The 106,813-nt window shown below is 43.2% G+C and overlaps 25 protein-coding genes across 30 annotated transcripts; 13 read left to right on the top strand and 12 right to left on the bottom strand.

Annotated features, from left to right (window-relative positions):
• Positions 1 to 6,537: 6,537 nt before the first annotated feature.
• On the bottom strand, positions 6,538 to 8,865 carry BCIN_12g02120 (hypothetical protein). Its single transcript, XM_001558004.2, has 2 exons — positions 7,920 to 8,865; positions 6,538 to 7,860 (listed from the first exon to the last, which is right to left on the bottom strand). The coding sequence occupies exons 1-2, from the start codon at positions 8,601 to 8,603 to the stop codon at positions 6,796 to 6,798; spliced, it is 1,749 nt and encodes a 582-aa protein (XP_001558054.1). The 5' UTR covers positions 8,604 to 8,865; the 3' UTR covers positions 6,538 to 6,795.
• A 5,451-nt stretch (positions 8,866 to 14,316) lies between these two features.
• On the bottom strand, positions 14,317 to 19,947 carry BCIN_12g02110 (hypothetical protein). The gene has a single exon (XM_001558002.2). It carries the CDS (start codon positions 19,002 to 19,004, stop codon positions 15,345 to 15,347), a length of 3,660 nt encoding a protein of 1,219 aa, XP_001558052.1. The 5' UTR covers positions 19,005 to 19,947; the 3' UTR covers positions 14,317 to 15,344.
• Positions 19,948 to 27,365: 7,418 nt separating this feature from the next.
• On the top strand, positions 27,366 to 29,313 carry BCIN_12g02100 (hypothetical protein; the record flags this gene model as incomplete). 2 transcript variants are annotated; one of them, XM_024698319.1, is made up of 2 exons in its annotated part: positions 27,366 to 28,571; positions 28,631 to 28,669. In XM_024698319.1, 2 exons carry the CDS (start codon positions 27,366 to 27,368, stop codon positions 28,667 to 28,669), a joined length of 1,245 nt encoding a protein of 414 aa, XP_024552097.1. The 2 variants fall into 2 exon arrangements, with proteins under 2 accessions (XP_024552097.1, XP_024552096.1); XM_024698318.1 differs by having other exon boundaries at positions 27,366 to 29,313.
• Positions 29,314 to 29,397: 84 nt separating this feature from the next.
• BCIN_12g02090 (hypothetical protein) lies at positions 29,398 to 32,389 on the top strand. Its single transcript, XM_024696289.1, has 6 exons — positions 29,398 to 29,794; positions 29,845 to 30,604; positions 30,664 to 30,893; positions 30,949 to 31,059; positions 31,124 to 32,065; positions 32,119 to 32,389. The coding sequence occupies exons 1-6, from the start codon at positions 29,468 to 29,470 to the stop codon at positions 32,221 to 32,223; spliced, it is 2,475 nt and encodes an 824-aa protein (XP_024552095.1). The 5' UTR covers positions 29,398 to 29,467; the 3' UTR covers positions 32,224 to 32,389.
• A 648-nt stretch (positions 32,390 to 33,037) lies between these two features.
• BCIN_12g02080 (hypothetical protein) lies at positions 33,038 to 34,220 on the top strand. Its single transcript, XM_024696288.1, has 2 exons — positions 33,038 to 33,601; positions 33,660 to 34,220. Exons 1-2 carry the CDS (start codon positions 33,213 to 33,215, stop codon positions 34,099 to 34,101), a joined length of 831 nt encoding a protein of 276 aa, XP_024552094.1. The 5' UTR covers positions 33,038 to 33,212; the 3' UTR covers positions 34,102 to 34,220.
• Positions 34,221 to 36,151: 1,931 nt separating this feature from the next.
• Positions 36,152 to 39,235, top strand: BCIN_12g02070 (hypothetical protein). Its single transcript, XM_001557994.2, has 4 exons — positions 36,152 to 36,848; positions 36,915 to 37,547; positions 37,597 to 38,119; positions 38,172 to 39,235. Exons 1-4 carry the CDS (start codon positions 36,244 to 36,246, stop codon positions 38,898 to 38,900), a joined length of 2,490 nt encoding a protein of 829 aa, XP_001558044.2. The 5' UTR covers positions 36,152 to 36,243; the 3' UTR covers positions 38,901 to 39,235.
• Positions 39,236 to 39,434: 199 nt separating this feature from the next.
• Positions 39,435 to 43,329, bottom strand: BcxlnR. 4 transcript variants are annotated; one of them, XM_024696287.1, is made up of 5 exons: positions 42,644 to 43,329; positions 41,006 to 42,595; positions 40,305 to 40,920; positions 40,130 to 40,219; positions 39,435 to 40,032 (listed from the first exon to the last, which is right to left on the bottom strand). In XM_024696287.1, the coding sequence occupies exons 1-3, from the start codon at positions 43,017 to 43,019 to the stop codon at positions 40,895 to 40,897; spliced, it is 1,992 nt and encodes a 663-aa protein (XP_024552093.1). In that variant the 5' UTR covers positions 43,020 to 43,329; the 3' UTR covers positions 39,435 to 40,032; positions 40,130 to 40,219; positions 40,305 to 40,894. The 4 variants fall into 4 exon arrangements, with proteins under 4 accessions (XP_024552093.1, XP_001558042.1, XP_024552092.1 ...); XM_001557992.2 differs by having other exon boundaries at positions 40,305 to 42,595; XM_024696286.1 differs by lacking the exons at positions 39,435 to 40,032; positions 40,130 to 40,219; positions 40,305 to 40,920 and having other exon boundaries at positions 41,510 to 41,909; positions 41,966 to 42,595.
• A 4,668-nt stretch (positions 43,330 to 47,997) lies between these two features.
• Positions 47,998 to 49,815, top strand: BCIN_12g02050 (hypothetical protein). Its single transcript, XM_001557990.2, has 2 exons — positions 47,998 to 48,668; positions 48,746 to 49,815. The coding sequence occupies exons 1-2, from the start codon at positions 48,498 to 48,500 to the stop codon at positions 49,625 to 49,627; spliced, it is 1,053 nt and encodes a 350-aa protein (XP_001558040.1). The 5' UTR covers positions 47,998 to 48,497; the 3' UTR covers positions 49,628 to 49,815.
• A 1,316-nt stretch (positions 49,816 to 51,131) lies between these two features.
• Bcap8 lies at positions 51,132 to 52,827 on the bottom strand. The gene is made up of 2 exons (XM_001557988.2): positions 52,304 to 52,827; positions 51,132 to 52,249 (listed from the first exon to the last, which is right to left on the bottom strand). Exons 1-2 carry the CDS (start codon positions 52,590 to 52,592, stop codon positions 51,369 to 51,371), a joined length of 1,170 nt encoding a protein of 389 aa, XP_001558038.1. The 5' UTR covers positions 52,593 to 52,827; the 3' UTR covers positions 51,132 to 51,368.
• Positions 52,828 to 56,521: 3,694 nt separating this feature from the next.
• On the bottom strand, positions 56,522 to 59,661 carry BCIN_12g02030 (hypothetical protein). The gene is made up of 5 exons (XM_024696284.1): positions 59,313 to 59,661; positions 58,911 to 59,253; positions 58,643 to 58,861; positions 57,347 to 58,596; positions 56,522 to 57,293 (listed from the first exon to the last, which is right to left on the bottom strand). Exons 1-5 carry the CDS (start codon positions 59,523 to 59,525, stop codon positions 56,859 to 56,861), a joined length of 2,460 nt encoding a protein of 819 aa, XP_024552090.1. The 5' UTR covers positions 59,526 to 59,661; the 3' UTR covers positions 56,522 to 56,858.
• A 141-nt stretch (positions 59,662 to 59,802) lies between these two features.
• On the top strand, positions 59,803 to 60,695 carry Bcpop4. Its single transcript, XM_001557984.2, has one exon. The coding sequence runs from the start codon at positions 59,868 to 59,870 to the stop codon at positions 60,561 to 60,563; it is 696 nt and encodes a 231-aa protein (XP_001558034.2). The 5' UTR covers positions 59,803 to 59,867; the 3' UTR covers positions 60,564 to 60,695.
• Positions 60,696 to 60,708: 13 nt separating this feature from the next.
• Positions 60,709 to 61,518, bottom strand: BCIN_12g02010 (hypothetical protein). Its single transcript, XM_024696283.1, has one exon. It carries the CDS (start codon positions 61,343 to 61,345, stop codon positions 60,920 to 60,922), a length of 426 nt encoding a protein of 141 aa, XP_024552089.1. The 5' UTR covers positions 61,346 to 61,518; the 3' UTR covers positions 60,709 to 60,919.
• Positions 61,519 to 62,692: 1,174 nt separating this feature from the next.
• On the bottom strand, positions 62,693 to 64,668 carry Bcgcn3. The gene is made up of 4 exons (XM_024696282.1): positions 64,417 to 64,668; positions 64,157 to 64,283; positions 63,200 to 64,094; positions 62,693 to 63,153 (listed from the first exon to the last, which is right to left on the bottom strand). The coding sequence occupies exons 1-4, from the start codon at positions 64,430 to 64,432 to the stop codon at positions 63,064 to 63,066; spliced, it is 1,128 nt and encodes a 375-aa protein (XP_024552088.1). The 5' UTR covers positions 64,433 to 64,668; the 3' UTR covers positions 62,693 to 63,063.
• A 48-nt stretch (positions 64,669 to 64,716) lies between these two features.
• BCIN_12g01990 (hypothetical protein) lies at positions 64,717 to 66,236 on the top strand. Its single transcript, XM_001557981.2, has one exon. The coding sequence runs from the start codon at positions 64,890 to 64,892 to the stop codon at positions 65,706 to 65,708; it is 819 nt and encodes a 272-aa protein (XP_001558031.1). The 5' UTR covers positions 64,717 to 64,889; the 3' UTR covers positions 65,709 to 66,236.
• A 15-nt stretch (positions 66,237 to 66,251) lies between these two features.
• BCIN_12g01980 (hypothetical protein) lies at positions 66,252 to 68,164 on the bottom strand. The gene has a single exon (XM_001557980.2). It carries the CDS (start codon positions 68,060 to 68,062, stop codon positions 66,590 to 66,592), a length of 1,473 nt encoding a protein of 490 aa, XP_001558030.2. The 5' UTR covers positions 68,063 to 68,164; the 3' UTR covers positions 66,252 to 66,589.
• Positions 68,165 to 68,375: 211 nt separating this feature from the next.
• BCIN_12g01970 (hypothetical protein) lies at positions 68,376 to 71,343 on the bottom strand. The gene is made up of 4 exons (XM_024696281.1): positions 70,666 to 71,343; positions 70,435 to 70,609; positions 70,133 to 70,387; positions 68,376 to 70,080 (listed from the first exon to the last, which is right to left on the bottom strand). The coding sequence occupies exons 1-4, from the start codon at positions 71,110 to 71,112 to the stop codon at positions 68,831 to 68,833; spliced, it is 2,127 nt and encodes a 708-aa protein (XP_024552087.1). The 5' UTR covers positions 71,113 to 71,343; the 3' UTR covers positions 68,376 to 68,830.
• A 1,978-nt stretch (positions 71,344 to 73,321) lies between these two features.
• BCIN_12g01960 (hypothetical protein) lies at positions 73,322 to 75,579 on the bottom strand. 2 transcript variants are annotated; one of them, XM_024696279.1, is made up of 4 exons: positions 75,014 to 75,579; positions 74,909 to 74,955; positions 74,401 to 74,841; positions 73,322 to 74,346 (listed from the first exon to the last, which is right to left on the bottom strand). In XM_024696279.1, the coding sequence occupies exons 1-4, from the start codon at positions 75,356 to 75,358 to the stop codon at positions 73,647 to 73,649; spliced, it is 1,533 nt and encodes a 510-aa protein (XP_024552086.1). In that variant the 5' UTR covers positions 75,359 to 75,579; the 3' UTR covers positions 73,322 to 73,646. The 2 variants fall into 2 exon arrangements, with proteins under 2 accessions (XP_024552086.1, XP_024552085.1); XM_024696280.1 differs by lacking the exon at positions 73,322 to 74,346 and having other exon boundaries at positions 74,741 to 74,841; positions 75,010 to 75,579.
• A 750-nt stretch (positions 75,580 to 76,329) lies between these two features.
• BCIN_12g01950 (hypothetical protein) lies at positions 76,330 to 77,951 on the top strand. The gene is made up of 3 exons (XM_001557976.2): positions 76,330 to 76,676; positions 76,729 to 77,478; positions 77,529 to 77,951. Exons 1-3 carry the CDS (start codon positions 76,626 to 76,628, stop codon positions 77,580 to 77,582), a joined length of 855 nt encoding a protein of 284 aa, XP_001558026.2. The 5' UTR covers positions 76,330 to 76,625; the 3' UTR covers positions 77,583 to 77,951.
• Positions 77,952 to 83,893: 5,942 nt separating this feature from the next.
• Bclia1 lies at positions 83,894 to 85,464 on the top strand. Its single transcript, XM_001545202.2, has 2 exons — positions 83,894 to 84,683; positions 84,838 to 85,464. Exons 1-2 carry the CDS (start codon positions 84,184 to 84,186, stop codon positions 85,358 to 85,360), a joined length of 1,023 nt encoding a protein of 340 aa, XP_001545252.2. The 5' UTR covers positions 83,894 to 84,183; the 3' UTR covers positions 85,361 to 85,464.
• A 30-nt stretch (positions 85,465 to 85,494) lies between these two features.
• Positions 85,495 to 86,166, bottom strand: Bcrpa12. Its single transcript, XM_001557973.2, has 3 exons — positions 85,921 to 86,166; positions 85,622 to 85,853; positions 85,495 to 85,568 (listed from the first exon to the last, which is right to left on the bottom strand). The coding sequence occupies exons 1-3, from the start codon at positions 86,033 to 86,035 to the stop codon at positions 85,550 to 85,552; spliced, it is 366 nt and encodes a 121-aa protein (XP_001558023.1). The 5' UTR covers positions 86,036 to 86,166; the 3' UTR covers positions 85,495 to 85,549.
• Positions 86,167 to 86,175: 9 nt separating this feature from the next.
• Positions 86,176 to 92,713, top strand: Bcscc2. The gene is made up of 3 exons (XM_024696278.1): positions 86,176 to 86,637; positions 86,724 to 86,919; positions 86,970 to 92,713. Exons 1-3 carry the CDS (start codon positions 86,457 to 86,459, stop codon positions 92,254 to 92,256), a joined length of 5,664 nt encoding a protein of 1,887 aa, XP_024552084.1. The 5' UTR covers positions 86,176 to 86,456; the 3' UTR covers positions 92,257 to 92,713.
• A 1,138-nt stretch (positions 92,714 to 93,851) lies between these two features.
• Positions 93,852 to 96,614, top strand: BCIN_12g01910 (hypothetical protein). Its single transcript, XM_024696277.1, has 7 exons — positions 93,852 to 94,236; positions 94,335 to 94,741; positions 94,803 to 94,975; positions 95,047 to 95,151; positions 95,216 to 95,601; positions 95,666 to 95,733; positions 95,824 to 96,614. The coding sequence occupies exons 3-7, from the start codon at positions 94,832 to 94,834 to the stop codon at positions 96,309 to 96,311; spliced, it is 1,191 nt and encodes a 396-aa protein (XP_024552083.1). The 5' UTR covers positions 93,852 to 94,236; positions 94,335 to 94,741; positions 94,803 to 94,831; the 3' UTR covers positions 96,312 to 96,614.
• A 789-nt stretch (positions 96,615 to 97,403) lies between these two features.
• BCIN_12g01900 (hypothetical protein) lies at positions 97,404 to 98,682 on the top strand. Its single transcript, XM_001557969.2, has one exon. It carries the CDS (start codon positions 97,772 to 97,774, stop codon positions 98,495 to 98,497), a length of 726 nt encoding a protein of 241 aa, XP_001558019.2. The 5' UTR covers positions 97,404 to 97,771; the 3' UTR covers positions 98,498 to 98,682.
• Positions 98,683 to 98,748: 66 nt separating this feature from the next.
• BCIN_12g01890 (hypothetical protein) lies at positions 98,749 to 100,443 on the top strand. The gene has a single exon (XM_001557968.2). It carries the CDS (start codon positions 98,948 to 98,950, stop codon positions 100,136 to 100,138), a length of 1,191 nt encoding a protein of 396 aa, XP_001558018.2. The 5' UTR covers positions 98,749 to 98,947; the 3' UTR covers positions 100,139 to 100,443.
• A 43-nt stretch (positions 100,444 to 100,486) lies between these two features.
• BCIN_12g01880 (hypothetical protein) lies at positions 100,487 to 102,682 on the bottom strand. Its single transcript, XM_024696276.1, has 2 exons — positions 101,912 to 102,682; positions 100,487 to 101,847 (listed from the first exon to the last, which is right to left on the bottom strand). Exons 1-2 carry the CDS (start codon positions 102,232 to 102,234, stop codon positions 100,746 to 100,748), a joined length of 1,425 nt encoding a protein of 474 aa, XP_024552082.1. The 5' UTR covers positions 102,235 to 102,682; the 3' UTR covers positions 100,487 to 100,745.
• Positions 102,683 to 106,813: the final 4,131 nt, after the last annotated feature.

Raw genomic sequence — 106,813 nt, 5'->3', positions numbered from 1 at the left:
GGATCTAAGGCATTCATTGCATATGTCCAAGTACAATATAGATCCGTACACAACTCATCAAAGCTTGGGCCATAGAATTTACTAGCATCAGTTTACTCAATACCAGAAGTGAATCGAGTACAATCTAGACCCCAGTCCAGACCCTTCCATTGCGTTTTGTTGCATATCTGATCGATCTCGAAATTGACGTAATCAATTTTCTGGGACCAATAGAAGAGCGAGCGCAAAGTAGTGGTTTTGGAAGGAGGCAATAGATTACAGCTGCTTGGAAAAAACTTTGAGAAAGTAGGCTAGGAGGTGACTATGAGAAGATTCTCAAATGGGCGAGAAGTGAATCTGTGTAGGCTTGATATGATGTTTACTTTGTGGGAGAAGTGGGAAAATCCATTTATTGTTAGTTTATGAGTAGATAATTTGTATTATCTTGACAACTCAAAGGCAAAGCTCTGTGGTGCTCGTGCTAGGCTGAGTTGGCGCCTTCTTTTATTATTGCTCGTGTTTTTATATCGAGTCAATTTTAGTATCTCATGTTTCCATACATATTATCTAGCTAGGTATTCTGTAGAATCTTGTAAGAGAAGGTAGACTTGGGTTCTGTCGTATCATTATATTTCATATCGTTCCATCCGGTACCTTTCGGAGAGATTGAATCACCATTGTTCACATAGGATACATATCAGAGACCGTTCATAGGTCGCAGAATTGCAGGCATGTTTCCGAAACTCTGCGATGCATTTAAATACTTTGACAGAAGATCAATAATTCATCTTTAAATGGCAATATCAGTAATCACATTCGCTCGTTCTAAAATAATATCCAAATACGGATTTGCTATCTTGTTGCTATCAGGTACTATTCACCCTAACATCTTATACTTTCAGACGCTGACTCCAGATTCCTTTTGTGAATATATGAGCCATTTCACGTCGTCCAGAGATTACTTTCTTTCCAAAGTATATCACTTTAGAATCAGGCGATTCAATAAACTTTCTGTGGCGCAAATTGAAATATCCAGAGCAATGTGAATTTATTTTGAAGATAGGGCGATATTTTGTTGTTAGACTCATGAAAACTATAAGTGTGATTGAAAAGTTTGATGCTTTGTATCAAATATCGAGTTTCCGTTTATTGCTGTGGAAGATTGATTAATGTCACACTTCTCAAAGTTACTGCTGTCATTGCTTTCCTTTGCATAACGTTTTTGATAGAAACATCATGTAATATAAGAGTCAAATCTTACATACTGCTTTAATACTTCAGTTGATATTTATTAATACGAAATCCATGCGATATTCATACCACCAATTCCTAAGTAAACTGTCTCAAAGATGTAGTGTTGTCTAGCATAGAAGTCATATTTATATAAGAGACTGTGATACCGTGACTGAATACAACACTTCCATCTCGCTTGTTGAACAAACTCCTGAAATATAAATTCGATGGCTTTCAGGATAGACTTCATTTTCAGACAGAGTGAGAAAAGAGGTACACAGAGCACGGAAGGTTGTCAAGAGACTTTCGGCTAGCTTCTATATGCCTAGTACCTCGCAATAACTCATGAGGCTTAAGCTGGGAGATTTATGGAAGATTCTCTGCACAAGATCCCATCTATATATGTTGATGAGTTTGATAGTGAAATCATTTTTGCAAATTGCAATAATTGCCATTTCTTGATAGAATGAATCCAGTAAAGCGGTAAAAGAAAGCGTTTGTGAAAGATCGCGCCATCAAAGGGATAGCGGACAATAATTGACTCGGTAGGAGCACTGACACATTTCTTTTATTTTTATCAGATATATGTTGATAGTGTTAATCTGGGATTCAGCCGACTCATTTCCATACACAAGTTGTCGAAACCACTGTAAAAATACCAAATTTGGAAGACGAATAGAAATCAAAATTCCAGCACTCGACGCTTTTCGTGTAAATCCTTTTCAGTCGCAGCCAAAAAACCATCTTCCTTCAGAAGAGATTTATATATCTCAGTTTCGAAGCTATTTGGCAGGTTTCAACCAGCCCCTAGATTTGAGAAGAAATTTTCTGCTTTATGACTCCGGTTATGGTAAGGAGAGAATTAACATTTTTGGGAATATAAATATCATTGAAGATATCCAGAACAACGAGAAAGTATGTTCTGAAGAGAAAACAATGATTATCCGAGACAAGGTGGTTTGATTTCATTTCGATGGCTTCGAGGGTAAACTGACTTATTCTCAAAAAGTGCGTTTACAGCTGGAATCTATAAGAGCAAATAAGGACATCTTGTGTTGTGTGAATGTTTCGAGAAAACGGGTATTGAAAATGGGGCAAAACCATAGAATTCTCTATTTTTGACAACAACAAGCATGGTGGTTTTGCAGACGTGATTCACTTAACTTTACCTCAAGGCTTCTTCAGGACAAGAGTGCCAATCTGATTGATAGTTCTTCCGGTGGCATCTCGAATGCTGATTCTTAGGCTGCGAATGAAAATCCGCAAAGGCTACAATGTCGTTACATCACCCAATGACACTTTTTTACACTATGGAAGTTTTAGGTTCGAATCCAAAAGCCACACTGTGATTGAACGCTTTTTCTTTTTGGGGATTAAGATAGTTTCCGGCAAGGGGTAAAGTGACCCAAGAGATGGATTCATAGAGTAAGGCTGACAGGAAGTAGGAAAAAGGCGATTCAACTCTCTAATGACTCTATAATATAGAGCAATTCTGAAGATAGTAATAATCATATGAGTTGGCAATAGAATTTGATCGTCAAGAGCTGTATTTCGACAATAAAGCATGGTAATTGGATAGAAAGCTTTCGCTATATACTTGCCTGATTACCTTTTAAGGTCGTGCTGTTCGATAGCCGGCCCAAGTTCCAATGGCGTGACGAAATACTCTTCTTTCTGGAGACAATTCGGAATGCGCCTTGTAACAACTAATCGCATTTGGTGCCATCGCTGCGATGGATTATGGAGTGTTAAGTAAAGCATTATATATACTATCAACAAAAGGCTCTGATCTAAAGTTGAGAAAACACACTGTGAGCCCTCCCTGATCGTCATTAAAGCACAAGTTTTGTTTTATACATGACCCGCTTATATAAATGAGCATTTAGAGAGCTATTGAGTTCTTCAAACCCATTTATCTACTCTCTACAAGCTCACAGGATTCCCTGCCAAGTATTTCACACTTTCATTGTGTCCATGAGTGGTACAACATCGTCTGAACTGAGCCCTATGTTGTGAATAGCTGCTAAAATTGCATTTTTTTTGTGACAGGAAAATAGATCGGCGACAACAATAACTGTCGAATTTGACAAGTCGATCATGAATCCCGTTAAAGTAAATCGTGAGACGCAAGCCCTGAGTCCTTCAAGACTATCACAGAGACTCATATTCTTCTTGGAAGAATCTTCGGAACGCTCCATGATAAAAATTGTAAGTTTGATAAGACTGTGCTAGTTCGTGGTCTATCAGATATTAATGGTGAGCAGCCAGAGTCTTAGCCTTGATCACACTGGTAGAAGATGTTTTTAATTCACCAGAAGTATGTGGTAGAAACTTTTCTTATCATCACTGTTTTTCTTTTTTCACTTTGCGGATAACTTATATGCCGGTATTGAATGATGTTTATTAGGCTTTTCGATTAATGTTGGATTAAGCTGTGTTTGGTGTGGGGAACTGAACGTCAGTCGCCAGTATATGTGAATATCGCATAGGTCATTGCTGCTGGACTGAGGACCCAAATACCATATTAAACTGCACAGAATCATGGCCAAGGAGTTCAATTGGATGTTTACTTCTACAGAAAATGGGATTGGGTAACATGTTTCTTTTGACCTGGGTTTCCTATCAGTGAGCGTTCTAACCTGGAGATGATTGACTGACTATAAGTTTTCGACAATCAAACAAAGACAGTATAATTGATAGTATTGAATCTAGTGACACGATGACAATAAAGCCATGGACGACGTATTTCAAACAAGAGACTGCGTAGCTTTCAAAAGTTGATCACGGAAGCCATTCTGCGGATCTCCCCACATTAATTTTTGAGCATTCTCGTGGACTCGCATCATTTCTTTGAATTCAACTTGGATTAAATCTTGTGTGGCTGTGGCACAGTATACAGCAGGTTTTATTCTGAGTAGATAATCAAGTAATCTAGATAGACTGCCTCAATATGAACGGAGAATTCTATAGTCGAAACCTGAAGAGATGACAGGTAAATCAAAATGTGGAGGTAGGGACACACTGGCAATTTCTGAGGCATTTCTGCGTAATGATAATCTTTAATTGAACAAAGGCTATCCTACTACTGACTTCTTTTTCGGGAAGTTTGAATTAAGTTGTGATGAAGATACAGATGCATGTTCTCTTGCCAAGTACACTACTCTATTCACTAGATAGATGAAAGTATGACAATGATAACCAAATGAAGATTGGTAGTGAATTCCAAAAATGGAAGTCGAAGACTGTAGAATTTGACATAAATTTGTATCGAAACTCAAAAGTTCGATTCACACTGAATAACTAGAAGACTCTTCAGCAGATTGTCAAAGTCTTCATCCATCACTCGCCGCTATCAGTAGAACTATGAACCAGAAATCACGACACATAAGCGTGTTCACAATGTAATTTAAGTGAGTAATGTTGACAATTGAGTTTTGTCAGGAAAAGCATGGCTAGTAAGCGAGCAAAAAAAATTCAACACTACTTTTACTTTCCCCTTTCGCCTTTCATAATCGATGTCATTTGACACAAAATCCGAACGAGGCAATAGCGGTTCTATACTAAATGAGAACAATGTGCCATTCAATATCGGTATAAACACATCTTGATGAATTTTTCATTCTGAACATGTTCAACCATTGAAGTCCTACGCGTCTGGGAATCTTCTCCATTTTGAGCTCTTGAGTATTTGCCAATCTAAAGAGGGAGGGTTGGCATTAGCTCAGCACCGTAAAATGTAAAAGCTCTCGACCGACTGATCATGAGTTTAGGTGCCGGTTGTATTTGGTACGAAGGTAACAGTCACCACTGAACTGGGCTTTCTTGCCCAAATAGGAACTACTTCCAAATCAAGTAAGTTAACCAAAACACTAGTTTTAGCAACTTTCGTGCATGAAATTTGAAGGTCCTGCAGGTTTAGGTTGTTTAAGATTTCACACGACCAAGAATACTCAAATTGCCAGATTACCCCAATAGGTCTGGGTAACCTAACGATGACTTGTCCCAATTCAGATCACGGCTTCCACAGCCGCTCATGCCCAAGCCAACAGATTCTTGAATTGCCATCCGCGGTTACAGCGCGCGATGATGATTTATGGGCGTAACGGCAGTGAAGTTTTAGAGTCATGCCAAGCGCTCCATCATTATCGTCATCAGGAGTGCATTAGCAACGGCTTCACCGACATGAACTTTGGACCCTTATTCTAGTTGTTTTTACCCCGCTATGAAGGTAATTTGCCACTGAAACAGATCATTGATCATTCGCGCTTGCGGCATTCAAATGGTTTGGTAGGAGAACCCTTGTTGAGTTTACGCTACTTGTGTCTCGCCCAACTAGAAGTGACACAAAGTATTAGAATCCCTCCTAACCGCCGCTGGATCACTAGACCCCTCTTATCGGAAGATCTTGGACCTAATTTTAGTTTCCATTGCCCCTCCTTGAGCCTCACAAATATGGGCAATCTGCAATGCATATTCTCATGTCTCTCTTCAACAATCATCCTTGAGCTTCACACACCACTCTCTTCCCTTTCGCCTCACTCTTGAATGAACCGCTAATGCTGGACAACCACCACATCAACAAGCAATTTCCTGGTATTTTCGTCCCGAAACCCGAAGGATCATTCAGATCAACACAAAACACAACTGTACAACGCACAATACAACATCATAACACATAAAAGATTAATGAAACGTATAATTCTATGCCCCACATTCTATGCAGAGTGAAAAACAAGAAAATTGCGCTTCATGCGAACCCTGCTCCTAGAATGAACCCCACCATTAGCGCAATCCACCTCAACCCCTCGATCTATCAAATGACCTAGTATTCACCAACCACGCGTTGACGAACAAGAATTATCGATACAGCAGTAAAACTTTAAACTTTCTTTACCAAATCTGTCCCTCAGGTATCTTATCATACTTGGGTGCCCTACACACAACGGCGGCATGAAACTCATCTCCACTGGAACATTGGAAGATCAAATATGCGAACTGTTGACCAGCACACACATCCACCTCAGTACATGAGCAACTGCACATAGTATCACAATCTCTTATACATCCAGCATAGATTTACCCCGTCCTGCAGTGCAACAACTCAGAGATTATCCTAACGAAGCGTTTTCCAGGTAAGCTCTTTAGCTCCTGTGCGCTCTAACGTGTTTTGAGTTTGGTGTGGTAAAATAGAAGGGCTCATGATCTTCCCTTTCCTAAAAGGGTTGCATCTAATACTATAAATCTTTTTGGTCTATCATGCGGCTCTTGGAAGATCGACATACGTTAAGTAAAAACTATTGGGGAATTTATTTACACGTGAAACGTTGGATGGTGTGCATAATTTGTTCACCTGTACAGGTAACCATGGGCTTAAATGTTGTAGGAAGATGAAGTTGAGGGCAGAAATTGATTGATATAAAACTACTACTAATGAACAAAGACAGAATATACACAAAATGAAAAAGGAAATCTCAAGCTGTGCGCGCGATGACCTTTTCGACTCCAACCAAATGCTACAGAAATACCCCACCAAGCCTGTCCTTCATTTTCTTATCCATCTCTTAGTATCGTATTAAAACGTACCTAGTAGACTGGCATCTTGAAAGCATCAAGAGTGTAAGACCAGGAATCAACGGAAGCTTGGTCATACTCGCAAGATAAAGTGCCTTCAGCATCCCAGATAGGTCTCAATGGGAAAGCGCAAAGCTTTTGAACCTCTCCCTCGTAGTTACCGCTACCAACAGTAGCGTTAAGTCTCTCAGGCTCAACACCGTTCTCGATCCAATCGATCATGGTAGCCATGTTGTCGGCTGGGTAAGGACCTGGTTGGAGAGTGTTGGTGCTGCAATGGGCGGCCCCTGGAATAAGGAAAAGCTTGTACCATTCCTTGAGGGAGGTGATACTGGCGTTGAAGTCTTGGTTAGGGTACATGATGGAGCGGACGGATTCGTAGTAGCGGACTGAAGAGGCGGTTGGGACACTGTCATCAGATTCTCCGTGGTAATGAATGAGCTTTCCTCCGGATTCTTGGAACTCAGTGAGATCAGGGAGAGTTGTTTGTAAGCTGTCCAAGTACAAGACCATAGCGTCGTTCATCCATCCTTGAAGGGTATCCATAGTGACGTTGTCAAGGGAAGCAAGATTGTCGAGGTCAACTTTTTGGATGAACTTGGTTACGAATTCACCTCCAGTAGATGCAATATCAACCCCCCATGTATCTGTTGTGTTGTCATAGCTGGTGGTGGCATCTTGGAACGAACAAGCTGGTTGCCATGGGAGGTAGACACGCTCACCCTTAGAGTTAATCATACCACTATAGAGCTGAGCAGCGAGAGCAGCACCTTCAGCAGTGACAGTTCCGTTTTGGGCAGGGGTATCGGCAGTGGCTTGGCCCATTTGTCTCTTGACCTTTTGGCCGAAAGCAAATCCAAGGGAGCTACTAGTTGAGGCCTCGCAATAGTAAGGAGCGCCAATAGTACTGTTCATGTCAAAGTTGAGCATGCAAAGATCGGTTCGGGATACGACGCCATCAGTACGGCCATCGAGAGGATCGCAAGCTGCGATTGTCATGTTGACGATCTTGTCCATCTCACAAGGAGGGGGGAAGTAGTTCATCATAACCTCGGCAACGTTGGAGAATAAATGGTTCTAAGGGAAATTAGCAACTGCTAAATTTCAAGCATTTTTTACCTTCGGGTGTAACTTACGACTTGCTGTTGTCCATAACGGAAAGCTGGGGCACCAGTAATGGCACCATCATATTCAGAGCCATAACGTTGAATTTGGGACATACCCTCACGTCCACCATCAGAGCATCCCTCGTAGTAGGTATACAGCTTCGCGCTTGAGTTGCTGCCATAGAACAATGGAGTAATAGCCTTTCCAAGTTGGGTCATCTCACCAAGTGCCTGGTATGCGAACATGTAGATGCTGTCCCAGTTGACAGATCCATTTCCAGTCAATATAACCTCATCAACAGTAGTGCCACCAATTGCGTCGTACCCGGCATCTGAGACACCACCAACAGCACCATATGGTAAACCTGTAGTTGGGTCGGCGCTGAGAGCGTATCCACCTCCACCGCCAACATAGAAACGGTTCTTGTAGACATCGGGGCTTGGGAAGTTGTACCAAACTACAACTTGATCTTTACCAGGGTGGGCATAAGTAATGGTAACGTTGCAGTAGTCGTAGGCTACAGAGCTGACTGTGGCGTTGTAAACAGTGTTGGCAGTAACGGAAGATGAGATTGGGTTGATGCCGTTCAAGGTTCCGTTTGCTGGTAAAGCAGCTTGGACGTTGGCGACAGTGCAAACATCTGCAAGGGAGGCGGCCTTTGCTGTAGAGGCTGCAAGAGCTGCAACAGCTCCTGTTCGCATCGATTGGCGCATAATTGAAATTTAAAAATCAAATGGAAAGAATGTCGTTGAAGTTGAATTATTAGTTCAGATCGTCGGGTGGCAAGCGAATGAAAAGACTGAAACCTGGTGACGAAGAGGAATTGATTGAAGGGGAACTCTAACATCTTATAAACATTTTGAGAAGAGACAGAAACGTTCGTCCCACCTTGTCGATTCCGACTCGAGGTTCGATATAGCATCAACGTCTAAATTGGATGTTACACACCAGAACACATCCCAGCATACATACACCGTGCAAATGCTCAAGTCACAGTGTTATTGCTTGCGCCCTATGAGACGTGCAACCCCATCAGTCTAGTTGTGTTTGCTTGTCATTGCGGTAGAGCCATTTGATGGTCAAAGAGTATTAAATGCCTTGGTTGTATCTGACATACCGGCCAGGATCCTTGGTAGCTAGACTTACGGGCCGGCAGTGCAAGCGTGATGAAGTTGGGAAATTTGCGTAGACGCGTAACCTTAATTTGATAGTAGCCTTACTACGGAAAGTTTCCATCATGTCTCCATTGTATTTATCAGATTAGTTTGACCGCTCTCTTAGCACGGAACTAATATCAAAGTTCTTTGGTTAGAACCATACTAGAACAAGCTTAATAGAACAAAGGCGAGGCCCGGGAGAGTAGAACATGTGCAGTAGAGGACGTCAGAGGCACATTGATGACAGTGGCAATTGGTTTTAAACACGGATTTAAGCTCATGACCAAAGACTTATCATTCTTCGGCCACAAGTAATTCTGTCGACTAGGCAATAAGGCTATTCCAGAATATCCCCGATGGTGAGCCGCGGACGGAACCACCTAGGAAGCGAGAAAGAATATTCGACATTGGTAGCCCATTCTCAGTCTGCCTAAAGCTACGAAGAATTTATTGTCATCGAAAATTCACAGAAAGTCATCTCACCTGCGTATGCTAACAAGTTTATGAAACTCACCTATGGTAATAACTTCATCGGGAAAATACCAGAATTGCTAGCCCATGCTAACGGCATCTTCCCAGTTCAAGCTGCTCAGGTAAGCACAAACAATACAATAGGGGGTGGGATGCTACTAGCGCTCCACGACGTTATCTCACTAGCCCACAAGTCAGGTTATATTTACCAAAAGCCGAAACAACTCAATTAATCCTTAATTTGACTCGCATTGTGCACTAGGTTCTTCTATCTTTATTCCAGAAATTCGGCACGCAACGAAGACGCGTGTTCATGCCGGTAGCTCAGCTATAGAAAGATACTTCGGTCCCGACGTCAGTGGAAGTCTCCTTTACTTAATTAATACTGAGGCGACAAATTTCACGGAGATTTCCCTCACAAATCAGTGCAAGGCACGAGCTTGTGTTGACGATTCGTACTTGAGACGACATTTTTTACGTATCCAAAAATTCTCGGTCCCGACACTAGTGCCAACTTCGAAGATCAGATAAATTGAGAACAAACTTTGTCAAGTATATAAACAAACCAATTTCTACCTCCAACATTTCCAAGTCCTCCGTCAACAACATCTTCCATAATACCATTGTCTGAATCTATCCTGAAATTTTAATTGGATTATTAAAATTGGTTTACATGATTTTGAAAGACTCGACTTCTAGCCAAGCTACCTCGCCAAGCATTGTTAGCTGAAGAACTCTAACCTTAATCTAATCTTCACATCTCCTCAGCCACTTTAACCCTAAAAGTTTATTTCTCAACCAGAATTCTTCTTTATTATCATTTTGACGTACTTCTAGAATATACAGTCACTTGTTATTGATTTGCAAAAGTTGTGTCATATAGTATCAACGAAATGTGATGGAAGGGTTATGGTAGATAGATTTTGAACTACCACATTCACGGGTTTCCACATAATTAATACTCAGTTTGACCACTTTGTAAAACAGGTGAACCCCAAGAGAAGCATTGAAATCTGCATGCTCTTGGAACTTCTTGAACCAGAGTCACCTGATATTATTCATCATGCAAACGATTCTTGGTATTGACTAGACTAGAATTGTGTCCTCGGGATATCCGAGAATAGCCAAGCTAAAATCCAATCTTCATGATCTAGCTGGAGGCTGTCTTCACTTCTTGGTCCCTTAGGGTATCGATATAGGCTTAAAATAAACTCTCCTGGTACTAGTATTCCCCTCGCTGGTGACTATTCAGAGAATGTTTCGTGTTTAGTGACTCTTACATTCTCACGTTTTTACGCGAGTCATGCATTGAAAAACTTTCAAACTATGACATGTCTACACTTTCAGATCGAACATGTTCGGAATCAAAAAATAGTTCTGGGGTTTTTGAAATATCTAGCACCTTCCTTGCTTGCACTTTTTTTTTTTTTTTGAAAGAAAAAATTAGGATTGTAATCATCATTGTGGAAGAACAGACGGGGCAAAGCACGGTCCCTTTCCGAGACGTGCTTTTTCTCCCTACCGAGTAAATTCTTACCCGACAGCCCCTTAAAATTCATAGCACACAACGAAACTGTTTCAAAAGCATAAAGTCTCATTAAAGGAAAAGGTGAACGAATGAGAATTTTGAGTTTTCAAAGATTCATATCCAAAATTTATGTAATATTTCACTCTTTTGCTAAACGAATCGATAACATGAAGGTTTTTGACTGTAAAACGGCTCAGCGATGAATGTGGGGCAAGTGCATTTATCAATAACACAATAGGCGCTGCGGATATCATTTTGATGTGTACTGCACATATTATTCCAAACCTGCTTTACCAGAATTCTTCTTAACTGTTCATTTTTTCATTCTCATCCCTCAGTCGTCATCGTCTTGTGCTATGAGATAAAACCGAAACCTTGCTATTTCCCCCCGTCCCTTAGTATCAAAGAAGGCCAAAATCCTCTGCAAAACTTTTAACAAAATGACCCTCTCGCGGGCTTTAAAGCAAGTACAACAAGCGGGTTAAATTTTGCCAAAAAGCTATCTTTTACATCATCTTCTGTCCGTCATTTTTGAGAGTTCATCTGGCGTGGTTTTCATACGCCTGGTATCTCATTATCAGTCAGTACGATGTCTCACACGTGTCACACGAGCTGATCAGCGAAGAGGATATCATATTCGAGCGTAGAGCCAAGAAATACTTCCAGCTTGTAGTTCGCCTTACATGCAACCATTGTATCTGCTATAAGTTTACTTCTCACATAACGCGGACTTAGACCTGATTGTTTTACCAAAACCTTTGAACCCACTGAACCTTTGTCCTTTCACTCATCGCGTCAAGATTGATGTATATATCTTACGCTTCAACTTACTCCAATGCTATCTGCAGTATATCGACACAACTGTTAAATCTATCAATATATCAATATTCTTCGTTAGATCCCCAAACCACATTGACCATAACTATGGGTATCATAGCAGGATTAACAGATATACAAGATAGTAAGAACCCAAAATTGAACAATGAAAACTTGAACTTTAGAATAACTGAATCCACAATACAAGTAATTACTGCGCTCTCTGCTGATCACATTTCTCGCCTAGTTTTTATGTTATAACCATGCAATTCATCATCCTCATCTCAAATGTTCAAAACTGATTCTGATTTTGAGGCTCAAGACGATGCCGATATGAGAATAGAACCTTAAGAATATTAGATCATTCAAAGATATACTTGTCGAACTCATAATCACTGTCCCGTAATATTACAACTATCTTTTGAGTTGTGTCCAAATAAGAAAACACCACATCGTTCTAATTAGATTCCAGAGTCTCCCCCCCTGATATATTCAAGTTATAAAAGGTGTTCGTTGTTGAATCATAAAAGTAAACTATCTAAGGTAGGAGTATTTTTTATACAGCTGCTAAGTGTAATCTAGCTTCCCTGTAGCATCTGTACTAGAAACATGAGTAATAGATGAGATATCAATACATGAAATGTTACCATATGAGGTTATTACCGTAGATTTTTAGATATAACATACCGCTCTGCCTAGATTTGTCGTACCATCCCGCTCCCATCTCGCTATCAATTTCTAGATATGCTCTCCCTTTCCTCCTACAATTTAAACATTGCTCAATTCTCAATACGAAAGGATCTTCTCCTTTCCACTTCCTTCATTCTCCACCTTTTCAACCTCAGAAAGTATTAAAGCGTGGTTCTACCGCTCCGAGTTTGCTAGCATTCCTATCCGATTCCAAGTCCTATATATCTAAACCGCATCACAATCCACTGGATCCTTCATCCTACCCCCCTAATCAACATCCCCAACTCACCTCATCCCGTCTCCTTTTCCATAAGTCAACCTATCTACTCTGGAAATACCCATCCCATATCCCACATCACCACATCCTCAAGACCTCCACTCCTATACCAAAAAATACACAGCCCCCCAAATCCATCTAAGTCCATACTCACTGCCCTCCCAATATCCCAACATCCCAATCCCATCCACAACTCAACATCTTTGCAAGACCTTCCTGCTCATTCCTCTCACTTAATCACTTACTCACAAAGCCAAGCCAACACGCTCGATGATCAATTCTTCATCACTATCACTATCACTTTCACTCTCCCCTCTCCCTTCTCCCCTCTCACATTCTCCAAAAACCAACTTCCCTCCACCTCTCAATTCTCGATTCTCAACCCCAAGCTCATTTGACTCTTTATCGAATCTCCAATCTGATTTCTCATAGCAAGCAAGAAAGCAAGCAAACAGCTTCCCTCACTACAACCCCCTCCCCCCTCCTACATTCTTCCCGCCTTTTCCGCCTACCTACCCTATCCTATCCTAAAAAGCCACATTCACATTCACATTCTTTCATATCCGTACCTCTCTACAATCACAAATGGAATCAGCAACACTCTCAAACAGAAACTCTAAACATCTCCCATTACCCTCTTCTTCCCCGCCACCTCTCCCCCAAAACAACGCCATCCCACCTCCCCCAAACAAAAGCCCTCTCACCAATTCCCAGACTCCCCATTACAATGAAACTCCATTCCTTTGTCTTCCATTCTTAAAACTACCAACTACTCACTCCTTCCCCATTTCCCCATCAAACCCACCTCTAAGTCCCTGAGCCCCTAAACCCCCAAACCCCACACAACAAACTACAAAATCTCACCCCCTCCCCATACCTAAATTACCACCCTACGCGACATACAAAATACCCACTACCCACTACCCACCACCCCTTCCTTCCTTCTAAACCAGTAACCATACATACATGCACACATACATACATACAAACCCTCTGCATCACCCACCCATCCACCCAAAACAAATTAAATCAGATTATCCATATCCATAAATCCATACATAACACATTATCCATTATCCGTATCATGTATGTGCACACGCACATGCATACATATATAAATATGCAAGTCCATCTCCATCCATCATTTCCTCAAGTTTCAGGCTTCATTCAGCACCACACACTCGTTGCACTACCTAGCATACATACATACACACACTAGATATGCATAACAGCATACAAGCATAAATCCTACACGAGCACCAACGAACAATTCGTTTATGCCTACTCTCGAGCTACTGAGATTCTGCAGCAGCAGGAAAATCCCTCATACTCCACAACGCACTCATCCACTAACCAATCGCACTAAATTCATTCAACAGATTCGCCTCATCGGATGATAATAACGATAATTCGTTTAAACTTTTCCATTCTTCACAGTGCACAAGATTGTCCGTCACATGAACACTCAAACCCGCAGAGGCGACAAATCAAATTCCGATATTTAATTCTTCATTAATCTACCTACTCTAAAGCAAATCCATACCTAGGTAAATCTTCATCCATTCATGTCATGTCCAGTCAATGCATGACCACACCAACCATAGATCTCCACTCCACAGCACATGTGCCTCTAAAAAAATCCTCTCCACCCCGCCTCTCCAATCACCGCACCGACCATAAAGGACCCCTACTCTGAATGTCTCCACCTTCTCCACTTCATCCGCCATGGTAATATTTCGGACGGATAATTCGCTTCATCATCAAACATATATGCAAATGCACACGTGCACAGCCCACCACGCCATTGCATATAGTAGCAAATGTAAATTGTGAGATTCAGAGCGAGTTTTCACCACCCCACAAAAGGGCAAATAACCAAAAGATGAGCATCGAAGTATCCAGAACGACCTAAGAGTCATTCTATCCATTCCACAATATTCTCTGCTCCTATCTCTTGCATGACTATTGCCACAATATCATGCCCATCGTCCATCGTCGATTCTTCGCATTCGTGCGAAAGTAAATCTCATCTCTCATCATACCCTCCTCCGATCATTAGAAACTCCTCAATCAAACCAAATTCCTATCATGTCAATCCAGCCATCCTTGTATACCCACCCCATCCGTGTAAAGAAAATTCCCGAGCCATTCCAGACCCCAATGTATAATAACCCACCCAACCATTCTCCCTGAAATGCAAATGGTATAATCGCAGAAATACCTGGAATGCTTGCTCATTTGAAAGAATTATGAGCCAAAAAGGCAAATGTTGCCATGTCGAGCTTTCATCCTGTCCAATCGTAGCAAGATTTCTTCCTCCAAACGCCGACGCTAAAATTCTAAAAAAAAAAAAAAAAAAAAGACTCCATGTTTAATGTTTGGTATTGGTGGTACATTGTCTGTTGGGTATCGTTGAGAACCGTGTGATGTTGGCCGTTAGTTTAGTTGTGTTGTTGGTACAAACGTGAAAAAAGAAAAAGAAAATAATGTCATGAATCTCTCTTCGCCATGAAGATTATTCCACACTCTCCACAGTTCCTAACCAAGTTCTGACTCCTTCCCTCAAGAAACTTTCTTTCTCCCTGCCCCCCTCTAATCTGTGGTTTCCAACAGTCTCCTCTCGACTCTCTGCTACTTCCTTTACGATTTCTTCAAGAGCACTAAGAACCATTTTCTTGCACTCATTTCTTGGAACCTCAAGATTAGTCCTGACCTCAGGTACAGTCTTGGTATCCGAGTTGGATCTTTCCCTTCCCATAACGGGTCTTCTACTTGTAGATCTAGATGAGCATGCTGATGATTGCTTTGAAGCTTGACCTGATTGAGCAATAATTCTCTCAACAGCTTCAATCAATGTATCATCCATGCTGACTAGTTGATCTTCGATAAACTGATCTTCGTGATCGTCGTATACTTCAAGGGATGGCGTAAGTAGTACGGTAGAGTAAACATTACCATATTTTGATTCTAATGAAGTGGAGATGGCGGGAGTTACAGGATCCACATTCTCCTTGAGTTTCACAAGACGTCTGTAACGGATATGAGTAATTGTGAAATTGGTCGTATCAGCGACCAATGCACTAGAGATATCAACCCATCGATCAGCACGGCCATCTTCCGTATGAGGTGTTGACGTAATGACAGGTGTTGGCTCTGCCCTCATTGATTCTTTAATTTCAGCGATGAGATCCGAATGTGAAGGCACGGCTTGTAACGCAAAATCCGGATGATAACGTGATAGATAACCGCCAACATTGATTGTAGTGTCTGAATCGGGCCCCGCACGCGAGTAGTGTTCAAACCCTTCGAGACCATTATTCAAACCTGGCGTGGAAAGATATCCACTGCTTGATGGCGAGCTGACAGCCGTCTCGAAAGCCAAGTAGTCAGGAAGAGGGACATCAATTTCAATAGCACCATCATCAGCAATTGTAGTTTTAACTGGTGACTCATAAGCTCCTGAAGGATCTGGTATTCGCTCTAAACTTTGGATTATCTGCTCGTTAATCTCATCGTTTTGTTGCTCTGGTCTTTGCTCGATTGCTCTAGCGGTTCCGGTGCTTCCAGTTTCCGAAGTCCTCAGCTCGCGCTCTTGTTGGTCTTTTGACTTTGTTAAAGAAGCTTCCACCTCAGTGGTATCTGATAATTTACCGCGAGGCTGTGAAGTGATATCTCTATAATAAGGATCATTGATTTCGACTTCTTCCATTGATGTAGCTGACGTGTTGGTTGTAGATGGCCTTCGTTTCGTACTCCAGAAACCACTAATCATGCTGCCCCACCTTGAATTTTGACCTTGGGAATCATTGCTTGCATTGCTGTATTGGCCGGAGCTTTCGCCTCTTTTCAGAGATCGAAGTAGGTCATCAGCTGCAAGACTACCACTGCTTCCTGGTCTGGGTATAGGACCAGTTCCTCTGACTGGAGCTCGAGTGGAGAAATGTGGGACTGTTGTGATTGGTGTGGCAGTCCTTGTTGTTGCAGTACTGCTCTTTCGAGTTCCACCATCACTGCCGGGAATTGGCAAATTTGCTGTTTTGATTTGGGAGATATCTGATGATGATCTGTCCCGTTGGCCACTGTGAACTGTAATTCCAAGGCCACTAGGCTGTTCGGTTGGGGATTTCGAAGGCTGTGAAGTTTGCGCGGGTTGAGCGGATTGAGCGGGAAAGCTCACAGATCGTGGGTGGGCGGTCCGTGATGTACTAGAGCGCTTGTTGATCTTGCGTCGCAGTGACTCTTCTCTCAAGATTGGTATGATATAAGATGGAGGAGATTGTGAGCATCCACCCAAGGATATTGAGGTACTTGGGCGATGAGCCCGAGATGTTATTTGTTGACTTGCGGGTAGAAAAGCAGAGAGCAAAAAGATCAATCGTCTTGCTGCCATTTTATCGTTGGAAACAATGATGGTTCGCGCGGGAAGAGGTATATCTTCATCTTTGTGAGATCTTTGAATCTGATAGTGTCTCCGACGATACCAACTAGGTCCCAATGCTTGTAACCATTCAGTGTGATTACCCAAGAACCCAGTCAGCAGGTTAAAGAAGAAAAATCCCTTATCCTTTCCGCCGGCCCACCTCTCAGCTAATCTAGCTTCTTCACGCCAAATTCCCCATCGTCCTTGACCAGTAATCACCTGAAGACCTTTAATACCACTAACGATCCTTTGGCGTGACGCATCAACCTCTTTATGTATTTTGTGGATTTGGACCAAACAATTTTGACTGAGCTGAACTAATTTAGCATTCGTCTTGGGTAATTTGAATGGCTTAGCGTCCTCCATAACTCTTCTACCGGCGATTGATACACTAGCCGAAGGGGCTCGAGAGTGTGATTCACGACGAGGTCCAGGAGAACTGATATCCGCTTGTCGAAGAAGACATACTAAAGATTCAGTTGCAACTGCTTGAAGATGAGTGAGGGTTCGAGTGATGATGTCCCAGTGTTGGGTAATCATATCAATTCGATCATCCACATCACTATGAATTGAAGATTCCAAAGAGTCAATGCCAAAACCAGAACCAAGCATAGTCCAACCTGCACGTTTTGTGGAACTGAAAGATGATGGAAATGAATCTTGTTCATTGTAAGAACTCGATGCACGAAAACTAGATCGAGAGTTTGGCACTGAAGGTGCACGAGGTGGTGAAGCCGGTAAATGAACTATCAATCCAACCGCATACATAGGAGTTCGCTTTTGTTTCGGTTGAGGCTTCTTTTCAGGAGTGCCAAAATCACTAACTCTTGGAAAAGGATATCCATCCTTGTCTGATCCTGCATTTGGTGTTTGAACCTGGATATCATCGTTCGGTAGAGGTACTGGGAACATGCGCGTAATGAGAACTTTTTTTCGATCTTGTCCTCTTGAAGATGCAGTTGTTGAAAACCCAGCTGGGGCAGGACCTACGACGTTTTCCAAAGTGAAAGATTGTGCCAATTTACTACCTCGCATACTTGATCTACCAAAAGATCCGTCTGCAGCGTAAGAACTAGGTCCTGCAAAGGATCTAGACTCTGATGGCAAGATGTGAACCTTTGTGCCAGTCCCTTTATATGCCAAAACTTCAGAAGTTCCAAAGATACAATTTGAGATAGTTGTAACCTCCTCCTTGTATTCCCTCAGTGAACGCTGGCCTTCAGTTTCTGTATAACTTAAGTGTGATTTATGTGTTGATCTCCGATCGAATGCGCCGCCAAAGCCTCTAGGAGTTGTAGCTTCCTGTTGTATGACGACCGGTCTTGAATTTTGTCCTACCGAGGTCTTTCGTGGTGGAGGGACTGATCGCCGGTTTTCGGACCTTGTAGGAAATGCAGAGCCATTTGAATTCTGTCTTTCAAGAGATGGAGAAGTTGGCGGAGGCGTGTGACTGTCGTATAATACGTATGGAGTTCCAGAAGTTGACGTAGCTTCCTGCATAATAATTACTCGAACATCGCGCATTTCCAGATCGATTTCTCCATTGACGTCGAAAGTATGCGCATTTGCGGGTGCAAGTACCGTTCCTGATGAGAATGGGAAGAGTTGATCTTTGTGACACAAAGCTTCGGCATCTGGGAAGAGTAAATTGTAGGTAAAGTGGTCCTCCAAATTGGAGTCCAGAGGATTGGAAGCTCGTGAGGTGGTTGGTCCAGCAGATGGTGTACTAGAGAACAATTTCCCTAGCAGAGACATCTTGGAAGGTATTCGAATGTATTTAAATGGTGAGGATGTGTTTTTATCTTTTGGATTCTGTCGACTTTCGGGGGTTGAGAGAGATGAGTTTAGCAGAAGGCATGACGATATTGCTGCTTCGGAATGGCCATTGTCGCGACGGAAAAGATAAATGACTGGGGGTATTGTATTGTATTGTGTTGTATGTATTGTACTGAAGTGTAAGATGGCCAGTTACTGTTAATTCCGCATAGGTGACGCGAAGTGAAGACGAATTAGAATCTGAGAATATTAAGCCGAGTAAGAGGTAAGATGGTGAATGAGTAGAAATGGACGTGGTTGTGGTTGTGGTTGTGGTTGTGGTCGTGGTCGTGTCTTTTGGTGGTTGATGATGTAACCTGTGAGAGCAATGAGAATGTGGGTGAGAAGTGAATCGATATCGATGCCGTGTGCTGTGTAAGTGTGTTGTTGATGAGTAATGTGTTGAAATTCACTCCAAAATCGAAATTAAAGAATCTTAATGATTTCTCTGGGATTTCTCAATCAATTCTTCACCATCTTCACCATTTCTGACGGGAAAAGATGATTTCAAGATGTAAGAGAGAGATTCGGAGTCTAGACAGGTAGGTAGGTAGGTAGGTATGATTGGATACCTACCCAGGCTCGGTACTCAGATACGACGGAAAATTGAAGATATACAGAATGAAAGAAGTATATGTATGTGTGTGTATATGTATGGAGAAGGCCAAAAGATCTTGCAAGTCTTCCGGCTAAAAGGGCTTGATGATTCGGATTTCGATTCAGATTCAGACTTGGATGTCTTTGAAAGAAGATTCCCGTTTGTGTTAGATATGGTATATGGGGTGATTCTCGGTTTATGGGTCTATGGGTCGTGGTATGGGTCGGGCTAAGAGATGGATGGTGGTATGTTAGTCTGGTGGTATGGTGGATCTCGTTATGAATCTATCCTTCCCGGGAAATATTCTCTTTTTAGTATGGATGAGAAAGTCAAACCATCCAAGTAGGTAGGTCCCTAGTGACGCTTGCTACTTCCTAGTACGTACATAAGCAGACATTCGGTTCTAGGAGCTCCCTAGCATCTTGGGAGTGGTAACCTTTCATCTAATTATTATTTAGCCTCAAGTTCTATGATCTATCTTAAACCTGACTAGATCTATAGGTGTAAATCATATTTAGCCATGTTGTTTTACACATATACATGTGTGTAGACAGATATATCGTGGAATTCAACTAACTACTCGGGAAACCATTCAAACCGCTAACTACCTACTCGCTCGCTCGCTCGCTCGAGAGATGCTATTTCAGCAAAACACCTCGTCCATACCTACGCCTTCCATCTACCTCGACATCAATCCAGAATTTCTGGAACAAGCGGTCAAGCAACGCAACCTGGAAGAAAGTCAAACCATCGAGATTGACTCTACATAATACCACAGAACACACAAAGCACACACAAGAGAGGGAGGAGACAACAACTAGCCTCCCAATCTAGACTTCTCAGTGCAGGTATTCCAGGTTTTTCCTTGGTCACGCTCCAAATTCATACCCATTTAAAGAAAACCACTATCCTCTTTTCTAATGTCTAGTTCCTTAGTTCCCTCACCTTGCCTTGCCTTATAGGCTTGTACGTGCTTGTGCTTGTGCGCTTGCTTCCATTTTCCTTGGCAAAGCACTCTAACATTGTCATAAGCTTTTGGATTAGGTGCTCTGCAAGTGATGTCCTCATAATTGCTTGTCCATGCAGTTCATTGAATATACATATCTATGATCATTGGTGGTTGCTAGGCATATTCCAATATTCAAAGTGCATACACATCTGTACATATCTGTACTTGGTGGTCATACAAATAAATCTTTCGTGTATCGAGATATGAATAGAACATCCCGTTTCCAGACTCCATTCCTTTGCTTCTATTCGTACATCACAAGAAGGGAGTTCCTCGCCTTTTCCTCTCCTTCCAATTAATCCAAAAGTCAATACGAAAATTAACCAGGAAGGCTTCAGAAGAAAAAAGACCCTCGAGTTTTCATCAGAGTTCAGACACCAAGAGTAAGTTTCCGGCTTCTTCAAAGCTCATACGCTACGGAATTCAGATGAGTGCAAAATACATGCGAGTAAGGTCATCTCCTTCCTCAACACCACCTAAAACGATCTAAAATCACAAAATGCGTTTTCCACGATCAAGCCGGGCCGCAAGGAAAGATAATTTGAATAGATTGAAACGGCGAAATGGATACAGAGCACAGAAACACATACTCCGTACATAATGTGGAGAGTTTTTCCCCCGAGCACCATCAACAATTAGGTAAATATGGAGAATTATTTGGTAACACTTTGAAAAATTGAATGGAGCTGTCTTTCCTCAAAGAGCCAAGTACAAGTACGTCCCCCAAGAGGAGCTCAGCAGTCGAGCCAGTTAAAATAATGATATTATACCTAGGTACAATCGTTACGAGACGGGTTACAGAAATGTATTAGAATGTGAGAATGCGTTCCCATTACGGAGTCCTAGAATAGTTTACTTCCAATTACTTGCGTATACGCCAAGGTCGTCATTTCCCGTCGTCAGCCTTTGCCTTCTTCTTCTTCTAAGTTCTCTCGGCCCTTCAATGATTAGTTCGCCAGGTGGTCCAGCCTCAGCTAGTATGGATGGATGGATGGATGGATGGTGTAAGCTAGAGTAAGATATACCTAGGTACTTGTGATCTTGCGATCTTTTGCTGCTTCACTACCTACCGGCTGACCAACCGAGAGATCTCATCTCGGAGCACAGCTCGAGTAGGAATGAGGATACAGTCGGTTCAGATATACACACACATATACAGTAGGCTGGTAGGTAGTAGGTATATCAGGTTCTTGGTATTGTTCTCGGACCATTTACATGTAATCTTATCGAATCGAAATCTCTATCGATAATGATATCGTTCAATCTTGACACCTTTAATTGCCTTTAGTTGCCTTTAGTCGCGTCTGCCATCTGCCAGCCACCTACTAGATTCTGCAAAAATCGACCTCAAGATCATCAATCACATATCATACCCAGTACTTCAAACGACATTCTGACTCACATCTTTGGATATCCGGGGAAGACAAACTCCATGCATGTTTACAAGTACTACTTGCTACCTTTGCGTTCATATAAAAGGGATAATATATTATTCTCTCCGTTCCATTCAATATCCCCCAAGAATTACAAATCCAAAACAAATAAGCACCCATAGAACTCAAATTCCTTCCTCTCCCCCCCGGCCCAAACCCCTTCACTCCCTCCAGCTTTCCATCCATGATCCAAGTCATCAAGTCATCAGGTAAGTATTACAGCAAAACACATACACAACACACTCCCACACACGACGCCCTCATCCATCTCATGCTGTACAACAACAACTACTACAACCCAATAACCCCAATCAAGACAAGATCCCCCCCTCCTTCCGCCCCAACTTTCCGAGCAAACTTCTCCCTCCCACTTCTCAATCAAACGGCACGGCACGGAAATATCGAATATTCTGATATTATATTATTTATCCATGGATCCTGTGTATGTATGTAGGTATGTATGTACGGAATATAAATGATAATTATAGCCCACGACTTCCACGCCCCCTCCGGTATATTTTCTTCAGCAAAACGGGTGTTGTTTTAGTTTAGTGTTGTCTCGTGCGTATCGTCTTTTTTCTTTTCTTTTTTTTTGTGTTCTTAAATGAAAAATAACATTCCCGTTGTGAGAACTCAGCTCCATTCTTAGTGTCTGGTGAGAACGAACAACCAAGGAGCGTTGAGGTCCGAGTCAGTGAGATTGTCGATGCACTTACTATTGGTCTAGACTCTGGTATATGATGGAGGTTGTATTCGTTTCTTGTAACATGCAACTATACAGACAAGTATTAGGGATAGGTTACAATAGCGAGTAAAACAATAAATCCCCCCTCCCCCCTCTGCATCCATCCATCCACAGACAGGAAGTACTTCGAGAACAAGAAAAGAAAGATAGAACAAAGAATCCCGCGCGTGGCGTCCAGTCTCCCGCACAAATTAGATCACCGCTGCATTATTATCCGCTTAGCTTAGCTTGAGCGTCGGCCGATAAGGGGTACCGTTTGTAACTTTGTAACTATCTCTATGTCAAGCCGATGTGATTTACTAATTATTGTACCGGCAATCACGCACGGAATGACGGTATAGAATAATCCCATCTCACCGCTTTCAATTTGCCGCCAATCAAATCTCGATGTCCACATGGATTAGTTAGCCGGATTCTTGATAACTCCATACACATACATGCATACATACGTGCGTACGTACAGACAGACAGCCTTATTTTGTGTGTATCAAACTCCATAGTGTTGCGCTGGCTGGAAAGGGGGTCGGATTCATCGCAAGGGATGGAGTGGAGAGTGAGTAAGTGTATCGTGATGTGTTCATTGACGAAGCAGTTTTGCTATCTCTCCGGTTTCATCGCCATCATTGGTATATCTACACATGGGATCAAAAGGCATATTCAAGTATCTTCCTCGTGATATCTCTCCCTATCATCAAATTCCTTCCTAGGTCGATCATCATTTAAAAAAGTAGTATGTCTCGCTGGCCTGTAGGTCAGTCCATATCTGTAGGTATTATGCCGTCATCCCATTCCTATCATATCTTATCTATATCTCTCTCACCCCCATCCTCTCTATCCCATACCTTATACCCAACTCCACCGGATGCATTTCATCGCCCTCCCCATCGTAAGGCTCACCTCATCTCATCAGCTCACTTTATACATCCATCATAATCCACATCCATACATCTCCCTCCCATCCATATCCCTCCCATCCATATCCCTAACCCTCCCCAACCCCTTCACCGCAACAATTTCCAGAATCCCAAATCCCAAATCCCAATCTCAGACCCAAGATACGAACGCAAGTACACAAGCACAAAGGGGAATAAAGTCGGTGAGAAATTCAAGGCGTACGGAGATGTAGGTAATAGGTAGGTAGGTAGACATATAATAAGCAGTGATATAGATAGACAGGATAGGGTGTGCACGAAAACCTACGCCGCAGGAGTGTTTTGCTTGCGAGGGTGGATAGGTGGGTGAGATAGCATGGGATGTTGATCGATATAACTTCCTTGATCCCTCCCGATTTCTTGGGTATGGGTGGCAGGTTTGAAAATTGTGTGGCTGATTGGGAGGGATGGAACGTTTGCGTTTGCGTTTGCTGGTACAGCATATGTACGACAGCAGGTAAGAAAGGAGAATGATGTACATCTCAGATATGTATTGGCGAATGGGTTAGGTAGCCAGGGATGAATAGATGGATGTGCGCTCTACTCTATTCGACTCTACATCCACCACCACCGCGCCCACACGGACTCTTAGAGATAGAATTTGATCTGAGCCTTGTGATAGCTAAGCTACCCATTGCCGAGTACAATTTCTGAGTTCTCAACTCCGTTGATTCCCTCTTTGGGGCGGACGCACAAACATGTACCGATCACATGAAACAACCGTCCCGAGAATATGGTTTCGGTATAAGGTTCTTGTCTCTAGATATGCACTCCTTTATACGTCTATTTATCCTTCTCGTCCGTATAACTGCGAAATTACACTTTGATACACCCTCTAAGTGTGTGTTGTATCTGTTAGAGCTAGGTCTGTATTCCATATGGTATTATGTTCGGACCGTCGTACGAAGTTAAATGATATGATAAGATATGACATTGATGTCAATATGACTACCGGTCAACAAACCGCTCCCGCTCGGCTATCCTCCGGATCGTTTTGTCCACATCCGATTTCTTGGCCGGTCTTTTGGCCGGTCATTTGGCCGGCTTTTTGGACGGGAGGATCTGACATATATGAGGATTGAATGGTTGGAGGTAAGCATGAAAAGACGGATACATCGATCCGCTATGATAAGAGATAGATCTTTCCTTCTGGAATCTAAAGCTATCGCGAATCCCAGAAGGTTGAGGGGGAAATACCAACCCCCTTTTTCGTACGAAATCCACTTCCTTCTAGTTTTTGCAACGGAATTTTCTAAATTCATTATAAATAGGAGAGAGGCGTCTGATCTGCGGGGAAGCAACTAGGTAGCTACGCATCTCCCAACCTACTGGTGAGATTCCGTGCATGATACAGAAGACAAGAGAAAAAAGAGAGTTCACAATTCCTTATCGCGCTTTGATGATCACTGTCTTACTTTCTTGCCATCTCGCTATCTCGCTATCTTTCTAAAATAGAGTTTTCTATCTTTCTTGCTTTTAGCCAAACTTTGTTTCTGCAACCATACTGCTTCTATCTGTTCGACGGGTAGTAGTCCTGCGGATGTCTAGTTAGTGCTTTTGTCGAAGATATCAAAGTTGATGTTGATGGATGTGGAGTGGAGTTTGGAGGTTTCACTGCTAAAGTCTATTATATGATGATTAGGTGTGGAGTCGCTGGGTGTAACTACCCATGACGTATATGAGCAGCGTTGTGTATCAGAGATAGGAAGATCTAGAAGGTGGAGGGATATTCTTTATTGTAGGGCTTGCTATCAGTATCAGTTATAAGTGGTGCTAATTATCGTTATTGTTGGTGCTTAAAGTGCTCTGAACGCTTCCACGTGACCTTAGAGGTAGCATTCTCTTCTTGAGATGGCATGATGGTATGTTTAATACCATCACCATTGGATTAGAAATGGAGTTCATTGAGTTGATTTGTGTTATCAAACTTGACGACCTTTGATGTGTTTCACCATATGTGATGATTCGTTTGCAGAAAATGTATACGTGACATCATTATGGAGAGCATATCATGTACTACAAACACTTTTCCTACACTACTTTTCACACCAATCAATCGTGAATATACTCAATCTATTACTTTCAATTTTATGGCGCTTTTGGTTTACTTGGCATGTAAAAAAGAAGATATGTCTACGTATCAAGCTTTGTCGATCAAAAGGAATAGAAAATATAGTTCCATTAAGTGGTATTTTGGCGCGATATCCATTAGAAATGAAATTTCTTTTTTTCCCCCCAAGGAGAAGAAGAGTTGATTAGTGAAATTTATGCGTCAGGAAGATGGAAAACAGTCAATAAAGTCCTTGCGACTGTTTGACTCTTGCTTTCCCTTTGAAATTGGAGATAGTTCTTGTCTGCTTTGTTTCTTGCTATTTGGTCAGATATAGGGTTTGCAGCGGGATCAAGATGGGACAATTGTGTTATGATTTTCTTGAAAAACGAGCTTGATCTTAGAAGAATTTGTGTGGGGATTGAGTCTCTTGATGCCATCTGGTGAATTGCTTAGCGGGTCAATCATCAATGAGTAATCAAAGAGTTTTCTATACTTTACATGCAGTTTTCAAAGAAACTGTTGTGCCCCTAGAGATACATCTGTCATTGTTCATGATTCTGGTCCTTGAATCACGCTCTTCATTTTGCTATTCATATTTATCTGCTGATATCTTGGGAGAATTGTCTCATACCGTGCTAGTCGTGTTGTCTGCCATGTATAATGAGTATCAAGAATCGGAATTTCTTTAGTCACGTTCACTACTTCGTTTTGGCCAATTTCTTTCCAAGTCCGTTTTGTTTCTGTAGCTTCTACTATTGTTGAAACCTAGAGCGCTCAGAATTGAATATTGTGGCCCAAAGTTCAGGGAGTTTCAACTTTTAAATGCAGTCAATGTAACATTTGAGAACAGTTCGGTATTTGAAAGTGACTGGATATCCGAAGTTCGGCAATCTTTTGGCAGTCGGATGGTAATGTGTTGAGAGATATATTGGACCTTTTGTTCGTCGATAAACCTGCTATAAGCAGGTCTCAAGCTGATACAGTTTCTAGCTATGTTGTATATGAGCGTATATACCATTTTGGACAAACTGTTGTTGTTTGGTAAGAATTAGTAAACATTCCATAGGACTACGAAAATACTCCGAGAGATTGTCCTCCCTTGTAACACTTATAATGTCTAATATTTACGGGTATACCATCAAAGCCATCTGCGAAATTCTCATTGTGAACTTGCTGCAATTATTCTCATAACTAGAGAATATCCAGACATTAAGATTCATTGTTGGAAGGTGGTCACTGTAAGTTTTGATCTAAATCGAAGATAAGTGACACCTTCCCCGGAAAAATTAATTTGGTAGTCTCATAACTTCATATACTTGAATCTTAAGCGCACCTTCCAAAACTTGTACCAATAGTTGTTTTGCAGGATCACTGTAAATTTAAATCAAATCATGTTTGCTTGCAACTTCCGATGTCACCATTACAACCCCACCACGAACTTCATCTCTAGGCCTCTCTCTATTCAAAACAGCTTGATCTCACACTTTTCTTGGTCATAGCATCATTTTCATCAAAGCCTCTAATCTTGAACATGAAAGCTATCTCCCAAATACCTGGGCTCCTTCGTTGTTCCACCGAGATTCATTGCATGATCTTTGAGTCTCTGTCTGCCGAGGATTTCTACGGTTTATTCTGGGCATGCAAGTTTTTGAATGAGTTTACGGAGCCGTACCTGTACTCTGAGATTCAATTGAATTGGAGAAAACATTCGAGACCGCCCCGAATCCTCTCGCTCGTCAAAAGCATACTTTCGAAACCCTACCTAGCTAATGAAGTAAAAGGTCTCACGCTCGGCAAACATGGTGGTGAATCCATGCGTAGTGTTGCCACAATTCGTGATGTCAGACCCAAGGTGGACGAAGTTGACCTCGAACAGTTGATTGAAGTTATCAAGACATTCAAGAACATTGATTATGGAGATTTTTGGATCCGTCAATTGCGCAACGGAAATCTGGACGCTTTCGTCGCAGTCTTGTTGTGCAAACTCCCGAACCTGATATACTTTCGATTGGATCCGAATTTTTTGCATGACAGTCGAGTCGTTGGCTTGGTCCTCACATCGACTCTAGATCGAGATACCAACTGTGGATTTGCCTTTTTTCAACGACTTCAGTATGTTTCCTTCAATGAGACCTCCTTAGGTCGTTTTAGATACAAAGATTCGGACCCATACGACATCCTTATGTTATTCTATTTTCCAAACATTCTTTGTCTATCGGCTACGCTATATATTCCCATAGATTTCGGTTGGGAACCAGCTTCACCACCGGTAATATCAACCCTTACGTCACTAGATCTTGACATGGTAAGTACATTCGTTCTACGTCGGATCCTTAGTTTTACGACTAGACTCAAGATTCTGCGCTGGAGATGGCATCGTTTTGACGATTGTGGAACTACGGTAGAATACGACGAAATCATGAGTGCATTGTCGTCCGTTCAAAATACCTTGACTATGCTCACTATCTCAGCAGAGAATGAGGTCGTTGATGAGAACTCTTCTCCAATCACAGTCAGAGGATCATTAGATGGACTCGTCAGTTTCGCATTCTTGAAAAGACTTGAGATTAACTTGGAATTTCTAGCCGGTTCTTTCTCAAATTATCGACTTAGTTATATTCCTAGATTTGGCCGGATTTTACGATTTGAACGGATTGTACCTAGGAATATTGAGGTTCTCACACTCACGGATGGTAAAGAGTTAGAATGGCGAAACCATATTAACTATATCATGGTAGTCAGTGCAGTTCTATCTTGGTTGAAAATTTGGAAAACATTAACACCTCACCTTCGAAGCATCCGTTTTCTACTGGCTTACGACTATCAGGAATCTGACTCTACTCCCATCCGGGATCCATACAAACTTGATCGCACTATGCGGCAGTTTCTAGATAAATTAAGCGCACGAGCGGGGGTTGAAATTGAAGTACGACGGATATTTAGAACAGATCTTTGATCCGTGTTCGTTTAAAACTACAGGAAAAGATTACCCAAATCTGGGTAATCGGAGCAAAAGATATTGCTGAAATCGGGGAGAGTGTTGGAAAATCGACTCGGCTCATCGTCTCTACGCAGGGATCAAACATGCCGTACTATCCGTGGTGGGTCGTCTGAGAATACAACTCGTCAAAACAGTCTAGATATACTTTATGACTTTTACACGTACAAACATAGAAATCCGGTATCACATCACTGCATATCATTCCGATTGACCCTCTAAAGATAATGGATTTTCGATAAAGAAGATCTTATCGTCCACCTGGTTGAACATGCGGGGTCATGCTCGATATGCAGAAAACTCGAGTTCTGATTGGTTGAGGTCAGGTACAACTTTTGTACGATACTGCACGGCAGTTGGATGTTTTCTTATTGTCAGGGGTATGAAATGGGAATACCTGCCTATAGTGGTTTTGCATAGCGGGACTTTGCAGTTTTCTTGTTGGAAATGTGAAACTAACCGTTATCACTTGTTATCTTGCATTTCAGAGGGGGCATGTTCTGATGTAGCTTATCAGGAGGCTGCGTGACCTGTAGACAGTTCTCTTAAATATATTCTTTATTCTGAGCTCAAATTCATTTCTATCCTCCATGCTACATCTTCTTGCTTGATTTGTATTTTCCAAACATATAATCATGGCTGGAGTTTTCAAGAGATTCCGAGCTCGGGATCCCGTCGTTCCAGCCAGTATTCCTTCACATGATGACTCTATTGCTCAGTCACGCACTCCACCAGATACCATCGAAAGTCCAGAAGAAAAGGATGACGCAGTGTCAACTGCTCGTGACATACAAGAGGCAGAAACGAATCGCAAATTGACCGCATTCGAGCAACTTCATAGATGGGATCCAAATTTGGGACAAGATCGATTAGAAGAAATCGATGACGCCGTCAATAGACGAGATGGCAATGCTGAAGGAAGAATATATGATGAAGTTTTTGAGAACTCGCCATATCCTGAGGTGAAACGATGTGATTCTTATTTTTTTCATTGCAATTAACTTGAGAATAGGTTCGTGCAGCGGTCAGAAACTATGACGAAGATCTTCCATGTAACACAATTCGAGCATGGGTAATCGGATTAATTCTCAATACCATTGCATCCGGATTGAACTCTCTCTTCTCACTCCGAGCTCCTTCTTTGACAATCACCTCCATTGTTGTGCAAATGGTCGCATATCCTCTGGGGATAGGTTGGACAATGATCTTTCCAGATCGGACCTACAGCACCTTTGGAGTAAAGTGGAATCTGAGCCCAGGAAAATTCAACATGAAAGAGCATGGTCTCATCGTAATTATGGCCAATGCTGCATTTGGTCAAGGTGTAGCATATTTTACTGATACACTGACCGCCCAAAGAGAATTTTATGGACAAGATTTCGGCTGGGGCTTCAACATCTTACTTGCGCTCTCCACACAATGTATCGGGTTTGGGATTGCAGGTATGATGCGCAAGTTTTTAGTCGAACCGGCTTCTATGATTTGGCCACAGAATCTCGTTAGCACTTCTTTCATTTATGCCTTGCATGACCATAGCAAAACAGATCCTGCTAAGTCGAATGGTTGGTCTATAGCTAGATATAGATATTTCTTCTATGTCTTTGTCGGATCTTTTGTCTGGTATTGGTTTCCAGGCTATATTGCACAATTCTTGAGCGTTTTTTCTTTCGTTACGTGGATCCGGCCAAACAATGTTGTTATTAATCAGGTTTTTGGTGGTTGGACTGGTATTTCTATTATTCCAATTACGTTTGATTGGACCCAGATTACAGGTAAGTGATTACCCCGAATTCGGGATTTTTAGTCGAATACCTGCTCACTGGCTCCTTAGGATATAATCTTCAGTCTCCACTCATCCCACCTTGGTTTGCAATTGCCAACACAGCTATCGGTACTGTCTTTTGGTTCATGATCGTGACGGCTGGGATTCATTTCTCAGGGCATTGGTATGCTGAATGGTTGCCTATTTCTGATTCGAACAGTTATGATAATACTGGTCAACATTACAATGTCACCAAGATTCTAACTCCAGAGTACACGCTCGATATTGAGAAGTATAAGGTACGTGTTCTCTCGCTTAATGACTAGGGGTAAGCGGAAACTAACTTCATCACAGGAATACTCGCCCTTGTTTCTTTCGACTACCTTTAGTCTTTCGTATGGTCTTTCTTTTGCTGCTATTGCTGCAGTGATATTCCATACTATTCTATTTCATGGCCAAGAGATTGTAAGTATATGCTTATTGATTTCTATGCATGGTTTCTTACAGAAACTAATGTCATACTCCCCAGTGGATACTCGCTCGCGCAATCCGCGGAACTTTAGATGATAACCACACTAAAATGATGCGAAAATATAAACCCGTACCAGGATGGTGGTATACCGCCTTTTTTCTCGTGATGATGGCTATGGCTCTAGCAGCTGTATGCGCGTATCCTACGCATCTTACATGGTGGGCATTAATCATCGCACTCATAATTTCTCTAGCTTGGACCATCCCCATCGGTATAATCTATGCAACCACCAATATTCACCTCGGTCTCAATGTCTTCACCGAATATATAGTGGGATATATGCTTCCCGGTCGTCCAATTGCCCTTATGCTGTTCAAGACATACGGATACATTACTATGAACCAAGCACATGCTTTTCTATCCGATTTGAAACTCGCCCACTACCTTAAAATTCCTCAAAGACCAGTCTTTTGGGGCCAATTGGTAGCAACGATTTGGAGTTGCTTCGTTCAATTAGGCGTTTTGGAGTGGGCATTGGGTCATATTGAAGGTATATGCACCAGCGATCAAAAAAATAACTTCACCTGTCCTGGTCCGAGAGTCTTCTTTAACGCCAGCGTAATATTTGGATTGATCGGCCCTCAACGCATCTTTAGCTCCGGGGCTATCTATGGCTCTCTTCAGTATTTTTGGTTAGCAGGTGCACTTCTTCCCTTTGTCATATACTTCCTTGCACGAGCATTCCCGAAATCAAAGATACGATTCTTCAGCGCACCGATATTCTTCGGTGGCATGTCAGAATTGCCACCTGCTACACCATTAAGCTACTTAAGTTGGTGTTTGTATGGTTTCATCTTTCAGAAATATATCAAGAATCGATGGAGAGGATGGTGGATGAGGTTCAATTATATCACGAGTGCGGGGCTGGACGCTGGATTGGCGATCTGCACGATTGTTATTATCGCCGCTTTGAATTTGACGGGAACGGGGTTTCCTGATGTGAGTTTTTCGCTGTTGAACTGGATTGGAGTAAAGGACTAATTGTGTTTTAGTGGTGGGGAAATAGAGCACCATCGAATACAATGGATTATCTGGAGACAGCAGTCCAGAAAAAGGTGGGTTCTGGGGAGATTTTTGGACCACGAACTTGGGGATAGAAAAAGTACTCTTATATCTTGTGCAGTGGCTTAAGGTTCCGGATACATCATATGGTAACCGGAGTTGGCGGGATGGATATCATAAGCGGAGAAACGTGACCAGATATGTAGGCGAACATTAATATGCCACCTTATAATGTTATCGAATAATAGGAATAATTGTACAAATAGCAACTTTGCATATGTCCTAATTCCGTTCAGAAATCTTGGCCCACGGTTGACTGATTGCAAGCTTGAAGTGAAGGGTCCCTGGGGGTTTCCCCCCTGAACCACCGATTTGGATGTCGTTTACATAAGTTTGAGAAATTAGAATTGGTTAACGTTCAGAATCATGCGAACATTCTTAATCCATCTTGTCCGACAATCAGAAAGTTCTGGGTGGACCTGATTATACAAGCCGGTGGACAGCACCATGAGGAGTCTGTAACTCGGTTCGCTGACTCTACGCATTTCGTGAGGTCTCTCATCTTTGTTACAATTCAAGAATGTTCCTAGTTTAGAGCAATGAAAAGGTGCACAATGACTAATGTATATCGCCTGATACAAATAGCAGAGATGCGGTTGAATCATTGCCCACAGCGCTCCTTGTCAATACTTTGCTATCCAGACCCCTCCGATTGTTTCTCGTATTTAATATTGATGGAGATGGAAGCCGCGAGAAAATATGCACGATTCCAGCAAATAGAAGACTCAGATGTGGACCAAAAATAAACATGCCATCGAAGGAGATAGACCAGTTTTGTTCTCCCCTCCCAAATTCCTCGACGAATCACATGATGTCATGATGCACGTGATTTCAGACAGACCAAACCTCGGCTCGGATTCATTTGCGGGGGAGGAGCTCCACTCTGCTACTTCCCCATACTAATAAAGCTCTCCTTCCAATTTAACTCCGCCTCTACCATATTTACATCAATGAGAAGCAAATAAAAATCAACAAATTCAACCAGCTTGTCCAAGACTTATCACACTTTCCACCAAAATCAATCATGACATCCCCAACTGCACCCCCCGAAACCACCTCTTTTCTCCTCACCTACCCAACTCCCCAAATCCTCCTCATAACCATTAATCGCCCGCAAGCCATGAATTCCATACCTAGCTTCGCCCATTGGGAAGCTGATGCCATTCTCAACTGGTTCGACGATTCTCCTGATTTGCGCGTTGCCATTATTACCGGAGCAGGAGAAAAGGCATTTTGCGCCGGCCAAGATTTAATCGAGCAAGCTAAATTCAAAATTGATCCTCCACCAATGTCGACTCGTAGACATCCACCCAGCGGATTCTGTGGTATCAGTAGGCGGGTGGGTAAGAAGCCAGTTATTGCGGCGGTCAATGGGTTCGCGCTTGGTGGGGGGTTTGAGATATGTTTAAATTGGTATACTATAGCAGCTGCTTCTTGGATATTGAAATACGTAGAAACTAATACCTGTTAGTGATCTGGTTGTCGCATCTCCGTTAGCAACATTCGGTCTTCCTGAAGCCGCCGTGGGTCTCTACGCCGCAGCTGGTGGTCTTCCCCGCATAGTGCGCAATTGTGGACTTCAAATAGCCACAGAAATCGCATTGACTAATCGGAAACTTACAGCCAAGGAAGCACTTTCATACAATCTGATTAACAGAGTTGCTCAATCACCGGAGACGGTACTGAAGGAGAGTATGGTGCTCGCAGAGAAAATTGCAGCTTTAAGTCCGGATGCGGTAATTGTATCAAGAGCGGGATTGAGAGAGGCTTGGGAGACGGGGAGTGTCGAAAGAGCTACACAGATTGTTGCACAGAGGTATGATCAGCAATTGTTTGAGGGCGAGAATATGAGGATTGGGTTAGAAGCTTTTGCAGGGAAGAAGAAGCCTCTGTGGGTGCCGAGCAAGATTTGAGTAGCCCGTGGTAAATTTGTGCTTTTGAAGCTGAATTCGAAGAATATATGGGTCTTTCATGCACAAAATAATACAACACACTGAGAATAGACAGTACTTTATAATAAAAATACTTTGCATATCACCTATCTTTTAATAACGTGATGTGCAAGTGAATTTCTCAAATAGAATCAAGCAAGCTCCTGTCTACGCTTGTTAGATAAAACGTTAAGTCGCTGCTTGCCGGGCCTGTTGTAGTAAAAAAACGATCTTCGCCGTTCAATCATTGAAGTAAGCTAGTGTAATGATACTATCCCTCGTCCTCGTGGCGCAATAATATTATCCTGACCACTGTTTTCGTGCTTCTCTTGTCTAATGAGTAGGCCAGAAAGACAAAACAGGAACCAACAATGAACGAGAGGTTGCAGAGCTCATATCATCTAACTTAGCGTAGCGCGCCCAACACGATACGAATCATCGCTCGAAGTTCATAGCATCTATCCAGAACGGCCTTAATAAGGTCTCATATTGTCAATATGTCGAGCACGATGTACAGCAAAAGCAGGAGAGGATTATGATAGATCATGGATAACTGTAGTGAAGTTTTGAAGAACTAAGAATTAGAGTTTTCAACAGTCCGAACACTAAATACCCTGTCAAAGATGAAGAGTTTGTGCAAGAGTTAACATTGAGGCAGAATGGATAACTGGATCCTGTCTGTACATCCCTCTTTCTATTGCTATAGGAAGTGCTGTAAGCCCAGAGCATGACCAAACATGTGAAGGAGGACCCCTAATTAGTGTTAATTAGATTGGGAATACGAACGCGAAGACCTTATAATCATTGAATTGTCTGAAAAAGGGCTTCTTGACTTGCCTCAAGAATAAGTTGTAAGGGTTCCAGATGTGTACGACAGCCGACGGCAGACGCAGTTTTTCACTTCGTTGTCTCCCTCTGGCCTGTCTATCTCTAATCCTTCTAACTCTCCTAGAACCCCTAGAAAGTTCGGTCTATTGTACGCCCGGTCCCCCATAGCAGCCCAGTTTGCACGCCAAGTAGCCAATTTTCCAACCCGATTTTCATACCAAGTCCACTGAGGATGCTTGCCTGAGTCAATCTTGGCTACATCCGAATCCGGAAAACAGCTTCTCGCCGTCTCATACAAATTCTTCCTTGAGATTCCTGCACCCCAAAGATTTCTCACGCACTCAGTACCGGAATTTCTAACGATACTTTGGGAGTATTTTGGAAGACCTTCTCCACACGGCCAGCGAACTATCGCTTAAATATCAAAAGCACATCTCCGTCCACCAATTCTGTTTCTGGGAGGAGAGGTAAACTTGTTGATACTGTCAATCCGCACCAGTGCCGGCCGAGATGCCACAATATCGGGATGATCGGACATAATGCAGAGATGCTCTGAAGACGAGGCATATAACAAAGATAAAAATCCCTCAAATTTAGAGATGCACAATGTACAATGCGCATAAGGATGTGGAACTGCAGCAAATAACTACCTATATAGGTACTCTTGTGAGGATAAACAAAGGAACCTATTGGAGGACTGCGTAGGGCGTTGAAGGGTTGCCGCATAGTAATATCTTCAAAATCATACAGACATACTCTCTCTCTCTCTCTCTCTCTCTCTCCCTCTCTCTCCCTCTCTCTCCCTCTCTCTCCCTCTCTCTCCCTCTCTCTCCCTCTCTCTCCCTCTCTCTCCCTCTCTCTCCCTCTCTCTCTTCCTCCCTCTCCTCCTCCCTCTCTTCCTCACACACACACGCCCTCTCTCTGGTAAATCGAGATAGCATCAGATGCAGGCCGAACAATGTAGAAAAGTCGACTCCTACAGTTCTCACTGTCTGATTCCTATTGGCGATACACAATTACCTACCTAATACGAATGAATTACAAATGAAAATCTCAACGGTATAAAGTCGGGAACTCGATAATCCACCAGGCCCATAATTATCAATTTAACGCTTTTCATTGGTTCAATTACATCAAGGGTCCCCTCTCCACCCAAATATCTCCAAATTCCTCCATCTCCCTTCAAAACATTCCCCAAACCCCAGAATATTAATCAAAACATTACTTCATTTTTAGTTGTAAATTGATGTAAAAAATAATCATATTCAGGGCAGTTTCTTCACGCCCTAGTTAACCATGACTTCATCACGAACACCAACTTCTCCACCTTTACGAGCAAATTCCAGAACTCCAAGTCTGCGAAGTCAAAATGTTTCGCAATTCACACCGACACATCCTAGCGGATTGAGAGAATCTTTTACCCTTGCGACGAGCCCAGAGGCGACTAGACATGTTGAAGAGGACGGTACAAATGATAGGAATGATGAGAACTCGAGAAACAATAATGGGCAACCCTTACCGCATGCTCATCCTGCTCGCCCCGATACATCTGCAAGCACAGATGATGGACTAGACGGCCATACTGGGTTTGGAGGAAAGCTCTCTGATGAGACCACCGCCTTACTGAGGAAGCCTTTTGAATCGAGTGGAAATGCGGCGCATTCTGGACCTTGCAATCATGGAACGTTCAGTCCGAGGCTGGGGAGTCGTGCGGACAGTGTAAGGAGCTTTGGAGGTTCTGCGCCAGTATCTCCCAATGGCAACGGAGAGGCTAGTGACGGGATGATTGGAGGGTTACTTAAAGGTTTAGGAGTGAGGAGTGGTCCAATGGCAAAGCCAAAGAGGATGAGCACGACAAGTTGGCTCGCAGAACAACATGGAATTACCAACACTACTGGAATGTATGTACAAACACTAAGCTGTCAGGATCGCGTATGGAGTTTTGCTAACAATTTGTTGCGTAACAGGTACATAAATTACTACATACCATTTTTCACCTGGATTCGACAATACAGATGGGTACATCTTCGAGGCGACCTTATAGCTGCTATCACAATGGCTTCCTTCTACCTACCTATGGCACTCTCTTATGCATCCAATCTCGCACACGTTCCGCCAATCAATGGTCTTTACGCTTTTGTTTTCAACCCACTCATATATGCTATATTTGGAAGCTGTCCACAAATGGTGGTTGGTCCTGAAGCCGCAGGAAGTCTGTTAGTTGGCACGGTTGTAAAATCTACTGTTGATATCGGCAATGGGGGCGAAGAAGACGATTTAATGCACGCGAGAGTTGCCGGTATTGTTACCGGTATGGCAGGAGCAGTAATCTTCATTGCTGGCTTAACTCGCCTGGGATTCCTGGACAGTGTGTTGAGCAGACCATTCTTAAGAGGGTTTATCTCTGCGATCGGTTTTGTTATCATGGTTGATCAATTAATACCAGAGATGGGATTGGCAGCACTGGCAGATGAAATGGGAGGTGTCGCTCATGGCAGTAGTGTTGACAAGTTGGGCTTTTTGATTCGCAATGCAAGCAAAGCGCATAAGCTTACTTGTGTTGTTGCTGGTGTCAGTTTTATTATCATTATGATCTTCAGGTATGTCGAACCAAAAATCTTAGTTTCGCTCACTACTAATTTGACTTAGAGAGATGAAAAAGCGCCTTCAGCCTCGATATCCAAGTGTTGCATATATACCAGACAGATTTCTAGTTGTGGTTATTTCGGCCATTCTAGCCTGGCAATATAATTGGGAAGACCTTGGAGTCCAGATCCTTGGAGAAGTAAAATCGACCGGCGGAGCGCCATTTACTTTCAGATGGCCATTCCAAATTTCCCACATGAAGCATGTCCGAGAATCTATGGGAACTTCTTTCCTGATCGCGCTTCTCGGTTTCTTCGAGTCGTCCGTAGCGGCTAAAAGCCTTGCTGGTGCAGAGGGTAAAGACATGATCCAAGGAGTCCAACTCAGTCCGAATCGAGAACTGGTCGCTCTTGGAGTTGCAAATTTAGTTGGTGGTTGCTTTCAAGCTGTTCCTGCATTTGGTGGGTATGGTCGAAGCAAAGTCAATGCTAGCACTGGTGGAAAAACTCCCATGAGTAGCATTTTCTTGAGTTTGTTAACCGTGCTCTGCATCATGTTCCTCTTGCCTGCATTCTATTATCTTCCGGTATGCCTCCATGCTTTCCTATAGGGTTTTCCTTGAGCTAATATCCCCTTAGAAAGCGGTTCTCTCCTCCATGATCACAGTGGTAGCCTATTCTTTAATCGAAGAAGCTCCTCACGACATAGCATTTTTCATCCGAATTCGTGGATATACTGAACTGGGCCTCATGTTTATTATCTTCGCCTCGACTATTTTTTACTCACTTACCCTTGGTATCGCCATCGGAGTCGGTCTCTCCCTTCTCTCCGTTATCAAACACTCCACTCGTCCTCGTATCCAAATTCTAGGCCGTATTCCTGGCACCAATCGTTTCGAAAACGCGGAAGACAACCCAGAGAAGCTTGAGTTTATCGAGGGATGTCTCATTGTTAAAATCCCCGAACCACTTACCTTCGCAAACACCGGTGATCTCAAAAATCGACTGAGACGATTAGAATTATACGGTACAAACAATGCCCATCCTGCACTACCTCGCGTACGGTCTCCTGAACACAACAAAAACATTATTTTTGATATTCATGGCGTCACAGGACTTGATGGTTCGGGTACACAGGTTTTAGAAGAAATCGTAAGGGGATATAGAAATAGAGGTGTTAGAGTATTCTTCTCTCGTGGTCCTCAGGAAGGAACTCATATTTGGAAATTGTTGGAACGAAGTGGGATTTTGGAAACTTGTGGGGGCAGAGAACATTTCGTCAAAGATGTGGAAGAGGCGTTGAGATTGACGGAAACCGCAATCGATCCAGACGCCATTAATTTACCTCATGATATTGCGAGTACATGAGTGTATATACTATTTACTGGGGGTTAGCAGATGTTGTGGGCGAAAATTTGGCGAATTACTCACTTAGTCGCTGGGCTAGAGATTTCCTTTCTTTCTTGGTATTTGTTTGTTGATTGGGCTATGTGTGGATTGCCTATTATATGAGCGAATGAGCGAGCATTGCTTGGCGCATGGTTTGGTGGTTGACCGATTGATGAGCGACTTGTATTCAATGATGAGATGAGATGAATGAAGATTTGTATATATTGTAGTATGGGATGGTAATTTGGAATGAGAAGTAATGATAATTTGTCGATAGTTTCAAGTATACACAACGAAAGAAAAAATATATACTATGGTATGCATTTGTCAAAACTCCTATTCCACAGCTGCAATATTCACACAGCATGTTTTGATTTATGGTGTTAATAGCAGAAGACAGCGTTGAGATCTACAAAACGTTCCAGATGAATGATGAACACAAGCAAAAGAGTTACATACAAATCGCAGTTGCTCATGTATATACTTATTCGAAAAACAATCCTCATCTCGCATTCTCAATTTCAAAATCCAACGCAGATACAAAGTGAAAATAGGCAGGAAAGGATTTTACATAGTATATATATACATTTGAATCATAAACACCAGAAAAGATCATATATATATCTGCATCGAGTAAGATTTATGTATATAAAAAACACACACACACATCCAACTCCAGGTCATCAAATCTCTGTTTTCTTTGAATGCCATGTCGTGATTTCCTGTCCATTTCATGAATTTCCTTTCCTTTCCTTTCCGTTTCTTTTCTTGCCCGTTCCATTTTCAGGTTTCCAGTAGGGGGTCTCCAAGATCCATATTCATATTCATGTTCCCAGTCCGATATCCATCCCTTGCCTTCCCTGCCTATCCCGTCCCGTCCCATTCCGTCCAATTCATCGCGCACTGTGAGAAAGTAAAAGCGCAAACACATCAAGAGAGAGAGAGAAAAGAAGAAGCAAGGAAAAAATCATAAAGCTAAACCCGTTCCATCGCCCGTCCAACGATATAGAGAGAGCACTTCTCTCCGTTTCAACTGTTGCTCGTTGAAGTCTTCTGGGATACGGCCGCGCACCTGTGCGAGTGCTGAGCGCATTACTTTGCGGAAATTGCGCTGGGGTATTGTGTTAGTTTTCTATGGATGTGATATAGAGTGTGGAGAGAGGGAGAAGAGAGGGGTTAATGAGTCAATGAATCAAGGCGGAACTAACCTGGTATTCTGTATTCAGCGTCGCGACACAGGCTTCGTGGGCTCGGACGATGGTTTCACAGGCTTTTACCACGCTGGGTGATGCTTCGACCTATTTATTGATGTTAGTTTAATGATTCACATCATATTTCGGAAAAGATGTAGGCAGCGAAGAATAAGCACAGAATCAAACATACCTGAAGTTTATCGGCAATGAGTAACAACAGAAAGCTACCCTGCAACAAATACACACCAAAGAAAAACGGCATAAACTCCAACCCGGGATCATATTCCAAAATGTTATTTATGGCTTCTGCTGCACTAACAGCATGACCTGTCGCGTTGATGAAACTTTGCGACGAGATCCATAGGTCGTTATCGTCAAGTAAAGAAATTGGGTCCCATTTTCCCGTTAATAAGATGTGAAGAACATGCATGACATGTGTACCATAAGCCACCACAATCCGCGTTTGGATATTGGCTTCGGAGACGTGACTTGAGGATACGGTGTGAACTGAATGAACTGAAGGAGAGCCGGCATCGTTGCGTTCGAGAGTTTTATTTGGTGAAGAGGATGAATTGTTGCCTTCCATGTTTTCAGTTTGATCATCCGGCAAGGGAGGAATTTGTTCGGATTCGAAATTTCGTAGACTTTGACCATAGGCATCGAGTTGTTTTGCGATTTCATTAGCATGATCATCCCACTCGCGAGCAGAACGAAAGCCAATGCCGAATCGAGGATGGTTTTTGGCGTGGTAGAGATCTACGATCTCGCCGAGGATCGTCATTAGGGGTAGGAAGTATCCGAATATACTATGTCCAGTACACTCAAAGTTAGGTCCGCGCGTCCGTATACGATGAGTGCCCGAAGGGGAAGTAATATGAATGCTTGAATCACCAGTATAGTATTCTCCAGCCTGCCATAATGCATCATCCATTGGCTGGAGAAGACCATCACATTCTATATCTAACAGAAAGAGTGGCCTGTTGTAACATAATGCGAGGTGCCTGTCCACGGTATAACAAAGCCACCATATCCTTCTCCTTTCTTCTCTCTCTTCTTCGGTTATCGATCCTGGAGTTCGAGGTAATTCATCATCATCTTCTCCGTCAGCATCCACATCATTGGCTCCTTCATTTGGTTGTTCTGGAGCCATTGGTGCTGGATGGTGGGGTAATTCCCTTCCTAATTTAAGTTCACGAGCCAATGACCAAGCCGCATTCCACCAACGCAGGCTCGCTCCTTTGTACTCACTAGCGGAAACGACAGTGGCGAGATGAATATAAGTTATAACATCGTCAAGAGTTCCCGCTGCACCAAAAGCACCTGTTTCATTCAGTGCATCTGTAGATACCGAACCGGGCATCGCTACACCAAGACCACCCAGCGCCACGCCATTAATGACAGTATTAGAAAAATTGGAAGCAGATTCGTTGCTTCCGGACGTTCCATGAATAAGAGGTTTAAGGAGACCGACAGTAAGTTCGAGTAACTTTTGACAAATTCGTCCACGAGATGATGGACTGGCTGTTAGAAAAGCTGCGTCACTAGTTTGTGCCACAACCCATAAAATGCTAGCAAGTAAGGCAGGCGTACATTGCCGAGGTTTCGTGGGGTGAAGTATCGAGTGTTTGCGAAAGACGTAACCGAGAATATAAGGAGAGGTAGGGTGCATCAAAGCTGATGACGAGCTTGCGAAATATAATTCGAGTAAATCACAAGCTAAAGGTATGGGGATGATACTGCCAAGGTGAGGTACCAATGGCTGTAGCACGGGATATCGTAGAGGCGCATTGAAGTTCTGATGTGTCACGTGTTGGTACTGGTTTGAAGGAGAGGGTAATGACATCCACCCACCGGGTGAAGGGGCCTCAGAGCCCATAGGAAAACCGGTCAAAGGGCTTTCGGCTAAACGAAACTGACCTTGGGTATTACCCGTAAAATTAGGCGGGCTTTGGCCCTGTATAGCATAGGGTAGATCTGAATAACCGGTCTGCGACGTGTTAAAGTTTGCATGACTGCCACTGCCGTTCATCATGTGGGGATTTAAAGTAGAGCGGTAACCGTGCATGCTTGAATAGCCATGTAAATTCAGGGACCCAGGACTGCCGATTTGATCGACGTCTGCGCGGCTAACGTGGGGCGGATGTCCTTGGGATGGTACTTCTGTGAGGCTTTCGAGACTACCGGCACGAATTCTTCCTTTCATCAATTCTCGAGCTGAAGGCTTTTCAACGGCGGCTGTGTTAAGACTTAAAGACCTAGATGGTGTATGTCGTGGGAATTCAACATTTTCGTTTGTCATGGAAATGGCGGAAGATGGATCATTGCGGGACTCCACTGGCGATCTCTCTTCGGACGATTGATCAGTAGGCGACTTTTGTCCATTGGCAGCAGCGGCAGCGGCTGCTTGTTGTGCAAGATCTTTTCGGGAAGCTTTTCCTCGCTTTTTTCGTTCACGAATATACTCGCATCCTAGTCCAAATTCTATGTCCTCATGAGCCGTATCCGTTAGATTTCAATGAAAATACTTACCGACACAATGAGCGCAGGGACTTTGACCATCGCATTTAGTCCTGAGTTGATTACACTGATCGCAAGCTCTGCTAATTCTTCTTCGAATTGGTCCAGAATTCCCGGTCGCTCTGGCAGGTGTAGCGTTGCCTCCTGGCATTCCCATTGCATAAGGATGCTGACGATGTTTTGAAGTAGCATTTCTGTGACTCTGTGAGTTTTGACGAATGTCCACTTGCTGTTGGTGAAGCTGTGAGATAGCATATTGTGAGCCATGAGCAAGAGTGTCTAAGCCTGAAGTGTGCATATGACTGGACGGTAAGTGTCCGTTAGACAACATATTGTTCGAGGGCATAGTATTATACGCCGAGAAACGATGAAGGGGATTGGAAAGCATTTTGGAGTTGATGTGCAAACAAAGTTGCTAGAACAAGGTTGGTTTGGGGAGGCTTAATCTAGCTGCGATGGAAGCTCTGTTAATGATTGACAGATTTAAAGGTTGATGGCTAACGAGCTGTCCAGAAGATGGAAGAAGTAAATAAGGTTCTAAAAGGATTTAGAGAGTGCGATTCGAGCATCTATATCTCCTGAAAACGGCATGTAATTGACATACACCTTGGCTCCCTGTATATCAGCAGGACTGTCTTGGAAGGGGAAATAAAAAGCTAAAATAGTAGCCACAAGATGACAGGGCAATATCTCTAAGCATGAGCTCATGAACTAATAAACTGAGTGGACTATATGGCGGGGTTCGCATGAAGTACCGGTAAAGGATAAGAGGCATATTCTTTTCCAAAGGTTTATTGATCTCAGGTTGTGGAGAGAACAAGGATTAAGAAAATCAGCGAATAGGTCCAGGGTGTGCAGATGCTGGTCTTTTGGTCTCGGAGAGCCTACCCCACGGCGGCATCACCTCCGAATGTCTTTTTCTTCGGTCATACTTTTTCCGAAAATCTTGAAATCGAAGATTGAATCATCAAGGATGCTCTGGTGGTTGGTGGTTGGTGTGAGCAAGGTTTGCAATTTTTGTTGAAATTCCATCTCTCAACCAATGATACTCAATCTAAATGAGGGCGGCCAGTGACAATAGATGTATGGCGTATGGCAAACACAATATCACTTATCGTTTTTCTTTCGTTCTCTCCAACAGCACTTTGATAAGTCCATTGTTTCGTTTTGCCATGAAATCAAGGACTTGGTTGAGGTTGACATGGGGTCCAAATATGTAATAGTAGCTCGTTTAGCTAGCTAGCTGTTGGTGGAGTGGAGAACGGAGTGGAGTGAGTCTCTGGCGAAATCTTAATATTTGCCATCCGTCAACTCTATTCAGTGGGTTGAAAAGGATTGGACAGCAGGAAAGACAGTCCACTCGGTAGGAGACGGCTCTATCCTGCAATTGGCAGTTCTCAATCTTGTCAGCAGAGTTCTAGTGTTCTAGTCCATGAACTTGCGCAATAAATCACCCTCCAAGAAAACGGGATCAGGGATACGATCTCTACTATTGTCTTTTAGTAGTGTAGCACACATGAACGAGTTATTCAGGAAGTTGTCAAGACAATCCAGATTCCACATCCCTAGAGTCGAAATTCTCAAATGAGTGATCATCAGGGCCCCCCTCAGGTCAACCCAGCTCACCCCAGCTCAACCCAAATCGACCCCTCCTCCGAGGCTGGTGTGACCGGGAAAAATTTAAGAAATTTTAAAGGGCGACAATCATCATTGTTGGGACAAGGTAACGATCTGTGTTCATTCCCCCCTCCCAGACCTTATTTCTCCAGAGCGTTTTTGAATTACCTTTCCCCCACACCCCTTTTCACCTTAAGTTCTTAATCTACTTGGTACGTCGAGTTGCGACGAATACGAAAGAAGAGGTGAAAGTGGGTGGCGTAAATTGGTGATGATACGGTTCTGAGAGCCGTAATGTGATGTGCAAGCACATTTCTTAATGAAAGCTTGCTTGCTTGCTTGTTTTCTTTCTTAATTCGACACAATAGTGTGTTCTAGGAGTGTCTCTGTGTGTACTGTACTCGGTATTGAGTTTGTGTCCCCAACCCCATTTCGACAATTAATGCGCCAATGAAACCCCAACATTTGATTCAGTTCCCACTTGTCTAGAAGTCAAATTAGATATTTTTGGGTACCTTTAGTTACAACGGACTCAATTATCAAATCTAAAGTAATCATTCCATCGTAATGGTGCGCATAATATTTCAGTGTGAGCTACATCAAGTCCCCCTCTCTGATCGCCATTTGCAGCCCGAGGTAACTTTCTTTCGGGCACCACATAAGATCTCCACACTCAACCATCAATTCAGATTTTGGCTTTATGTTTGTGGTCAGCAGTTTCCAATCTTCAACGCAGCATTCCCTTCGCAGCATCCTCCCGAACACAGCCATACATGTTTTGGGAAATCCAATGCAACAAACACATGCAAACGACATTCATGACACGGCAATGAGATTATGGATAGTCAAGAGTACGTTAGCGAGGTTAGGTACTCGAGTCTAGCTGCTGTTGAATGCATGTCAATCCTCATACATACAGTACATGCTTACCGCAAAGGAATCGGGTGTGGTACGTCCAGTATTGTTCTCAATGAATTGTTAGTGGTTATTCCTGGTTACTTGACCATCCAAGCACCAAACGGTCCGATGTTCCTCGTCCTTGTTCGAGCTTGCTCGTCTGCACATGCTTTCGCTTGCACGTTTGTATGTGTTGCTCTAATCCCAATGTGACTCTGTGCCCGACCCCAACTTCTTGGCAACCCCATATCGATTATGTTGATTTGATGAAAGCTCGTAAGCAAAGTCACATTTTGAGCCGTGATCAATAAAACAATTCATAAGTTCACTCTATCTCATCTCCAAAGTCGGTAACAGTCGGGTCACGTCAGGCTTTTGAGAGGGTGCAGCATGCAATATGCACATCCAACAGAATCCTGAAGGTCTATCCTTCTCCAGATCAAAAAGTCCCCATGTATTACCAGGTGCGAGGCCTTGATAAGCGTGAGAAAATTGGAACTGCCATATGCAGGTGCAGCTGTTAGTAGCACCAGAATGCGGAGTCCCGAGGAGATCCATGTTAAATTTCCCCGTGAAATTTCCCCATTTCCTTGAGAATCAGAAGTAACTCTGTTCTTTTTCACGAGTCGGTACGTACTTCTTTTCTCTTTCACTCGATCTTTGTTGAGGTGACACTGCATTTTGCCATCATGCGAATCATTCATTTCTCATTTCAGGCAGGGGTGGCAGGTTGTTGGTATCTAGATGTGACGATCCTACTTTCCATTGTCCCTTGTAATATCATGTGCCAGGATGAAATATAACGTAGGCATTTCGTCTCGGACTCCGTGTCTAGGTCGTCAAAGATATTAGTTAGACGATAAGCTTTAGCCAGCCACCCGAGAAGCGCAATATGGCCCGTGTCTCTTTAGGAGCCGAAGTCCGCCGCAATCAAGGTGGAAATCTTAAGACTGAAGTGATATACTAATAAGGTTATCATGGTCAAAATATACGTGCCATTATCATGCATTGAGACTGTCCCGGGGACCCCTTTTCTAAGCCCTAAGTTCACAAGTGCATCGTGAGGTTATCGAATCATGAGCAAGAGGAATGCCTGGACCCGTGTACTGATATATCGAGTTCCCAGGAACAAATTGACCAATATTGAAAATCAAAACCACGGGAAAATCTCCGATTTCTCCACGTTTTGGTGAGACCTGCACCGTGAGAGAAGTGCTGCGGTGAATGGGCCGATGTTCCCGCACTTTTTCTACCTTGTTACCCCAGATCAACGAGCCTCTTGCCATAAGTCTCACAGCTTGACAATCTTTATGTTTTTTGGTTGGCATTTTTCACTCCCAAACACCAGCTGACTTGAAGATCCTTAATTCTTGCTTTCTTGACATATGGTGATCACGACCTGGATCTTAGACCGCACCAGAGACAAATTTGGAGGGTCGGGAAATGGTTACCAATGCAGAAACTCATATCGGTCCTTCGATGGCGAAAGATTGATATCGGAGGAATTCGAAACAGTTTGATGGCTTAGTACATTCCATTCTGGAACTAGGATGGAATTATGGTGGGATCGCAAAGTAAGATGCATTTTCCCCCAGCCACACGTGTCAACAAACATGCTGAACAAGACCGTCAGAAACGCCTTTTTCGACACAAAAGATGCTCTCATAGGAAGATTGTCAAAATTGTATAATGAGTGTTGGGATATCCTTTGGAGGTCAGACGCTGATATCCATGACATGGCATGCCAGCTCGAGTGACAGTTCTGATGTCGTGTCACTCTGAATAACTCGAGGCGATGTGGTACTGCATTTGAAGTCGACATGAGATCAATGTCGCAGTGTTGTAAGGTTGGACTAGGTGTATATGGTACCACCACGATTCCACCACGTAGGTTTAGTAATTCCGGAGAGTCATTCTTTGAGAATCCTTGATGGAATGATCTTTTAGAGTCGATCTTAACGGTGCGAATTTTGGCACCTTTTGAAATGTCAGCCGCCAGGAACGCCATCACTAAATCACATGTTACGAGGTCGGCCAGCTCGGGCGCTTGTAAGGCGATTAGAAATTGAAACCCAATGCTCAGCTCTTCAATCCCAATTTCACTTCGTTAACTTAAGCCGAACCTCTACGGTTGCGCCTACAGATATTGGATTCTAGACTGTAACGATATCCTGCCTACTTAGGAAGGTGCTTGAGAAGCTGCTGGGGGTAGTACCTCGAAGGTATTGAGATTCATAACAAGCATGTGAATGTGTTATTGCTTGAAATCATAATGTGCCCGATCCCGAGTGTCAACCCTGCTTGGAATAAAGTTGTTTTTCTAGAAGATGAACATGATACGCATGGTATTTGAAGTATCTTGCCTAGGAGCAAAGTCTTCGTGAACCGTGAAGGTCTTGTTATGCAGCAACAGCTGGTAGTAGCCATAGGTATGCGATATATAGTCGAGAGTGAGTCGAGCGTGCGATGTGTTTACAAATAAAGTACAGATATCAACACATGATGTGTCATTTGTCACCCATCACCAGAGCCAAGCACGTGCCAAGATTAGAAATGGTTCTCCAAACTTATATTCAGAATCTCGTCGTCGATAATAAGTACCATTGAGGTTGTTGATCTTTTTGATATCAATCTTTTTCATTGCTTACTAATGATCGAATTGTTGTGCTTATCTCCTCGAGATCCTTCGGACGTCGCGTGCCTCGAAATCGAGGCCAAAAAGCCTGGATTCTGTAATCACTGTGTGGTCTGACGATGAGACACCTATCTGGTCATGTGATCTTCGGCAGAGCCTTGTTCGCTCATATCTCGGCTTCTAGACGTCATCGCTCTTGTCTTTTGATATCATACATGCTTCATGACTGGGAATGGCCTCAAGAGCATATCAAGACGCAGTTGTCAACATATGGCCATCTTTTCGATTTATTCTCTATTCCATTTCTTTACGTAGTGCCGCATCCGCATCGTCCGTCCTACAACACCGTACTCGTATGCCCATTGCCCATGCTTGTTCAATTTTCTCTTGATTTCTCGTCGATGAGAAATCAACAATTCTGATTAGTAAACTTCCCCGTCAAAGAGAGTGGCCTCGAACACTCTCAATGGTCGAGAATCATATCTCCGATGTGTCTACATCATCAAACTAGGAGATAATAGTAAGTTGTGGATTATCAACCATCCGCCCAGGCGAAGCTCCGCATGGTGATCCCACCGATCTTTTTCTTTGTACTGGTACATATTTGCTCACACCTCTATCACGTTAACATCAACATCTTTGTTTTCCCATTCATTGAACCTCATACTCTACATATACTCACATTTACATATATAATTCCACCGAAAACTACTCAACATGTCCCAATCAATTCCCAAAACCACCAAAACGTGGAGAATCGAAGGAGTAAACGGATTTGACAGCTTGAAATATGATACTCAAGCTACTCTTCCAGAATTGGGTGCTAACGATGTCCTCGTGAAATTTCACGCTGCTTCATTGAACTTCAGAGATTTGATAATTCCCAAAGTAAGTTTGCAAAGCCAATGCTGTCTTTGATAACGCTGCTCCCGTAAGTAAAACTAACCAGTTATTTTCTTCCGTAGGGCCAGTATCCATTTGCACTCAGAGATGGCATAATTCCCGGCTCTGACGGTGCCGGCGAAGTCCTCGCTGTTGGATCAAAAGTAACTCGTTTTACACCAGGCGCCAAAGTCGTTACTCTTTTCAGTCAAACCCACTATGGCGGTTCGCTCGATCATTTATCTGTTCAAAGTGGCTTAGGTGGTGCCGTGGATGGCACACTTCGTCAACACGGCATTTTTAACGAAAACGGGCTCGTAGACATGCCTACCTCCCTTTCATACCTCGAAGCAGCAACTCTGCCATGTGCAGCTGTCACAGCTTGGAATGCTCTTTATGGGTTAAAGCCGGTGAAGCCTGGTGATGTGGTTCTCACGCAAGGAACTGGTGGTGTTAGCATATTCGCTGTCCAATTTGCCAAAGCAGCTGGGGCAACCGTGATTGCCACAACCTCCTCCGAGTCAAAAGCTTCGACACTCAAGAAACTTGGTGCCGACCACGTAATCAATTACAAAACCACTCCAGAATGGGGTGCACATGCCAAATCTCTCACTCCCTTGTCCGCTGGCGTAACGCACATTCTCGAAGTCGGCGGTGCTACTACCATGGCACAATCTCTAAAAGCAATCAAGATCGACGGCGTTATCAGTATAATCGGATTTGTAGGCGGGCAAGCAAAAGAAAAGGAGCCAGGATTTCTGGACTGTTTGATAAACATCTGCACAGTTAGAGGTTTGCTCGTAGGAAGCAGAGAAATGTTCGAGGACATGAACAGGGCAATTGATGCAAGTGGAATCAAACCAGTGGTTGATGAAAAGGTATTCGGACTGGATGAGCTTAAGGAGGCTTATCAATACATGTGGGACCAGAAACATTTTGGCAAGTTGGCCATTAAAATCGAGTAGAGGCATGTAAGCATTTTACCATGGGTACTAGTACAATTCGGGGCTATCAGGATTCCATATTGGCCATATTATCAGTATATACTATAAAAAAGGAGGAACACCGATGAAACACTACCTCATAGACACCTATTTAGATGGTACACAATATTCACAATTTAAACATGTTTATTTCATCCTATCTGATCCCATTCCATTTGGTATTCTGGAATTTCCCATTTTCATATGTTCTCAGGAAAGCAATATTCATGGTCGACAAAATCCAGATTCTTTGATCCTGCTTTGCTCTCCAATCTTTATCTGCCGCTTCCCATTCATTCTCTCACCTTGCTTGTCCCACTCTCTGCAGTAATCAGATCTACAAGATCGGCTATCAGAATTCACTAGCCGGGGCTCTTTTGCGTATGCGAATTTGCAGCACAGTGCTCATTCTGTTTCAACAATAGGATTCTACTTTATGATTCCTATTTTGCCCATCCATGTACTCGAAGTTTTTTTTGGTGTGGGCTGTAGGTTCAGATGTGATGAGCCTTACATTCACATATTTTTGAACCTTTGCACTTGTATGCTTAGAGAGAAGAAGTGTACGATGGTTCTAAATAGTTCTTAGATCATCTCCATGTCGGACTGTAGCTTAGGATATTGAAAGAAGAGTCCGCTTTGATCATTGATAGTTGCATAAGCTTGTTTCCTGTGTAAATCTCAGGGGTATTTTAGTGGGTGTTTGAATCTCTTGTACTTTCTTTTACATCTTGAAGCATCGTATTGCATCGCAAGCCTTTCTTGTCAACAGTCATGCCGTGATTCAATGGAGCAAAATGCGAGGAGTGGATGATTTCGAAATGAATCTATGTGATCGGTTAGACCTTCTCGCAAAAGTGAGTGGCTGGATACCTAGGGATGTCTATAAAAGGGCGATTTTCTCTCATTGTCTACTAATATTAGCTTAGGAGCTGCTACAGCAGCATCTGGCTCACCGTGTGATGAGACATTGACGTTTTGTCCCCAGGAACGGATAGTCTAAGTTTCACAAGGTCGGTCTCATCAAAAATGCTCAAATACAGGTCTTGTAGTACTCCGCAAACATCAATTAGATGAGGCTTTGCTAGCCCTCCTGGATTTACTGCCATTAGGGCAGAACGATTCAATATGTAGCGAGTCATGATTTTGCCTTTCTAACGATACATTTTATAGCCTGGCCGTTCAATCATTAATGTCAAGCATCACTGGTTTTCCAGAAGCCAGCGCCGCGTCAAAACATTGTTAAATGACTCTCAGACAATGACACTCACGGAAAACCCTTCGCCTATGCGTACATCTGCGCCAGTTTCGCATTATTAATCAATTACCGCTGCTCGTTTTAGAATTGCGATTGTAACAATGATAGCAATTGTAATAACAAAGTAATCATTATCGGCTTGTGTGTTTTTTGGTTGACTGGATCTGGAATCACGCTTTAGGGCCATGTCTGAATGCTACTATATTAGTATAAGAATATTTTAACATTTCTAATCATTTAATCTTTTAAACTTTCAGGCTTTGAGATGTATAATCTTTTGAACTTTCTAGACTTTCTAATCATTCTAATCATTCTAACTTTATAGGCTTTCAACTTTCTAATCATTCAAATCACTCATCACATGATCAATATCAAAACGAAGTACTATTGACTGAATGTAAATTTGCTATATACTACCTAGATGACAGAATCTAGCTACATTCTTCAAGTCAAAGCTATGCTGCTTTATGCGGCAGTAGCGAAACCAATGCGGGAGTTGGTGGTGTCAAAGACGGAGTAGTATTGCTCCAAGAACTTCTGTCCAATGATAGTGTTGACACCGGAGGCACCTCCATCGTTGATCCAGGCGTAGTACTTGCCGGAGCTAAGACCGAATTCGGAGTACTGGGCAGTTGGGACCAAGTATTGTGCTGGGGTAAGGGTGTAGGTGGTGCTTCCGAACTTGATGCCAAAGTTGGATGTTGGCTTGGTGGTGAAGACAGCAAGACCAGATGAGCTGTCGGTCTTACCGCCGGCGGCAGTGAGGAACTTGTTGTAAGCTGCGGTTGGGATGTAGATCAAAGTGGTTCCGGTGTCAACGATTCCAGAGGCGGATGTTGCAAGGGATGTAGAGCCGTAAGTGAATCCAGCGATGGAGATACCCCAGTAGTATGAAGCATCGCCAGATGTGGCCTTGGGGAAGTAGGTAAGAGTACCAGTGTATTTGGTGGTGTCAACTCCACCGAGGGTAAGCTCGCCGTTAGTGTCGTTGTCATCGCTTCCAGATTCTGGCTTGAAGTAGACACCAAGGACCTCACTTGTAATGGAGCCTTGACTCTTGAGGTTGTCCAAGAAGGTTGGGACGGTACTAAGGCCAGAGACGGTACCTTGAGTAAGATCAACTGGACCGACACCGAGAATTCCATCCACGCCAGAGAATCCACTAGCACTGGTTGCAGCACCAATAGATTGAGCCTTTACGGTAAGACCGCCGAAGCTAACAGTGTCTGTGTACTCTTTTCCGGAGAATGAACCACTTCCGTAGGAGACGGAGACGGTACCACCGGAGGCTACACCGGTTGAAGTCTTCTCGCAAGAAGATTGAGCACCGCACCAAGTGTTGGAGGCTGAGTGAAAGGATTAGTATATAATTTCAAGGGCAGATCAGAGAAGTAACATACATCCAGTATCGACGATGAGGGACCATGTAGCACCTCCAATTACGACTGGGGCAACGTAGGAGACATCCTCGTTAGTGACTGCGCCAGAGCTGACTGCAGTTGCACGCTTGTCAGTGGTTGTGATACCATTGTACTTGTTGAGGCGGGCATGTCCTTTGTCAACAATGTTCTTGATGGAGGTGACGTTGGAGTGCTTGGCCAACGGAAGAACGGCCGACTTGACTTGGGCAATTGGTGTTGCCGTAACGGCAGCGGCGCCGGCGAGTGCAAGGAGGCTGGTGAACAACATGGTGCAAGAAGTACAGAACTGGTGAGGCAAGTCAAGATAGAAGATGAAGCTGTGTGGATGAAGAGATAGAGGAAGATGGAAATGACTTATTTATACCTCAAAGACTCATCGGTGACCCGTGAACCTGATGCTCGATCTGGTCCCTCTCCCCATCTCGGAAAGGAAGGTAACGATGAAAGCTTTGATGGCGTATTATCACCATGTATTGCGTTGAATAACTACATAGGGTCTGCACATTGAAAAGAAGCTTTCAGAGACAAGACTTACTGTTCTTGGCAGGTCAGTATGGAAAAGGTTCAATGTCGGCATTTGCCATGCTCAGGGGAAAAATCCATTCTTCGCAAATATGTGTGACTTTCTGTTTCTGGGGTGTAGAAACCAGCTGACGGCGTTAATTTCCCGCACACATTTGGGTTAGTGAGAGGGGCAACGGGTTTCATTCAAATGGATCTAATCCCGTGCTATCTCGTGTTATCCCGTGCTATCTCGAAATATGTTCGTGAAGAAACGCCATCATCACAAAATACAAGCTTTTTTGACGCTACCCAAGTTGTAGCTTCCCGTCTCGGCGACGTATGCCGCGCCGGCTCCACCACCGGCTATTAACGTTTATGCATACTAGGATATTTTAACAATGATGGGTCCTCTGCAGCAGAACCTCGAGCTTTCAAGCGTTATCTGCGAATGATTTGATTACCATATTGCTGTTTCCTTCCTAGATGGATATCAGCCGAAGCGTCTCCACAATCCCACCTTCTGCATTAGGAAGTTCTCTGCCGTTCTTGCCTCGGTGCACTTTAATTTACTTTACTTCTATGGATTCAATTGAGATAACCTTACCACCCATCTACTTTATTTGTCGATCGGCGGCTCTCCATAATTCGAATTGTCTAGATCCAATTTTTCTGCATCGATCGATAGATATAATCTACATAATCTACAAGGCAAATCAGGAATGACAGGAGTTGTTCATAGGTGCTGCATCTCGCAATCTGGCAATCTAAAGGTACCATCCAAGACATAAGAAGGAACCGCTCTGACCACACCCCCAATTGACTATCTGAGTGTCATATTCACTTGGGTTTCTATCTCACTTCTGCGCTCGCGATGAGTGGCCTTTGTACTTCTTCTTTCAAATTCCAATCCCAATCGTTGAGTCAAGATAGACTATTCAATGGTTTACGATGTGATGTGCGGCGATTAGCCCAAAAGATGTTCATTGGAATTTGGCGTTTAGGGGGTTCAATCAATCTTACATGTTACCAAACGCTCTTTCCACGTATGGGCCTTACCCTAACTACAAATGTTAATGGTACTGACAGATATCTGGATTGAAGTTCAGTCAAAGTGATTAACAAAAATGAATGGTTCTATCCGAATAATTACTACCTATAGATTTACTACCAAGCCAATATCTGGATAATTACAATCCACCTCAATTTCTCCAGTTGCAGATCATTATCTTATAAGACCCCGCCCAACCCGGCACATGATTGCGAGCACCCCTCAGTTTGACAACTATCAGATACGATCTAATCCCCCGACATCAATCTCATTACTATCCTACAAAGGGATTAGACGACTGCGTCTTCTCCAATCATCATTTGACTTGCAACTATCTCAAAAATACCATTTTCTTCTGGACAAGCAGTTCAAATCCTATAACATCCTTTTCCACACGATCATCCAAACCTTATAAAGAGAATGGGGACCCATGCCAATAGTCTAAGATGCGAGTATAAAGCTACTCAGGATTCCCTTGTACTTACCACTGAACAACATTATCTGGTCGAACGCATTGTGAACAGGGTCATCGGAGCCAATCACTAATCGTACCAATACTAGGTTTCACTGATCTCACCGCCATGGGGCTCGAAAGCTTTTGTTGCATGTCTCAACAAATTGCCATAGAGGTAATGACTCTTCCTATCTTGGTGGTTGGTGACTAAGGCTTAGATGGAAGGTTCAGACTCCAAAAATAATTCAAGAGATGCTTCAGCCAGAGTCATTCCGTATCGGATAGAGATATAAAACCAATCTGCTTAGAGCTTGTTGGCCCGAGCGCCTTGTCTGTGTTATGTCTAGTTTATTAGTATAATCTGTCGTTAGTTACGGGTCATTTCAAGCGAAATCGATAGAAGATTCCTCATGGTGGTGAGCAGACAGGACAGCGGTAGCAGCAGAGGAAATAATAGTGGTCACAGTGGCAACAATGGTGGCAGTATGAGACGAAACATACTCAAAATGGCAGATATAAGATGAGCGAGACTTAGAAGGGACGAGATTTAACTTTCGACTAAGTAGGGATTTGAGAAGGAACTCCTTCTGGGGGTGGGTTTTCACTATCTTCGTGACTGGTCTAGCCCTTAATTCGAAGATCTAACTAAGAACACCCCACGCACAGATCATAGAATTTGGGTTTCCAAGTAAAAGATATATCCACCATGATAGAGCAAAAGTCAGATGTGATAGATGCACTAGGAGAAAAATAGAGGGTGGACCTGTGCTAGAACGCTAAGTGATAGTGTCGAAGACTTAACTCCTTGGAGCTATGACACCTGAAGGAACAGGCTAAGATGTAAACGAGGCACCAATATCCATTCCCAATATCCAGTCTTCGAGGTTTTAGTCAACGCGTTGTATGTGTAAAGGGGTTGAGGTCGTCAAATTACAGGGCAAGTCCCTGTGTTCGCAGATTTAAAGTTTTGAAGGGTAGAATGAGATTCGAAATTGAATGAAGCGGGGGTGGATGTGAAAATCTTAGGTTTGATTTACCACGTTGAGATTGACAATAGAAAGTGATTAACAGTATGGAACCTCCAACTAATAGAAGTAATTTCAAAACCTTCTATGGGCCTACATAAAAGACGATCAGAAATCCCCACTTCGACCATCATAATACCATTCTTTTGGTACTACCAGGAAGAGGAGCTTGCCGCTCCTTATGTTGTTTTCCAGGTATCCTGGCAAGCAGAATATGGATGAAGGGAATTCAAGATAGAGAGAGAGTACTTGAATAGATATGAAGATCGAGTTTGAAGACCATATTTCCATTATCCACATAAGAGATCACTATCAAATTTCAAGACCGTACAGTAGACCGTACAATAGACTAAAGTAATAGTTAGAAACGAGCTAAAATTCGAATTAAATGATGTTTGAACCACGTATAGAAAAACAACAACTCGATAAAATGGTGAAGACATTATAATCAACGATGACGAGCATAACAACAGTGCCGTTGATCGTTGTATTCTGAATTATTGGTATCACTAAGGGAAGGCATAAATCTCTAATATACAATCTCGTAGCTATCCTTTCGTTACTTGATCTGCCTTGGAGCAACTACGATATATCTGAATTTGTCAACTATTGAGACCTTCAAGTCCGAACTTCTGAGTGACTTCATCGACCTCGTCATCAGCAGTTCATGTTAAGAGGATGAACTATACCGCCGGAGGTTCTACAACTCTCTTGTAATGCTAAATCGAAGTCATGTGGAGAAAAAAGATATATATGTATAAGTCGATGAAGATTTTGTTCTACCAAAAGGGAACAGGATAATGGATATACATTAATTAAATCATGTTGCAGAACACAGTGCGTGCAAGTGGTGTATATCATACGGCAACACGACGCACATCATAAAAGTATGACTGAACATAAGAAAGAACCGTACACTCAAGTTTGGGCCTTGAGTAGATACTGAAAACATGACCTGACCATTCAAAATAATCTGTCGACTTCTGGCAATGAAGCTCGATTCAAGCTGCATTACTGTTGCAAGCCTGTCTTACCAAGACACTGAATGTCAAATAAAGCCACTGGCAGCATGAAATGAGCACTATGTCATTCATTCTTGACGACAGTCAGAAGACCATAAGTTGAAACAAGAAGAGATTGCAGTCACATGCTAATGGCCAAGCACTTGCCGGGGGAGTGTATTATCCGTTCCTCACAGTGGGTGAGTTTTTCACAAAAAAGGCTCTGCGATACCAATTTATGACGAGATTTGCAACCCTCCATACTTGATGAAGCGTGCGAATTATCCAGCTTTCTAGTCCAGCTGACTTCACAACTAGTTACTTGCGCATCATCTTGACCAATGAGTAGCCCTCGCAATACTCCCTTTACTCCCACAAAAGCCCACACGACAGGTAGCAATAAATTTCAAACAATGCCAGCAAATGAAAAGACAAACCCAAGTATCAAATAAAATATCTCAACTAAATCCTTGGTATCAAGTACAATACACCCAAACATATATCACAAATGTGCTCTAGCCTTCAACGCCTGTCTTCTCTTCTCTCTTCTTTGCAATTCCTCCTTGTCCTCTTCCGACATCCTCATATCCCCAGATCCTTCCGCAAACAAGGTCTGACCCAATTCATCCGCAAGTCTCAATACTCTTGTTGATACAGTTGCTCCATCTCGTCTATTCTTTCCTTCTCGCCTTGACTTTGCAATCTTTTCAATAAAATCCCATAATTTTCCTTCTGCAATTATCATACTAGTTTCTGGATTTCGCTGTGGTGTCCATTCGGGAGCAAGTCGAGATCGTGGTGGGATCTTGGAATTTCGACTCTTAGATACTATTACAATGCCTTCATCTTCAAATCGTTGATATGCATTTTTTAGTGTTTCTTTATTAACGGCTTCGAAGTAAGATAGATCACCTTGGTGATAAAGAGTTTTGCCAAGCTTAAAATGATTAGCAAGTAGTCATAGACTACATACGGCATGAAAAAACTTACTAATTGAGCGCCGTCGTGAGCTTTCTTAACTTCCAACCAAACATTATCTGGTTTGCTTGGAGGTGGTGTAAAGCCCATAAGGGAAACAGCACCAAGCCAAAATGCTTCGACGAATGGCCATATCAAGAAACAGTAAAAATCGTAATTTTCGCGTCCAACGGAACGCTCATGATCAGATAAACCAACAGTTGTTATCTTTCCTTCTGAATCTCGAATAAGTTCAACAATATTGTCGGTTTCCAAGTCGTGTAGAGTGTTGTCCAGATTGACAACCAATCCTTCGGTCGGATAGATAAATTCACCTCGAAACAGTTGGGAGAGAAATTGAACTTGACTTCGAAGTTCTTCATAGGATATGTTTTGATGAACTTTCCCTCCGCCACGCTTTACGTTCATGTACATACTGGCGCTAACTAGTGCTTCAGATATGAACAAATGTATTGTCATGTTTCGATAGAAAGAAAGTTGGAATCGATCGACAGCGTAGTATGTTTCTTCAGCCAACCCATCTACCCTACCTACAAGGTCTTTACCCAGTACCTCAAGAGCCCGCTCAACAACTGTAGATGTGGTAGCACCGGCAAAATGAGCTACTCGGCCACCCTTGTTTCTAACTCGTTCGCTGATCCATTCGACTCGACGAATCAACTCAGATTTCCCGACACCACGACCTCTCAAAGTCAATAAAACTGTTCCAACTAATGCAGTAGGCATGACAACCGAAACTGCATTGATGTCGGATAGAACTTTGTAACCCAAAGTTCTCAGTAACTTTTGCCGAACACTAGGTACATTGATGCTCTCAAAATCAAGCGTCTTTGGTATTCCCAGCGATCGAGCTTGTTGTTGTAAGATAAAATCTCGTAAACTCCAAGGTTCATGAAATCGGACATCCACACGACCCAATTTTAGAGAAAGAACTGATGATGCGGAGAGGAAATCTGCTAAGTTTTCTTTTTTCTTAGGAATTCCAAGCAACTCACCAACATAACCTTCGGTTTCGATGACTTTATCATACTGAGTGCTGACAGGACATATGATTGTATCTTTGACTCGACCCGAAAGGATACTATCCAGGATGAAACTCAGGATACCGAATTTGGGAGGTAATAACTTTCCAGTTCTTGATCTACCTCCCTCGATGAAACATTCGAAATTATAACCGCCTTGTAGAAGGGTATCTATATATGATTGTACAAGAGTGGTGTACAGAGCATCATCCCCGAAACTTCTTCGTATCCACATGGCCCCTATGAAATTATTGTATGTCAAAAGCGTTTGAGGGCATTGACTTACCAGCGTGTTGTAGAAAGCTGCCTACGACAGGGAAATTAAGATTATCCCCAGCTACAACTGTCGGTAATGCAATACCCAGTCTATAGCAGATCAGTTGCAAAGAAACATAATCTACATGAGATCTATGGCATGGAAGGAAAATTATTGATGTTTTATCTTTTTGTGCCTTTTCGGCAACATTTCGTAATCTAAGGACTTCCTCGCTGGACACATGAATACCTACATACTCATTAGTGAGAGAACTTCAGACTATGTGAGATTCACTTGCCTTGATGATATGCTCTTGTCAAAAGCTGAGTGCATAGGTAATAAGCTCCGCGAATAAATGGCCTGCTCTCCATTTTGCATATCATATCGCTCGTCAACTTTTCCGAAAGTTCTTGCAGACTTTGTTCAATGGCAGACTTTCTCTGTGATCTTTTGGAATGGTACAATGGATCATCTTTATTCAATAAACCCTCCTGCTCCTCAATCCCTATCCGTTTCTCGGCCAATTCGGATATTCGCGTTTGTAAAATGGGTGTAGACATGACCGCAGCTGTCATATTTTCCGAGAATCCAGGATAGAATATAGGTTGTCCGATGAAATGATCGTAGGCACGCCATCCTGTCTAGAAGAGTGTTGGATATTAGCAATGGTTGATTTGTGCCCATCCGTGAAAGTACTTACTCCTGAAACATGCAAAGAGACCTCTCTCAGAAATTCCAAAGGACTTGACCTAAATCTAGCCATATGCTCCACCAAATTCCTTTCTTTCTCTCCATCGTGAGGCCTTTCCGGAGGTTCGATGTAACCACTGGGATGCAATGTTACTTGATCGCCCAAAATCTCGAGATCAGGAGCCGAAGTCCTTGGAGGAGATGAGGTTTTGTTGTCTGCCATGTTGATCGATATTGGAAGATGATGTTATCATATTATCATTGTCGCACGATATTATCGAATGCCGAAGACAACCACACGCATTGTTGTCGCAAGCTTGCTAGGTGTGATGAAGCATTGTTAATTGAATATTAAAGCCTCGGTGAGACACGCCGGAGCGCGCCATCCACTCATTACCTTGAGGATCACTGCGAAATCTGGGGTCACCAAAACTAGTTTAGCGTTCATTTCTTATGTTTTAGCATGTGAATTTTGGTAGCTCTGGGCTTCTTTTCAACCTGGAGATATTTTGCGACAAATTTATTTCGAACAACGAACAGAACAGGACAGGGCAGGACAGAGAAGATGTCATCGAAGGATAACAATATAGCGACGCAATTGTTATCGCGAGCGCATTCACCTGACACTTCAAGTCGGATCTTCACTGAAAAAGTCAAACAACGACCATTGCATCTAAAGCCCACAGAACCAAATAATGAACAACAACGTCGTCGTCTTGAAAGGCAGCGAAAGCTGGCTCTACGAAAGAAGAAATTGAAGCCCGCCCCTCTATCTGCTCGAGAGAAACGCGCTTTATGTCTATACGATGTACCTAAATCCGCCCAAAAATACAGCATTTACGAACCTTTGAATAAAATGTGGTTAGGATATATCTCGGAAGTGCTAGGAGGAGAGAATTGCATGCCAGTCACTGGATCTGCGGCTGCCAAATTATGCAGTGCGGATTATCATGGTGCGGAACTCGAGGTTGTGAGAAGCAGATGTGTGAGTAGAGTTGGTGTGAAGGGGATTGTGATCAAAGATTCGAAGGGAGTTTTCGAGGTTATCACGAAGAACAATGATTGGAAGGTTCTGCCAAAGGAAAATACCATTTTCAAATTTACGGTACCAATCCAGGCGATCAAGAAAGATATCGAGTCAGAGAATGATGGAAATTCTGTCACAGAACTGGTCTTTGAGTTGCATGGTGAACAATTTATGCATCGAGCAGCAGATCGTGCAAATAAGAAATTCAAACCACATTTCTTACCTCATGTGTGAAAGGTTGAATTGGCAAATCTTTTACTCCGGATTCTCTCGATGAAGCAATTTCAAGCTACCCTTCTTCGCATGCGATGGCTCGCCAGGCCCAATACAACAGTCTCATACAATTCCACAAAAGTTCAGAGAGCATTGGGGTGGGCGTTGGAGGTGTAATGCAGATATCACCAACATTATATTGAACAAACACTCAATCAACAAAGAAGATATTCCATCGACGCCGTCATCATCGATCCGCTTCCCAAACCACCGAAATCAGCCGCTGTAGCTACCATATAACCCAAACTGCAGGCATAATACACACAACGATTTATACATAAATCTCGCTCAAAATCAAATCATACACAACTCATCCCTCAAACCACATCTTTCGAAACATGCGCTGGTGCTGGCTGTGCGATCCCCGATGATTGCTGAGCAATAACTGTTTCCCCATTCACCGGCGCATATGAATAGGCCGGCAAATTCATATCGTCTGTAACACTATAAGGTGGAGCCGCTGTATTCGCTCCTGGTCTACCATATGTCTTTCCTGCGTATTGCGTGTGTCTTTGTCTTCGTCTCCGTGAACCGATCGTCGCCAAGGTTACTATAATGATGAGGAAAACTACGAGGATGACCACGCTGATAATTACGTGAACAGCGACAACACTTTTCTGTTCGGAACTGAAGTTTCGTTTTTGTGAATTCGACAGTGGTTCAGGATAATCGCTACCGACAGCTGCCATGACCATGGGAAGAGCAAGGAGGAGGATGGGAAGGACGTTCTTGAGAATGGACATGTTGATTGATGATACGGCGTCGTATTGAGATCAATAAAATGTAGTAATGAAACCCTATTGCGTACAGTAGAGAACCCAATAATATTTCAATCTCTAGTTTTACACAATATCTTGATGCAAAATCAAAATCAAAGTCTCTCCGATGAATAGCAAAACCGAAGAGCAAAATTTCCTTTTTTAAAAAAAAAGAACAACTCACAGCCATCTCCATGCACCCAATCTCACCCTCTCCCTCCCCATTCAGCTCCCATCCTTCACCCCTCTGCGCCTCCCACAAACCCCATCTGATACACTCAAATTCGTGGCTCTGCTCCCCCCATCCATTTCTTCTCCAAATCATCTCATCCATCAAAATATGACATTCCCACCCAAACTATTAGTATACCATTATCTGCAACCGTTTGAAAGGTTTCAGAAGTAGGAGAGAGGCACAGTATTTAATGCGTCCTGGGTAACGGAGCGAGGTATTTATGTAAATTATGCGTAAATGTGTGGAACTGGAACTGTGAGAAATACGCCTCGCGGGGAGGTTGTGGTGCTTATAGAATTTATTTGATTTGATGTGATGCGATGCGATGTAATATAATGTAAATTAATGTGATGGAAGGACCTCCCCAGGGAGTAAGCGCTCGGTTAGATCAAGGGGTGTCGAGTCGAGGAACTTACATACTTATTATGCTTAACTTGTTATACTTTTTTAACTATAGTATGTACGTACGTACGTATTATGTGTGATCGATCCATGACGTGATGTTTCATGTTATGTAGGGCTGTGCGGCTGATATCTAGGGCTGTTCTGTAGTCTCACCTACCTCTTACGACGGATGATTGAAAAGAAAACATAATTGTTTTCTACTGCGATTTTGCGACAAGAAGTCGACTGGGCATACATTCAATTCTTTCGCCAATTAGACCAGATTGTGTATGTAGGAGACGGGGGAGTTTTTGTTTTCATCACTTCGCCTACCTACCTACCTACCTACCTAGGTCTGTAGTGGTTCGATGAACTTATGTATCTCAGGTAGCCACCCAGCTACCCAGCTACAAGGAAGGTGTCAAGGTATTTTGAAAATCAAATCGAAGAATCCTTCATCTTCAAATGACATGTTCGTATACCTATGCCAATCATGAAGAAGACCCTTCAACCCTAGAAACTTTGGCCAATACTCTAGCAGCATTTTCCATTCCAGATATCAATCTGCCTACTTCAATATTTTGCTCTCGACTTTATAAACATGTCGGTCGAAACGGCTGAGATATCAACAATGATTATCACTAGACGAAATATTCAAACACTCCGGATTTTTAAACAGGATTCTCGTCGCGTCACTTGAGGTTTCCGGATTGTGGAAGGAGCCATTATTGAGCATATTTATCATTTATTTCTCTACCATTTAGACTTTTCAGTTACCCATTCAGAGATATATATCAATCTTCGACATCGTCCCAGATAGAATTCACGCATATCCTTTTGAATGCTAGGTATTCCTTCAGCTTCAGTCTCAACTCTTGTCCAACCCCTCTGCTATATTGTACAACATTTCCAAATATAATCTGACCAAATTTAGAAGCCGTTCATGGGTATTATCTTCATTGATCATCCTTAGATTATTCGGTCTCGCTAAAGCTGTTTTGTACTCCTAACGCCGTGAAATTATCGGTTGTGCGAAATGAGCTTGCTAGATTGCATAGTTCCTCCATTTATACAGAATCACAACTCAATACCATAAACTAATAAGTTCCTCACTAACAGCACTTGGGGTCAAAGCCCCCGATTCGGTGATAAGTGCGGATATCAGAGCTGGAGGCTTCAAAATAGTTAGTATTGTATCAAATTCAGACGGAAACACTTACTGTAAAGTCTACCGCATCAACAGCATCTGGTTTTGATATATCAGTCTTGCTTGGCTCGAAATATTCCGACTTCTCCTCAATTTTCGGGGTTTTATCTCCTTCATCATCCTCGGTACGGAAATCAATGATCTCTTGATCAATACCAAGATCATATTGTCCCAAAGGATATAATCGCACAAACTTATGACTTTCTGCAGCGACATAGAATGGTTTTCCTGCCGCTTTCGCCAATTGCGCGATTTGATATGTTCCCAATCTCGAAATGACTCCTCCATTTTCCACCACACCTTCTGCGCCGACTATAACTAAATCGACTTTGCCCATAGCATATCCAACAGCACCTTCTGATATCGTAGCAACTGGTACACCTTTAGCCCTTAATGATGTAACAACCGCTTTGCTCTCTGCGTTCCTAGCATCATTCATGACATAAATGACGTTAAATCTAACATTCCCACCAGTAGCTCTCGACTCCGCCGCTTTATCTAATAGCGCTCCCACAACTCTACTTCCTCCATGAGTCAAAACCACACTTCCATCTCTGACAAAGTTTCGTCCATAGCTAGCAATACTATATCTAGCCTGCTTTGCTCTGGTAACAAACAATCTTCCATTGCTCAAAAGATGCTGTCGCACTGTTTCAAAGTTTCCGGTACTTGAAGGTTTTAGAGATTGTATCATATATCGTTGAAATAAATCCGTGCCGGCAGACAATGATATGGAATTGGGAATGCGAGACTTCAAATAATCGGACTGGGTTTTGACTAAATCGAGAGTTTCGTAAACGGTGACTGCGCGAGAGCAGGCCAGAAGCTCAATCAGTGCTTCGATTGCAGCGACGGGCATAGTAACGTCGGGATCATCTTTGAGGAGTCGATGGTAGGTTTCTACTATACTGATAGAGGGGTTATGAGTCAGTGAGGGGTGCTTTTGAGACTTGTCCGTGGAGAGATGTACTCGAATTGTTTTGCATCCTTCTTTTGAGGAATGTTCCCTATGGAAGCCATTTTCTTTAGAGCAGGAGGATGTCCAGAAAGTGCCGGTGGAGTTGTACTGCGAAAGCTTGCTTCGAAAAGAGGTGTTGCTAGTGAGGAGGGGAAATTTTGTTAGCAAGAGCAAGGCTGTGACGCACCACAAAATGGATTTTCGACGGCGCAAGAGCTAGCAAGAGCAATGGCTGATCCAAATCGCATTGACATTTTGTAAATTTGGCATACCTGGCTCTGGATCCATTTTTTGCGTATGTTTATCCGTTGGAGTTCTTCGAGATTTCGAGTAGGGCTGTTACGATTCCTCGAAAAGTATTCGATATCTTGAGTATCAGTCTCAGTCTCAGTAGAGTCATGAAATTGTTTGCAGATGCAATTGATGACTCCAAGCATATCGACACAATGAATCCATAAGTACCGAGTAATAGTAGAGAGGGCCAGGATTGTATCAGCCAATCATAGATCCGTTCACGTGTAGCCTTGCGATACAACGATAGGCTGTGGGGAAAGAAGGCCGAACACCTCCATGCATGCGATGTAGGCGGGAGGACGTTCAGCTCTTTCTCATTGATTGATAAAGACCAACATCGCGAACTCACCTCCAAGAAAGGGCTTTGTCTGTCTCAACTGATTTACGTCTCTGGGGATGATGAGATAGAACGAAATCTCCCAACCTAGAAACAAAACAACTCTCCTCAATCATGGAAACTATCGACCCCTCCACAGGTAGGCCTCTGCCGCCCGATGCACTCCAACGCATCCTCTTCATCGCACCTTCAGTCCACGTCTATAACATCCCACCCCTTACCTCGAATAAGGGCTACGTAGCTGCTACCTGGACGGCTGACAACAATAAACGACAGATCTTCACTGCGCGAGTTCGCATTCTCGAAACAGCCATCCCGGATAAAAACGGCGAGGAGAAAGTCAAAGCAGATATATTGCTAGAAGATCCAAGCAATGGGCAGCTGTTTGCCGCAGCTCCATACACAGTAACGGGTGTGGTAGAACAAGTGTTGGATAGTTCACGATTTTTCGCAGTCAGAGTACAAGGAGAAGGAGGAATGAAAGCGGTTCTGGGAATTGGCTTTGAAGAGAGATCTGAAGCATTTGATTTTAGTGTGGCATTACAAGAAGTGAGGAAGACGTTGGGGATTGAAGAGCAAGGAGGAGGAAAACCTCCATCTGCGGGAATGAAGAAAGGAGAGGAGAAATCAGAGGTTAAGAGGGATTTTAGTTTGAAGGAGGGTGAGACGATTACGGTTAATATTGGAGGGAGAGGTGCTGGTAGGAGGACGCCCAAAAAGAGTGAAGAGTCTGAGAAAGGGCTGGGTGGGTTCTCCTTACCTCCTCCGCCGGGTGGAGGCGGTATGGGCGCATTTTTACCACCACCTCCAAGTGCACAGGCGATCAAGGCTCAGAAGAGACTAAGTCAGAATAATATGGAGGCACCTTCAATACCTGAACCATCTGCTGAGGAGTTAGGGTTTGATGATGGAGAGTTTGGAGAGTTTCAATAGAGGATTATTGATGGCCACGCGTAAGCAAGCTAGACAGACGATTGTCGGGATTCAAGCGAAATGCGTCAGGGAACGATAGGGGAATTTGGGCAAGAAATCTTGAAGATTTGATCCCTCGCCAACCGAAAATAAGAGGGTTATTCAAGGCCTTGTATTGACTGTCGTCTGCAGGACGTGGCCTGGAGGTGATGATTGGATGTACACATCGCGGGCTTTCGTTCAGATCCGAGCCTGCATACAATCTTCACAAAACGTTTCAAGAAAGCTCAAATAAGCACATCCACACAGCAAGATATTCCAATGCTCATCATAGGACAATGTTCAAGGCGCCTAAAGAATGGAACGGAGTTGAAAGGATCTAGATCTACAATGAAACTTAAGTTATGGTCACTTAATTAGATATCTGTGAATCAACACCACTGAATCAACATTCATACAACCTACATGTGGACTACATGTTGTGAGATGAAATTCATAGCACGTGTATATCCCCATCTTTCATGGAATTTTCAAACAATAAAATCTTCAATCCGAAAACCGTTATGTAAAATATCAATTCTATGTACAGTCCGCATAAAATACCTATGTATATACACATAATGTACGATGTAACAAAAGAAGTCCAAACCCCAAAAAAAATTACATGTACATTTCGATAGTAACCCGAATCTTCCAACAAGCAGAACTTTTTCATCCTAATCCCCATCTCATCATTCTATAAAATTCATTTCCCTCTATCCCCATCCATCTATTTTTATCACCATCTCTTAGGATCATTGGTGACATACATACATCATCATCATCATCACATAAATCATCATATATATATACGCAACCCCCAAAACATCAACAGCCGGATGAAAATCCCTCCCAAGAACCCCCTACCAAACCTGATCAATCTCACTCCTCTCCTTCAAACCGTCCTTTCCATGAAACTTCCCTTCCCTCCCACAAACCCCCTCCCACCGCAGACTCTGCACCCCGGGTAAACTTTTATATTTCTTCTCCCTCGGCACCCCCTCCCCATCCAAATCCCCACCATCCACCCCCCCCTCATCTCTTATCCCATACCTCCCATCCAGAAACCCCAACATCACATCATTACAACTCTTCGCGGCGCCCATCGGCGACACCCTCGCACTCTGCCGCGGAGTCGGCGTCGTAATCGCCGTTTCGGTCGAGGAATATCCCGCTTCTCCTTCTCCTTCTGCCTCTCCTTCCCCTTCCCCAGACCCCAATCCTTCTTCTCTCATTTCCATCTCCTTCTCCTCATCACCACCCCTAATCTCCACCCTCCATTTCAGAGAAGACCTCCTCCTCTCCTCAGCCAAAGGCGACAATTCACATTCATCCCACCCCCTACTAAGTCTCTCCACCTCTGCACTCTGCACTTTCCGCGACACGCCAGAAACAGAAACCGAAGAGGAAGAAGAAGATTTAAAGAAATTAACCGGTGAAAAAACAGGCGCGTCCGTATTCCAAAACTCATTTGAATCTTTTCGTCCCCCCACACTCGCTTTTGCATCGACATGACAAGCACCAGCAACACTAACACTGCCTCCGGGTTGAAACGCAGGCGTGCTAGCATTCAGCATACCCGCATGCCCGTTACTATGTCCATATCCATATCCACCACTATCATACCCATAAGCATTTTGCCCAACCCCAACACACCCACCCGCAGCAACAAAACAATTCCAATACCCCCTCTGCCACTCCAGCATCTCCTCGTTAATCCTTCTCTGCCGTTCAATCTGCATCCATCTGCATCTCCTCTCCTGCTCCTCCCCAATCTGCTGCAATCTCTCCATCAGAATTCTTTCCTGTCTCGTACACTCCTTGATCCGGCATTTCAGCCACGAGATTTGTTTCTTCAGTTTACGACGGGTGGGCGCCTGCAAGTACGGTGTCGTAGGTGTGGAGATAGAGGAGAGAGGAGATGTGATACCTATCTCCACACCCTCCAACTCCACAGCTGCGTTTATAGAAGCAAGATTTGTTTCTGCCGCTGCAATTTTCTGTCGTAGAGAAAGTGCCTTGAAGTTTTCTCGCGAAAGTGATAGGAGAAGATAATGGTGTTCTGGATTGAAGACTTGGGTTTGGTATGGTTGTGGGTGAGGGATTGCAAAGGGATGATTCTGAGTTAAAGGGAGAGCGGATAGTGGATTGATCTGGTTATGTTGTGCTAAAGGGGGGGCTGAGACTGGGTATTGAAAGTTGAAATTTTGAGGATTCTGAGAATGCTGAAGGGGGTAAGGTTGTTGGGAGGGCAGCGCGAGATCTGTTACTAAACTTAGGGATCTACCAGAAGATTTACCACGGCATGGTGATGTTGTTTCATGATTTTCTTCCATCGTATATAATGAGTTTGTTAACAGAATTTTGCTTGATTTCCGATACAAGAAGTGAGCGACAATATACGAATTCAATTTTCAAAGGAGTCAAATGAATGATGCTGCCGAGGGAGGATACACTGACGCTCCCTAAAAAGTTGGAACAACAAGTATATAGCAATCTCCAATAAAGGAAAAGCACTAGTGATTCGGCCCAGAATCGTAGCGAATTGACTTACCGGAAGAATGTTAAAATCTTGAACTATATCAACATACTTACTAATAGAGGGATAACAGAAAATTAAGACTAAGAGGCTTTCACGAAAATTTATGATGGACCGGCGTTGTCTCGAGATTAAAATTAGATTTCTCCATGTCAAATTGGACAAAGAAGTAGGATTATCACGAGGTCGCTACCAATTAAGTCGGAGATAACATCGTTTCTTTGTCAAAGAGATCCACCCCTCGTTATAGGTCGAACCATCCTTCTTTCAAGAAGACCAAAAGACTCGGATCAGATATGAAAGGGTTAAGGAATAAACCGAAATTGGTGCCTGAGTAGCTTCAAGAATCGTGGGAGTGTTCTTTGTGCTAGGCATTGCGGACAAGCCTCCGTGCGAGCAAAACCCAATAGCAATCAAGGTGTGTACTTGAAAGACCAGGCTGATCTCCATAGAGATCAAACACTCTTCTGGATCAATTTGTCCCACTTGAAGTCGCGAAAATTGGTTTGTACATAGCAGGATATTTCTATCACAGAAATGCCATAAAACTGACTCTTGTTTATACTCAAGTAGAGGACTTAGCTTCAACAGCAACTACGCCATCAACTTTTGTGGCTGGTTTGGCATTAGTGTCCTTTGACTCCAAGACGGAAGTTGCCTGGGGTACTAAGGGCGCTAGTTGTTCCGCTCGCTGCTCCAAAGACTGCAGTGGCTCATTCCCTGAACAAAATAAATCCCCTGCAAGCATATAAATTCTTTCTTTCTCTGCCACTCCATTGGCACATCCTCCAATTTCGTGTCTAAAAATCCGACTATAATCCTTGGCTTTTAGTTGTAGCTCTGCGCTGTCAATACTCTCGCCATCCCAACCAATCAATTGCATCTCAGCAAGTTCGACAGGTAAATCCGATAGAAGAGTTTGTAGAGACGCTGAAATCAATGGCTCCTCTTTGTGTTTTAATGATAGATGTTCTGTTGGATTTGCTGTAAAATCTATTGCTTGATCTGGTTCGTCCATGTATTCTTCTGGAGCTGTGTATAGTTCTGTATGAATTGTAGATAAAGCATCCCAACTCTCAAAGTGAGGATAAAGAGTCCAATAGCCCCGTGCCCTTGCTAATCTAAGAACATATTCCAACCACGACGGGTAGGTTTTGCTGACGTATTTTTCTCCTAAAGTGGCTGGCGGGGGTGAGGAATGTTCGGAAAACATTGACCTAGCTATGAAATCATGGAGTTCGACCCATTTATCTCCAAAATAAAGAGCAGCGTTGCTGTTTGGAGCTTGCCATAGAAACGGACTAGGATTTGTACTTGACGGTGGTGTGAATGACGTTGAATCATTGAGATAAGTTGTTGGTAGATCAAGGCTTATTCCAAGCATGTTCTTTTGGCTAATTTCTCTATTGTAAGAGTATCTATACTCTAATAGTGCAAATTTGAGATAATGAAAGAATAACGGAGAAAGTTCGACTTGAGGAGAAAGAACGAGAACATGTGCGGACATGGGATCCGCAGGCCAAAACGATTCCATGAATTTGATCGAATTTTCCTCGGGAGTGAGTCCATGTTGTGGGATCCGATGATGAAGTGTCAGGAGACTAGCCTCCTCTTGACTACGCTTCGGTGGCCACTTAAATTTCGAAAGAAATTGTTTAGTAGCTTCATCCACGTCATGCGGTAATTCTATCGTTAAGCGCGGTATGTTGCTGGAAAAATAATCGGCTTTCTTGAGAGATGTGAGTAACCTGATCAAAGATCCTGATTTTTGTGGTTGCGCGTGAACAACTATATCAATGCTAATTTTGGTCCAGGCTATAAACATTAGCTAAACAGAAACGTTTTCTTTCTTCAAAGATGCACTTACCACTCAATGCGGCACTATCCAATTGAACAATCCACATTAGATTTTGTTCAACATTTTTAGGAAGTTCAATCAAGGTTCTGTCTATTGCATTGGCCCTAGTTCTAAAGGCGGAGATTAAGAAATTATCCTCATCCCCAGATGCATCAATAAGAACAGCTTGAGGATGAACGAATGAATTAATATGATTAAAACCTGCAGAACAACTGACTTCCATTCGAAAATCCGAGCTCTGCAGAGAATAATCTGGTCGCGCGTCTAATCGTGTTAGAATATCAAATAAAACTTTAGGAAGGAGTTCATACCATGAAAGAAGATCTGGCAGTCCTTATTGACCCCATTCACAGATTTTAGTATATCCATCGGTATGTCATCCCGTCCCATAAATGCAAAGTGCACGTAGTTTCTTTCTCTTAATGCCATCTCGCATGCAATGGGTAACAAAGTCGAAGCGCTTTTTAAACTCGAGGCTGCAAATAACTAAGGATTTTGTTAGCAGTGAAATGACAGGTTAATTTGCCAAACTAACAACATACCACATTATTATTGACAGGATCGGAACCTTTGACCTTAGACATTGCATGTAAAGTTGTCGCCAATTGATAGAACTTAATGGGGCCATTAAAGTTGTGACCTATCTCGGTTGATTCATCGTCATTTAACTTCGAAGCTTGATTCGAATTGAGCTGCGGAGATGGAGCTCTGGAACCACCCGAACCAGCTTGCGCAGGAATCCCTCCATTCTGGATATAATGTGGTCTTTGTCGCGGATTCTGAAGATCTGTCGGCATATTCTTATAGAAGTAATAGAGACCAATTCCGACCAGCAGACCTATTACAATCTTCTTGATTGATCGCCGTTGAACATGTGGCCTTCGGTGTTGCCATGCCATTCCCAATGGCGTTTTCGAACCAGGCCTGTGATCATCGTCTCGTTTCCCCAATTCCACATCGCCATGGAAAAGCCTTGGTGGGAGAGGCATTGTTATGTGCGCTTCCCACACTTATGAAGAGAGAATAGCCATGCGAACAATTAGATTAGACTGTGGAAGTGTGAAGTGTGCAGGCACAGGTAGGAAAGGCAAGAACTTCGGTTGGATCTTCACATAAGAATATACAGATGGTGATAGAATCGCGATTCAACAGAACAAAAGATCAACGGAAGAAGTGTTCAAAAGAAGGAAACGATGGATGTGAATGAAGTTCGTGTGGACTTGACATTATCTGAACTCTAGGATAGCTCGAGTTTAAGGTTATTACATACACATAGACAATGCACGGACGTTCGGATCAGGCTTGGCATTATTGAGACTGATATTGCCGCAAACATCAAACCCCCATGCTCCACTGCAGCGGGATCCCACTGGCCCTTCCCTCGAATTTGCCCCGCTTATGTCATTCCGACTTTCCCAGACATCATCAAACCCGCGCAATATCGCTAAAAAGGAAAAGAAAAAAGAAAAAGAAAAAGGCAACAAGCTTCCCTCCTCAGTGCAATTTCAACTTCCAACATAGCAGTTTCAAAAACTGCAAAAGTATAATCTATTGACCAGACTGGGGCACGATCCCAGGACCTTGTCCGTATTTAACAGGTTTGAAGTGTTAAGGACACGTGATAACCAACTACACCATCCGGCCGATTTTATTGATGGATGCGGTCATTGTTTAACGCTATATTACAAACGTCTCAGCCCGAGAATTTCTCTGATATACCCCACCAACATGGTGTCAACTGGAGGTATCTCTCTTTTGCAATAGATAGAAATCTAGGGTTTAATTCTGCTAATGCAAGTGCACCATTTCCTATTTTCCTAATGGTAGGAACGGCAATGCTCTGTAGAGTCATTATCTTATATTGGTTGCTATTTTTCTTTATCTACTACACTACACGCATCATTTTTTGAATCAATGCCGTTGAGATCGCCATATAATTTCAATCCAACAAACCATTGCCATTTGTATTGTCATTCTTGCTGTTTAATCACGAGTATGATGTTCAGGTAAAAAAAAACAACTAGAAATAAATACTTCTGCTACATGTATCTCTTTTCAATCTAAAGCTATCGAATCTAAGACCCCTCACCGAGTCCTATCACTAGCCTTTTATCAGACCCTATCATATCAGCGCTGCACTTCTTGATCGCACACGGATACTCTTCGAGTATTGTTAGCAAACCTAGAGCTCTGCGGGGCTTAACGGCTCTATTCAACTGTATTCAAGGACTAGAACGACGCTTTAGATGACTTGAGGAATATGGTACTGACACCCACGCCAATACATCAAACCTGGATGTCATGATTCTTATGTCTTCGATGGTTATGGCTCCGATAGACACCTTTCCTGTCCGTTCTAGGGCCAAGGATAGAGTCTTGACGGAACGTATGAGTTTCTTGCAGTGGTACCCTACAAGCCCAATAATCTAAAGAAATGATTGTCGGTATTGGCGATCATAAATACACTTAAAGTAATCACAAGAGTTAATAAAATATAACTCGAAGACACACATACAGCTTGCTCGTTATCCATTGTATGTGGTGAGGCAGTGGTAACTTTAGGACTGTGAGGCAGAGATAAGATCTAGGACTATTCGTCACTCAAATCGACGAGTTGTGAGCTCGCCAGCATCCAAAGAAGTGCAAGAATTCCTCGCATTCTCAAGCATCTCCATTCGCATGGGACAGCTCCAGCTCGGAGTACGAAAAGTCCGCGGCAGATAGAAGTGATCAAGGGTAATCAAGCTCAGTAGACGACAGATCATAATCCAAAACACCAAGGTGTAAAGGAAAGCCATGAATTCGAGCTCAATACCTCTTGCAATAGAGGGAAAAAAAGAAAATCCGTCAAATCTTGACTTCTGAAAGAGTCTGAGTTTGGAAGTGACAACAGACGATTCCAAAGCTTCCGTCCAACACAAATAATAAAGCGTCTCATCGACCCAAATCAAATATGCAAGAATACCACAGCCATAATAATAATAATTAATAATAATAATTTCCACAGTGAAATAGAAGATCAATTCTACGCACACATCTACCCTCGAGCCGATTTCACTTCAAGATATATTCGTTGACCTTACCAAATTAATTACATAATAAAGCGTGATATAACTTTGATTTACTTTGATTTTTGTTGCACGTCTCAATTAATTGAGACGCGCTAGAGAATATTTGGTCCATCTGACAAATAGACTCTGGGACACTATTGAACCACGGACATCACAAGGAGTCTCAACGCATTTATTATACTAAATTACTCAAACAAATTCTACATTGAGAACACCAATATAACACCCAATGCGTACAGATTTCGGTGCATTAAAATCCTAAACTGAACTATAAATGTCATCACATCTTGCAATCAAGAACGAAGCAAGTCATTGAATTGGAAGCATCATATTTTGTCTTCCTAAAAAAAAAAAAATCATTGCTGGAAGAAACCATCCAATCCGTATCCGTAGTTCGACAACATTATAACCTCAATTGTTAACCTTCACTTTTATCGTCCACCCATGCATCATCAATAGTTGCCTGTCGTGCCATTTGACAATGCCCCGTTGCTGTGCCCATTGACTAGACCGTTCGCCTTTCCATTTGTGTGGGGAACATGGCCATTAGCTCCATTGACATGACCATTAGTTCCATTTGTGTGTCCATTGGTTCCATTTGCGTGCCCATTGGTTCCGTTGGCATGACCATTAGTTCCCTTTGTGTGCCCATTGGTTCCATTTGCATGGCCGTTGGTTCCATTCATCTGACCAGCCTTTTTCGCTGCCATTTCAATAATTCTTTCTTCTTCCATCTTCGCGTTTTCAGTGTAACCGGTATCAGAGGCATCGACAAATGCCTCGATTCCTTCTCCGTTTCTAGGATACTCCTTCATAAGCTCCTTGTGGCGATGTAAAGCCTGGTTCATCTCCTCGGCTGAAACATCATTCAAGAAGGTGCAAGACCCAAGAGGATTTGGGACAGCGGCTCTAAGTTTGCCATCTCGCGTCTTGAGGATAGCAGCAGTGGCCTTCTCGAGGATTTCTTCGTCGAATTGATGATGATCCATTGAAAGACCTGCACGAGAGAACAGGTTCAAGATGCGGCGATGCTCCTCATCACTCAAGAGCTTTCGTTGATTGGCAAGAGTTGCCGAGTAAGCCATATCAATGGAGATTGCGTGACCGTGTCGGAGAGGTGTATCCGGAACAAGCTCATGAAGAGGTGACCATCTAATAATGTCAGACTTAGAAACAATTTGAAATATACACTAGTGAACTACTTACGTGTGCCCATAGGCAATGACACGATCCAGACCAATCTCATGTAGGTTTGGTGTTTCCAACTTTAACATTTCGTGAATACCCCCTCTATTGATCGTGTCTGCGGCATCGATTAATTCCTTTGAAGAGCCATCAGCTCGACCGAAAGAATTCTCAATGAGTTGTTCACAGTATTTGTCTAATAGATCGAAAGTGGGGAGGTGAGAGCAGGATGAAATTTTGATCAACTCGGCAAAGCCATTACGTATCTGTGCTGTTGGAAGTGTGCGTAAAAATGTGAAGTCAAGGAATGTATGAATGGGAGCGTGATAAGCGCCTAGTCTGTTCTTGTAGTTGCCATAGTTGACTGCAACCTTGATTGACACTGATGCGTCAATCAACCCGATGACGGTAGTTGGAACACGAATAAAGTTGGTGTTTCGTCTGTATGCTGCGCAAGCAAATCTTTGAAAAATTAATTGTCAGACTTCATTCACATGACTTAAGATTATTGTGGTGGCATGCGACTCACCCGGCAACATCAGTGACAAGACCTCCTCCGACAACAAGAACTGGTTCCTGCAAGCAAGTTAGAATGACATGCGAAATTTTATCAAAAGATGGTCAGAGTACAAACTTTGCGATAGATTCCAAATTCGGTCATGGAATCCACAATACTCAAAAAGGTAGGAATGGTTTTTGCCTTCTCTCCAATCTTTGTTTTGTGGAATACTAGCTTGATGTTGTAGTGCTGGAAATACTTCTCCATCTGCTTTCCATAAACATTGTAAATGTTCATGTCAGTGACGGCTAAGCACCTTCCCCAATGGGTATAGCACTCGGCAAGATTTGGATTGTCGATATTGAAGACACCATCAATGAAAGTGAAGTCATATTCAATCTTCTCATAACCTTCAACGTGGAACCCGGCATGACCGGATTTTGTTGTGGTCTCTGAAACGGTTGCTTTGAGGTCGGACATGTTGAAAGGAGTTGAATGAGATGTAAGAGATGTAAGAGATGTATTGTTGAAAATCTTGTTGCAGTTTTTCGAACAAATGTTGGGAGAGAGGTGTTTTTAAGCACTCCTCGACAGGGTTGGGAAGAAGTCAACGTCACTAAGACTTTCCTATTAGTACGACTGATATTGCACCATCATACACTATCATACACCGAGATCAAACCATGTCTCATTAGTGCACCGCAGATTATCAAACTCCTATGAAGTAACATATCGATATTGATCAAATGCAAGCAGTTGAGTTACGGAGATTGCTCAGTCAAACATGCAAGGTGACAATAGCCTGTTCACAAACTCAATCTATGACATTATCACCCCACGCTAGCCAGAAATGGCTCAGCCATCGAACAACGTTCCAGACTACATTGAGGCCAATTCCGAAACCAGGAACAAGCAAATACAAAGAATTCGAGTTGCCGGGCGAAATTGTGGCTCTACGCTAACTTACAACGAAAATGCAACAGGCAGGCGTGAAGAAAATGGAAAAGTCAGGGATGTGGCTCGCGGCCCGCGCCTGGCATGCTAATGCTCTAGCATGAGCGAATTCCATAACCCCACGATCAGCTGGTTCGAGATCTCGGGTAGATTTGGTCCATGGTTCGCCTTACACTATCTTCATATCTTTGCTGTTCGGGAATCTTGACACTTGGTATGATAGCACAGCATCCGCATCTACCCGTTCGTACTACTAGAGGTTGGAGGCGTGCGTTTGCTCATCATTTCGATTGGAATACATTTGCTATCTTGTAAACTACTACAAGGTAACATTGCTGTAGCTTTGTCGTATGTTATATGCTTTCATCGAAGCACCGACCTTTGTTCAAAGATTTGATAAAACAAAAGAAAGCTCCTCGAGCTCCCCCACATAGCCTGTCACGCTAAAACAGTAGTCTAAGCCTTAGCGCAATTAGGTGCATTGATGCATGCATTCTGGGGGATATAGTTCGATATGAGAACACCGAATACGACACGTCAAGAAAGTCAATGACACCAGCATCTTTCAAACTATGCTAAAATCAAGATCTGATTACGACGTCCTTGCCTAGAAAGCAAGGCCACGAATTTCGGAAGATTGTATGCAGTGAGACATCTCTGTTTTCACTATGCCATTCCTAGACGTTTGTGCTAGGTGTTAGATTTACTGCTTCGCAAACAGTGACAAGATATCTCAAGCAGGATCAATAATAGGTATCAAATTGCCCTCAACACCTTTTGCATAGACAAAAACATGGCTCCATTTGACAAGACGAAGTCATATGCTTCGCAGGAAGAAACATTTGTGGGTTTTCTGACTATATTTGAGTACGTTTCAATGCTAACTTCCCCCGTAGTTCGATGACGGTAGAGAAGAAGAACTTGTCGAGTTTGTGCGAAATCATCACGATCGATCTAAGATTCAAGGTTCGCCAGCAAACGTCCTCCAAGCTATCGATGAGTATGGACGAACGAAGAGGTATCTTATGAATGTAGGAGAGGATAAAGGAGCTATTGTCACCAAGATAATCAGTGAAAGAAAGCCTCATATAATGGTTGAGCTCGGAGGGTATTGTGGATATTCCACAATACTTTTTGGGTCTGCAGTACGGGCTTCCGGGGGAGCGAAGTATTATTCATTGGAGAGAAGTCCAAAGTTCGCAAAAGTTATCACTGCACTCGTGGAATTTGCTGGTCTCGAAGAATTTGTTGAAGTGATCGTTGGTCCAAGTAACGAGGGAATTCAAAAACTACATTCTCGTGGATTGAAGACCATTGATATGATGTTCCTAGATCACTATAAGCCAGCATACACGACTGACTTGAAGTTATGTGAACAGTTGGGCCTGATCAAAAAAGGAACAGTTCTTGCTGCCGACAATGTTATTAGTCCAGGAAACCCTCCATACCTAGAATATGTGCGAAGCAGTGTTGAGGACAAACTCCAGAAGCTGGAGCTGGAGGGGAAGCTGGATACTGATGGGTTTGCGAAACGATCTGCCACTCAATATGGTGGGGTTGAGGCTCTAGCCACTGGGATAAAAGGCAATCCCAAACTCATATACGACAGCCAATTGATCAACAGCTTCGAGCCTACCGGAGAGCCAGTAAGTTGTCCAACTCTATTCGATTGAATTTTCTGACAATACTTTCGTAGGATGGAGTAGAAATAACTCGATGTGTGGGAGAAGTTGGGGGTAGTCAGTCTTAGATTTCAACGCCTGTCTGGAATCTGAATCTTTTGCCAATTTGATCAGGTCTTCAGCGGGGATCATTCAAGACTGGAAGTCTTCTTGTGGATCCTCCCGTTTCCATTATAAAGTATGCGGTGGGGCGCGAGACACCAATGTGCCAAAACGCGGTTCCTGTTGCTTCTCGCCACTCCACTCAGCAATAACTTTGCGACAATGAGTAAGGATGATAAGATGCCTAGGAACAGCTTTCATGCGAAGTCCATTTGAATATTGATACCGTTTAACTTTATCATGAACTGCAATAAAATAGAAAGGTGTACTGTGGATTGTATCCCGTAGATGGATTGAACTATTAAGTCGTGAAGTTGAGGTCGAATTAAGGTACAGACCTCCTTCCAGGCCAACAATGGTCGCCTCAGGTTACGAAAAAAACTAGTGACTAACTTCCTTCATGCCTTAAGTGTTGGCCTTGAGTTCTAATTGGGGAGTCAGAGAGCACGTGATCACGTGAGAACCTAGATCATCTAGAGAGAAGCAAGGCACAAGCACAGATCTAAAGGTCGAAGCAGAGATTGTTGCCGCCGAAGAGGTGGCATAAGACTAACCTCGATAAAGCAAGCACACTTTTATTATACAGCCACCACTCTAATAAATATGCGTACTATGTAGAGAAAAAAGACTGCCCGTTCATGCGTGGAAATACACACCGCTCTACTGTCTTACACCCCACTTTGCAAGCTCAAACAAGTACTCAATTTTCGACAGCACCTCCACCAACATCTGCTTAAAACCGCCCACTTGGCGCAGTGGTACCGCGTAGCACTGTAAGTAACTCTACCTTCAAACAACGTCAATCACAACTAACACTCAACAGCGTATCCTCGAATACGGAAATGCTAAGATCATTGGTTCGATTCCAGTAGTGGGCATCCATTCTTTTTGGCATTTTTGATCCAGATGGTAAATCTTTTTCTTCACTCAGATCCACGGTTCGACATCCCGATCAAAGTTTTACCTTTGCTTTTGCTTTCCTGCGTTACCTATTACCTATCACCTATTACCTATGTTTCATTGCCTTTTGATCTGTCTGATACTCTGAACCAGCCCCCCGTGCCCACACAGAGGTCTCTTCCATGTGGGTCAAAGATTCAAGGCATGCATGAGCTCCGTTGTTTCCGGCTGACGATCATGTGATATCCAATCCCACCCACGCCACCTTCCCACCATGATCATGCACATCACATACATCATGTACAAGTGCAGTGTATGTACATTGTGTAGGAACAGGTGGTCCTCCCGCGATTCAGTTTAACGAACGTGTAATCTTTTGTTTGGTCTATCTTCGGATTCTTTTGCATCGAGCATTCTTCTTCGAGGGGAAGATTCGCAGTTATTACCTTGGCTCTGGTGTGCAATCCGTGCGTCGTGGTGATTGGTGAATACAGTTAAAAACAAGTGTAAGATCCTGCCAAAATCTGCTGATATTCATTAACTAAGTTACAAGCTACTAGGTGTAGTTCGTTTCTTGAGAAACTTTCCAACCCTTCTCCACAACGGACAAAGCGCTCCGGCCCGGAATGATTGACTGCGCGGCAAAGAGTCAACTGTCTCCCAACAGCCGATTATGATGTGGTCGGTTCCCTTATTTGACTCTAGAAAGATTTAGTTAGAAGTCAAAACGCCAACCTTAAGGTAGGGCTTAGGAACGACCCAACGTCCTTTAATGATGGGCGCAAGGTTACTTCTATTGCAAGGCTTTCTTCCGCCCAGTCCCAGCATTGACCCCGGAAGCACAAATATTTCTGCTCTCTCAATACTTAGCTCCTCAGGTAAAGGACTGATCTACCTTGACAACACAAAGAGAATGTCTCAAAATGGTTTTCGTGTAGAATAGCCTAGGTATTTGTGATATTCCACAGTTCTCGAGTCGTTTTTCCATTCAGTCCAACATCCTTTTGTGTGGTTTCTCTTGCTCAAATTTTCGAGTCTCCAAATTTCATGGACCACTGTCTACCCTCGGCATGAATACTTATTTCACTGCAATTCAAAAACTTAGTTTACTTTAACTTCATATCATATTCCATACCCATGGCTTCCAACTTCAATGAAAAGTTGTTCATAGGGTTTTCCCTTTTTACTCTCTTGTGCTTGGATCGCACCATGTTAGGATACTACGTCATTAGAAACACTATTTGATTGTTTGATTCTATTTTAGATATCCCAAAATCCTATTTTGTGTTGAAGTTTCGTAGTTTTTCTTTGTTCTTGAAAGATTCAAATGTTTAAAGGCCCTGTATACTTCCAGGCATGGTATACCGTTGTCCTTCCAGGCATGGTATACCGTTGTCTCACTGTTGAACTTAGATTGAAAAACTGAAAATCCTCTCAACTAAAGAAGGTCCGCTACAGCTTTTCGATTGATGCCAACGTCAATGCTATATCTCAGCTGTGCTGATAAATTATATATAGCATGGCAAAGATACGACAATCACGTCGTTCTTTTTCCTGCTTGGGGTACATCGCGAGATGAAGGTTAACTCAAATTTTAGGCTAACTTTAAATGGCGACGTTTTCATAGAGATAAGAACTGGGAATAGAATGATGACAATGATATGGTGCATACTTTTCTTCCTCGCAAACGGTGCATATCCAGTTTCGTTATATCTTCCACTCTACTTGGAGGGGTATGTCAATCCCAGTCGCTTGATCAATGTAAGCAACAACGTGCAAGTTTTCGGGAACCCCCTCTGAGACGAGAGATACCCATTTTTATGGGTCTTTTCGGGGTTCTCAATATTCACAGTGTGCTACTCATGGTCCGCTCTCTAAGCATCCTGGATGACGGGCGGGAATCATACATCGGTGGCATGCCTCGACAGATCGATCATTTCTTCCAGGCTGTTACAAATAGTATTTGAACATGCTACTTTATGCCGCCGCGGGGCTTTGGTAATATGTTATTCCATAATCAGTGATCTGATAAGTTTTGGTGTTTCGCCAGTTCACAGGTCAATATCATTCTATGTTATTGAACGGTTGGATCTCAGAGTTTTGAATTAACGATCTGTACCTCTCTTGAAGTAGATAAAGTACCTTAAATAGGAAACATGTGTCTTGATTTTGGGGTCATTTTCCAAGATGGCTTGTCTATTGGAAGAAGTGCGAGTATTAGTAACAATGTTTTTGGATATAATTTTATCAATCTTGTTTTTGAGGCTCTTTGTTCTTGTGAATAATGCTTTTTGCAGGGAATCATACAATTTCCTCGAGGAGCGGTCCTGCATGAGTGATGGGAGATATACATGAGAGCTAGCTTCTGTACCTCTTGAATCGGGATGGATATGTGTTAAGCTAATGCTAATCAAGCGCTGGCTGACCTATGCATAATGGTGTCTACCACTCTCGCCGCTAATCACCAGCCACGTTTGGTATGGCATCAAAGCAATAATATCTATCTAGCATGTATGAGGCGGGCTTTGGATCAATTGCATTGGCCAGGACCAAGCATATTCACATTTGTTTATACATATATAATCTACACAAAGCTATGAGTGTGGCTATAGTAGCAACACTGGCATGGCGAGCAGGTGATGTTGCAAGAATAAGCTTGTCATATGCTATGGATTATGCTCGATATCGAGATGTTGGAATCACTATGTCATCAGCTTTCTCGGAACCCGTTGCGAAGCTTAATTGGTACCTGCGGGGCGGATATCTGTCAGCGGGGCGGTCACTGCAAAACCTGGGGCGGGTAACCCACAAATTTTCTATTGAAGGGGTGAATGATTCAAGATATGGGGCGGGTGGCCCATGGATTTTCTGCAGATTGCCCACGAGTGCAGATAATTTCTGCGCAGCGTTGAACCCAATCAGAGAAAGGACTTTGAGGCATAATTTACCCTAAGACTTAAAATTCAAACGAGATATGCCACAAGAAAATAATATCTCTTGTTCCTCTTGACAAGGAAGAGTTTAACCATATGTACCCTTGAGCTATGTTGATTCAACATCGTCTCCGAAATAGATAAGTTAAACCTGTAGCTGCCAAAAATATACAAGAGTTATTGGATTTTATACTAAGTACACCCCAACTATACTAGTTTCCTTGATATACTCAAGAACTTCCAGCACTTGTAATACAGGCAACATATAAAGGCGACACCAACACCGAAGGGGGAGCCTTGTGTTACAAGTGAGCCAGTATTTGACATCCGCCGAGCACCTATATCTCTCGAAAAGGTTCAAGCATAGTAGGAAAAAAAATCGACCAAATGGCCCCAATCTATTATCTTTCAATTCTGCACGTAACATACGAAAATCAGCTAGACATGCTCGCTTCCAGGGCACATGGAAAGAAAGTAAAGCCACCGGCACCGGCACCGCCAGCCTTCTAACATGTGGAATCGTTCTCATGGTCTTGTCCACCAACTCAAAGATACTTTCTCCAAGGAGCACCTTGAAAGGTGTACCGATTCCAGACACCGTTCCTCCTAGGCTGCACAAAATTCTCTGTGCCTGTGAGTGTTCTGCAGATAATCGGCTCCGCGAGTTACATGCTCCAGATTTTGAATTACCTGTCCTGCCAATGGATTGTCCGTGGATTATCTGCTAAGGCCGTTATTTACCTCGTGGGCACCCATTGCGTAGTCAAGTTCTCCGGGCGGCGAAGAACCATGACCTGGCCTTTCACGCCAAAATTGATCCCCAGCTGTCGCACATCGCCGAATATGAGGGTTATATGACGGGCCCTGCATTTGATATGAATGTAGATGAACAGGAGCAGATTGAAGTCGCGACATTGGAGTTAGATAGACTTTATGCCATTGAGAACTGTCTACTAGAAGATGCTTTTGGAGCACGAAAGAGAAGTAGAGCGTAAACATAACTATCTCAAACAAGAGTAATGGCCTCCTTTGCCAATGGCCATGGGTGTTGATAGCTCAAACTACAATTCCACAATGAATGATTCTTAATGTCTAAATCTGTCTAACATGCTTAACTCTTCTGAATTTCCCAAGTGATTTCGTAAATTGATATACTGAACTCTCTTCGTTGATTGTAGCTACATTGGAATATTTACTCTCGCTTTCAGTATTGTATTAAGAATCAAGTTGACGGCTACTCATGTGGGTGTTGCAGTGTCTCGCAAAAGAAAATATCGATGCCGGGCGTATACAGCGTATTCACTCCGAAAGTTCTCAATGTGTGAAAGACTATGTGATGTAATTTAGGTGACATCCAATGTTCCCAGTCGCTAGACCTTTTGCTCCAAACAGATCTGATACTTCATATCTATCTCAATACATCGAATGAAACTAGAGCTGAGCCAATCTCGATGTGCTAGATAGAGAACATAGACATCATCTAACAGGCGAGAAGATCGTAAGACTGGGTGCGAATTCGAAGTTGCCAAAGGATATAAGACAATGTGTGAAGAAAAGAGAACAAGGAGTTAGAATATATACAGATATTCTGACTATACTATACCACTTGAATACTTCTTTATATGCTCAAATAGTACTGATGTAATAAGTCGAACACCAAATAAACCTTGTAGTAATTAATACAACCGGTCTATTTTGAATTCGATGATTCGATATTTTCAAGATTTCAAGTCGGATGAGATGTATATTTGAGTTTCAAAGATCAGATTCGAATTTGACAATCAGACATTCTTAATATTTGAAATCAAATCGAATATTTCAAATTCCTTCAATAATCATGAGATTCCAACTCGACAATTGGGCACTCTTAATGTTCGAGATCAGATTAGATATTTGGATACTTTCAGGAGTCTGATTTTGGATTTGTCAATCAGATATATTATAATTGCTGATACTTGAAATATTAATTAGGTTGGATAATTTCGGTAATGAGATTCGAGTTCAACAATCAGAGATTCTCAATGTTTGGGATTATATGAAATGCCCAAGTGCTTTCGCTAATTACATTCCACCACCTCGACTACCACATGCTGCTATGCTATTACACCAAACCAGCTCGATATTTGAGATAGATATCATGATCTAATTTGGCGTGTGGTTCATTATGCTTCACGAGCTTGTTTTGCGATGCTTTATATAACCAGATCTGGCGATCTGCCCATAACAAAAACCGCTCAAAATGGTTGTATGGTGTAATGGTTAGCACGTCGGATTCTGATTCCGGAGATATTGGTTCGATTCCTATTACGACCTTCTCACATGAAGGTTGTTTGCTACTTCAGTTCGATTCTGAAGTTCAACCGCGGTTCATTTTTAGATATATTTTGGAATGTCATTTTTTTTCCCCCCGACGTTCTGTGCTTGTTTCTTCCGTCGCGCATTATGGAGATGTTGAATTTTTCTTTCCAGACAGGAGATCCACTTTTACAAACCTGGGAGGTGCAGATGCATGTGTCATATTACGTAATCTCGATAGACCCCGCGAATCGGTCGCAATTTTTTCTCGATTCTTTTAGTGCGGGAACCCTTGATAATATAATTTTTGATTTTGTATGCACCTTTAAGCCGATCATTTCATAATTTATTTCTCCCAGATACCTGTTTCTTCCAAAATCACCATATTTCTACCACAACACCATTTGGAATCATATACAAAAAAAGAATAAACATCAAAATGGCTCCATCAGCAACCTCCCCTGCTCCAGAGGAGACTGAGACTACAACTGCTACCATCCTCAGTTTGCGCAAAACCCTCTGCTCAGAATCCCAACCCATTGGTCTCCGATTCCGCGCCCTCTTTTCCCTCAAACACTTCGCATGCATGCCAACTTCACCCTTAAACGTTCCCGCCATCGAAGCTATCGCAGCTGCATTTGCCTCTCCCTCCGCCCTCTTGAAACATGAGCTTGCGTATTGCTTGGGTCAAACCAGGAACCTTGAGAGCTCTAAATTCTTGAGAGGGGTCTTGGAGAATCAGAAGGAGGATAGTATGGTTAGACACGAGGCTGCTGAGGCTCTGGGTGCTTTGGCAGATAGAGATTGCTTGCAGTTGCTCAAAGAGAGAAGAGATGATCCCAATGAGCCAGTTGAGGTTAGGGAAACGTGTGAGTTGAGTGTGGAGAATATCGAGTGGGCACATTCAGACGCTGGTAAAGCAGAAAAGTTACGACAATCGTGAGTGAACCTTTGATATGTTTCAGAAGAACAGAACATGCACACATAGCAGAGATAGCGATACGCTCCAACCTTCACATGCATGGGAGATTCCTACATCAAGTCGTTTGGAATTCCTTTTGCATTGCATTACTGACAACACCTTCAACAATAGGGATTTCGCATCTATTGACCCTGCTCCACCAACTGCAGAAGAAAACTCAGAATCACTATCAGTCGAGAAACTTGAGGAAACCTTTTTGAATACCAAAGTCCCTCTATTCATACGATACAGAGCCATGTTTGGTCTCCGAGATCTTGCATCACCCCCGGATCTTCCTACCGCCGTCCCCGCTGTTCTTGCCTTGGCTAAAGGTCTCCAAGATAAATCCGCACTTTTCAGACACGAAATTGCTTTCGTTTTTGGACAACTGTCCCACCCAGCATCCATCCCTGCCCTTACTGGTTCTCTGAGCAATTTGGAGGAAGTTAGTATGGTCAGACATGAAGCGGCCGAGGCTTTGGGAAGCTTAGGTGATGAGGCAGGCGTCGAGGATACACTTAAAAAGTTCTTGAACGATAAGGACGTGGTTGTAAGAGATAGTGTCATCCTTGCGTTGGATATGGCGGAGTTCGAGCAGAGCGGAGAGACCGAGTATGCGTTGATCCCAGAGAAGGAAGCTGTCGCAGCCGCATAAGTCTTTTTATTTTTCCCAATAAACTCGTCGCATTTACTTTACTTAAATAGACGACTGGTGCCAAAGTGCTTGGCCCATTAAAATATCACAATTTCTTCCTCCCAAACACCAGATAAAAAGTCCCCCATACCATATGATATACAATTCGTGAATCGTGAAGCAATATCTCCATGCGCCGTGCGTCGCAAATTAATTGTTCTCGGTCCACCTAGTTCATGTCAGTCGGGAAGAAACAGTCGTATAAATACAATGCAAACTTACTTGTTCCCACAGGTACAGTTGTAGAAAATGGTACTTCCTTCATCTGCACTTCTCAATTGTACCGCTGTGAATCTGACCTCCTTTGCGCCGCATTCTGGGCATGGTGTTTTACTCATGGCTTGGTTCTCATAATCAGACTTCTCTACCGTTTGAACAACCGATCTTTTCTGTCGCAGAACTGAGGGAAAGGACGCTTCTTTCGTTCTCGTTTCAATGGTTTGTGAAGCAGTATCTAGAAGCAAAGTCCGATCAGTACTATTCACTCGAACAGTGAATGGTAAGAAACAAATCGCGCGTACCTTTATTTTCTGCTCCACAGCAATCGCATGTTAGAACGGTGTTCTTGTTACCAGTCGAGCTTTCCAACAGATTGCCGCAATCTGTACAAAATACTAGAGATCCGACTGCAGACATTTTGAAGTGCTGTTTGATTGTCGAGTTTTGAAGATTTTGGTGGTTGGATGTTTTTGTGGTGCTTCCTCAAAAATAAATTTCTATACCTACTAGGTATGCATGCAAGGCCCAAAGTTGAAATCCAAAAACCCGCTAGTGACGGCCCATCCAATCCAGACCTTTAGCGCAAGGCTGCCTACATAAGTTGTAACGGACGGCTACTAATCGTAATCTTCAATGGTGAAGTCGAATTGGTCGTTTGTCGACAACCTTTATTATTATGCTTCAAGAGAAACAGTATGCATTGCGGATAACGACTTGGGATCGTACAACGACATGATCTTGTAACTCAGTTCTATTGGACCTTTGAATTCTCATCACACCTCTACGAGCCTTCCGGCCTTGCGCCCATCCACGCCTCACCACGCCGAACAAGTTCACCATGGATCCAAGCAATGGGTATGGGTATGCCTACGGCTATGGATATAACTACCAGAATGGCCATAATGGGACAAATGGCGCGTCTTCCACGAGTGAAACCCGTCAAATGAGGCCACGGCCATTCACCGTCGACGAAGCTCTTCCATATTCACCTTTTTCCTCTGTCGTTCCCTTCAACTCAGGTAGGTACCTTGCCTTCTCTTCACTTTCAAACCTATCCTATCCTCAACTACAATTATCAGTCTTTATAACGACACTGAATTTACAGATATTATCCCGTTACCTACAATAGGACTTGGTTCTTCCTCTTCACTATTTTCCAATGCAGCAGAAACTCAACAAGGCAGAGAAAGTCTAGGAAGCTTGAACGCCGAAGCAACGAACCCATATCAGACCTCGCAGCGCCTGCAAAGAACTCTGAAAAATCTTGAACAGTTGCTCAAACCGGAAGATCATACAATATAGTGAGTTCGAAGTCCAGAGAACAATTCGATCCGACTGACGTTCATAAAAGTAACTTCAAGATCGGCTCAAAGATCGCATCACTTCCAGATGCCACTCCATTGAAACCCAAACTTTCACCCTTTGCGCAGATGCTATACGACTCAACCAAAGTGGAGTATAAGACTGCGGAGCGTCTAGAAGTGCCAGCTATGAGGCATAAACTCCAGAAGCAGAGGACCAAGTCGCAGTCGAAGTCAAGAAATCCAAGCAGCAGCTATGTGAATACAAATTCGCAGCCCTATACTGCAAACACAAACGCTACTATATTTCCTGAAGCTATTACTACGAAGCCTGTTGCTGAACATGCGAATGTTGCGCCTAAAGCAAAGTCTCAAATCGCGGTTGAAATTCCTTTGCCAAAGGCACTTGCGTATACCCACAAACAGAATCCAATCCCTGTGTCAAATTCGCATGGCATGAAGATCAGTCCCAAAATATCGCATATTCAATCATCGGTTCCTTCTCCACGAATTGCACCAGTCGCTGTTCAGGATAACAAGCAAACCCAAAATATTCCGCCTTCTTCCTCACAGCCAAGCATATCCGTTGTCATTCCGCAATCACAGATAAAACCAGAAGAATATAAGGTTGTAGAAGCTCTTCCAGACTCGCCCGATAGTCCTGCCAAGAATCGAAAGCGAGCGGGCTCTGATGAATATGAAGGGAATGTCTCTGGAGTGATCGACCAAAGAGAGAAGGCCGACATTGCTGCGCGAAATCTTCGAGAATATCTTCAAGATGTCTTCGAAGCTGAAAATCAATTCCAGCCCGAAACCAATATGTCTAGCAATTTCCTTATCTCTACAAACGAGGGAATTGGTCTTGCGGCTAATACTCAAACGCGACTGGAGGGCCTCTTGAACAGAATTATTGAGGTTGGCAGAATCAAACAGGTTCCCTTGGAAGACTTGATTCGAATTCAAAAATTGTCTGAAGCTGCATTGAAAGAAGCCGAGACACTTGACTTGAAGATCGACGAGGAAATGGGAGAGTCAGATGTCGAAAGTCTGTTCTTACAGATTTCAAATGCAGAACTTGGACTCAAATCTGCTCGCACCTCGCTCAGAGTAATGACCGGCGGGCGTGACGAGAAGCAGCTGTACTCAGAAGATCTAATTCAATCCGCTTTGAATGCCTTCAAAAACATCATGGAGAATTTCATAATTCCGATTGTGGAACTCCGCAGCACGGGGTCGACTTCAACATTGTTCAAGCTACTGTCTCCTCACAAGAAAGTTATTCTTAATCTACTTGCTCAATGTCGACGTCTTTTGTCGCTCATGGCAGTTCTCGTGGCCAATATTGATTTATCTGAAACGGTTATCAACAGTCTTGAATATGCAGCTTCCAGATTGATATTTGTCGAGAATGCTCATGCAGAGAAAGACTCCGTACTTGGTATCCCTAAATTCGACAATCTTAGAGTCATAGCGATGGATGTACTCGCACAAGTATTTAACAACAACCCAAAAGAAAGAGCAGAAATCTTTAATGAAATCCTGACGTCACTAGAGAAGCTTCCTGTTACCAAACAGAGCGCTCGACAATTTAAATTGGCGGATGGGGGAAGCATTCAACTTGTCTCGGCATTAATTATGAAGCTGATTCAGACAAGTGCTAGCAAGACGGATGATGCCAAGGAGAAGCGAAGACGAAAGGCCCAAGATGCTCTTACTGGAGATGATGAAGGTCATGAGGATGGAGTTAATGATGCTGATAATCGTCGGCGATACGATACAGAAAGAAGAGCAATCGAACAGAACGTCACAGCGATCCAAGAGCTGAAAGACTGCGGAGCTTCACTACTGGAAAGTGCGACACAGAATACGGGTTATGTGGTCAATTTTATTGTTAGCAGAGCAATTAAATCTACGAAGAATGGCGATACACCTTACCGAAATCTTCTAGATCTCTTTGTCGAAGACTTTGTTACATGTTTGAACTCTCCTGATTGGCCTGCTGCAGAACTACTCTTACGCCTATTCCTCTTCAAAATGGTTCAGCTCGCCGAAGCAGAAAAAACTCCTGCTCCTGCCAAGAACATGGCTCTTGATCTTCTTGGGTCGATGGGTGCAGCAATCTCGGAATTGCACTTTCATGTTCGAAAGAGTGCGGCCTCGCTTGAAAATCGAGATGGACGTATGGGGCAGGCTCTTTCAAGAATGGTCGAGGAATCACTTAAACACGAAGCAAATACTCACGAGATCTTGACATGGGGTGGGCCTTACTTCATGTGCCTAGATTTCATGGAAGACCGCTGCTTTGCCGATCCTCAGCTCGCAAGCAGTATTTCTCTCTTGATTGTTGAATGGGCTTCACAGTTGGCAGACGAATACGACAACATTCTTGATAGCGATCCTGATCACGAGCGCATCGAGGAGAACTATGGTAAAGTGGCGTACAGACTTAGAATGATGATCACAGATAAGAAATGGTTTTCTACAGAATATGGCCACGGCTCAGTCGACCCTAGTCATGCCCGCCTGGCTTACTCTGTGACCTTGTTGCATTCAACCTTTTGCACATCTTTCAGTCGTGTGCTCGACATCTTACTTCGATCAATGTTCAGCGAACAAGCTACCGTCAGAAGTAAGAGTCTGAAGAGTGTGAACCAGGTTCTGGAAACAGATCCAACCATTCTTGAAAGAGAGCCTACTGCCAAGCAAATGATTTTAAGGTGCTCGAATGATCCTTCAGTTGGTGTAAGAGATTCGGCATTGGGTCTCATTGGAAAATGCATCTCATTGGTACCATCTCTCGAGGTGGAGATGACTCCTAGTATTCTTCAACGTGTCAATGATAGTGGGGTCGGTGTTCGAAAACGAGCTATGAAACTACTAAAAGACATTTATTTGAACAACACCAATAAAGATGTCAGGGCCTCAATTGCAGATGCTATCCTATACAGAGTCACCGACCTTGATGACAGTGTTCAAGAACTGGCTCGGTCCACAATAGAGGAAGTTTGGATGTTACCTTTCTACAAAATAACTGGATCCGAAGATACATCAGTTCAAGCAAAACTCGCCATCTCAGATCACGTTACCTTGATCATCAAGACGGCTCAAAGACAGAATGGAACCTCTGGTGTGTTAGACAAAGTGCTCCAGAATCTACTTTCACAAAAGTCGAAATACCCCGATGCTAATTTCAAGGTCTGCAAAGCACTTGTTGCTGCTATGTTTGAGACAATTATTGACAATGCCGCTTCCGAAGATTCCGATGCACCAAACCTTCGGGAATCTCTAGAAGTGCTCACCATATTCGCCAAGTCTAATGCAAATCTATTCACAGCTGATCAAATCCAATTACTACAGCCATATGTTGCAAACGTCGGTAGTGGTGATGAAGCTGCTATCTATCGTTCAGTTGTTATCATATTCCGCTACGTCCTCCCTAGTTTACCCAAGGTTCAACATGGTTTCCTCACTGAAATCAGAAAGCATCTTTTGCCAACTATGACTCGCAGTCCCAAATCTATTTTAGATGACATTGTTGCATGCTTATGGATCATTAGCAGTGTTCTTGATGATTATCATAACTTAACAAGAGTCGTGTTATCTAGTTTGGCTGGCATTCAGAAGATGAAAAGCATCGATTTGAACGATTCGAAGAGAGCTGATCTTGTTAAGAAGCTGACAAAACTTCTTCTTATTTGTGGCATGTGTGGTAAGCATTGCGATCTTGATCCTCAGCATGAGATTTTCAAGGAGAAGGAGTTTCCAAAGATGAAAGGTACCTCGGTTTCGAAACTAATGGTTGATACATTTGCCCCATTTGCAACACCTTCTCAGCCTATGGAAGTTCGCAAGCATGCGCTTGATGCAATGGGCATGGTTTGTCAATCCTGGCCGAAGAACTTTTCCGCCGCCAACGTTTACACCACGTTCATTCAAGTATTTAGTGATCAGGATCTGGAATTGGAGACGATCGTGATGAGAGCCTTCAAAGAATATCTTTCAATTGAGGAAAAACGATCAGAAGAAAGTGGCGATGGTGCCGTTGGCACTGGTACAGATTCAAAGGCAAAATTGGGTGTCATGGGCGGCAGTCAAGGTGACGGTGTTGCATTGGATATTGCCCAGAGATTCTTGAAAGATATTGCTCGCATCGCGCTCGGTAGCCAGGATAAGGAAGCGCTTCTTGCTGCAGAGGTTGTGGCAAGCATCAATAGGCAAGGTCTTGTTCATCCCAAGGAAACTGCTTGCACCCTCATCGCCTTGGAAACTTCACCTACCAGCAAAATTGCCGACATTGCATTCAGGGAGCACAGGGCTCTTCATGAAAAGCATGAGACGATTCTTGAGAAGGAATATATGCGAGCTGTTCTGGCTGCGTACGCATACCAGAGAGATGTAGTCAAGGATACTCATGGTGCTACACTTAATCCTTTCACTTCGAAACTTTGGATGATGATTGAAGTCATGAAAATTAGTAAAGTCAAGAACCGAAAGAAATTGTTCGATAGCTTATGCTCTCGCATCAATTTTGACCCGGCAAAACTCGATACTATTGAAGACCTACCACATCATTTGGACTTCGCCCAGTTCATCATCGAGAACCTAGCTTTCTTCGAATATCAAACTGTGGATGAATTGCTGTCAACTATTGATTCGATGGAAAAATTGGTCGCGGGTACAGGTACGGGCATCGCTCATGCGATTGAGACAGAGGTCCTTCATATTAGCCTTGACCAACCAGCAAATGAAACTGATGCCAATGGTCATAGTCACCTAAACGTACCAAAACGAGATTCAATGCGCCTACAACAACTCACTGCAATTTCAATCATGTTAACAAATTTGTGGGAGGCTCGTACGTATCTTCGTCGTCAGTTTGGATTGATGAATAGAGATGGAAAAGTTAAAGGTGCAACCAAAGATCTCAGTCGTGCCCCGGTAAGGGTAGCAAGCGTTACTGGTGATAAATTCTGGAGCGAAGTTTGTGGTAGAATGACTAGTTGCGAATCTGAGGACAAAATGGAAGCTCAATGTCGAGCTTTTGTGGAGTTACTTAATGTAGATCACGACTTCAAGGTCTCAGCAGAAAATGACGAGATTGACGAGAGAGGTAGAATGAGCACCCCGAGCGACGACGAAGATGGCACACCAGGTCCGCCGGGTGGCAGCGGAAGAGGCCGTAAGAGGAAAGCCGGTGCCAATGGAGCTACAGGGGGGCGGAAGAAGCGAGCTAGGTCCAGTTCAATTCCCAGAGGAAGAGGTAAACCAAAGGTAACGAGTTTTACCCCTGGGAAGGGAGCTTCTGTTGAGCGCAATGATGAAGGCGAGTGGGAATGATTAGATCCAACCAATCCATTACAATTCTGGAGGGGAATTTGCTTATGGCGTTCACTTGGCTTCTAAAGTGTGTACAATGACGGTTTGGGATGGGAAGGAAATTACATTTTTATCATTCGAGATACCTGAACATTCATTCCATTGGATGTTACTTTTTACTGGGTTCATTTCACCGGGATGGGTTATTGAATCAGGAAGTGCTACATAAAAAATTGCGCATCATGGAAATACAGGCCGGAAGGGGGTACCTGGCGTGTCAAAATGGCTCAACATATACCTTATTGCTTGGATGAATTGGCCACATAGGACCAATAGAGATCTTTGGTTGATTTAATCAATCATATCACACATCAGTGAATATTATTAATAGAAAGAAATATTTAATCATTGAACTTTTAATATGCAACGCGAGCAGTTTCCAGAGCTTGAGAGGCTTGTTGTAAAGAAAATTACCGCACCGGTAATATTAGACGTCCACGTGACGTCCACGTAAGTGTTGAGCAAGAGGTCCGAGGCTCATGAATATGACTTCGCGAGTTCCAATGAGAGATCATCTGAATGATGTAAAGAATCACAAGGAATTATTCCGTGAGAAGTAGTTGATGAGGCTAAAAAGTGCTCTATTGATGGCGGAAGTGGAGATGGAGGGGCTGATGTGGACGTATTAGTTTACTTTACCTTAGTGACACGGCAGTTCGTATAAATCTCCTTGCTAAGAAAAGGTCTCGATTTCGAGGTTCGGGATGCGATTCCTTTCTGACAACACCGATACACAGCATGTCTAACCCTTACCTAAGGTCAACACAGAAGTAACAGTAAAGGGGGCGAGAAGTGATAGGTGTTTTAGACAAAGCCTCATTAAAACGTTGCTTTCATTTGACTTTCTTGGTGCGTTTTAGGCTTGCACAGAGCAATGGTTGGTCTAAATTTGGGCGTTCGATACATCTGATGTTCAAAAAATGACGTTGAGTCATGGGCCGAGTGGCCTTGGAGAATCATAGTCACGTGCTACTAGCTATTTCTTGGGGCTTGTTCTAGACGACGAGGGCTTGGACTGGTTGTGTATCTAGTCTTCGGTAAATATCCAGAACGTCGACGAGTCTCAACCCGGCACTCGTTTTCCGTGCCGTAGATGCCTATTTGTCATGTTATAGTGGAACGTGCAGCATTCTATTCAAATTGGACATTCATAGATCTTCAATTATTTGATTGCTAGATATACACATACAGTTGATGGCGATGGAGCTGTCAATTATTCGGTCTGAGCGTAACGGGTCGGTAATGACACTTGTTTTTTTCCATTTGTGGTTGGCTGTGGGGAGGGAAGATGAATGATATTACGTGTGTACATACGCTCATACAGGATCTGCTCGTCACGAACCTAGTCAGTTTATTAGTGTATCACTGCGTTGGGTACGAAAGATATGTTGATTCTAGTGCTTTACTACCGAGAATGGGTTGTTGAGCTAATCGTTGTATTCCGATAATACGAGAGATGATCTTTGTGTACCCCACCTAACTAGCGAGATCTACCACAGAGAAAACCTCTTTCCAAATGCCCGTGGAAACTTTACACATTCACTCTTTCGTTATACGGGGGTTTCCTGGATGGATGGTTCACATGTCGATTTTGCCAGGAAATCTGGGGGTAGATATGGTTCAGCAGGCTGTCGCTTGTGTGTGGCTAGCCAAGTTCGAATTCGTTCGACATTACAATCTCGCCAATTGTTGAGGCCCTGGTGGCCAAGGGGGCGAATCTCTTGCGTTTATATGGTCTTGAGAATCGGGACGTTGCTTCTCCCTTCTGGTGCTCTTAAGTCTTGACCTGGTATGGGGTTTCGTGATCCACCGATCGGCCACTAGGATCATATTTAACTTCGACATTCGACTTCTGGATCGTCGTTTAATTGGTTGTAAAGAAATAGTTGCCGGGGATCCAAACTTCCAAGTCTAAGCGGTTACAAGTTGAGCAAGTGTAAAGTATGTATCCCAATTGATTCACCTTTTTCCTCGGGGAATTTATTTCATCACTCAATGCTAAGCCCAGGTCCCTTTCTTACGAGCTTACCTACTTTCAGAATGAGAGTCTTACAAAATTCCTCCCCTTGCATAACCGAGCATAATTATCACCACTAACGCATAACTACAAACTGATAATGGGCCTTTCTTCATTTACTGCATTCAGATCTAGTTTGCTTCCGATGCGCACGAATCCCAGAAATTTGACGGGAATTAAGCAATAATGGATTTAAACCCCTCTTCGAAAGTATCCACTTGGCTAATTCTCGCATCCATACATACTGCCCAGCTTTCCCCAGCTTGACATCAGAGCTCATACGGTATGGGATCTCTGCACGGATCGTTAAATCCCCTCGACTGCTCAATATGCCAAAACAATCTAAGTACGGAAGTCGAACATACAATCGAGGCAGTCATCCATCCCCTCATATATGTGGAACCTCTTGGGCTTAAATCGCAATTTTGTGTACGAAAGAAAATTCTACATCTGTATTTTGTCATGATCGATCCTATTAATGTTTGAATAGCTACCCACTACGACGAGGTTGTTTATATCATGGACGGCCGACAAATCCAGATTATTACCGTAGTGACCGTGGGCTTGTTTTTCTCTTTGTTGAGTGTTGGATTGCGATGTTACACGAGGATATTCGTTTCGAGGACTTTTGGAAGCGATGATTATTGGATTCTTCTTGGATTGGTGAGTGGAACCCGAAGATATAACGATGGCCTTCCAATCTCAAATTAAGTTTTAGCTAATCGAACTTGCAGGTCGCGTATACTGTCACATCAGCTCTTTCATACCTTGGTGTTCATTATGGAATTGGAGTGCATGCCACTCAACTCACTTACGATCAATTAATCGGTGCTGCAAAGGTATATACCATGAGTTATATCCTGCGTTGATTTACAAGACGTGGAAAGATTTTAACACATCCAGTACCAAGTTCTCGTCGAGCTCTGCTATATTCTTTGCACCGCCATAATAAAAACGAGCGTCGGACTCCTCCTACTTCGCATTACTTCTGTCAAAACCTTCTACAAATATCTTATTTGGATCAGTCTTGTTATAATATGGATATGGTCAATAGTAACATTTGTTATTTCATGTGTACAGTGTAGACCATTAAAAGCGTCATGGGATCCGTTAACTCCAGGGGTCTGTCTCGAGCCTCGTATCATTGCGAATTTTGCATATGCCATCTCGGCCGAGACGATCTTCTTTGATTGGCTTTTTGCCTTGTTGCCAATACCGATGTTGTGGGATATCAAGATGAGCCTTCGTTTAAAGTTCTCGATTATGTTTATTCTCGGTTTAGGAATCGTGTAAGAAAACACTTTATCGTCTTCATGGATACAGGGAAACTGACACAAGGCTTTGCCTTAATAGTGCAAGCATTGCTACGATCATTCGTCTTAAGTACCTCGTGGCTTTTCTGAACGTTACAGATTCATTGTGTAAGTTGCTCCGTGCTAGCGTTTCTATTCAAACTAGCGATACACACTTGAGTTCACTTCATCAACTGACATCACATCTCCCACACACAGATTCCATCGCTCCTGTTTTCGTCTGGTCTACGATTGAGATTGCTCTCGGCATAGTCGCTGCGTCAACCGCCACTCTCCGTCCTCTTCTTCGTAGCTGGAAAATCCTTGGTTTCAGCAGCGATGGCAGCTCAGATACTGAGCCTGGAGGCCCACGATCAGGCTCTTGGAGTGGATTTAAGAAGACTCCTTTTGGTCCGAGTAATCGCACTGCGACCCATCTATCGAATGAATTGAGTCTGGGGGGTACTATTCATGCGCAATCCCCGAATCTTAAGACGGTTAAGAGCTGGAGTGGCAAGAGTGGACACAGTGAGGAGAGGATTTTGGAGGAAGCGAGTGGAAGATCTGCTGGTAATGAAAGGGGACTGGAAGGGGAGAATGAGGAGTATGAATTGGTTTCGATGCCGGATGGAAGAATTCTGCGGCGGACGGAGATCCAGATCGAGTATGATGAGAGGAGGAAAAACTTGGAAACAGACATGGTTTGATTTGTGTACTATTATTTACGATGAAATGTACAATATGCTGTATAATGATGGCGGTGCTGAATATAAATACGGATATGGGCTTGGGCATGGGAGGAAAGTTATTTGCATGTAAAGTTTTGGTTGAAGGAAACGGACAGAATATACCCTTCAAGTGAGCCATATATTTATATATATAGCAAGTCTTATATGTTTTTCAACTTCCAACTTCCTAAGAGTCTTATGTCTTTCTCGTTCATCATTCTTCAAAGTCAAGAATAGTCTTCTTGATATCGTTCCTGTTTATAGCGGCAGAATTTATCTACAGGACATACAGTTATCGCAACCAATAAATTTTTGCTTTAATGTTCGCTTCCGAACAGCGCCTGTGAAAGAAAGTACAGATTACGGGATCAACATTCTTCTCGCTACTTCAGTATCTCTATAATTGGTGCAATTATCATAATTCATCGATTAGTACCCTTTTTCTACTATAGTAGTAGAGCGTTGTTAATGAGAATTTTCGCTTTTTCATTTGATATTTCTGGTAGGGGGTCGAGATAGTGAGTGGGAAGTTGTGAAGGATTGAGAAGTCCAACAATAATGGATTTTGGCTGTAGTAATTTAGCTATTCCTTCTTGCTGCAAATTTCTCGGGTTGTGATGGCATGGCTTGATCTGGGATATACAGAGTGGTTTATCACGTCGTCAATTGGTGAGTCGGATCAGGGTACTTCTCGTCTTTCCTTCTTCTTGTATACATCTATTGATGCGATGGATGGGACTTTAGTTTCTCGAGTTTTTTTTTTTACCGAGAAGCGGAGTTTAGAGAATTAAAGAATCACTGTACTCGTATATTTCCATTTCCATCTTTTCTTTCAATTGTGAAAGGGGTAGAAGTGACAAGCGAATGTACGTACCCATATCCGATAATTTTCTATCGCAGCACAACTTGGAAAATTTACAAACGAATATGTATCCATCTCGTATAGCAAACTTATCTCTATCTTAATTCCACGTATTCCCAAGGATATTTATCGTAACCTCTCATTTTGAAATTTTCAATCATTTCTTACAATTGCTAAGTAGTGTTTGATTGTTCCCCAACCCAAGATTCAAGACGATTCAGAGAGTAGCACGGATATTTTCCTTACTGAATCGATTTGATTACATACTTTCAATACTACCGAAAGATGTTTTTACTAACATGGATTATTTAATTTTAAATAACAAAGCCATCCATGCCATCTCCTCGCATCAAATGCGGAAGACCTCTTTGTTCCCCATGAACTTTCTTGCAAATCCACGGGTAACAAAGCTGACACATATCAAATTCTCTTTCAGCATTATTCATCACTATAATCAAAGCCATTGACTACCGTTCATTCCAATCCAACTCAAACTACACAACACGACATGCCATGTCATCTAACTCTCCACCCTCCAAAATAACAACACCCATCCAAACCCCAAGCCATAAAAACTATGCAGCGTGCAACTATCCTAACGCAAGCCCATCTCTCCCATCTCTCTCGGCTATTCACCATGGCCAACCGACTGAACTACTGCTTCTTCTACCTCTCTCTCATCATCTCAATCTACACCCGGGTCCTCCCAGAAAACACACCGCTTCTCACGAGCACCGAAATGCCGCTGCAAGTTCTTCCACTCGTCGAAAACCTTCAAAAGATATCCCAAAGATTTCTCGAAGAAATCGGGTTACGATCCGCCAATCCCGCACCGCTGCCCCCCGCCAAACCCTCGAATCCAGATGATCGAATCCCCCCGGATCCATCTGCAAATCCTCCCGACGATCCCTCCGACCACTCATCATACCACACACCCGACCCATCCTCTTCCTCCTCAAATTCTGATAGTTTCCACACGCCCCCCTCCCCAGACCAGGAATCCTCGCTCTCGAAACGCGATATCCGTGAATCGGAAGCGCGGCTTGCGCATTTTTATCAGTCGTTGAAGAAGACGCCGAAAAGCATTAGGCGGAATAAGTGGAGAGAAGATCCGAGGTTGGGGGGGTTGAAGAATCAGGTTTTTGAGGGGATTTTGGGGGTTGGCGGGTTTGGTAGTGTTTGTATGTTTTTATTTTACTTTTCTTCTTGCTTGGCTTTTCGTTTGATTTTTTTTTTCTGGAGAGGAGTTGAAAAGGGGGAGGATTTGGTTTCCTTGACTCTGAGGAAGAGAGAGAAAATTTGAGTTTTGAGAAAGAAGCAAATAGAGAGAATCAGGGATCCAGCATTCTCGCTACCCCTATCCTATCCACAAATACTCCAACCCCAAAATACATAAGCTAACCGTATCTCCCCACCCCTAGTCCTCGTCCTCAACACCCTCACCCAAAAACGGTACGCTCTAAAAATCCAATCCGAAACCGCCGACCAACGGTTCTCTCGACGCAAACGCGAAAACCCCCCTCCCCCTCCACACACCCCACCCAACCCCCTCTCGCGCACACCCCCCATCACGCCCTCTTCCGAAGCAACCATCAGCTCACCCACCCTCATCGCCACCCGCAATCTGCTCTCCAAACGCTACCGTGAAAACCGCTGCTATCTCCAATACATCAAATCTGGACATCCGCACATCTGCGCCCTGGACGCCTTTCTCGATTTCACATCCCAATTCGGCGCCCAGGAAGAAAGAGGCATGGTAATGTTCGCCTCATACTACGAGTACTGCGATGGCGGGGATCTTTATCGGATTCTCCACGGCTATCAGGAAGGACACCAACTCCTGGACTTAGCAATACAAAGAAGACATATGGTCCGTATCGCAAATTTAGGCCGTCAGATGCGCCATGAGGAATATCTCCAGGTCCCCGCTCTCCACGATCGACACTATCCTCCAGAACTTTTCCTCTGGCACATATTCTCGCAGCTCATCTCCGCCATTCTCTTCCTGCACAACGAACATCCCGATTACAATACCCGGCCGGAACACAAAAATCGCGGTATGATCATCACCATGGATCTCGCGCCGCAGAACGTGTTTCTGAAATGGCCACCCCATGCCTCGACCCCCGAGGCGCGATCAAAAGTATACCCCGATATCAAAGTTGGAGATTTCGGGACTGCGAATTTTCTCCCGCCTGGCGGACGCATTGACGCGGAAGAGGGTGGTGATGATGGAACAACCCCGGATAAGGACTACTATGATGCACAGACGGATGTGTGGACGGTGGGGCTGATGATATATAACTTTGCGACGCGCCCGCCGGTTGTGGATGCGGCGGAGGAAATCCTGGGGGTACCCAGTGCGCCGGTGAAGAAAGTGGCTCCGGCTGTGAAGGGGGATATTGCGGGGAATTATAGTGCGCAGTTGAACAAAGTGATTCGAGCTGCGATGAAAGATGAGCGAGAAAAAAGAATTGAAGAAAAGAAGCTAGGACGGATTCTTCAAGAAGGGTACAAGATTCGCATACCGCTTATGTTTAAGAGTCTTCCCGACTGGGCGATATCGCAGGAAAAAGTGCTGAAGTATCGATTCTCGGAAGGGCACGTGAGGGAATTATGGGAGCGGGATTGGAATTTGGCGATTGCGGAGGAGGAGGCGGCGGAGGCGGCGGCGGTGGAGGATGAGGAGAGGGTATATAATTTGATGTTGTTGGTGAAGGAGAGGAAGTTGCGGTTTGGGATTGAGTTGGACGAGGACGAGAGCGATGATGAACAGCATCCGACGTGGATACAAGGCTTGAGGGATGAAAATCCGGAGCTTTATGCGGAGCTTTTGGCCGAGGCGAAGTTGAAGGTTCCGAGTCCTAAGGTGCCGGGTTTGGGAAAGAAAGTGCCGAGTCCCGAGGTAATGGATTCGGGAGAGAGTGAGGAAGATTTGGCGTGAAGTGGTGAGATGGGGGCTTAAATGTTTATTCTGTGTTTATAAACTTTTTCTATCAGAGGCTTGATGATCTAAACGAAGCAGCTCTAAAAACAATACATATGAGTTGTAAAGTTGGAATACTAGCACCAATTGCAAGATATACATGGATTATATAGTATCAAAATGCTAGGAATATGGTTGATTTTGAAACAATGAAAAAGATGAGAGCGTGAGAAGCAGGAAAATATTCAATAGGTCTGAACAAGAAACTACAATGTAGTTATTTTCAAGAGGGGGGTCAGAAATCTCGTATAAATTCGTATCCACAGTTGCACCATCACATTTATAAAACGAAAGTAGATTAAGTAATGAATTTGTAAATTTATTGGAAATCTATGTCTCTATTCCATTTCAATCGTGGTATCGTGTCCATCCATCCGTTCATTCAATCTCATCTAATAAAGAGAAGAGAGAAAAGCCATCCAAGCAAATGCCAGTAAAAAGTGTGTATGTACAGTAAATAATACGTTTCATCTATTACGACGTTCGTAATCCCATCCCATCCCAAACACCGAAAACCATCCAATTTCCCTTTTCCCAAAGTATCATTAAAGATAGTGGAAATCATTTAGATAGTTTCCTTTTGCTCAACACTCATGACCTTATCTCCATCGTAATGAACTTGCTCAACCACACCACCAATACCCCCTACACCTACAAATTCGGCTGCAACGACATCCTTAACTCTCATGATATGTCTTCCATGTCTAATCCAATGGAAAGTAACATATCCCAATACATAAACGAATCCAACCAATGGAACCACATACGAGATTCTAGTACCGGCAGAATCGGCAATGGCACCTTGGATAGGAGGGAAGACGGCTCCACCAGAGACACCCATGACGAGAATACCTGCACCACGACGAGTATGACGTCCGAGATTGGCAGTACCGAGGGTGAAAAGAGTAGGATACATAGGGGCCTCGAAGAAGAAGAGAAGGATGAGAATGACCACAGCGCCATTTCCGTGCCATGCAGCTACAACGGCTGTGAAAGCGATAGCGAAGGCAGAGTAGATGATCATGAGGAAATCAGCTTGGAAAACGGTTGCGAGAGCAGTGGCGATGAATCGACCAACGGTGAAAGTGATTAAAGCGTAGGAAAGCATGTTAGAAGCTTGGGAGGAAGAGTATGATGCATTTTCGGTAGCGTAGTTGATGAAGAATGATGCAACAGTGACTTGAGCACCAACATAGCAGAATTGGGCAATGAAGGCAAAGATCATGTTGTATTGCTTATAGATTGGGCCTTGACCGATTTCTTGTCCAAACTCATCGAGGGCAAGGTTCTCGGTTTTAACGGTGCTGGATTCGAGCATTTCTTCGGAAACTTCAGGAAGTTTGGCGACAAGGAAGAGAACGGCGATGGCGGCACCAGCGCATGCAACTGCCAGATAGACGAATTGGACATTGGTTAAATTGTGAGCGTTTTCACCAGTGAAGAAGTATTTTCCGGCAATCAATGGACCAATGAATGAAGCAACTCCGTTCCATGATTGACAGAATTGAAGACGAGCTGATGCCGATGCCGGGTCGCCGATAACAACAGCATAAGAATTGGCGGCAGTTTCGAGAGTAGCGAGTCCACATGCGATGACCAATGTGCAAGCACAGAAACCACCAAATGAGGCAATTCTGTTTTGGTATGTAGAGAAATGAGCAGTTGGCCTGAATTTTTTGTCAGCTATGATCCGAGTGGTGCAAAGTTTGTGAGTCAATGCCAAAAACTTACCAAAACATAATAGCACCAAGAGAGTAAAGTGAGAGACCCATCAGGATAGTAATCTTATAACCCTTGCGCTTCATGACTTCGGCGGCGATAGGAGAGAAGAGAAGATAACCGCCACCGAAGTAAACGACTTGAAGACCGGTAGATTGGAGCTTGGTGATATCGAGAACTGTTTGGAAATGCTTGTTGAGAACATCGAGTAAACCGTAAGAGAATCCCCAAAGGAAAAATAGAGAGATGACGAGGGAAAGTGGAAAGATGAGAGCTTTTCCACGAAGGAACCCCGTCGAGAGGGGTGTAGTGGAAATTGGAATTCCACCTGCCATTGTGAGGGTATTGAAGGGAAGGGTTGTTTTGTGGATTGAGGGGGAGAGAATGGAGGGACTGGAGAGAATAAGAATGAAATTCTTCTACGCAGTATAGAGAGAATACAAAGTTCTTGTTGTAAAGAGAGAGGATGAATTGATGAGGAGGAGGATGATGATGATGATGTTGATGTTGTTGTTGGCGATGTTGTATTGCGAAGCTGGGTTACTCCATCTTTATAGGAATTTCCATCGTTGAACTTCCCCATGCCAAACCCCAGTCTCCATTCAATTAACCTTACCCCAGACCCATTAACCCACTCATCCATCTCCATCTCCATCCTCATCCCCATCTCCATCGCCATCTCCCATCGGAAATATCCATCATTCGACTTTGTGCAAACCCTAGACCTTGAATCATCTGAGCCAATCAAGCAGGGTGAATCGATTAAATTGCATAAGGGGATCCACACTTCCCAAAGAGAAAATCATTCAACGATATGGTATGATGTCTGAGTGATTGTCATCTTACCCGGCTTGGTCTAGGCAAGACAGATCCTTGCTATCTTCTGTGCTGTTAAACCTTCCAGTGTATCGGTAGATACTGAAGCAGGGAGATGTTTTGAGCGTCTAAAGTCCCTAAGAGACGACTAAGCCATATTCACCTCTTCGCATACGATGCCGTCGTGAAAGAAAGGGTTGACTTGAGCTGATTGGATCACTTGCCATTGGGGTTTCCATTCCAACGCAGTAACACACTCTTAGTGGCTCTAGGACGCTCCGAAAATGTGGCCGAACAAGGAAAGTCCCGCAGTCGATCTATTGAAGAAGAAGGAAAAGTGTGAGAAAAGCCGGGAAGATCTGGAGAAGCTAAGAAAGAGAGCTAAGGCACAGCCAAAAGAGCTAAGAGAGCTAGGGCGAATGGAGAAAAGCTTCATGTGAAAGCTTAACCATTTAGCATGATTTCCTCCACACATTTACCCGGGCCAATGCTTCAATTGGGCCAAGTTTCGTTGTCTCTACACCATCATCGACGTCGTACATGATCTTCCCAGCATCACGGTCTTTGTCATCGGGGTTATTATGGATCGTGGAGGTATCGGGGCGTTGGACTAAGATGCACTTCCAACCTCAAATGCTTCATTGTTGATCCAAAGGGCAAGGGCATAGTCGTGAATGGGTTGAGTGAGATCGAGGTCAAGTGACCATGAACATGCATGTATCCACTCATCTCATGGTATGTGCATCGGAAGAGAGGGCCAAGACTGTTATGCATTTCCCCATGGGTTACAATTCCGTGCGAGGGCGAGTGTGAGTGTGAGTGTGAGGGGCAAGAGGGGCAATAATATCAAGTTCCATGGAAGATCCACTTATACACGGACTGGAGTTGGTGGGGAAGACAGGGAATGGAGGGAATCACCCAGTAACCATTCATTTACAATATCAAAGAGGGATGTAATCAGCATCACCTCGTTCTCATTCTCATATCTATGTGCTCGAGTGCCTCCTCTTCGCTAATCACCACCATTGCATCCTCGCTGAATCTCATGCTAAATCTCTTCCAGGACTCATGCAGATGCTCGTACGTATCTTTTCTGCATGGCGATAACATGGTATCAAGACCATAGGAAAAGCCAGATTTCTCCAGAACGAATAGTTAAAAGACGGACATGCCGACGAGGATGGGAAGACGATTCTCTAATATTGCACCTGCACAGTATTTGAATATTCGAATCTAGACAACGCCCGTGAACAATTTCGCATAGATTTCTAAACCTTCTAGTCTGTTTCTAGGTCAATTCTAGCGCTATTTTCTCCCTTAGCGTGGACTTGGTGTCATCTTCAAGCATCTTTAGACGCTAATAATGGCACTTCATCGGCAAGCAAGATACGCTTCAAATTTTTATCAAGCCCTTCCTTTCCTTTCCTTTCTTTCTTCTTTTTCCTTTCTCTCACTGGTCGAACTTTATTTTTTCTACCTTCACCCAGAACTAGAACACTCAGAACAAGCTTCACCAAGAACAAAACAAATCCATCATTGGTTCTTGTCAATGCATTGAATGCAATGACTAAAAAGCTTCTAGAAGCTTATCAAAACTTCAGAAAGGCTTAACGTGGCGTAACTCTCGTCATGCCATAATCCTAACGTGGCTTGAGATTCTCTAGGAGGCGAATACGATTGAGGAACATCTCGAAGTGTTAGGCGACGAGATTCTTGACTCTGGAGGCTCTGTCCTACATCGGTATTGTATGGTTGGGATATACACTACAATTAGCGACTGTGGCTTGCTTCAAGTAGATGATCCATCATCATTGGAGTGTCACCTCATTACATTGATACTATCTGTGGCCTTGTCACATTTATCTACACCTGATGATACACCAATGGCCATGCTAGGGCAGGTACTCGTACTGTTCTTTGGCCTTTCTCGGAAGTATCCACTTTCTAACAAGCTGGAACGAAGTCGAGACTCTTATCTACCACTTCCCAGATCCACTCCCCCCCAACCGCTCAATTTCCCCATATCCACTATTTACCCCCATCAATACATTCATGATACACTCCAGATGGAGAAGCGAGCGCACTCCACGAATCCACCTCCCTAGTGTGTGCTCACAGCATCCCACCTAGTCAAACACGCGGGACACTTGATCTGTGCTGGAGAGCGGGATTCCCACCATCCATAATAGGCCCGATTCCTCCAGACTCACCGTGTTTAGCTTTGGGGAAGGAAATGTCCGCCAAGTTGGTGCAAGGTCTTAAGCCATCGGAGTGGATATTAGATTTCAATAAATGAGAAAGAGCCGCTCCTAGTCTTGTATGGGAGTATTGCTCCGAGTTCGCTTCACTCAGCTTTATGTGTTCATCTTGAGGAAATAGTGGGACTTGATGATGTTAAGAAGATAGGGGGCTTGATATCGTGTGCTGTTTCTTTTTGTCAGTCAATTAAATACGCCAAATCATACTCATCATCTTCCAACGGAACTGTGCATGTAATCTTACGATATCTTCATTTGTTACTTTCCTCCAAAGGAAAAAGTCAGACGTCTACAGTTTCCTCGGATATTTCAAAGTAGAGGTGCATTATTGTTATCTTGCAACCAACCAACATCTGCAAATCCTCTCTGGAATCGATATACAAGATCTGAACTATGGTAAAGTCATGGAAGAACCTAGTAATATTCACCGTATATGAGGTATATCATTTTACTCTACTGATTGCACACCCAAATGGAAATTCCCTAGTCTACACATCCAGGATCAAGATTTAGAGTCACATCGCACTGTTTATATTTCATACTACACTCTTGTCTCGAGAATGATACTACGATTTGATCTCTCGTTTATCTCAAGAAGGTGTAGGAAGTTTTGGTTCTCATTTCTAGCCTTGCTGTTTTTACTTGATATCAAGTAGAGAGAGAATAGACGAGAATAAGTCAACAGATCGATCAGTCCATCCATATTCTAGTTGAGTTTTTAAAATCGAGGAGAGTCAACGATTCTAAAGCTGTGTTTTTCCTATCCCATACACCGCACGTAGATCATATCGTCCGATTCTTCCTCGCGATAACATTTCGAACGTCGGTCTGTATACCTTTCTCTCGTAAATTTCTCAACAAGTATAATCTCTAATTTCAGTCATGCATTCACTGGCTCTGCCAATACTATATATACTATACCTTTTCATTCACGTCGGTTGAGTGAGACTTGGTAAAATAGTTTCGGGCCATTCAATCCCGTCTGAATGATGCGTCACTTATTACTATACAACTTCGCGTCTGGTTTGAGAACATGCATGAGTGTACCTTTGATTTCGATATACTTGAGATGAGATTAAGATGGTAGTTTGAATATACAAGTGAATGAATGAATGAATGAATGAATGTATACTTTCCCAACACTTGAGATTTTCCACGCGCTTCGAACAAACTCTTGTGAGTAACGACATTCTTTTATATATTTCGAAAGAGTTTCCTCACAAGAGAGAGAGAGAGAGAGAGAGATGTTCTCGCGGGATTGCTAATGAATAATCCTCCTTCTTTCCTACGATGATCTCGCAAATGTGTATATAAATATATAAACCCTCTTATAAATCCATACTATATCAATATCTCCTCTTTCTTTACTCTTCCTCTCTATACTATAAATCTTCACTCCAATCTCTCCCATCCTCCTCCTCTCCCATCCTCCCATCATCCCATTCTTCCCTCACCAACCCAACTCAACTGCCCCCCGTCCATCCATCTACCCAAAAACCCCCCAACACATTCCAAGCATATCCAATACATTCAAAAACATCCAACTACATGCATCCCCAACAACCAACACACAGTCTATAGATAATACATTTCTAAATCTCATTTCTAGATATTTTCTCCTCTTCCATTTTTCTTCCCTTCTTACATTTTTTTCCCTTTCGCTCTCTTAAATCCTTCTTCTTTCCTTCATTTCTTTCATTTCTTTCCCCCCCTTCCCATTCCACCTCCCTTCTATAGCCATCTATCTATCTATTCATCCATCCCCATCCCCATCCCCATCCCCATCTATACCCCTTCGTAATCCCCTCCCAAAAACATCCCTCTCCTCACCTCACCTTCT

Source organism: Botrytis cinerea, chromosome 12 (assembly GCF_000143535.2).
Source record: "Botrytis cinerea B05.10 chromosome 12, complete sequence".
Classification (NCBI taxonomy): domain Eukaryota; kingdom Fungi; phylum Ascomycota; class Leotiomycetes; order Helotiales; family Sclerotiniaceae; genus Botrytis; species Botrytis cinerea.
This window is presented reverse-complemented; position numbering and strand designations above follow the sequence as displayed.

Excerpts from the sequence above, each read along its gene's own strand:
- BCIN_12g02120 (XM_001558004.2), bottom strand. The coding sequence starts at position 8,603 with ATGCGCCAATCGATGCGAACAGGAGCTGTTGCAGCTCTTGCAGCCTCT. Across the intron at positions 7,861-7,919 it reads GTTATGGACAACAGCAAGTC|AACCATTTATTCTCCAACGT; the intron begins GTAAGTTACACC and ends AATTTCCCTTAG.
- BCIN_12g02110 (XM_001558002.2), bottom strand. The coding sequence starts at position 19,004 with ATGTCTCTGCTAGGGAAATTGTTCTCTAGTACACCATCTGCTGGACCA.
- BCIN_12g02090 (XM_024696289.1), top strand. The coding sequence starts at position 29,468 with ATGGCTGGAGTTTTCAAGAGATTCCGAGCTCGGGATCCCGTCGTTCCA. Across the intron at positions 30,605-30,663 it reads TGATTGGACCCAGATTACAG|GATATAATCTTCAGTCTCCA; the intron begins GTAAGTGATTAC and ends CTGGCTCCTTAG. Across the intron at positions 30,894-30,948 it reads TCGATATTGAGAAGTATAAG|GAATACTCGCCCTTGTTTCT; the intron begins GTACGTGTTCTC and ends ACTTCATCACAG.
- BCIN_12g02080 (XM_024696288.1), top strand. The coding sequence starts at position 33,213 with ATGACATCCCCAACTGCACCCCCCGAAACCACCTCTTTTCTCCTCACC. Across the intron at positions 33,602-33,659 it reads TTTGAGATATGTTTAAATTG|TGATCTGGTTGTCGCATCTC; the intron begins GTATACTATAGC and ends AATACCTGTTAG.
- BCIN_12g02070 (XM_001557994.2), top strand. The coding sequence starts at position 36,244 with ATGACTTCATCACGAACACCAACTTCTCCACCTTTACGAGCAAATTCC. Across the intron at positions 37,548-37,596 it reads ATTATCATTATGATCTTCAG|AGAGATGAAAAAGCGCCTTC; the intron begins GTATGTCGAACC and ends AATTTGACTTAG. Across the intron at positions 38,120-38,171 it reads CTGCATTCTATTATCTTCCG|AAAGCGGTTCTCTCCTCCAT; the intron begins GTATGCCTCCAT and ends ATATCCCCTTAG.
- BcxlnR (XM_001557992.2), bottom strand. The coding sequence starts at position 43,019 with ATGCTTTCCAATCCCCTTCATCGTTTCTCGGCGTATAATACTATGCCC. Across the intron at positions 40,220-40,304 it reads TCATTGCCGATAAACTTCAG|GTCGAAGCATCACCCAGCGT; the intron begins GTATGTTTGATT and ends ATCAATAAATAG. Across the intron at positions 40,033-40,129 it reads CGCTGAATACAGAATACCAG|CGCAATTTCCGCAAAGTAAT; the intron begins GTTAGTTCCGCC and ends ACAATACCCCAG.
- BCIN_12g02050 (XM_001557990.2), top strand. The coding sequence starts at position 48,498 with ATGTCCCAATCAATTCCCAAAACCACCAAAACGTGGAGAATCGAAGGA. Across the intron at positions 48,669-48,745 it reads GAGATTTGATAATTCCCAAA|GGCCAGTATCCATTTGCACT; the intron begins GTAAGTTTGCAA and ends TTTCTTCCGTAG.
- Bcap8 (XM_001557988.2), bottom strand. The coding sequence starts at position 52,592 with ATGTTGTTCACCAGCCTCCTTGCACTCGCCGGCGCCGCTGCCGTTACG. Across the intron at positions 52,250-52,303 it reads CCTCATCGTCGATACTGGAT|CCTCCAACACTTGGTGCGGT; the intron begins GTATGTTACTTC and ends CCTTTCACTCAG.
- BCIN_12g02030 (XM_024696284.1), bottom strand. The coding sequence starts at position 59,525 with ATGGCAGACAACAAAACCTCATCTCCTCCAAGGACTTCGGCTCCTGAT. Across the intron at positions 58,862-58,910 it reads GACAAGAGCATATCATCAAG|GTATTCATGTGTCCAGCGAG; the intron begins GCAAGTGAATCT and ends ATGAGTATGTAG. Across the intron at positions 57,294-57,346 it reads CTCACGACGGCGCTCAATTA|CTTGGCAAAACTCTTTATCA; the intron begins GTAAGTTTTTTC and ends AATCATTTTAAG.
- Bcpop4 (XM_001557984.2), top strand. The coding sequence starts at position 59,868 with ATGTCATCGAAGGATAACAATATAGCGACGCAATTGTTATCGCGAGCG.
- BCIN_12g02010 (XM_024696283.1), bottom strand. The coding sequence starts at position 61,345 with ATGTCCATTCTCAAGAACGTCCTTCCCATCCTCCTCCTTGCTCTTCCC.
- Bcgcn3 (XM_024696282.1), bottom strand. Across the intron at positions 64,095-64,156 it reads AAGGATGCAAAACAATTCGA|TATAGTAGAAACCTACCATC; the intron begins GTACATCTCTCC and ends CCCCTCTATCAG. Across the intron at positions 63,154-63,199 it reads TTGATGCGGTAGACTTTACA|CCTCCAGCTCTGATATCCGC; the intron begins GTAAGTGTTTCC and ends ACTATTTTGAAG.
- BCIN_12g01990 (XM_001557981.2), top strand. The coding sequence starts at position 64,890 with ATGGAAACTATCGACCCCTCCACAGGTAGGCCTCTGCCGCCCGATGCA.
- BCIN_12g01980 (XM_001557980.2), bottom strand. The coding sequence starts at position 68,062 with ATGGAAGAAAATCATGAAACAACATCACCATGCCGTGGTAAATCTTCT.
- BCIN_12g01970 (XM_024696281.1), bottom strand. The coding sequence starts at position 71,112 with ATGCCTCTCCCACCAAGGCTTTTCCATGGCGATGTGGAATTGGGGAAA. Across the intron at positions 70,388-70,434 it reads CTGCCAGATCTTCTTTCATG|ACGCGCGACCAGATTATTCT; the intron begins GTATGAACTCCT and ends TAACACGATTAG. Across the intron at positions 70,081-70,132 it reads GGATAGTGCCGCATTGAGTG|CCTGGACCAAAATTAGCATT; the intron begins GTAAGTGCATCT and ends TAATGTTTATAG.
- BCIN_12g01960 (XM_024696279.1), bottom strand. The coding sequence starts at position 75,358 with ATGTCCGACCTCAAAGCAACCGTTTCAGAGACCACAACAAAATCCGGT. Across the intron at positions 74,842-74,908 it reads CTTGTCACTGATGTTGCCGG|ATTTGCTTGCGCAGCATACA; the intron begins GTGAGTCGCATG and ends AATTTTTCAAAG. Across the intron at positions 74,347-74,400 it reads GTCATTGCCTATGGGCACAC|ATGGTCACCTCTTCATGAGC; the intron begins GTAAGTAGTTCA and ends TGACATTATTAG.
- BCIN_12g01950 (XM_001557976.2), top strand. The coding sequence starts at position 76,626 with ATGGCTCCATTTGACAAGACGAAGTCATATGCTTCGCAGGAAGAAACA. Across the intron at positions 76,677-76,728 it reads CTTCGCAGGAAGAAACATTT|TTCGATGACGGTAGAGAAGA; the intron begins GTGGGTTTTCTG and ends CTTCCCCCGTAG. Across the intron at positions 77,479-77,528 it reads TCGAGCCTACCGGAGAGCCA|GATGGAGTAGAAATAACTCG; the intron begins GTAAGTTGTCCA and ends ATACTTTCGTAG.
- Bclia1 (XM_001545202.2), top strand. The coding sequence starts at position 84,184 with ATGGCTCCATCAGCAACCTCCCCTGCTCCAGAGGAGACTGAGACTACA. Across the intron at positions 84,684-84,837 it reads GCAGAAAAGTTACGACAATC|GGATTTCGCATCTATTGACC; the intron begins GTGAGTGAACCT and ends CTTCAACAATAG.
- Bcrpa12 (XM_001557973.2), bottom strand. The coding sequence starts at position 86,035 with ATGTCTGCAGTCGGATCTCTAGTATTTTGTACAGATTGCGGCAATCTG. Across the intron at positions 85,854-85,920 it reads CTGTGGAGCAGAAAATAAAG|ATACTGCTTCACAAACCATT; the intron begins GTACGCGCGATT and ends CTTTGCTTCTAG.
- Bcscc2 (XM_024696278.1), top strand. The coding sequence starts at position 86,457 with ATGGATCCAAGCAATGGGTATGGGTATGCCTACGGCTATGGATATAAC. Across the intron at positions 86,638-86,723 it reads TGTCGTTCCCTTCAACTCAG|ATATTATCCCGTTACCTACA; the intron begins GTAGGTACCTTG and ends CTGAATTTACAG. Across the intron at positions 86,920-86,969 it reads CCGGAAGATCATACAATATA|TAACTTCAAGATCGGCTCAA; the intron begins GTGAGTTCGAAG and ends CGTTCATAAAAG.
- BCIN_12g01910 (XM_024696277.1), top strand. The coding sequence starts at position 94,832 with ATGGACGGCCGACAAATCCAGATTATTACCGTAGTGACCGTGGGCTTG. Across the intron at positions 95,602-95,665 it reads ATTCTCGGTTTAGGAATCGT|TGCAAGCATTGCTACGATCA; the intron begins GTAAGAAAACAC and ends TTGCCTTAATAG. Across the intron at positions 95,734-95,823 it reads GAACGTTACAGATTCATTGT|ATTCCATCGCTCCTGTTTTC; the intron begins GTAAGTTGCTCC and ends TCCCACACACAG.
- BCIN_12g01900 (XM_001557969.2), top strand. The coding sequence starts at position 97,772 with ATGCAGCGTGCAACTATCCTAACGCAAGCCCATCTCTCCCATCTCTCT.
- BCIN_12g01890 (XM_001557968.2), top strand. The coding sequence starts at position 98,948 with ATGGTAATGTTCGCCTCATACTACGAGTACTGCGATGGCGGGGATCTT.
- BCIN_12g01880 (XM_024696276.1), bottom strand. The coding sequence starts at position 102,234 with ATGGCAGGTGGAATTCCAATTTCCACTACACCCCTCTCGACGGGGTTC. Across the intron at positions 101,848-101,911 it reads CTTGGTGCTATTATGTTTTG|GCCAACTGCTCATTTCTCTA; the intron begins GTAAGTTTTTGG and ends CAAAAAATTCAG.